This window comes from Mirounga leonina, unplaced genomic scaffold (assembly GCF_011800145.1).
Source record: "Mirounga leonina isolate KUSES-001 unplaced genomic scaffold, KU_Mleo_1.0 Mir_168, whole genome shotgun sequence".
Lineage (NCBI taxonomy): Eukaryota > Metazoa > Chordata > Mammalia > Carnivora > Phocidae > Mirounga > Mirounga leonina.
The window spans coordinates 16,767,870-16,912,048 of record NW_023270426.1 but is presented as its reverse complement, the minus strand read 5'-3'; the positions used below and the strand labels follow the sequence as shown (position 1 = coordinate 16,912,048).

The following is a 144,179-nucleotide window of genomic DNA, read 5'->3' as shown; positions in this document are numbered from 1 at the left end:
TAGGAAAATATGAACTTACAGTGCCTTTTAACCCTTGAGGTAACAGGCCTTCTTGAGAATCTTATGAAAATCAAGGACTTTCTCCCTAAAATGGTGTACACTAAGTTTTGCCTCTAGTTTTGGAGCTTCCCAGACCTGGTGTAGTTCAAGAACACAGATCTGGATTAGGGCTTTCTAAAATAATGACAAAATGCGGAAGAGTGTTTTCATAGATATACACTGGATTTAGAAGCTTACCATGAGAATACAATGTATTCTAGCCTCCATGCCATTAACCCAAATTAATACATCAGACATATTTATGAAAGCTTGATATTTAGAAGCAGCATGGGCAATGAAAAGTCTGGAGCCCAAGCATGATAGTTTCTGATTAACTAAGAAATTATCTTAGTGGATGGTGTGTTTCATAGTCCAAATGGGATCTGCCTTACATTGGTCAGAGGCCAGAGTGCTGCAGACCTTTCAGAAAGTGTTTGCTAGTGAGAGTGTAGCCTGTTCCTCTCACTAGGTTCTGAGGCCTGCTGCTGTCTCAGGAGGCAAGAATAATTAGAGGTACAAGAGATTTGAGGGGTTTTCTTTTAACAGAAACTTCCTTCTTTGATGACATGTAGGGCTGGTGATTTCTCAGCTCTAGAGTTATTCTTTTATTTATTTATTTATTTTTTAAGATGTGAAAGGGCATTTTTTTTTAAAGAAATAAATAAAAATATTTACTCATTTGAGGCACAGAGATACAGAGAGAGAGAGAGAGAGCATGAGCAGGGGGAGAGGCAGGCTCCCCACTGAGCCAGGAGCCCGATGTGGGGCTTGATTCCAGGACCTCAGGATCACGACCTGAGCTGAAGGCAGACGCTTAACCATCTGAGCTACCCAGGCACCCCTAGAGTTACTCTTTTAATGGTGAGTGCTACTTTGAGATTCACCTCACTCTTTCCTGAGTTGAATCTCTTTCATCTCTTCTTATGCCAATAGGCTACTTAATATTTCTTTTTTATAAAGGAGACTTTAGCTATTCTTTTTTTTAAACTCATCTCTTGGCTTCCATGACCCTCTGTCTTCTCTGTTATTTTATCTTTTGGTGTTTTTGTTTTTTTTCCCCTTTCTCTCTGAGTACAACTTCTGGACTCTCCCCTGGTCCTCCTTTCTCACTCCTCAGTTATGGTCAGTTTCTTTGTGGCCATTTTGCTTTCTTTGAAGGCTCATGATTGCAAATACTACCTATGTATTAGTAACTCTTGGATCTTTAATTCTTATTTTTATCATTTTCCAGCTAGCAGCTCCAGCTCTACTTAAATGGCCCTCAGGTTCTTCCATTGTAATATATCCCAAACGAGGCTTATTTTATTTCCCTTAAATGGTTCTTATTTCTGTTTTACCTATCTTTGTGAATGGCAAAAATAACTGTTTTTCCTAGTCACAAATTTTTATGTTGTTCCAGATTCCATCTTCTCTCGCCACTGCTCTTAATAACTATTCATGTGAAATAACTTTCTTTCATTTTTTTAAATGTACCAAGAAATTGATTTGTTTCTATTTTGTTTTTAATATTTATAGTTTAGGAGTTTAGGTATATACTTCCCATTTTACCCATGAGGAAATAGGCTTTCTTTGTAAATTATTAATTATTATCGCTTCTCGGCCTTTTGGCTAAGATCGAGTGTTGTAAATTATTAATTATATAGAGAACATCTATGTACATGCTCCCTCTAAACAATTTAGGCAAAACAGAAACAGAGCAAGATGTTAAAATGCCTTCTTTCTCCATTTTCCTCCTCTATCTCTAGAGCAGTGGTTTTCAACTGGGCATGATTTGCCCCCACCCCGGTACCCCCAGGAATATTTAGCAAGGTTTGAAGATAATTTTGACTGACTGAAGACAAATTGGTTATGACTGAGAGGATACTGCTGGCATCTAGAGGGCAGAGGCTAGGGATACTGCTAAATGTCTACAGTATACAGAACAGCTCCTAAAACTAAATAATTTAAATTTAGTGGTGTTGTGAAATAATTCAATTTCATAATTTAGCAATTGTAATTTTACTTTTTAAGAAGTTTATGTGCATGAGTATCATGTATTCTTTTTTATCTAGTTTATTTTACTCAAGTGTTATGTGGGGGGTTTTTTTGCACTTCAATTTTTAATTTTTAAATGTGCCACTTTTAGCATAATCCATTACAAACTACTTTCTGAACTTAGTGTTATGTTCTTAAGATATACCCATGTTGTTTTTGTGTTTCTGTAGTTCATTCCTGTTAAGTACTTTGTGGTATTCCATTTGGATGACTGTATTATACCTTATTTATCCATTTTCCTATTGATGGATGTATGAGTTTCTTCCACTTTGGGGATATAATGAACTCTGATATGAATATTCTTGTACTTGTTTCCTGTACACACATTTCTGTTCATTTCATACATAAGAATGGAATGTTTGGGTCATTGGAATTTACTAGATTATGGCACTCTCTCAAAACAGTAGTATCCTCTCTCTGACCAACTATGTGTGAGAGTTTCCATTGCACTGTTTCCCTACCAGGTTTTTGTGTTTGTCACACTCTTAAATTTCAGACTTTCTGCTGGTATGTGATTGTTTCTTGTAGTTTTGTTTTGCATTTCTCTGATTATGAATGATATTGAACACAGTTCATATATTTATTGGCCATTTGGATATTCTTTTATGAGTTCTTTTTGAGTCTCTAGCACATTTTCCTGTAGTTTTTCTTAATCATTTGTAGGAATACATATTCTTGATGCAAGCTTTATACTGTTTTATATATTGCAAAGATATGCTCTTGCTTTAATGGCTTGCCTTTTCTCTCTTAGTGATAATTTTTGTTTTGTTTTGAAGAGAAATACCAGACTTTCTTCCTAAGGTCATTTAGCAAAAGAAAATAATGCTATGACAATGCCCTGTTTAAGTTGGCTTAGTTCCTCATTTCCAACATTTACAATCACTTCAATATAATCTAAAAAGAAAAAAAAATTCTATAAATCATAGTCTTTGTAAATTTAATTAAATTTTCTCTCTTTTTTTCACATCTCCAGTTTTGGAAATAGCCACCAGTAAATCATCATCAAATGTCTATACTTGGACATATCACTTAAGTATTTAGAGCATCGGTTTCTCCCAAACAGTAGGGAAATACTTGTTTTATCTACCTGTAGAGTTCACTGAATGCTGTATCAAAACTAGTTGATACTTAGAACGTGATTATTCACTTTGTCAGCTCTTGCTATCCTAGTTACACAATAAGGTACCATTTACTGGGGGGCCTAGGGCAAGTTAATTTAATGACACTCTGCACTAATTTCCATTGCTATAGAAATTGGACAATAGTCAATTCCATAATTTTGTTATTATAACAAATAGCCTGTTGCTTAGATAGAACAATTGAAAGACTTTGTAAACAAAAGGACTAAGCAAATGATTGAGTTTTCCTAATTGGTCAGGTCAAGGGAGAGAGGTATAAGGACTGTAGAGTTCTGGATGAAATTATGGTATCACCTCAGAGAGATGGCCCCTTACTCTCTGGTCACGTGTTATTACTGAAGTATTTTTTTGGGGATGGGGGAGTGAAGAGGGTGTCTGAGCCTGCCCTCGGGTTACTGATAGGGAAATGAGTGGCCTGCCCATTTATTTCAGTGGGCTAAGCATAGTTGTCCTTAAGGGAAGACTTTCCTGATACTTCAGGTAATAGAAGTCCTTCAGCTTTGTTCTTTTTCGAAATTGTTTGGCTGTTCTAGATCCCTTGCATTTCCACCTGAATTTTAGAATCATCTTGTCAATTTTTGCAAAAATGCTGGTTTTTTTTTTTTAGATTTTATTTATTTATTTGAGAGAGAGAGAATGAGAGAGAGCACATGAGAGGAGGGAGGGTCAGAGGGAGAAGCAGGCTCCCCGCCGAGCAGGGAGCCCGATGCGGGACTCGATCCCGGGACTCCAGGATCATGACCTGAGCCGAAGGCAGTCGCTTAACCAACTGAGCCACCCAGGCGCCCCTGGGTGAGATTTTGATAGGGATTGCATTGAATCTCTAAATCAATTTGGGGGCATATTGCCAGCTTAATATTAAGTCCTCTAGCCCACAAATACAAAATGTTTTCCATTTATTAGAGTTTTAAAATTTTTTCTCGGGCGCCTGGGTGGCTCAGTTGGTTAAGCGACTGCCTTCGGCTCAGGTCATGATCCTGGAGTCCCGGGATCGAGTCCCGCATCGGGCTCCCTGCTCGGCAGGGAGTCTGCTTCTCCCTCTGACCCTCCTCCCTCTCATGCTCTCTGTCTCTCATTCTCTCTCTCTCAAATAAATAAATAAAATCTTAAAAAAAAAAAAATTTTTTTTCTCATGTTTGTTTTGTCATTTTCAATGTATAAGTCTTATGCTTTTGTTAAATATGTTTCTGTGTATTGCGTTCTTTTTATTTTATTTTTATTTTTTAAAAATTTATTATGTCAGAGAGAGAGAGAGAGTACAAACGGGGAGCAGCAGGCAGAGGGAGAAGCAGGCTCCCCGCAGAGCAGAGAGCCCGATGCAGGACTCAATCCCAGGACCCTGAGATCACGACCTGAGCCGAAGGCAGCCACTTAACTGACTAAGCCACCCAGGTGTCCCTTGCGTTCGTTTTAAAAAAAACATATTTATTTGTTTTTTAAATTCCGGTGTAATTAATGTACAGTATTATATTCATTTCAGGTGTATAATATAGTGGTTCAGCAATTCTATACAGTATTCTGTGCTCATCACAATAAATGTACTCTTCACCCCCTTCACCTGTTTCACCCATTTCCCCACCCTCTTCCTCTCTAGTAACCACCAGTTTGTTCTCTATAGTTAAGAGTCTGGTTTTTGGTTTGTCTCTTTTTTTCTTTATTTGTTTTGTTTCTGAATTTCACATATAAGTGAGATCATATGATACTTGTTTTTCTCTTATTTCACTTAGCATTATACCTTCTAGATCCATCCATGTTTCTGCAAATATTTTATGCTTTAGTAATATTCTCCCATTGTATATACATATACTTATACATATACACACACACCATATCTTCTTTATCCATTTCTCTGTCAATGGACACTAGGGTTGCCTCCATATTTTGGCTATGGTAAATAATGCTTCAGTAAACATAGGGGTTCATATATCTTTTCAAATTCGTGTCTTTGTATTTTTTGGTTAATACCAAATAGAGTATTTTTTTTAACCTCTAATTTTTTAAGGAACTTCCGTATGAGTTTTTACAGTAGCTGCGCAAGGTTGCATGCCCACCAAGAAGGTTTCTTGTCCTCTTCAATGTCATCAATACTTATTATTTCTTGTGTTTTTGAGGTCAGCCATTCTGACAGGTGGTGGTTTTTATTTGCATTTCTGTGATGATGAGTGATATTGAGCATCTGTTCATGTGTTGTTGGCCACATGTATGTCTTCTTTGGAGAAATATCTGTTCATGTCCCTTGCCCATTTGGGTTTTTTTAAAGATTTTTTAAGATTTTATTTATTTGATAGAGCACAAGCAGGGGGAGCAGGCTCCCCACCAAGCAGGGAGCACCCCCCTTCCAGGCCCCAGTGCGGGGCTCAATCCCAGGACCCTAGGATTAGGACCTGAGCCAAAGGTAGACGCTTAACTGAATGAGCCTCCCAGGCACCCCTGGATTATTTGTTTTTTTTTGTGTTGTGTAAGTTCTTTATATATTTCGGATACTAACAGTTTATTGGATACATCATTTGCAAATATCTTCTCTCATTCATTAGTTTTTTGTTTTTGTTTTTGATTGTTTCCCTCTCTGTGCAGAAGCTTTTTATTTTAATGTAGTCCCAATAGTTTATTTTTGCTTTGTTTCCCTTTCCTCAGGAGACATATACTGAAAAATGTTGCTGTGGCTGATGTCAGAGAAATTACTGCTTGTGTTCTTTTTTAAAAAGATTTTATTTATTTATTTGACAGAGACACAGCGAGAGAGGGAACACAAGCAGAGGGAGTGGGAGAGGGAGAAGCAGGCTCCCCACCGAACAGGGAGCCCGATGCGGGGCTCGATCCCAGGACCCTGGGAACATGACCTGAGCCGAAGGCAGACACCCAATGACTGAGCCACCCAGGTGCCCCTCCTGCTTGTGTTCTCTTCTAGGATTTTTATGGTTTCAGGTCTCACATTTAAGTCTGTATTGTATTCTTTTTGATGCTGTTTTAAGGGGCTTGTTTTCTTAGTCTCATTTTTGTAATTGTTAGTATATATAAATACAATGGATTTTTGTGTATTGATCTCATATTCTGTGACCTTGCTAAACTTTTTGATAAGTTCTAATAGTTTTCTTATGAATTTCTTGGATTTTCTATTTGTAGTCTGCAAATCACAGTTTTATTTTTCCTTTCTAAGTTTTAAAAATAATGTTATTGCCTTGGCTACAATTTCCAGTATAGTGTTGAACAGAAGTGGCAAGAGTAGACATCCTTATATTGTTCCTGATCTTAGCAGGGAAGCATTCTGTCCTTCACCATTAAATATGATGCTAAATTGTGAGATATTCATACATACTGTTGTTGTTTTTTTTAAGATTTTATTTATTTATTTGACAGAGAGAGACACAGAGAGGGAACACAAGCAGGGGAGAGGGAGAAGCAGGCTCCCCACTGAGCAGGGAGCCCAACGTGGGGCCCAATCCCAGGACCCTGGGATCATGACCTGAGCCGAAGGCAGATGCCCAACGACTGAGGCACCCAGGCGCCCCTTCATACATATTGTTAAAGAGAAAATCATAGGCCCACGATAGAGTTATTTAGGTTAAGGACCCATGTCAACAAAACAAGATTTAATATCTAACTTAACTAGTTTCAGGCTTCCAAGAGTGTAATCTTTAATCACTCAACATGGAATATTCTGGGCACTACTAGGACATTTACTATAGACCTCGTTCCATTTCCCTTAGAAGGGCAACTTTGCGTAAACAGTGCATTCCTTTCTCATAAATTCCTTTTTATGTGCCTGATCTTTGCCTTTAGAAACCTTCCTTTTGTTTAACTTGGGTGGAATTCCCCTCTACTTGCTAGGTGGAATGCTTCCTAATTCATGAATCATTTTAAAAAGCCAATTAGATCTTCAAATTTCTTGGTTAAATTTTGTTTTTTAGTAGATTTGGTGACAACATCAGGAACCCAAGTGAACTTCTCATGGCATTTAGGGATAAGGAGAAACACCAGAGTGGCACTCCAAGAACTCTTCTGAGTTCATAGTCTGTCTCACCATTTCCGAGGGCTGTTGGTAAGTCCCTCTCAGTTTCAGCTCTGTTCTTTTTTGCATTTGAGCTACTGATCTAACTGGCTTTCCAGCCCAGGGTAACAAGTCATTCTAGCCCGACAGAGGAGTTGCTCATGGAGCACTAATTCTTAGCCCTTGGTTTAGTCCTCAATTCCACATTGGAGTCCTTTCCCCATTTCCCATTTGCAGTTCTCATTTCCTGGGGTTTGCTGGTTTAGTCCATGTAGGGAATTGCTAGGGGTTCACATGGGGCCTTCTGTTGGCCAGTCCACCGTGATATATTTTGGTTAGTCCTGATGTGCTGAAGTGCACATTTGTTTGTCTTGTTTTGTGTAAATAAAGGCTATTGCTAGCCTGGATCTTGGAGGCCAAAAAGCCCTACGAACTGGTGGGCACAGGTCAAGCATTTAGGAGCTGTTAGAATGCCTGCTTCCTAACTCAAAGACTCCTGTGTTAGGATGAGTTGGTTACAGAACCACTGAGACTGATGGTAAGTCACCTGCCTACCTCAAGAAAACATCTGTGCAATGAGGCACACTGTAAAACTTGCACAAACCCGAACTCAGTACCATATCCCTTTTAGGTATTAGTTCAGCTCCGAGAGACCCAAAGGCTTAGCTAATGGGATCCTTAAATTCAAGTGCACCACTTTCCAGCACACATGCTTATTTTATGTCTAAAAACTATGGTTCCAGGAACTGTGAATGTCTTTGAAAATGGCAACATTTTGCTAAAAACAGCCTAGAATTACAGTGGCCTTTATGGGGAACGTTACAGTTAACACAAGATGGTTCATTTGAGAAGTGCACTTGAAAGTAGGGTTTCCTGAGTTAAATGAAGGGAATGGAATATCTCTTTTAATTGGAATGTAGAAGCTTCCAGAAGGCTTTAAGATTCTAAAATAGCTTCGTGGAGAGATTTATTACAGAAGGCTAATGATTAATGTGACTGCTACAGCTCTTCTCTGTTTTTCTTTACCTGAGTACTCACACTTAGTAATTCTCCCTCTGAACTGACTTTCTACTCTGAGAGACTGTTACACAGTTAAGTTTTAAAATTAAGTTACCTGAAGGTGCATACGAACCCCCTCAGTTATCTTTCACCCCTTGGTCAAATTTCTAAAACTCCAGAGGAAGCACAAACATATTTTTGCAGAATTTAGAGTCTTCACTGGGGCTTATAGGAGTGCTGACTCAATCTTTGATGCTCCATCTTGTTTGTGACCTCTCTTGGGCCTATGGGTTCTGGGCCCCTTGTAAGTTAATATACATACCTTCGAAATGCCCACCAAGGCTGGGATATAGGGAGGCTTATTTTGGCCTCCCATGAATCTGTTAGAGATAACATAGTCTTTCCCCTTCCTAACTAAGAGGTGGTACCACACAATCTAATTCAAGGTTAGCTGTCAACTAGGTGCCTACAAACTCTTTGAGGTGTGTGCAGACCTTTTGATCTCACTAGAGTGTTCCTCTGTGCATCCCCTTTCTCTATAAAATCTGTGGACTAAGGTTAAGACACTGCTGCGAATAACTGCACAAATGGATTGTCATCCACCCAACTCCTCCGTCAATAAGTTACCCTGTCTGAAACTCTGTGTAAACTGTATGGAGTGGCCTGGCTTTGTTTTCCAGTCTCAAAGTGCCTTCTCACCTTGGGGATACCTTATTGTTCCTCCCTCACCTTCTAACAGGGCCTATGACCCTGAGCTGCCAAATCTTTATCAGTTTTTGTGCACATGATGGTCAAACCGGGGGAAGCCCAAAAAAGGATGCAGGAAGCAAATAGCCAAACATGGAGGTTAATATTTGAGATCCTCAACCAGAAAGGGCTTACAAAGTAGCAACTGAACTTTTACAAGCCATTCCCAGAGTTTTCCCTGCGCACACTGATTGGTCCATTATTCAAGAATGCAAACAAAAGAAAGATGAATCTTTGCACACTTTAAGGCCCGTCTGAAAGCACTCTTCCTACAGCATTTTCTTCCACACAGTAAATAAGGCCACCCAACCTTCTCTAGCTGCCTTATTTGTGAATGGATTATCCCTGACATGAGTGGATTAATAAAAAGACAAAATAGGATGGGAGGCCACCAGCCTATCTGAACTCATGACCCTACTGGACACTTTGAAAGGCTTTGGACCGAGATCATGAATTAATGTCCTTACAACTACACCAGCTCCAAGGCCAGAGACCTCAGTTAACACCCAGGCCATCCATGTTTCATGTCCTTGGGAGTCTATCAATAAGCTGGCCCAGGAGCTGTCTCACTTGTAATCAATTAGGGCACTGGCAAAAAAATTGTCTTATAAGATCCTATACAAATTCCTTAATCAAATATCCATATGGTCCCCTCCCAATATTGACAGGGACCCTCTGGTAAACTACTACCAGTAATATCCTTAAACAGCCAAGGAGAAACAAAAATTAAAATTAATGGAAAACCTTGACAAATTCTGGTGGATACCAGAGCTATCTTTCTGCTTTAAACTGCACTTTTCGTACACGACAAATCCCTCAGAATGAAAAAGAAGTTTCCACAGTGGGGGTACTAATAAAGTTCAGAGAGAATTTATATCTCAGCCAGTACAAATGATTCTGGGACCTTTCAATGAAAAACACTTGTTTTTGCTGTATGATACAGCCCTGGTCAATCTATTAGCTAGAGATCTCCTTTCTAAATTCAAAGGGCTAATACAGTTTGCCTCCAATGGAGACCTTACTTTAGAGTTCCCTCAGCAACTTCAATCTGATCTATAATGTTCTTTACATCTGTCCTTGATACCGAAGATGAATTTCAACAGAAATTCCTTAGCTGAGGTGCCTGGAATTCTTTGGGCTACTTTAATTACTGACATTGGGAGAATAAAAAGTACAGAGCATATAAAAATTCAAGTAGATACAACTGAACCTCTTTCTAAATTGCCCCAATATGTGTTAAGAGCCTGAGGCCATACAAGGTATCACACTACTAATACGAGACTGATCATCCAGGGACTGATCATTCCCTGTACTGGGCCCTATAGTGCTCCTTTCTTGCTGCTTCAGAAACATAATGGGAGGGGATAGTAATTTGTCCAGGATTTAAGAGCTATAAACAAGGTCGTTATTCCCTGTTTCCCAGTTGTTCCAAACCTCAACACCCTTTTGTCACAAATTCCACCAGAGTCAAAATGGTTTGCTCTTGTAGACATTTTTCAGCATTGCTGTAGATCCCAATAGTCATCATCTATTTGCTTGTACTTGGAACAGTCAATACTATACTTGGACAGTTATGCCTTGAGGTTTCACAGAGGCCCCTTCTTATTTCTCTCAAGTGCTCCATCAAAATTTAAGTACCCTCCAACTCACTGGGAATTGACCCTTTTTACAATATGTGGATGACTTCTTGCTGTGCTCATTTACCAAAGAGGCATCCATAAAAGATTCCAGTTAGTTGCTATAACAGCTGAAAAAGGACATAAGTTACCTAAAAAAAATTACAGTTTTCTCCGGACACTGTTCATTACCTAGGTCATAATCTAAATGCCGAAGGAATCTAGCTATCTCCAAAAAGAACTAAGCTAAACCAGGAGTTTCCTAGATTCACAACTTTGTGGATTTCTAGGTCTAGCTGGTTATTATAGACCAGGGGTTTCTAATTTTTCTTTATTTGCTTCCCTGCTTTGTGAGCTTACTAAAATTTCAGTCCTGGAAGTCTTTTCCTGTGAAGATAAACATGAATAGACCTTTATAAAACCAAAACAAGCCCTGCAAGAGTCACCTGCCCTAGGACTATCTAACAACTCAAAATCTTTCACCTTATTTATACATGAAAGAGAATCAAGACCTGGGCTCCCACAAAAACATGGTAATAAATATAGGCCTATCGCCTATTGTAGCATAAAACTTGATTTAATTGCTTGGGCCAATCCAAACTACCTCAAGGCAGCTGCAAAATTGGTAGAAGCCTCAGCAGATCTAGCCTTAGGAAATGACATTATTTACAAACTCTACCAGCTGTCCAAAGCCTGTTAACTCTGAGTTAACATTTCTATGTGAGCCCACTAACCTTTTTGTTTTTATGTTCAGTTAGCCAACATATAGTACATCATTAGTTTTTGATGTAGTGTTCAACCATACATTAGTTGTGTATAATACCCAGTGCTCATCACAAAACATGCCCTCCTTAATACCCATCACCCGGTTACCTTTTATGAGATCTTTCTAAATTCATCACCTAATCTACATGTAAAACGTTACAACATTCTCGGTCCTGCTACATTACCACCCCTGCCTGACAAAGGTGAGCCCCATGACTGTCAGGTAATAACACCATTTCTTGACACTGTGTCCTGATTTATAAGACACCCCTTTAATTCTGATCTAATTTTGTGTGTTTGATGGGTCATATCATAAATATGAGAAAGGGAGTTTCAGGCTGCCATGCTGTTACCACCCAAAATGAAGTACTTGAAAAGAGAAATCTCCCACAATCTAAATCATCCCAACAAGCAGAGCTCCATACCCTTACCAAAATTGGCCAGATATCAGAAGGGCAAATTGTTAATATTTATAGTGATAGCCGATGTACCTTCAGGGTTGTCCATGATTTTGGAATGTTATGGAAAGAAAGGGGTTTCCTCACATTCACTGAGACCCTAATAAAAAAATTCAAGTAAAACAGCCTCTTGGTGCTGTTCTTCTTTCTGAAATTATTATCATCAAAATTGAGGCTCATGCTGAAAGGACTGAACCAGAATATCAGGGAAATGTCCTAGGTAAGTTTCATGAAACGGCAGTAGCAACAGAATCTGTAAAGGTTATGGCACATATGTATGAAGTTCATTCTGCTCCTGCAAAGAATGACCTCTTGTTGCCCGACTTTTACCATCCTGATGTTCTTGTGACATGGCCAACAGTCTGTTCCTGAACTGGATTGAAATGGGCTGTAAATTCAGTGAATAGTCAAGGCTATGGGAAATGCAAGATGGCCACTTGGTTCTTCCCAGCTCCCAGGCAAATCCCAATTTTTGATTTTTGCATTTCTTTACCCAACATGGTGCATTTGACATGACTTAAATTATAAACATTGACCTAAGGTGTTATCTCTGGCTCTGCTGACTATTCACAGTACTCTTCTTTCAGAAACATAAACTACCTCCATATGAGATAGTCACCAGTAGACCATTGTATGTTGGCATACAACCTTCTGCTGATCCTCTATTTTCCCCTGTTAATATAACCAGCTACTGTAAATCTTTAATGCCTTATGCTAAATCCTATCATCACCAGGTTAAAGCTTTACCTGACCTCAGTTCAAAAGATCCTGTTGGTCATAGTCTAGAGCCTGATGACTGGGTATTTTTGGAACATCATCAAAGAAAAACAGCCCTCGAGCCCCACTGGAAAGTGATGAGATAACAAAAGGCAAGCTGAGGGCAAAAGGCAAGCTGACACCGTGTACCTGTCCCCCCCCACTCCCAAATTGGGAGTGTGATACATGTAATATTTCTCAGGCACTCACAATTGCCCAGGAACAAAGGAAGGAAAGACCCAATGGTCAGCTGATAAAGATCACAGTCATGAAGGACATGAAACTCCATCAGTTTGTCACTGTCTTAATGATTTATGAGAAAAGCCCAATCTTGAGAATAGTCAGACCTCCAGAAACCTATAGACTCAATTTTCTGGAGTCCTAACGCACCTTCTCCCTCCATAGGATAAAAAACCCTATATAATCAGTCACTCCTCACACTTATAAAGCAGCTCTTTCTGCCACAGGTCCTGTATCTGTGCATTAATAAAAATACCTTTTTTTGCACTGTAAAACATCTCAAGAATTTTTTCGTGACCATTGGGCTCAATGATCCTGACAGTTTGGGACATTCTGCATCTTTCTTCATCTGGACATTGAGTTTCAGTGCACACTTAGTGGTACTTCCTCTTCTCTTCCTTTGCTTTCATTCCGGGGGCTTTTCAAAGAGTATGGTCTTTTTGGAACACTTTTGTGTTGATTGCTCAGGCTGTGCTCCTCCAGCCTATGACTGCTCTTCGGGGAGGAAAAAGCCTGCCTTTCGGCTGGAAGTTACTACCCTGGTTGGAATGGTAATAAGACTCAGAAACTTGATGCCCTGTCTTTGTTTCTGTCCTTACACAAAGTTGTCTTCTTAGGGGAGCACGGAGAAGCCACCTAAATCACTAGGACAGCTGCCAGTCTTAAGACTCCCCTGTGAGGTTTCCTCCTCATTGGTCTAATGTGATCCCTTCCACATTTCTAGTCTAGCCGCTTTTGTCAGTGAGACCTCCACCCAGAACTGGCTGAAACCAGTACCCGATTAAATTAAAATCCATTTGGGGACTGTTTCTTGCGAAGTGGGCTGTAAGGACTACACATGTTGGAATGTCACTTAGATTATGGTGGATTTCTGTTTTTACAGTTTGCTGTCAGTGTCTCCTACTAACTAATTAAATTACAAAATTGGGTAATTTCCCCCTTGTAAAACTTTTCTAGTGTTTTCCACGGATTAAAAACAGTGGGTTCTTGGGGTGCTTGGGTGGCTCAGTCGTTAAGCGTCTGCCTTCGGCTCAGGTCCAGGTCATGATCCCAGGGTCCTGGGATCGAGCCCCTTATTGGGCTCCTTGCTCAGCGGGAAGTCTGCTTCTCCCTCTACCACTCCCCCTGCTTGTGTTCCCTCTCTCCCTGTGTCTCTCTCTGTCAAATAAATAAATAAAATCTTAAAAACAAAAAAAAACAGTGGGTTCTGCACAGCACAGCATTTCAGTGCATTCACTGCATTCATTTGTAGGCTAGGATTGGGTGGGGGGTACCAGCAATCCCTTCTATAGGGCCTTGATGACAAGGAGGGGCGGTGATCATAGCGATTCTTTCCCTCTTTCCTTCTTTCCTCCCTCCCTCCCTTCCTTCTTTAATTTTTAAAGTAGGCCTCACATCTAGTGAGGAGCCCAGCACAGGGCTTGCACTGACAATCCTGAGATCAAGACCTGAGCTGAAATCAAGAGTTGGATGCTTAATTGAGTGAACCAACCCAGGTGCCCAGTCATAGCAATTTCATTTGACAGAAGTCTCCAGTTGCTTTGACACCAGGAACCTCTGACATGTCCTGTATGGGATGCCACCCAGGATTCGGGGGATTTTCTTGGTAATGGACCTTCTCTAGACTTCTTTGGTTCCCAAGGACTCTCCTTTGGGATGTCTTTTAACCCACTGGAAATAATTCAGATTGCAAAATTTAAGAAAGGACTGATCTTTTGTATGTAACACTGCATGGCTTTGATACTCCCTTAGGAGTGAGGCGGAATGGGCCATTAATAGTACACTAAACTTCAATAAGATCTACCAGTTAGATCTCTTCTGCAGGAAATAGCAAATGGATGGAGGTACCCTCTGTCCAGGCCTTCATGGCCCTAAATCAGGACCCCTCTGCAAGAGCCTCTTGCAGAATGTGTTTGGCCACTAACCAGGCTAGAAAACCCTCTCCTGATATATTGGATGATAACTCCCTAAATGGGGCTCCTCTGAATAAACCCAGGTTGCTGGAAGAAACACAGGCCATCCCTGACAAAGGGGACGCTGACTCTCTCTCTCACTGATCTCCTAATAGACCTAGGCTACTCTAGCTGTATGTGGGGGCTTCTCCCTCATTCATTTCCTGGGTTAATGGCTATGATACTTGGAACCAATTGTTTTTGGTAAGCCCACCTTGGGATGGGGACTTTAGGGAATATTTCCAAGCAGCTGCCAAAACTCCTTTTGTTTCAGTGACGTTCCCTGTCTTCTCCAGCCTGATAGGGACTGCCTATTTCCATTTGTTGGTGGAAAGGAAACCAGTCTTTTTGTCTGTCCAAGCTGATGAGCTTTAGGACCGTAGGCCTCTTTCTCCGTCCTCTGGGCTTCTAGCTGCCTCCTGCCTTCCTCTCCCTCCCCTCCTGTTTCTGCACCACCTTGGCTGCTGCCTGCTTAACTGGTTCCTAATCGGTCCTCTGTGCCTCTGCCATCATTGGCTCCTCCTCCTCCCCTTGCCGACAAGGAGCAAAGAGCACTTCTAGGACTTACACCGCCCACCTCAGATTTCCCCACCAGTGCCCCAGGTAAAAATTGACAATGGGGAGCAAATTGATTGACTTTTAAGTGGACCCAGGTGGAACATATTTGTTATTGAAACAAGGTTGTTGGTTTAACTGAGATAGACATATGTTTGGAGTTATCAGCATTAAATATAAAACTTTTATCCAGGTTTGCGGAAAATCAAATAAGCCTATGATCTCGGTTGCAATTTGTCAGCAAAAAGATGACTGAAAATGATAGTTAATTTTGTCTGTCTCAAAGTTTTCATGGGTAATTGTTAAGATAGCTTTCATGGTCTTTGGTAACCTGAAACTTTAAAGTCTTGCTTGGATGATATATAGGATTGAATTCGTTGGATGTATAGGCCTTTTCCAAATAGATGTAAAGCACTGATTTCTGAACGTAGGTTTGTGCTTTTGGCTTCTTATTGCAGAGAAACTAAGGATACTTGGGTCTCTTAGTAAACATGCTTTATGCTTTGTTGAAAAATTGTACTATGGAAAAAACCTGTTTTTAGAAATTATTAAATGTGTTTATAAATTTCAGATCTAGAGGCGCCTGGGTGGCTCAGTTGGTTAAGCGTCTGACTTTGGCCTGGTATCGAGCTCAGCAGGGTATCTGCTTCTCCCTCTGCCTCTCTCCCTGCTCACGCTCTCTCATTTTCTCTCAAATAAATGAAATCTTAAAAAAATAAATTTCAGATCTAAAGAATTCTGATATAACAGTTCACAATTAGTTACTACTCAGTTTTCCCTGGAGACTGAGGTTTCTAAGAATTAAAATTCTGCTAAATGTAATGAAGACTGATGGAAATAAGGGAAGTGACTCTGAATGAAAAAGTAGAAAGTTTATGAAGGGAACTCTTTGGAAAGGAATTTTATATGTGGTCAGGACTAAAGCTGAAGTCAATGTGATGTGCTGTGAAGTGGGGTCCCTGAACCAATGGCCAAGAAAGAATCCTTCAGATGTTTTCCGTACAAAAAGGTGGTTTTATTAAAGCACAGGAAGAGGACCTGGGGACAGAATGAGCTGACCAATTGTGTAGAGCAATTGATACACTTTGGAGTTGGGGGAGGTAAAGACAAGGTAAGTTTCCAAAGTGATTTTTCATATGTTAAAGAAGACTTAGAGGATCCTGGAGGCCTAGCTGTTGTCTAGCTGTGGTTGTTTTTCCCTCTAGCAAGGCATTAACTCTAGGACAGTTGGAAGTTCCTGGAGGAATGTCCAACTCTGTCTGTCTCAAGTATTTGTCATTGGGCTGCAGGTTACAAGGAAATTTAATTTTATCTACATTTCCTTTTGCCTTTGCTCTCCACATTGTATGGATTTTAAAAGAATACTGAAATAAGATTGAAATTCTGCTTTATTCTCTGTTAAAAAGCCAAAATTTTCTTGGATTGTTGGTTTGCACTTGTAAAAATGTAAACAGTTTTTTTCTCTTTTCTTTTCTTTGCCCAGAAAACCAAAGTTTCTATGTTTTGTCTTTATCAAGTCTTTGGTTACTTAAGAAGGTTAAAACTTCTCAATGTTAAAGGTGCTAAGTTTTGCTAACAACCATATAACCCTACATTTTTTTTGGAAATTTTTGCCTTTGGAATCTCTTACTGTCACCTTGGTTAAATAAATATTTTTTAAGTTTTATAATGATCCATAATCCTATTTAGGCATGTATTTTACAGCTTTCTGAGGGCTTTTAACAAACTTCCCCAAGATTTGAATTGTAAATGAAGTCTTTTTGACTAATTAGGCCTAAGTTACTCTGGAAGCACGGTTAAATGTTATGTTTGGGTAAATTCTATAACTATTCTAGAGATTATATGCAATTTCTAAAGTTTTAATATGTTTTGGTGTAAGGTCATCACTTGATATTCTGATTATTGAAGTGTTACGTGTCACAGAAATAACTGAATTTCCTTGTTAACTGCATTAGAGTTTTTTGTCATTTACAAAATGAGTTTCATCTTCAAGGAGATTCATGAAAAGGACTTTTTTTTTTTTAACAAATGCAGGTTTTTGGTATCTTTAAAATCATAAAACTGAAATAGGTAAGAATTTCTAGAACTAAATAGAAGCTGCATTCAAACAAGAATTAGTAACATGGAACTAAATGAGCCAAGAAGATGATTATAGTTTTGTGACTCTTGTTTGAAACATTGCTGGTTCTCTGTTTGCTCTTCCAGATTAAGGAAACTTTCTCTTAAGGTATTTGATACACAAAAGTATGATAAAATAGTACCTTGTGAACAAATTGAAGCATTTGACTTTTCTATGTAAACCCTCTGAAATGCAGGAACTCAGTGAATATTCTTTCTTTAATGGCAATTACAGTTGTTTGTGTAAGTTCAATGAAAATCTGTTCTTGTAACAAGATAACATTAGAAACACTGGTTATTTTACCAAGGCTTTGACTGGAATGTCATATTTGAAACAGACATGCATAGACTCAGGTATTACCATACCATTTTGGGAACTAAGGTTGACTTTATGAAACATGAAAACCAATAAAGCCTTTAGAAATGTTGGCCGGATACTTACTTATAGAGTTCCCAGCAGCCTTATCAGGTGAGTAAAGAATGTCATTTCCTGACAGGTGCAGGAAGCTCAGAATATTTTGGGGACCATGAGAAGAGGAATTCACCCAAATTTACACGTATTGCAGGCACATCTCATTGGAAAGTATTTGGCTTGACTTCTGGCCTATAGAGGCTATTACAAGTTCAATAGAGATTCTTTAGAAAAAGTTCCAGCAAAGCAAATTTTAAAAGATCTATATGATCAATCACTGTTCTTGCTGAGCTTGTGTAAATAATTAGGCCAAGTTTGTTAAAATTGAACTTGTTTTTTGAATAATTTTGTCTTGATTTGGCTATCTCTGGAAATAATAATTTTGGAGAGAAAAATTATGTTTCAATAACACATCTTTGTGGATGTTAAATTCTAGTTCTGATTGCCTTTAAATGTTTGTTGTTTGCCCAAGCTAGACAACTTAAGGTAAACTTCAGATAAATTGCCACAATAGCTCATGTATAGACAATCTTGCTTGTTATTCTGTGGAAATATTAACAGGATCCCATGGGCATAGGATTATTTGAACAAGCTGGAAAGTAGGATGGATTCCCCCCACAATTGTATAACTCAGCTATCACCTTTATCAGTTCTTTGTGGCAGATAAAACTGCTCTTTAAAAGCTGGAACATACCACTTTATGGGGTTAATTATGGACTTGCGGAGATAATGGATGGCCCGACTTTGCTTATGATTGGATTGTATGATACACTTGGGGATGTCCATATTCCCAGACAAGTCTTCTCCCATTTGCCAGTGATTCCTCATAATTAGGATATTGTTAAAGAGGGTTTCTTGATAGTTTTATCCCTTAGCTGTATCTGCCCCAGGAGTCACCTCTAGTGATATAAAATTGCAAATAGAGGCTTTAGCCAAGCATACAGTGGCCACATTAACCAGACCCAACTCATAGGGATCCACAAATTCAGAAGGTAGCCCTCCAAAACTGAATGGGTCTTGATATTCTGACTGCAGCTCAAGGAGGAACCTATGCTTCATTAAAACAGAGTGTTATGTATATACTCCAGATTACCACAAAAATGTGACAGGATTACTGACATGAATACTCAAATTGAGACTCTGCTGAATCCCTCCCTCTCTTTCAATGACTGGTTAATTTCCTGGTTTGGGGAGGACTATGGTCAACTATTAAGGGTCTCTTTGTTGGACTTCTCATTCTTTTTTTTTTTTTTTATCTTTTTAAAGATTTACTTATTTATTTGAGAGAAAGAGAGCATGTGAGCTGGGGGAGGGGCTGAGGGAGAGGAAGAGAGAGAGGGAATCCCCAAGCCGATTCCTCACTGAGTATAGCTCCCCACACGGAGCTTGATCCCAGGACCCTGAGATCAAGACCTGAGCTGAAATCAAGAGCTGGTCACCCAACTGACTGAGCCACCCTGGCGCCCTGGTACTTTTTATTCTTTTTTTTTTTTAAAGATTTTATTTATTTGACAGAGACAGAGTGAGAGAGGGAACACAAGCAGGGGGAGTGGGAGAGGGAGAAGCAGGCTTCCTGCTGAGCAGGGAGCCCGATGTGGGGCTCGATCCCAGGACCCTAGGATCATGACCCAAGCCAAAGGCAGATGCTTAACGACTGAGCCACCCAGGCGCCCCTGGACTTTTCATTCTTATAGCCATTTTAATTCTAATATGTTGCCATTTTCAGTGTTTCTCCACTTGGTGTTGAGACTCCATCACTACAATAACTTTATGTTGACATGTAGCCCTTACTGCCCACAGAGAGACTTCTTTGCTGCCCTGATTGGACTCAACTGACTCTGCCTTTCATAACTCCCCTATACATTCCTCAACTGACCAATGTTGACTCCTAGGTAGGGACATCTCTCTACCCCGGTCAACAGGAAGAAGCTACGGAAGATGAGACCTTCCACTTTCAACAACCTTAAAGATTTAAGGGTCAAAATTGTTTAGGGGGGAAATGATGAGATAACAAAAGCCAAGCTGAAGGCAAAAGGGAAAGTGACACTCTACATGGCCCCTCAATCTTGAGAATAGTCAGACCTCCAGAAACCTATAGACTCAATTTTCTGGAGCCCTAACGCACCTTCTCCCTCCATAGGATAAAAAACCCTATATAATCACTCACTCCTCACACTTATAAGGCAGCTCTTTCTGCCCTTGGGTCTTATACCTGTGCTATAATAAAAATACCTTTTTTTGCAATGTAAAACGTCTCAGTTCTTTCTTGACCATTGGGCTCGACAGTCCCACATGAGAAAGGACCTTATCAAGTGCTCCTGACCACTGACACTGATGCAAAATTAGAGAACACTGAACCTTAGATATACATCTATCAGATGAGGAGGTCTCCACCTCATAGTCTGCTCTGTAGAGATGTTGGAGACCTCCAAATCACATTGACGAAGGAGAGAAGAAGCTGACATCGAGGTAGACTACTGCCCAAGATGCCAGAACAAGACCTCTTACTTTAATTAAACAAAATCTTACCTGGGTGGCTCACTTGGTTAAGTGTCTCGCTTTGGCTCAGGTCATGATCTCAGGGTCCTGGGATCAAGCTCTGTGTCAGGCTCTCTGCTTAGCAGGGAGTGTGCTTCTCCCTCTCCCTCTGTGCATGTGCTCTTTCTCTCTCTCTTGCTCACTCGCTTGCTCTCTCTCAAACAAACAAATAACATCTTTAAAAAAGTATTTTTTTTTTTTTGTTTTCCTTTTGTTTACTCTGGCATTGGCCTGGAAAGAGAACTTTCTCATTTGTATTTCCCAGGTCATTGCTAAGGGGGGTAACCTTTCAGCCTGTTGGATTTATCATCAAAAATTTTGATCTGTCCATGATGCTAGAGACCCCTGGTTCTCCCTGTGACCAATTTCTCTTTTTTCCTAATGTCACCATAAACTATAGTTGAACCCCATTAGAACTCTCTTACCAAGTTCAACTTGCCCCTACTCCCTAAGAGATCTCACTAGCCCCACCTATATTTGCAAGGTATTTAGAATGACTCATTCTTTTAGGCTAGGAGATTTTCTCCCCATATGCACTGAAAAACCTGATCCCTGACTTAAATAGGTAAATGCAGAAATCCTATACCACCCTCATGGGAATTATTTATGCCCCCACAGGGTTTGTTTTTGTCTGTGGGTGGTTATTCTTCTTGGGAAATGAATACCTAGATAGTGGGCATGCAGCTGAGCAATTTCTCTTAGGTTATCTAACTGTGCCCATGGCTTTTCACAAGGGAACTAGGACATCTCATGACCCAACTCCCCTGGATTTACATTGTCAAATTAGATAGGACCTACCAGTATTCTCAGGATTTTGATGGATTCATGTTTCATATTTAGGTCTTTTACCCATTTTTGAGTCTGTTTTGTGTATGGTGTCAGAGAATGGTCTACTTTCATTCTTCTGCATGTGGCTGTCCAATTTTCCCACCACCACTTGTTGAAGAGAATGTCTTTTTTTTCCCCCCATTGGATATTCTTTCCTGCTTTGTTGAAGCTTAGTTGACCATAGAGTTGAGGGTCCATTTCTGGGTTCTCTATTCTGTACCATTGATCCATGTGTCTGTTTTCGTGCCAGTACCATACTGTCTTGATGATGACAGCTTTGTAATAGAGCTTGAAGTCTGGAATTGTGATGCCACCAGTTTTGGTTTTCTTTTTCAACATTCCTTTGGCTATTTGGGGTCTTTTTTGGTTCCATACAAATTTTAGGATTATTTTTTCCAGCTCTGTGAAAAATGTTGATGGCATTTTGATGAGGATTACATTGAATGTGTAGATTGCTGTAGGTAGCATAGACATTTTAACAATATTTGTTCTTCCAATCCATGAGCATGGAATGTTTTTCCATTTCTTTGTGTGTGTACACACGCACACGCACACACACACACAGACACACACAATGCAATATTACTCAGCCATCAAAAAATGAAATCTTGCCATGTGCAATGACATGGATGGAACTAGAGGGTATTATGCTAAGCTAAATAAGTCAATGAGAGAAAGAAAACACCATTTGTTGAAGCGTATTCCACTGTTTGAAGCAGGAAATTTCTGAATTATGTGTTAGATCTGTTTGAGTATTGCCATTCAAAGCCACTGTTTCCTTGTCGATTTTCTGTCTGGATGATCTGTTTATTGATATAAGTGTGGTGTTAAAGTCTCCTACTATTATTGTATTACTATTGATTTTTTCGTATATGTGTGTTAATAGTTGCTTTATATATTAGGGTGTTCCCATGGTGGGTGCATAAATATTCACAATTGTTATATCTTCTTGTTGGATTGTTCCATGATTATGTAGTGTCCTTTTTTGTCTCGTTACAGTCTTTGTTTTAAACTCTGTTTTGTCTGATGTAAGTGTTGTTCCCCCAGGTTTCTTTTCTTTTCTTTTTTCTTCCTTTCCTTTCCTTTCCTTTCCTTTCCTTTCCTTTCCTTTCCTTTCTTTTCCTTTCCTTTCCTTTCCTTTCTTTTCCTTTCCTTCCTTTTCTTTTTCTCTCTCTTTCTTTCTTTCTTTCTTTCTTTCTATCTTATTTATTTGAGAGAGACAGAGATAGCAACAGAGAGCAGGAGCGGGCAGGAGAGGGAGAAGAAGGCTCCCCGCTGAGCAGGGAGCCTGATGTGGGGCTTGATCCTAGGACCCTGGGATCATCACCTGAGCTGAAGACAGACACTTAACCAACCGAGACATCCATGCCGCCTCCCCCCCCCCACCGGTTTCTTTTCTCTTCCATTTGCATGATCAGTGTTTTTCATCCCTTCCCTTTCAATCTGCATGTGTCTTTCTGTGTGAAATTGAGGAAGTCTTTTGTAGGCAGCATCTAGAGGGGTCTTGCATTTTTTTAAAATTTAATTTTATTTATTTGTGAGAGAGAGAAAGATAGAGTACAAGTAGGGGGGAGTGGCAGGCATAGAGAGAAGCAGGCTCCCTGCTGAGCAAGGAGCCCAATGCAGGGCTCAATCCCAGAACCCCTGGACCATGACCAGAGCCAAAGGGAGCCACTTAATGGACTGAGCCACCCAGGCTGGGTCTTGCTTTTTTTTTTTTAGATTTTATTTATTTTTTTTGACAGAGAGATAGAGAGAACAAGTAGACAGAGAGGCAGGCAGAGGGAGAGGGAGAAGCAGGCTCCCTGCCGAGCAGGGAGCCCGATGTGGGGCTCCATCCCAGGACTCTGGGATCATGACCTGAGCTGAAGGCAGCCGCTTAACCAACTGAGCCACCCAGGCGCCCCTGGGTCTTACATTTTTATCTATTCTGTCACCCAGTGTCTTTGAATTGGAACATTTAGTCCATTTACATTTGAAGTAATTATTGATAGGTATGTACTTATTGCCATATTGTTACTTGTTTTATAGTTGTTTTTGTAGTTCTTCTCTGTTCCTTTCTTGTTCTCTTCCTGTGTGGTGTAATGGCTTTCTTTAATGATATGCTTGGATTCCTTTCTCATTATTTTTTGCATATCTATTACAGGCTTTTGATTTGCAGTTACCATTCATTTTATATATAACATCCTTTGCTTATAGCAGTCTATATTAGGATGATGGTTGCTTGAGTTTGAACCCTTTCTAAAAGCACTAATTTTCCACTCCCCTCCCATGTTTTATGTACATGATGTCATACTTTATTTACATCCTTTTATTTTGTGAACCTTTTGATTTATGTAGATGTAATTGATTTTACTGTTTTTGTGCTATAACCTCTGGGCTGGTTTTATAAGTGATTAATCTACTACTTTTGTTATGTTTGTGTGTATCTGAAATTTTTTCTCTTTTCCTAATCTTTTACTCCTCATAATGGCCTTTACTTTCCACTCAAAGAATTCCCTTTAAAGTTTCTTGTAAGCCTGGTTTACTGAATGAATTCCTTCAACTTTTGTTTTCCTGGGAAACTGTTTATCTCTCCTTCTATTCTGAATGATAGCCTCGATGGATAGAGTATTCTTGGCTGCAGGTTTTTTCCTTTCAGCACTTTGAATATATCATGCCACTTTCTTCTGGCCTGCAAAGTTTCTGTTGAAAAATCAGTTGATAGCCTTAGGTGGTTTCCCTTTTTGTGTAATTGTCTTCTTTTCTTGTGCTGCTTTTAAAATTCTCTTTATCACTACTTTTGTTTGTTTTTTGTTGTTGTTTATTTGTTTGTTTTTAGTTTTTTTGTTTGTTTAAGTAATCTCTACACCCAACGTGGGGCTCAGACTCACAACCCTGAGATCAAGAGTCACATGCTTCTCCACCTGAGCCAGCCAGGCGCCCCTACTTTATGTCATTTTAATTACTGTGTGTCTTGTGGTGGACCTTGTTGAGGGCTCTCTGTGCCTCCTATATCTCGATTTCTGTTTCCTTCCCCAGATTTGGCAAGTTGTCAGCTATTTTTTTCTTTAAATAAATTTTTTTTTTGTCTTTTCTCTCTTTCTTTTCCTTTTGGGATCCCTATAATGCTGATGTTATTATATGTCATGATATCTTGAGTTCCCTTAACTTATTTATGTTTTTATTCTTTTTTCTCTTTGCTGTTCAGTTTGGTTGCTTTCCATTACTCTGTCTTCCAGTTCTGATTTGTTCTTGTGCTTCCTCTAGTCTATTACTTATTCCCTTGAATGTATTTTATTTTATTTCTTTAAGATTTTATTTATTTGAGATAAAGAGAGCATAAGCAGGGGGAACGACAGGCAGAGGGAGAGGGAGAAGCAGGCTCCCCAGTGAGCAGGGAGCCTGATGCGGGGCTTGATCCCAGGACTCTAGGATCATGACCTGAGCCGAAGGCAGATGCTTAACCAACTGAGCCACCCAGGTGCCCCACCTCAAGTGTATTTTAAACTTCAGTTATTGAGTTCTCATCTCTGATTGGTTCTTTTTAATTTTGTATCTTTTTGTCAGAAGGGTCACTAAGATCCTCTACTTTTTTCTCAAGTCCAGTAAGTATCTTTATGATCATTACTCTGGATTCTATATCAGCTGTGTCTCCTCATCTTGAAAGTAGTGGCTTTATAAAGAAGAGGTACTGTAGTGCTCTGCTTTGCAATATCCCCTGTTCACCAGACCTGATGCATCATGGGTGTCCCCTATGTGTTTTGCATGTGTCCTACTGTTACGTTTGAGCTGTGTTTGCCTTCAGTCTGTTTGGCTGCAGTTGTCCTCTTAACCTGTTGTGGGCAGGGTTTGGTCTCTGTGTGGTTAAAGGCAATTCTGGGGCCATCTTGGGCTTGTGGTTGCTTTAGAGCAGATGCTTGCCCTTGACCTGTTTTCTAGAGCTGTAGTCACCTGGAATTGCAGGGCAGGCTCCCTACTTTGTCCCCTGGAAGGCTTTTGTTGGTGGGTGGAGCCTGCAGTCAGACAAGATGTCTCCTCCCAGTCTGTCTGTTGGGATTTCAGTGACCCTGAACCAAAGGGCTTTCTTTTTGTGCTGTCTCCTGTGAGATTTTTGTTGGTGGTGGGCTGGCAGTCAGATCAGGTGTGTGCTTCCAGCCCATTGCTGGGGCTGCATTTGAACTGGTATATGTGGTTATCTTCTTCTCTCCCTAGGGGAAGAGTCACTTTAAAGTGTTGCTGGCTACTGCCAAGTCTGCTTACAGAATGAGATGCTTTGTAGGTATTCTTGCTGAGAGGGGTGGGTTGGATGGGGCTAGTCTGCAGGAGAATGTGGGAGGAGGGCACAGGGTGTTAGAAGGTAGGTGGAGAGGGGCGCCTGGGTGGCTCAGTCGTTAAGTGTCTGCCTTCAGCTCGGGTCACGATCCCAGGGTCCTGGGATCGAGCCCCATATTAGGCTCACTGCTCGGCGGGAAGCCTGCTTCTCTCTCTCTCACACCCCCTGCTTGTGTTCCCGCTCTCTCTCTCTCTCTCTCTCAAATAAATAAATAAAATTAAAAAAAAAAAAAGAAGGTAGGTGGAGAGTGTTCACACTGGTTCCCACAGGTGTCTGAGTATCTAGACTGGAGGGTGAGGTTTGGGGAGAGAAATGACGCTCACCAGCTCTTTTGTTCCTGGAGAACCAGTCTCCTAAAGATTGCTGCTCCTCCACCACAGTTCTGAGATTAGTAAGTCAGTCTTCTTCCCATATAACCCAGACACTTTTTTTTTTTTAAAGATTTTATTTATTTATTTTGACAGAGAGAGAGAGACAGCGAGAGAGGGAACACAAGCAGGGGTAGTGGGAGAAGGAGAAGCAGGCTTCCTGCTGAGCAGGGAGCCCGATGTGGGACTCGATCCCAGGACCCTGGGATCATGACCTGAGCCGAAGGCAGACGCTTAACGACTGAGCCACCCAGGTACCCCAACCCAGACACTTTTTAAACTGCTGTCCTTTGCTATATCTCAGTGGGGTGTTTGTTGTGCTGTTTCTTTAAAGGGTGGAGACTGTTTCCTTTTGTCCTCTGACTCTCCCAGAGCTGAGCCTACTGATTTTTAAAACTTCTGGTGTTAAGCCCTCCTGACAGTAAAAGCTCAAGAAGATAAGCCCCTCTGGTTCTCAAAGCCAAGTGTTATGGGGACTTGTCTTCCCTATCTCTAGGTCTCCTATTTCTGGGGTCCCTGATATGGGCTTTGTTCCTTTCCATTCTCCATGGTTGTGCTGTCCCTTGAGTTTGTGGTTGGTCTCATATGATACTTTGGTTCTTGACTGGGACTCCACCCTTCCTACCATTCCCCCCCCCCCCCCCCCCCCCGACGTGGTCTCCTCTTTATGATTGAATGTGGAGAGTCTGTTCTGCCAGTCCTAGGTTTGTTATCTGGGTTAGTTACAGTGATGTGGCTGTTATCTAAGTGTATTCATGGGAGATCAGCTTAAGATCCTCCTACTCCACCATGTTTTCAGGTTTTTCTCAGATTTTTTATACCTTCTTGAGTTTGGCTTGGTAATTGTACCTTCTAGGATTCTAGAGTTTTAGGATTTTCTCATTTATCAAAGTTGTCTGCTCTGTTGGCATGAAGATGTTTATAATATTTCCTTATAATCCCTAACATTCTTGCATGGTCAGTAGTGCTGTTCTTTCTTTTGTTCCTGTATGTTTGTGCATATGTGTCTGTCTTTCTGTCCATCTAATCTATCTTTAACTTTTGGGTTCCTTTATTTTCTGTTTTCTCTTTCATTGCTTTCTGCTCTGCTTATTTCATTTCTTCTGCTTGCTTTGATTAGTTTAATTTGCCCTTTTTCTAGTTTCTTAAGGTGGAAGCTTAGGTTATTGATTTGAGACTTTTCTGATAGAAGCACTTAAAGCTATAAATTTCCTTTCAAGTATTGTTTTAAGCTACATCTTATAAATTTTGACGTATTTTATTTTTGTTTTCAATAAGTTCAAAGTATTTCTAGTTTCCATTGCAAATTCTTCTGTGACCAATGGGTTTTTAGAAGTATGTTTTTCAGTTTCCAAATATTTGAGGATGTCCAGGAGTTTTTGCTATTTTTTTTAGTTATTAATTTAATTTCATGTGATTGGGCCACCTGGGGGTCCTGGGATTGAGCCCCGAGTTGGGCTGCCTGCTCAGTGGGGACTTTGCTTTTCCCCCTTCCTCTGCCCCTCCCCCCCATGCTCACTTTGTCTCTCAAATAAATAAAATCTTTTAAAAAATAATAATTCCGGGTGCCTGGGTGGCTCAGTCAGTTAAGCATCTGCCTTCCACTCAGGTCATGATCCCAGGGTCCTGGGATCAAGCCCTGCATCAGGCTCCCTGCTCCACAGGGAGCCTGCTTCTCCCTCTCCCTCTGCCTCTTTCTCCTTCTTGTGCTCTTGCTCTCTGTCAAATAAATAAAATCTTTAAAAAATACTAATAATTTCATGTGATTGAAATGCATACTTTGTATGATTTAAATGTTTTTTAAATTTTTTGAGACTTATTTTATGATTCAGCTTGTGAACTATCCTGGAGAATGCTTTGTGTGATCTTGAAAGGAATGTGTATTCTAGTGCTGTTTGGTGGAATATTTTATAGATGTCAGGTCAAACTGATTGATATTGTAGAGGAAGCAAAACTTCACTTCTACTCTCTATGGTCTCTGTCTGGGCCTGAGAGTTATATTGATATAAAACAGATTAACAGGAGAAAAACAGAGTTTAACATGTACTTGGGAGCCCCCATGGGGAAATAAGGACCCCAGACGTGGATGGGATCAAGTGCTTTTATACCAGGTTGAACAAAGAGTAGCAGTTGTGGAAAAGTACCCAAATAAGTGGAAGACTAACAGAAGGTGAGAGTTACTTTAACAAGGTCTGTTTGTATAGATTTGTCTAGGCCTCTACTCATTGTCTTTGATGATAAGAATTTTTTTTTCTTCCTGAAATAGGAAGGGCATCTTTCCCATAGGAGTTTTATCTATTGCTTTCAGGAAGAAAAGGAAAGGTCAGAGTGCCTTTCTTGCATCTGCTGTTTTTCAAGTGTCTTTAGCTCACAATAGTTCTTATGCCAAAATGGCATATTTTGGGGGAACATATTCTGCTACTCTTCAGTAACATTGTTCAAATCTTATATTCTTGCTGATTTTCTGCGTAGTGTTAGATCAGTTATTAAGAATGAGATCTTCAGATATCCAGCTGTTGCTGAAGTATCTGTGTCATGACATTGTTGCTTCATGTATTTGGGGCTGTCTTTAAGTTTGTATATTTATAACTATGATATCTTTCTGATATATTGACCCTTTTTATATTATGAAATACTCCTTTTTTTAAGATTTTATTTATTTATTTGAGAGAGAGAGTGAGAGAGAGAGAGAACACAAGTGGGGGCATTGGGAAGAGGGGCAGAGGGAGAGGGAGAAGCAGACTCTCTGCAGGGAGCCTGACATGGGGCTTGATCCCAGGACCCCAAGATCATGAGCTGAAGGCAGATGCTTAACTGACTGAGCCACCCACATGCTCCGAAATATTCCTTTTTGTCTCTAGTGCTACTTCCTGTTTTCAAATCTATCCTGTCAGGTATTAATATAGCCATTCCAGCTCTCTTGTGATTGCTGTTTGAATGGTTTATCTTTTACTTTTCTTATACTTTCAAAATTGTCTTAGATAATTTGAATTTTAAGGGTGTCTTTTGTATGCAGTATGTATTTGGATCTTGTTTTATTTATTCAAACTGAAAAACTCTGCCTTTTGCTAAGAGAAATCAAAGAGGTAGAGTGATGGAGAATCTTGGGGCAGGAGAGTTTCAGATAGGATGTTCAAGGAAGGCCTCTTTGTGACAGTGAAATATAAGCTGAGACCTAAGGACTAAAAGGAATCAGAGTGGGAATAGAGGAAGGGAAATAGCATTGTAGGTAAAGGGAACAAACTGAGCTATAAGAGAGCTTGACATTTTTGAAGAACTAAAAGAGAAGTGTGGTACACAGGGAGAAAGGGGAATGGGGGCAGATGAGGTTAGATTGCTAAAAAAGGACAAGGCCATGTAGAGTCTTGACGACTACAATCAGGAGTTTGTATTTCATTCAAAATGTGCTTTGGGACTTCCAGGGAGGATGGTTGAATGGGAAGATCCTAGGCCCATCTCATCCCACAGATACAACTAGATAATACCCCCATCAGTGTAAATAGCCCAGAAAATGACCCAAACTGGCAAGACAGACTCTCCACAACTAAATGTAGAGAAGAGGCCACATCAAAGAGAATAGAAAGGGTGGAGACGCGGTCCTGAGCCAAACTGATCTGCAGGACTATCCCTAGGGAGAGAGAGAGGGACACTGCAGGTGTGGAGAGGAACAGACCCCCCACCAGGAACCCCAGACATGAGGGACCCTCATGGGGAAGACAAATTCATATACGATTTGGCTTTGAAAACCAAAGGTGCTTAACTTCTGACTTCTTACAATCAGTGGGGATTAACACTTGGAACTTTAAAAATCAGTGGGCTCAGCTCTGGGAGAGCTGGAGGATGAGAGGAAACTGAACCCCTTCCTTAAAAAGCAGCATAACAAACAGCCCTGCTGAAGCAGCAGTTTGAAAATGCCTGGGGTATATGGGAGGGAGATTTGTTTACTAATCTCAGAGCATGTGCTGGAGGGGCAGGGATCTTTAGGAGAATTCTCCAGGAACACAAGAGCTGGTGGGTGCCATTTCCTTCTCCTGCCCCCCAGCCTATATATGGACAGGAACCAGTTTAGCATGAACACTCTCCATCTAGCTTGGTAACAGGTCCCATTCCCATGCTCTTCTGTGGCTGTGCACGCTCACAGGAGTCTGTCCATAGCAGGGCCACATGAGCATGGCAGTATGCAAGCAGGCCCAACAGAAGTCAGTGTCACCCCAAATTGGCTGTTGCCCAAGGGAGAGTGGAAGAAAACCACACACACTAGTTCAACTGCAACCCCAACAGTGGGCTGGGAGCAGACATCTGGTCTGACTGGAGGCCCTACTCATCAATGAAAGCTTCTCAGGGGACAATACAGTGAGAGCACCATGCAGTTTAGTTTTACTGGAGGTCTGACAAATGCCTAGTCTGACCCAACTCAAACCCAAGGTGGCCTTAGACTGGCCCATTAACACAGGGTCCAGACTCTGCCCACAGCAGGCAAAGAGAACCATGGCAGATGACTGGACTGAAGGCAAATATGGCTCAGCCACAACAGTAGGGCTCAGGCAACACACACATAGGAGACACCCCTAAAACACCAGGTTCTGGTGAACAGGGGACATTGCCCTGCAGGACACTACAGGGTTTCTTTTTCATAAGGTCACTACTTTCAAGATCAGGAGTTGCAGCTAACTTTCCTAACACATAGAAACAGACCAAGAGATTTAGACAAAATATGGAGACAGAAGAATATGTCCCAAATGAAAGAACAGGACAAAATCACAGCAAAAGACCTAAATGAAACAGAGATAAGTAATATGCCTGATAGGGTATTTAATATAGTAGTCATAAAGATACTCAGTGGACTTGAGAAGAGTGGAGGACCTCAGTGAGACCCTTAACAAAGGGATAGAAAGCATAAAAAAGAACCATTCAGAGATGAACTCAATAATTAAAATGAAAAATAACACTGGATAGAATAAATAGTAGACTATAGGAAGCAGGAAATGGATCAGCATCCTGGAGAACAGAGTAATGGAAAACAAATCAAGCTGAATAGAGGAGAGAAAAATAGTAATAAAAAAGGAAAATAGTTTAAGCGAATTCAGTGACACTATCAAGCATAAAAACATTAGCATTAAAGGGATCCCAGAAGGAGAAGAGAGAGAAAAGGGGGCAGAAAATTTATTTGGAGAAATAAAAACTGAGAACTTTTTGAGTTTGGGGAAGGAAACAGAAACCCAGATCTAGGAGGCACAGCGAGCCCTTGACAAAATCCTGCTAAGCAAGAAGTAGTATATTTTGAAAATTTTTATTAATTCAAATAAAATCAGACTTAGAGCCTCTTCCCTGCTGTGCTGGTGAGAAATTTACTCTTGGTCATCATGGGGACTCTGTCCTCTGCAAATTTCCTACCACAGTCTATGTGGTAAAGTATAACAAGGACCCCAGAAAATAGAAGGAACACTTCTTATCTTTGACTTCATCGTGATCATTGCTGATAGTATGTGGATGTTTGTTCACGTATACAGTGTTTTGTTAAAAGATCACAATTTTCTGCTTCTTTGCCACATTGGGGTTCAGCAATCTGGAGAGTGGGAATCCTGGTACTCTTTGCTACCGCAGAACCATCAATTCTGAGCTCTAATTCTTTCTTGTTCGTGAGTGTAGTACTCAGTTCTCTTAACCAGACTTTTGTCTTTTTCCTCCCTTTACCAACCTTTTTTTTCCTGTTTTCAGAAGTTACGCTTCTATAAGCTCTGAGCGTGGTCTCACTTAGATTTTTATAGAAGACAAGAAGAGAAGTTATTTCTGAGTATCTTCTGTGAAGAGAAATAAAGCAGCCAAAGGGGATAGAAAATGTTGGAGTCTGGTATTTTATACAGAAACAGGAGGGATGTCCTTTTTTGGTAAGTGACTTTTGAGTAGAGTCCTGAATGCAATAAAGAAAAGCATTTCAAGCAGAAGTAATAATAAATATAAACTACCTAGGGATGGAGAATAGTTGGTGTTTTTGAGGAACAGTAAAGGAAAGGTCACTGTCAACGGAGTGGACAAGCAAGGGTGGGGAGGTTTAGTAGATGAAGTAGCCAGATGCCAGAGCATGAAGGACCTTGCAGTCTGGGGCAAGGACTTCAGGATTTTCCTGTGAATGAGACCATGAAGGATCACTTCTGGTTCATTTGTCCAGAATAGACTACAGACGGGGCAAGGTAGAAGAAAGCACTGCTAAGGCACTATTGCATTCATTCAGGAGAGAGGCTATAGTAGCTTGGATGAGAGTGGTAGTGGTGAAAGTAATAAGAAATTATTGCATTTGGTACACATAGTAGAGACAGGTAAGGGATTGCATGTGTATCATGAAAGGAAAAGAGAAGTCAAAGATGATTCCATGGCTTTTTGGGTGAACAGGTTGAGTGGAGTGCAATGGGGATATTTAAAATACATTCTGATACCAGGTACAAAGTGCTCAGTGCTTAGACTTTAAAGACCTATGTCTTACATCCTGTATTCTCAACTCTGTGTTACCTTGGTGAGGTAATTGTCTTTTTGTAGACTCAATTTCAAAAGTAGTAACCACACAGTAAATGTTAGCTACCCTCCAGAGGATGGGAACAAGGCTAAGTGGGTATAGAAAAGTCTTCTACCATAGGAAGGATGTGTGTCATTGGTGTTTGACATAATTCATCTTAGAGTACTGCTTAGCAGGAGCCTCACTGTGTCACTACCGACTGGTTTTACAAATATAGCACTTTTTGTCATTGCAGCTTTTACCATTGGGGCTGAACCCATAGGGACAGAAATTCCATTGGCTGGTTCTAACACCCTCCTGGCTTTAGCCTTGTTTTGAAATGTTGGTCCAAAGCACCAGAATACTAGATGCGGGAATTATCTGCTTAGGTATGCTAGTTGAGGTAGCTTTGACATAGTAGTTAAGAACGTGAACTTGAAAGCCATATTGTCTGGCTTTGACACTTTACTGGCTGTGTGACCTTGGGCAGGTTACTTAATCTCTCTATGCTCAGTTTCCACATTTATTGAAGAGTGAAATTAAGAGGTCCTACCCTCATGGAACTGTTGCAAGGATTAAATGAGGTTATATAAGCAGAATATGTAGAACACTGGTAACCACCAATAAATGTTAGTTACTATTATACTAAAAGGATAGAGAAGGAGAAACAGACCAAGGGCAGAATCTGGGCAAACATAGCAACATAAGAAAAAAGCAGATGCTTTTTACTTTTTATGTTTTATGTTTCTGAAACAGTAATGGCTGTAGTTATCTTTAATAGAATGATGAGTATGTGCCAGTCACATTACATCTATTATTTAATCTTCATCCTATGCTAAGCACATTGCGGAATAAAAAACAACTTCAAAAGGCAAATCAACTTGCTCAAAGCATCACAGCTAGTAAATGGGAAAGCTATTTTACTCCAGAGTTACAACAATATATACCTATATTATATTTCTTTTTTGAGGCAAGATGTGATAAATATCATATGAATTGTTTGGAAGTAGAGGTGGCCTTAAAGATCATGATAGGTAGATATATCATTTTACTAATGAAGAGATTTGTCCTTCAAAAAGTAAATGTTAGGGGTGGCTGGGTGGCTTAGTCAGTTGGGCATCTGCCTTTGGCTCGGGTCATGATCCAGGGTCCTGGGATTGAGCCTTGTGTCAGGCTCCCTGCTCAGCGGAGAGTCTGCTTCTCCCTCTCCCTCTGCCCCTCCCCCTGTTCATGCTCCTCCCTCCCCTCAAATAAATAAATAAAATCTTAAAAAAAAAAAAACCCCGAAAAACAAAAAGTAAATGTTGTATGTCTCCTGAGTCTGAATATATAGCTTTTTTGTTATGTGCTCACTCATGCATATTCTTGCTTATGCTCCCAGAGGGATCTATAACTTTCCAGGACATGCTCCTCTCTCTTTGACCTCAGGGACCATATTTAAATAGAGACAACTGAGTTGTGAAATCTAAAATTATGCCTCGTCTGTGGTAGCTTATTTTTCTTGTTGAGTTCTGTCGTTTTTGATATCATTTTTGACCAGTTAATTGTTTGTTTGAACTTGGCTTTGTTATAAATTGTGTGCTCAGCTTTGATCACTTCCTTTCTGGACTGAACTGTTTAGTTCCAAAATTCATAGTTTGCTTAACTTGTGATTCTTAGCAGATCATCCTGGTGTTAATATACTTCTTTACTGATGTCTGGTTCCTTTCCAACTCATTGCTCTACTCTACTGCTTGGTTGTCTATGAGCATATAATAAAATAGGTTCCTTAAGCTATTATACTGCAAGTCAATTACTTTGGTTTGTGTTGGGTGTGTTTGCACATGTTCGTGCATTTGTATTAGTCTCCTCATATTAGTCAGTTTTTTCTTTTTTAACTGTAGTGGTCCAGTGAATGTTATTAAATGCCTTGCAGATGCTGACGTCTGGGATCATGAAACTCCACGTCCATGATAGTGATGGCCTGGTTTGGTTTCCTGGGCTGCACATGGGCTGAGATCTTCACATCTGTTGGTATGGCCCAGGGAAGGTAGTATTCTCCACAAATGATTCTTAGTTCCCAGCTCAGGAATTAGCCTGCTTGTTTTCTATCAGGGTGGAAAAATCTCACCAATAAGTTTACTTGCAACTAGAACACAGTGAGAAAGGAGTTTTCAGACATTAATACTTTTCCTTGTAGAGGCCATTAGGGGCCTGAACCTCAACAGACCAAAGGTTTTTTTCTGGGAAACAGGTGTTTGTGGTGTATTTTCTTCTTGTGGGGTGTAGATATTGTCAGGGCCTTTGGGAATGTTCAAACACTTCTTGTGGAACGTCATTGATTGTGGGCAGAGTACATTTTATGGCCTGAAAGTCCTTTCTGCTGTTTTTCTTCATCACCTCAAACTTCAGAGTTTATTCCTCTGTGTTTAAATGGTTTTCTCCCCCATGGTTTCCAAGCTTACAAGACAAGATTACCCATAGGGTAAAAGGATGAAATAAAGGTCCCTCCCTAATGACAGAGATCACTGATTGGCTACAGTTGTTAATATCCCTGTGGAGTTCCTATATCTCTTTTCTTGGAGCTGAAGGATAGAATAATGGAACTATGAGATCTCCTTAACCAGTGAGACCCAGTGATTGAGAAAAAACTGACTCTCTCCTGGCTCAGGGGACCTGCCTCTTTCATTGGCACTTTTGTCCCAGTGAAGTAAGCTGGGAAGTCATCTGTCCAGTTCTGACTGGCCCTTTCTTCTGTCCTCTTGCAGGGCACATGGCTGGCTTAGTTTCTGTGGAAGAACAACTGGTCCAGCCCCTGAAAGAATATATCCTTTTGGATGAAGCCAAACTATCTATAATGATAAGGTAAAGGTAATCTGTTAGTCCTACAGTTTGCCTAGGACTCTGCCCTTCTCTGTTTCTAGACATGAACATGGTCCTCTAGGTTGCTCTAGTAGAAGTAAAGGCAAATCTCTGAAGGGACATACTTTAAATCCAGACCACAGAGGCCCTCCTGAAGATGTTCACAATTCTAAATTACAAAAACAATTCACTGTAACTGTTAGCAGAAACAATAGAAAGCAACATTAATATTAGAGCCCCAAGAACTGTTGACACTTATTTTTATTTTTTATTTTTTTAGAGAGAGAGCACACATGGGGGTGGGTGGTGAGGTAGGGGCAGAGGGGCAGAGGGAGAGGAAGAGAGAGAATCTTAAGCAGGCTCCATGACCAGCACAGAACCCGATGTGGGGCTCAATCTCAGGACCCTGAGATCATGACCTGAGCAGAAATCAAGAGTTACGAGTGCCTGGGTGGCTCAGATGGTTAAGCGTCTGCCTTCGGCTCAGGTCATGATCTCAGGGTTCTGGGATTGAGTCCCACATCGGGCTCCCTGCTCCTTGGGAGCCTGCTTCTCCCTCTGCCTCTCTCTCTCTGTGTCTCTCATGAATAAATAAAAATTAAAAAAAAAAAAATCAAGAGTTGGGACACTTAACTGAATGAGCCACCCAGGTGCCTCAAGAACTGTAGACACTTAAAAGATGAGTATTTATTTATTTATTTTTAAAGATTTTATTTATTTATTTGACAGAGAGAGACACAGCGAGAGACGGAACACAAGCAGGGGGAGTGGGAGAGGGAGAAGTAGGCTCCCTGCTGAGCAGGGAGCTGATGCGGGGCATGATCCCAGGAAGCTGGGATCATGACCTGAGCTGAAGGCAGAGGCTTAACAACTGAGCCACCCAGGTACCCCAAGACGAGTAGTTTTTAAATAATTAAACACATAAAAGAGAAATAGAAGACATAGGAAAACAACACAATTCGATTGTTAAAGCAATAGGGCACCTAGGAGCGCAGTCCACTGAACATCTGAATCTTGGTTTCGGCCTAGGTCATGAGCTCAGGGCTGTGAGATCATCAATCCTTGCATGGGGTTCCTTGCTCAGTGCGGAGTCAGCTTCAGATTCTCTCTCTCTCTGTCCTCTCCCCGCTCCCCCCACCACCGCATGCTCTCTCTCTCAAATAAATATATCTTTAAAAAAAATGGGGCGCTTTGTTGGCTCAGTCGGTTAAACAACCGACTCTTGATTTTGGCTCAGGTCATGACCTCGGGGTCTTGGGATCGAGCCTCTTTCAGTCTCCGCACTCAGCAGGGGGTCTGCTTGAGGATTCTCTCTCTCCGTTTCCGCCCCCCCCCCCCCGTCCCTTCCCTCACTCTGTCTCCCTCTCAAATAAATAAATAAATCCTAAAAAAAAAAAAAAAGCACCACACACGGCCCCACGGCCCCAAATGGGGTCACTTAGGCTGAGTCCCCAAACCAGGGCTTAATACATAATGTCACTGCAGTTTTAACGACCCCCAGAAGCATAGTTTTTTTTTAAGATTTTATTTATTGGGGCACCTGGGTGGCTCAGTTGGTTAAGTGACTGCCTTCGGCTCAGGTCATGATCCCAGGGTCCTGGGATCGAGCCCTGCATCAGGCTCCCTGCTCCACGGGAAGCCTGCTTCTCCCTCTCCCACTCCCCCTGCTTGTGTTCCCTCTCTCGCTGTGTCTCTCTCTGTCAAATAAATAAATAAAATCTTAAAAAAAGGATTTTATTTATTAATAGATTTTATTTATTTACTTTGAGAGAGAGACAGCATGTGCGTGCGCATGAGCAGGGGGAGGGGCAGAGGGAGGAGAGAGAGAATCTCAAGTCGACTTGTCACTAAACTTGGAGTCGGACGAAGGACTCAGTCCCATGACCCTAAAATCATGACCTAAGCTGAAATTAAGAGTCAGTTGCTCAACAACTGAGCCAACCAGGTGCCCGTAAAGATTTTTATTTTTTAAGTAATCTCTATACCCAACATGGGACTTGAACTCATGACCCTGAGATCAAGAATTGCATGCTCAGTGTGCCTGGGTGGCTCAGTCAATTAATCATCTGCTTTCGGCTCAGGTCATGATCCCAGAGTCCTGGGATCCAGCCCTGTGTCAGGCTCCCTGCTCAATGGGGAGTCTGCTTCTCCCTCTCACTCTGCCCCTCCCCTCTGCTTGTGCGTGCATGCATGCTCTCTCTCTTTCTCAAATAAATAAATAAATCTTAAAAAAAGAAAAAAAGAATTGCATGCTCTACCGAGCCAGCCAGTCACCCCCAGAAACATAGTCTTAATGTAACCAGTCAGTCTGGAATTTTTGTTCATCACCAAAGACCATACCAGTATAGCAGATTAGTATCAGATAAAATGATATTTAAGGCAAATAATGATTTTAGGAATACTAAACTTGTTTAGGTATTGTAATGTAGCATAGAAATACTAAAACATATATTTCTAAAATTACTGGCAAGAAATGATAAAGCCATAATTATTGTGGGATATTTTAATATACATACACAGCCCTTGATAGATCAGGCAAATCAAAACACGTTAAAGTTATATATGATTTGAGCAGCACAATGCATAATGAACACCTACAGAATCCTGTATGTTCATTTCCAGTGCATATAACATTAAAAAAAAATTCTCCACACACTAGGCCTTAAGACAAACCAGCTTTAAGAGTAGGTTATCAAGCAGACCATGTTCTCTGATGACCATTCTATGAACTTGGAAAATAAAAAAAGTAAGTTTGTGTTTAAAAAATTTGAAATATTCGGGGTGCCTGGGTGGCTCAGTCATTAAGCATCTGCCTTCGGCTCAGGTCATGATCCCAGGGTCCTGGGATCGAGCCCCACATTGGGCTCCCTGCTCTGCGGGAAGCCTGCTTCTCCCTCTCCCACTCCCTCTGCTTGTGTTCCCTCTCTCGCTGTGTCTCTCTCTGTCAAATAAATAAATAAAATCTTAAAAAAAAATTGAAATATTCATATAATTAGCTAATGAGTCAGTAATGATACCATCATAGAAATTAGAAAATATTTAGAGTGAAATGAATATAATAAAAATACTATATATCAAACGTTGAGATGCATCTAGATTGTTTTAGAATGACATTTACATCCTTAAATTCCTAAATTACAAAGGAAGAAAACTAGAATGAACTAAGTTTTGTTAAGTAGAGGAAAATTTGCATTGTATTTTAAGGTTCAAATGCTGTAATCACTTTATTTTTTAACTATAAAGTTGGTTTTACAAGGATTAATGTCCTCTTTATGTTTTGAATTTTATTTATTTTTTTAAAGATTTTATTTATTTATTTGACATAGAGACACAGCGAGAGAGGGAACACAAGCAGGGGGAGTGGAAGAGGGAGAAGCAGGCTTCCCGCTGAGCAGGGAGACCAATGCGGGGCTCGATCCCAGGACCCCGGGATCATGACCTGAGCCGAAGGCAGACGCTTAACCGACTGTGCCACTCAGGCGTCCCTTTATGTTTTAAATTTTTTTAAAAATATTTATTTATTTATTTTAGAAAAAGAGAGAGCGCCAGCAGGAAGAGGGGCAGAGGGAGAGGAAGAGGGAGAGAGGAAATTCTCAAGCAGACTTCCGGCTGAGCTTGGAGCCTCATGTGGTACTCAGATCTCACAACCCTGAGATCATGACCTGAGCCGAAATCAAGAGTCAGGTGCTTAACTGACTGAGCCACCCAGGAGCCCCTATGGTTTGAATGTTTAAAATGATTTTTATTTTTATTATCAGAAAGAAAATCAATCTCTTATGACAAACGCAGTTTACATCTTTAATGAGCATACACCTTTTCTATACAATTATTTTTTTAAATCTTCCTTTGCGGGGCGCCTGGGTGGCTCAGTTGTTAAGTGTCTGCCTTTGGCTCAGGTCATGATCCCAGGGTCCTGGGATCGAGCCCCGCATTGGGCTCCCTGCTCTGTGGGAAGCCTGCTTCTCCCTCTCCCACTCCCCCTGCTTGTGTTCCCTCTCTCGCTGTGTCTCTCTCTGTCAAATAAATAAATAAAATCTTTAATGACAACAAAAAAAACTTCCTTTGCTATAGCAAACACGTATAGACTCAAAGTTATAAATTAAATATATTTTGGAATTATAACAAGCATTTCATCATGACTTAGAACCTTGATTACATATAATGACAAGATAAAGAATAAAGATAAGGGGACCTGGGTGGCTCAGTCAATTAAGCGTCCAACTCTTGATTTCAGTTCAGGTCATGATCTCATGGTCGTGAGATCAAACCCCACATGGGGCTCTGTGCTGGGCAGGGAGTCTGCTTAAGATTCTCTCTCTCCCTGGGGCCCCTGGGTGGCTCAGTCGTTAAGTGTCTGCCTTCGGCTCAGGTCATGATCCCAGAGTCCTGGGATCAAGCCCCACATCAGGCTCCCCGCTCGGCGGGAGGCCTGCTTCTCCCTCTCCCACTCCCCCTGCTGTGTTCCCTCTCTCACTTTGTCTCTCTCTGTCAAATAAATAAATAAAATCTTTAAAAAAAAAAAAAAGATTCTCTCTCTCCCTCTCCCTATGCTCCTGCCCCATCCCTGCTCACACTTTGTCTCTCTCTCTCTCTAAAAAAAAAAAAAATAAGGATAGATATAAATTAAACTTTGTAAGAATAGATAATAAAGATTTGGAGACCTTTTCCTTATTGATCTAATTAACTGTAATCACAATATGATTTGTCTTTTCAAAATATCTGTAAGAGTCTTCTTTGCTTTCAGAGTTCTTTCATGCTGTTAACTGAGGCTTGCCAACAACCCCTGAGTTCATTTATATTTTTGTAGACACATTGAGTTAGCAATTGTGGGACTTACAGTCTTCTATTTCTACAGTGTCTAAATCAAAAGAGTTAGAAAAATAACAACAGAGAAAACCCTCAAGAAAGTAGAAGAAAGGAAACAATTAAGATAAAGCAGAAATTAATGAAGTGCGGCGGGGGAGGGGGGTGGTTACAATTTAGAGAATCCTCAAAACCAGAAGCTAGTAATGTTTGTAACATTAACAAAATAACTAATCATCTGGCTGAGTTGGTCAAGAAAAAAGAAGAAATACAAATAAGCATTATTAAAAGGAAAAATTGAGACGTAACTGTACATATAATGAATTTAAAAATGAACATCCTAATTCAAAAATGGTCAAAGGACTTGAATAGACATTTAGGCAAAGAAGATATGCAAATGGCCAACAAACTTATGAAAATATGCCCAGTATGCCCTAATCATTACAGAAATGCAAATTGAAACCATAGTGAGATACTACCTCACATGCATTAGGATGGCTGCTATTAAAAAACAAACAAAAACAAAAAACTATAAAACAATCAGAAAATAACAAACATTTGCAAGGATGTGAGGAAATTGGAACCTGTGTGCTCTGTTGGTAGGAATGTAAAATGGTGTAGCGCCCATGGAAAACAGTATGGCAGTTCCTCAGAAAATTAAAAATAGAATTCCTATGTGATCTAACAATTCCAAAGAACTATAGGCAGAGTCTTACAGACTTATTTGTATACCCACGTTCCCTAGCAGTATTATTCCACAGTAGTCAGAAAGTGGAAAGAATCCAAGTGTCCATTGGCAGATGAGTGGATAAAACACAATATGGTATTCACTACAGTGGTATGTTTTTTAGCCTTAAAGAGGAAGGAAATTATATGTGGTACATGCTATGATGTGGATGAACCTTGAGGACATTATGCTAAGTAAAATAACCCAGTCATAAAAAGATTTATGTTGCATGATTCCACTTACATGAGGTATATAGAATAGTCAGATTCATAAATACAGAAAGTTGAATGGTATTTTCCAGGGGCCAGCAGGAGAGAGGGAAATGGGGAATTGTTGTTCAATGGATAATAGAGTTTCATTTTTAAAATAAGATGTAAAAAATGTGCAAAGATTGTTTGCACATCAGTGTGAACAGAGGTAACTCTACTGATCTGTACACTTAAAAATGGTTAAAATGGTAAGCTTTATATGTATTTTATCATAACTAAAATTTTTTTATTAATAACGGATTTTATGCTAATTATATGCTATAATTACATCTAGCATATAATTATATGCTGATAATTTTGAGAAGTTAAATGAAATAAAATAGCTTAGAAAAATATAAATTACCAAATCTGAAAACATGAATAAACGTATAATTATTAAAGATGTAATTCAAAAATTTAGTTCTGCCTAAAAATGATAGTAATTACTGTTACTTTGGTTCCTACGATCTGCCCTGATTGGCTTCAGCCCTTCTCATCTTTTCCAGTGAGAGTGTGAGGGAAGAGTTGCTAGGGCAGGTTGGAGGCTATGGCCCTTCTTTATGTGGCCCCTAGCCACTTGGAGCTTTAAATCCTGCTGCTCCCCTACACACACCCTCTACTTTAGCCAGTCTAATCTCATCAGTCTTTCCCCAGTAGTTTCTGTTTTGAAATTGTCTTTGTATAGCTTCTGCCTAGAAACCTTTGTTTGCACTTGTATTTCCAGTTGTGGTCTATTTTTAGAGTCTGTGTAAAATCTAGGCTGCTCAAAGGCTTGATAAGACTTAGAAAGCTGTCTCACTTGCCTAGCCCTAGCCCTTGATTGTTCATGCTCAAAAAATGTGAACTTGACATTTCACATGCTTACTTCGCTGTTGCTCATTTTGCCCAGTCCTGTTTTGGACTTTCCCTATTGTTAACTGTTCCATATATTCTCCCTGGTGTGATGGGTAGTACCTGGACAGTTAGGGCATGAATCCAGGGTTTTTGAGGTTGGGGGGAAGGGGACAGTTACTTTACTAAGAGTGCTCACCTCTTCAGCTGGCTGCATAGGACTCCAGGGCAGGCTCTGTGTCTCCTCGCTGCTTCTCTAGGGTCTGATCACAACTCAATTCACAGCACTCTCCCTGGTCAGCTGCCTGACCTGTTAAGACTCCTGGATAGTTTCCTCAAAGTCCTTGAGAAATTTATTGTTTCTCAAATAAGTTTGATTGAGAAGTAATTTTGGAACAATGACAATGGTTTCATCACTGCCTGCCCCATTTATTCATGTTCTTAACATTCAGCAAATATTTAGGAATTACTTTTCATGTGTTAGACACTGGTTTTTGGAGCTAGGCTAGAGCAGTAAAAAACAACCAGTAAACAGATAAACAGATGTAAAAACCATGCATTCACCTTGCAAACAAAATTAAGGCTATATAGAAATATTTTTAAAGTAGCTAGAGATACTTTTGGTAAAGGTAATAACTTTTTTTTTTTTTTAAGATTTTATTTATTTGAGAGAGAGAGCAAGCATGCGGGGTGGGAGGGGTAGAGGGAGAGGGAGAAGCAGATTCCCCCCTGAGCAGGGAGCCCAACACGGGTCTTGACCCCAGAACCTCGAGATCATGACTTGAGCCGAAGGCAGACACTTATCTGACTGAGCTGCCCAGATGCCCCAGAAGGTAATAACTTAAACAGGAAAATGTAATGTCACATGTGAAAAATCCCAAGTTCAGGCAGTTTTAGGGCTGGTTGATCGAGAGGCTCAACAATATTATGAACTCAGGTTGTTTTTATCTTCTTTCTGCTGCTGTTAACATATCTGCTTCTCCTCAGATTAACTCTCTTCAACCAAAATGTCTTTAATAGTTTTAGGTGTCCTGTTTAGACATAGCACAATATATAGCCAAAGAGCCATCTCTTACTTTTATTGGTGACATTGAAAAAATCTTTACTGATATCTCCCAGTAAGCTTATGTCTAGCCTAAATTGCATTACATGACCATTCTGAAGCAAGTCACTGGCAAGGGAGGGCAGAACCACCTTGATTAGCTTAGAGCCTTAGAGTATTCAGTACATGGACAGTGAATGGCTCTAGCTCTCCTTGAAGCAAATTGCTGTGTTTCCATGTTTTCACAGGAAGCTGGAAGGGGATTACCAGCATGAGAGCAGGGTTGGCAGCAACATGACAGATGTAGGAATAAAGACAGTAAAAAGCATTCATAATCTACCCAGTGGAGATAATCATGATGTCTGTGTACAGACTTTTTTTTTTTTTGCATACACTGACCCAAAATATATATGTATTTCTTTTAACCAAATTTAGTTAAATTAAGTTTTAACCAAAATTGGGTCGTAATAATGCCTTGGTAGCTAATGCTATTCTGTTAGTGAATACAGATTTCTTTATCATTTTAATGGGTGCTATTTTTTTATTATGTAGCTGTGTCATAATTTAATAAATTTCCTTTCCTTGAACATTTTAAATACATGGAAAATGCTTTAGTGAACAATTTGTTAAAACATCTTTGCATGCTTTCTGATTTTTTTTCTGGGGGCTAAGTCATAGGAATAAAATTGCCAAATTCTAGACTAGCAGGGTTCCTTCAGAAAGATTATATCTAGCTGACTGGGTGTGGATGTACTTATCTTCTTTCCCAACTTACTCAACTAGATCTTGCTGACGTGTTTGCTGATCTGTGAGGCAATTATAGCTTAGTGATTAAAAGCATTGGTTTTGGGGTTACACCTACCTGAGCTTATACCCTAACTCTATTATTTACCAATTGCATGACTTCGGGAAGTCATGTAACTTAACTTCTCTGAGCTGGTTTTATCTGTATAATTGGAGGTGGGGGAGGTGTTCATATTTGATAAGTATTGATAGTTGGGAAGATTAATGGTCATAATTTTTTTTTTAAAGATTTTATTTATTTATTTGAGACAGAGAGAATGAGAGAGAGAGAGCACATGAGAGGGGCGAGGGTCAGAGGCAGAAGCAGGCTCCCTGCCGAGGAGGGAGCCCGATGTGGGACTCGATCCAGGGACTCCAGGATCATGACCTGAGCCGAAGGCAGTCGCTTAACCAACTGAGCCACCCAGGCGCCCGGTCATAATGTTTTTAATTCCTTATTCTAGGCCCTGGTACATAATAAAGTCACAATATTTGAGATGTGCTTTTAAAATTTATTATAAAATCTCTTAATTTTGAATTAATTATTATTATTTTCTCATTTTTTTTCCCTCAACAAATCCCATAGCTGGGCTGAGAAAAGAGATGCACTGAACCTTGTAATACCTAAAGACAAGGAAGACTTGGGAAAGTTAGTGGATGTATACAAGGTGCTGAAGCATCTAAATCAAGATGGGTCATTAGCAGAGAGCTTTGTCTTCCAGGACCCATCCATTGGTGAGCTGAGCTGTGTGTGTCTGCGTGTGTGCACATCTGTGCATGTGCACACTTGGGTGTACACATGTGTACATGAGCTTTCCCTTATATTTCTGAACCTCTTTCTGAGCTTGTGAGGGTATTTAAGAATGTATTCCTTGAAACCTTATTAGATCTCACAAATAAAACCATCAAAACCTGGAGAATTTTTTAGAGACTGATATTTGATGTATTTTAATTTCTTTAATGTTCCTTGGTCTCTTTAAGCTTCCTATTTTTTCTTGTACCAGCTTTTGTCATTTTGTATTTTCTAGTTTTTGAAATTTATTAGCCTGTACCTATTCCTATATTTATTTCTTTGTGATATTAAATATTGTTAGTATTATTGATTATTTTAATTCTTTTTAAAAAATGTTATTGATTGATTTTGAGAGAGAGAGTGCACGCATGAGTGAGGGGAGGGGCAGAGGCAGAGGGAGAGAGAATCTCAAGCAGACACCACACTGAGCCACCTGCCCTTTGTAGGAGCCCTATGTAGGACTCGATCTCACAACTATGAGATCATGACCTGAGCCAAAATCAAGAGTCAGACACTTAACTGACAGAGCCACATAGGCGCCCCTGATTATTTTCATTCTTAATTCACTGCTGATTTATATATTTTTTTCTTGGCTATCTTGACTATTTAAAAAAACATTCTTAAAGAATCAGCTCTTGGTTTTAGTTTTTTCTGTTCTTTATTTTATTGTGGTAAAATATACATAACATAATATTTATCGTTTTAACCATTTGTGAATGTATAATGCAGAGGCATTAAATACACTCACAAGATAGTGGTGTTTCCATTACCACTCTCTATTCCAAAACTTTTTAAAAAATCATCTTCAGCATAAACTATATAACAATTAAACAGGGGCAGGTGGCTCAGTCGGTTAAGCATCTGCCTTCGGCTCAGGTCATGATCCCAGGGTCCTAGGATTGAGCCCTGCATGGGGCTCCTTGCTCAGCGGGGAGTCTGCTTCTCCCTTTCCCTCTGTGCTCTCTCTCTCTCAAGTAAACAAAATCTTTTAAAAAGATGGTAAGGATGGTAAATTTTATGTTATATGTATTTTACTACAACTAAAAATTTAAAAAAATATATATGTAACTGGCCTAAGGATACACACATAAACCAATGGAATAGTACAGAAAGCCCAGAAATAAAACTTTGCATATATGGTCAATTGATTTTCAACAAGAAAGCTATGATTGTTCAATGAAGAAAGGATAAACTTAAGATTGAATGCTGTTGGGCGCCTGCTGGCTCAGTCAGTGGAGTGTGCGACTCTTGATCTTTTCTAAGTCAAGGGTCCAGTTTCATTCTTTTGCATGGGGTATCCAGTTTTCCCTGCGGCATACATTTTTTAAAAAATTTATTTTAAAGAAATCTCTACACCCAATATGGGACTCAAACTCACAATCCTGAGATCAAAAGTCACACACTCCACTGTCTGAGCCAGCAGGCGCTCCAACAGCATTCATTCTTAAGATTATCCTAATATATATCCTAATATATTCTATATTAATATAGGATTAATATAGGATTAATAAAATGGCATCCCTATGGCCATTTGTATATCTTCTTTGGACAAATGTCTGTTCAAGTCCTTTGCCCGTCTTTTATTATGTTGTTTGCTTTGTTGTTGTTGAGTTTCAGGAATTCTTATATTGCTCTTCTACTTTAGGTCTCTATGAATTTGACTACTCTAGGTAACATATATGTGGAAATTGCAGTATTAGCTTTTTTGTGAGTGACTTATTTCAATTAGCAGTTGTCCTCAAGGTTCATCTGTGTTGTAACATGTTCAGAATTTACTTCCTTTTAAGGCTGAGTAATATTCCACTGGATATGTATACCACATTGTTTTTATCCACTCATCTGTCAATGGACATTTGGATTGCTTCCACATTTTGTCGGTTATGAATAATGCTATTATGAATATGAGTGTACAATAAGTCTTTGAGACTCTGCCTCCAGTTCTTCTGGGTATATATACCCAGAATTGGATTTGCTGGATCATTTAGTAATTCCCTTTTTAATTTTTGAGAACTGCTATTCTCTTTTTCATGTTTTACATTCCCTCCAACATGCATAACAGTTTCAGTTTTACCAAATCCTTTTTATTTTTTTTTAAAGGTTTATTGATTTATTTGAGAGAGAGAAAGAGAGTGTGCGCTCATGTGTGAGTGGGGTGTTGGGGGCGGGAGTTGGGGAGGGGCAAAGGGAGAGGGAGAGAATCTCAAGCCCACTCCCTGCTGAGCTTGCGGAGCTGACATGGTACTTGATCTCATGATCCTGAGGTCATGACCTGAGCTGAAATCAAGAGTCCCATGCTCAACTGACTAAGCACCCCAACACTAGTTATTTTTTGTTTTTGTCTTTGATAACAGCCATCCTAGTAGATATGAGGTAGTATCTCCTTGTGGTTTTGAATTGCATTTCCCTAATGAGTAGTGTTGTTCGGCACCTTTTCATGTGCTTATTGGCTATTTGTCTGTCTTCTTTGGGGAAATGTCTTTTCAAGTGCTTTGCCCATTTTTTGATCAGTTTTTTGTTAATGTTGGTCAGTTATATTGTTTTAATTACGGTAGTAGCTTTGTAGTATGTTTTCAAGGCAGTAAGTGTAAATACTCCAACTCTATTCTTCTTTTCAAGATTGTTTCGGCTACTCATGATCCCTTGCAATTTTAGAGGAATCTGAGGTTCAGCTTTTCCGTTTCTGGAAAAAAGATTTTAGGAATTTTGGTAGATTGTATTGAATCTTTAGATTATTTTGGGTAGTATTGACATATGAACAAGAAGTCTTCCTATCCATCAACATGGGATGTCTTTCCATTTATTTAGGTCCCTTTTATATTTCTTTACACAGTGCTTTATAGTTTTTAGTGTACAAGTCTTTCACCTCCTTGGTTAGATTTATTCTTAAGTTTTTAATTCTTTTAGATGCTATCATAAAGGAATTGCTTTCTTTTTTTTTTCAGGATTACAAATGAGGCAATTTATTAACCCAGCATTTGTTCTAATGCTTCTTATTGGCAGCTGCCATCTGTCGGGTGATTCTGTCCAGATCTCTCTGTCCCTGAGGTGTCAGTTTGCGGTCCCCATCTTGGTCCTTTTCCACCATTTTCAGCCCCTCTAGGGCATGGAGGACCTTGCGGGCCACGCTCTTGGAGTCTACTGAAGTGGCTGGGCATGACTGCGTTTCTCTGACGTCCTGGGTAGATCTTGGTCAAGGAGCAGACCCCAGTGCCACCCCGGAGGTACAAATGCCATGCTGTGGACAGTTTGGGTGTAGACCAGTTCTCATCATAGGGAGCAAGCTCTTTATGCTTGGCCAGAGCTCTGACTAACTCCTGCTGGTTCATGTCTTTGGCAGGAACCCCAGGCATCGTGCGGCCTCCACCAGCCAGGGGAAAGGGGGGTGGAATTGCATTCTTAATATACTTTTCAGATTGTTCCTTGGTGGTATTTGGAAACGCAATAGCTTTTTATGTGTTTATCTTGTACCCAACAACTTTGCTGCTAGTTTATTAGCATGACTAGTTTTCTTGCAGATTTTTTTAGGATCTGTATAGGATCATGTCATCTGTGAGTAGAGATTGTTTTACTTCTTCCTTTCCAATTTAGATGCATTTTACTTCTTTTAGTTGTCTAATGGCTGTGGCTAGAACTTCCAGTACAGTGTTGAATAGTAGTGGTGAAAGTGGGTGTACTTCTCTTGTTTTGGATCTTAAGGGAAAAGCTTTCAGTCTTTCACCAATAAATATGATGTTAGCTTTGGGTTTTCCCCAAATACCCTTTATGGTGTTAAGGAATTTTCCCTGTATTCTTAGTTTTATGAGAGGGTTTTTTTTTTTTAATAATAAAAGGGTGCTGGATTATGTTTAATGATTTTTCTGCATCATTTGAAATGATCATGTGTTTCTTCCCCTTTGTTGTATTAATGTGATATATTGTAATGATCAGCTTTCTTGTGGTAAGCCACCATTGCATTTATGGAATAAATAACACTTTAATGTGAATAATCTTTTTAACATGCTGTTGGATTTGATTTGCCAATATTTTGTTGAAGATTTTGTATCTGTATTCATAAGAGATATTGGTCTTTAATTTTCTTCTTGGAGGGTCTTTATCTAGCTTTGGTATTAGGGTAAAGCTTGCTTCATAGAATGAGTTATAAGTGTTCCCTTCTCTTCAATTTTTTGGAAGAGTTTAAGGGGGATTGGTATTCATTCTTCCTTAAATATTTGGTGAGATTCACCAGTGAAGCTTTTTGGTCTAGGACTTTACTTCATTGAGAGGTTTTTGATTACTCCTTCAATCTTTGTACTTGTTATGAATGTTGAAATTTTCTATTTCTTCTTGCATCAGTTTAGGTAACTTGTGTGTTCCAAGGAATTTGTCCCTTTCTTATAAGTTATCTAACTTTTGGTATACAATTGTTCATAGAATTCCCTTATGCTCCTTTTTATCTCTGAAGGTTGGTACTAATGTTCCCACATTCTTTTCTGATTTTGGTTATTTGCAACTTGTGTCTTAGTGTCTTATTTTCTTTGTCAGCCTAGCTGCAGATTTGTCAGTTTTTGTTAATCTTTTCAAGGAATCAGCTTTTGGTTTTATTGATTTTCTGTACTGTTTTTCTGTTCTCTTTTTTGCTTATTTCTAGTCTAACCTTTATTTCCTTCCTTCTGCTACTGCTGTCATTTGGCTTAGTTTGTTCTTCTTTTTCTAGTTCCTTAAGTTGTAAATAAGGATGTCTATTTGAGATCTTTCTTTTCTCATGTAAGCATTTATAGCTGCAAATTTCCCACTTGCCGCTGCTTTTGTTGCATCTTATAAGTTTTGTTATATTGTGTTTTCATTTTCATTCATCTCTATTTTCTATTTTCCTGTCTAATTTCTTCTTTCACCAATTGGTTGTTTAAAGAGTGTGTCGTTAATTTCTCCATATTTGTGAATTGTCCAGTTTGCCTTCTACTGATTTCTAACTTTATCCTTTTCTAGTCACAGCAGGTATTTTGTTATGATAACTGTCTTATAAAATCTGTTGTAGCTTATTTTGTGCCCTGACATATGATCTGTCCTGGAGAATGTCTCATGTAAACTTGAGAAGAATGTCCACTTGAGAAGAGTATTCTGCTATTGTTGGAAGGATTGTTCTATACATATCTCTTAGCTCTAGTTGGCTAATTTTGTTACTCAAGTTCTCTATTTCCTTATTCATCTTTTTTGGTTAATTTATCCATTATTGAAAATGGGATATTGGAGTCTCCAGCTATTTTTGTAGAACTGTCTATTTTTCCCTTCTGTTTTGTCAGTTGTTGCCTCATATATTTTGAGGATCTGTTATTAGGTGTGTAAATGTTTATAATGTTTTAGCTTCTTGATGTATTAAACCTTTAATAGATATATAATGTCCTTAGTCTGTTCTAACTTTTATAGATTTATGGATTTTTTCTCTTTGCTCAGATCTGCTTTTAAACCCCTCTAGTATATTTTTTAAAATTTCGGTTATTGTACTTTTCAACTCCATAATTTCTTTTGAGCTAATTTTTGTAACATTTTGCCATTTATTGCCATTCTCATTTTGTTCATACATCATTTCCTGTCTTTGTTCATGTCTTCATTTGGCCCTTTGAAAACATCTTAAAGAGAATTTTGAGTCTTTTTCTTGTGGTCTGGGTTTCCTTGGATACATCTGGGTTTCCTTGGATGCAGTATGTGTTGATTTTGTTCTCTTGAATGGGCCATACTTTCATATTTCTTTGTATGCTTTTGTTTTCTTAGTTGAAAACAATATATTAATTTTATAATGTGGTAATTCTGGAAACAAGATTCTCTCTCTTCCCCAGGGTTCGAATATTTTGTTGTTGTTATTATAGGGTGTCTCTGTGCTCAGGAGCAGCCTGAGATGAAAGTAGGGTTTTCTTATAGTCTTTTCTGAGTCTATGTCTTTCCCTGGGCATGCACATTGACTTTGTAAATTCCATCAAATATGCAGTTGTTTTTGAATGTCCATAAAAATAGATGTGCTTCTTTAAATCTCCTGGGCATTGCTTTAGCTTGCAAGGATTGGAACAATGCTAGCCAGCCTCTGTACCTCCACGATATGAATCAGGAATCTTCATTCAGAACTGAGAGTCTTGACATTTGGAGGATAAGGTTTTTATTACCCACTCTGGCTTCAGCCATGCCAGAAATGTGGGTTGCCTTAGGGATGGGTGCTGCAACTCTACTGAGGTCTGTAATCAAATGATATTAATTACAATTCACCAGCCAGGCTTTCCCCTGGAAGTTGCGAACTTTCAATAGTCACTTCAGACAACTTTTGGCAGTGCAGTTATTGTCTAGGAAGATAGATTCCTGGCTTTTCCTACTTCAGTATCTTCCCTTTTACTCCAGGCTGTGTTTTTTATTCATTTTTTCCCCCTCTCTCTTCCTTATACTAGGTAATTTGACCTGCCTTCAAGTTCATTGATTCTTTTTTTATGCCACTTCAAATCTGCTGGTGAGCCCTTCTAGTGAATTTTATATTCCAATTCTTGTATTTTTCAGTTCCAGAGTTTCTATTTGGTTCTTTTTTATACTTTCGCTCTCTTTGATATTCTCTCTTTGGTGAGGTATTATTCTTGTTTTTTTTTCTTTAACATTTTAGATATGGTTGCCTTTAATTCTTTGAAAATACTTATTATAATAGCTGGTTTAAAGTGTTATTAACTAGGTCCAGTGTGTAGGCTTCCAGACTGCTTTTCTTCTGTGTAGGAGCCATACTTTCCTGTTTCTTCGCATTTTTTGTATTTTTAGAGTGTGAAAATTGCACATTTTAAATAATATAATATGAGAACTCTGGAAATCACATTCCCCTTCATCCCACTCCCAGGGTTTGTTGTTGTTTGTACTGTTTGTTTAGTGACTTTCACACTGTAAATCTTTAATGTATGTATTCTTTTTCTTATGTGACCACTTGATGGTCTCTGCTTGGCTAGCTTGATGGTCAGCTAATTATTGGACTGAGACTTCTGAAAATATCTGGAACCAAATGTCTCTCAGCCTTTGCTGCAGGACCCTGTGTGGGTGTCAGAGCACACCTTCATTATTCTGGCAGGCAGTCTACAATTCTGCCTTAAATTTCACATCTTGCCTGTGCAGAGTCAAGGACAGTGGGACTTGAGAGATTAGGGCCTTCTTAGGTCTTTCTTGGTAATGTACACAGCACTGTACATGTGTATGGCATTCTAAAGTCCTAGTCTGTGTTTGAGTACTTCAAAGCTCCCTGTGAACATCTTGCATTCCCCAGTTTTTACTTCGTGCTAAGGGTTCTGATGAAAAAAGTGGACAACATGCTGGAACAGATGGATAATGTAAGGAGAAAGTTGGAAACTTGAAGAAAGTTTCAAACGGAAATGGAAGAAATAAAAATACTGTAACAGAAATGAAGATAGCTTCGAAGGGCTCATTAGTATACTGGGAAGGGCTGAGGAAGGAAGCAGTGAGCTTCAAAGTTGTGTTAACAGAAACTTCCCAAACTGAAGAGAAAATTAATGTAAAAAAAGAACAGAATATCCAAGAATCGTGGGGAAATTACAAAAGCTATAACGTATGCATAATGAGAATAGCAGAAAGAGAAAAAAGAGAAATATGAGTAGAAGAAATATTTGAGATAATAATGGCTTAGAATTTTCCAAAATTAATGTCAGATATCAAACCATAGATCCAACAAGCTCAGAGAACACCAAGCAAAAAAAAAAAAACAAAAAAAACCCAAAATTCTACACTTAGGAATATCACATTGAAACTGCACAAAATAAAAGACAAAGAAAAAGTCTTGAAGGACGCCATAGGGAAAAAAACCACCTTACCTATAGGAGAATAAGGATAAAAATTACATCAGATTTCTGTTCAGAATTATGTAAGCAAGAAGAGAGTGAAATATTTAAGGTGTTGAAAGAAAAAAAACTACCAACCTAGAATTCTGTATCCAGTGAAATTATCCTTCAAAAGTAAGGCAAAGTAAAGACTTTTCTCAGACAAAAATTGATGGAATTGTTACTGGCAGAACTACCTTGCAAGAATGTTATAAGAAGTTCTTTACAGAGAAGGAAAATGATACAGGTCAGAAATTTGGATCTGTGTAAAGAAAAGGAAGAGTCTTTGAGAAATTAATGAAGGCAAAATAATTTTTTTTCCAAAATAATTTCTTTTACTTGTCTTACTTACACCTGGTCTAACAGATAACAGTTTGTTCAAAATAATAGTAGCAGCAATATGTATTATGTGATTATAGTTTATGCATAAGTGAAATGAATGACAGCAATGTCATAAGGGATGAGAAGGAGAAATTGGGAATACTCTGTTATGAGGTACACATACTAGCCATGAAGCTGTAGAGTGTTTCTTACAGGTGGACTTGGATTACTGGCAAACTCTCAGGCAACCACTGAAAGTTTTTAAAAAGATATATAAGTGATATGCTAATAGGAGATAAAAAATGGAATCATATAAAATGCTCAATTAATTCCAGAGAAGGCAGAAAAAGTTTGGAAGACAAAGAAACAAAGAACAAGGGCATTGAATAGAATAACAAATATAGTATGTATTAATCCAATATATTAAAAACACTTTAAATGTGAATAATCAAAATTCACCAATTAAAAGATAGTTACTATCAAGGTGGATTTAAAAATACAAACAAACAAACAAGACCCAACCACATGTTGTTTGTGAGAAACCTGTTGTAAATACAAAGACACATATAGATTAAAAGTAATATGTCAGAGAAGGACATACGAAACTAACACTAATCAAAAGGAAGCTGAAGCAGGCACTGGCTGGCTCAGTTGGAAAAGCATGTGACTCTTGATCTCAGGGTCATGAGTTCAAGCCTCACATTGGGTACAGAGATTACTTAAATAAAAACCTCAAAAAATAAAAAAAAAGCTGAAGTAGTTCTATTAATTTCAGACAAAGCAGATTTCAGAGCAAAGAAAAATTATCAGTGATAAAGAAGGGCATTATGTATATTAAAGCAAATTGAATTAGCAATTAATAACCTTCAAAACAGAAAGCACCAGGCCCAGATGGGTTTACTGTGAATTCTACCAAACTTTTGAAAAAGAAATACCAATTCTCTACAATATCTTCCAGAAGATAGAGACAGAGGAAGCATTTCCTAACTTATTTTATGAGGACAGCATTACTATAATACCAAAACCAGAAAAAGGCATTATAAGAAAGGAGAACTACAAACATATTTCTCATGAACATAGATGCAAAAATGTTTAGCAAATAAATTTTAGCAAATTGAATTCAGCAAGGTAAAAAAATAATTATACACCATGACCAAGTGGGATTTATTCCAGGAAATGTAAGACTGGTTCAACACTCAAAAATCAGCTCAAGGTACTCCATTACATCAACAGGTTAAGGAAGAAAAACGATACCATTTAACAGATGCAGAAAAAACATTTGACGAAATTCAGCACTCATTCATGATTTAAAAAAAAAAGAAAACAAACAAAACTCCTAAAACTAGGAATAGAGAGAAACTTCCTCAACTGGACCAAGAACATCTGGGAAAAACCTACAGGTAGCATCAAACTGGTGAGTTACTAGATGCTTTCCCCCAGTATTGGTGGTATTGGTGAAAGACAAATATTCAGTGCAATAAAATAGAGAGCCCAGAATTGGCCCACATAAAACTGATCTTTAACAAAGGAGCAAAGGCAATTCAATTGAGAAAGAATAGTTTTCAACAAATGGTGCTGGAACAACTGGATATCTACATGCAAAAAAAAAAAAAGTTGGGATGTCTCTCTTCTGTTATCTAAGAGTTGTTGTTTTTTTTGCATTTTTAAAAATTTTATTATGTTATGTTAATCACCATACATTACATCATTAGTTTTTGATGTAGTGTTCCATGATTCATTGTTTGTGTATAACACCCAGTGCTTCATTCAATACGTGCCTTCTTTAATACCCATCACCAGACTAACTCATCCCCTCACCCCCCTGCCCTCTAGAACCCTCAGTTTGTTTCTGAGTCCATAGTCACTCATGGTTCGTCTCCCCCTCCAATTTCCCCCCCTTCATTTTTATAGGATTGAATTATTTCTACTTATATATTTGATATATTTTCATGTATGTCAAAGTTTTAAATTACAAATTCAATTTTGTCAATAAATATTGGTCTTAGGATTTTCTTTATTTTACTCGGTTTTTGTCATTTGTGTTCTTCAGGTGATTTGTGCATTTTATATAAATTGTCCTATTTATTGATATAAAGTTGTTTATAATCTCATTGTTTTTTTAATGTTATGTGGGAATCTATAGTGATACTTACATTCCTGATATTGGCAATTTTTTTCTTCCAGTATTTTTTATCAGCTTAGCTAGAAGTTTATTAATTGTATTGATTCTTTTTGAAGAACCATCTTTTGGTTTCATTGACTTCTTTGGTATTTGTCAGTTTTCTGCTCTCACCTTATTTATTCCCTTCTACTTATTCTGGGTTCAGTATTTTCTTTTGTTTCTAGCTTCCTAGAGGGGAAGATTGCATCACTGATTTTTGACATTTCTTACTTTCTAATATAAGCATCAAAAACCATAAAATTCTCTCTGAGCATTGCTTTAGCTGCATCCCACAAATTTGCATAGGTTGTATATCCATATAACTCAAAAGTATTTTATAATATCTCTCGTGATTTCTTCTTTGACTCTAAGTTAATTTAGAAATGTTACATTTTCTAAATTTGGGCTCTTTTTTTTTTTTTTTTTTTTTTTAAAGAGAGAGAACATGCACCAGAAGGGCGGGGAGGGGCAGAGGGAAAGAGAGAGAATCTTATGCAGTTTCCATGGCTGAGCCCCATATGGGGCTCAATCCTGCAGGGCTCAATTCCACCGCCCTGAGATCATGACCTGAGCCAAAATCAAGAGTTGTACGCTTAACTGACTGAGCCACCTAGGCATCCTGAGGTTATTTTTAGATATCTTTTTTTTTTTTAAATATTTTATTTATTTGACAGAGAGAGAGATAGCGAGAGCAGGAACACAAGCAGGGGAAGTGGGAGAGGGAGAAGCAGACTTCCCGCCGAGCAGGGAGCCCGATGTGGGACTCGATCCCAGGACTCCAGGATCATGACCTGAGCCGAAGGCAGACGCTTAACGACTGAGCCACCCAGGCGCCTGTATTTTTAGATATCTTTATATTATCACTTTTTAATTTAACTCCATTGTAGTCAAAGAGCATTCTCTATATGATTTCAATGTACTGATATTTATTGAGACTTGTTTTATGTCCAAGTATATGGTTTTAATTAATGTTTCATTTGCACTTGAAAATAATTCTAATTTTGTTCTTCTTAGGTGGAGTATTTTATGTTAGAAGGTTAAACTTTTTGATAGTGTTGCTCAATTTTTCTATATTCATACTGATTTACTGTCTTTTTGTTGTATCAGTTACTAAGAGAACATTTTGAAATATGCAACTATAATTGTGGATTCTATATTTCCCTTTTTAGTTCTGTTGGTTTGTTCCTCAGTTGTTGTTTTTCCTGAAGCTATGTTATTTAGCACATGAACATTTAGGATTGTTAAAACTCCTTGATTAATTTCTCCCTTTTTATTTATGAAATATCCTTCTTTATCCATGGCAATATTACTTTATTTTAACTCTATACTTTGTTTGATGTCAATATAGTCAGTGATTAGTTTTTGCATGGCATATCTTTTTTCATCCTACTTTTAACCTATCTGTGCCATTACGTTTAATGCTTTTCTTATGGACAGATGGGCAGAAAAGAGTTAACATGGCAGGTCTGAGACCACTCTTCTTAGGAAGGTCTGCTTGTAAAGTTGACCTTTGAGTGGAACCTCCTACCACTCTGTGATAGTTGTGACTCACTGTGCCTAAACTGCAAACAATGGATTATACTGAATGCCTGCCATCCTCTCAGAGTCTCTTATGGTATGGGTTAGGCAGAGCTGGTAAGCAACCAATATATAGTGAAAACCTTTGGCACTGGTCTCTAATGAACTTCCTTGGTAGACAATATTTCATATGATTTGTAGCAATTGTGAAGAATTAAATGCTTCTTGTGTGACTCCACACCTCTTGGAAGTTTGCACCTGATTTCCTCCAGACTTTTTTCCATGCTCCTTTTTTCTTTGCTGATTCTGTTTTGTATTCTTTTACTGTAACAAATGATATTTATGAGTACACCTGTACAGCAAGACATGTAAATCTTCCTAGTGAATCATTGAACTTGTACCTGTAGGTGGTCTTGATATCCCTAATACAACAGTAGTGAGATGGGTTCTGCTCTTTTATCCAGTTTTATTATCTCTGCCTTTTAATTGGGGTTAGACCATTTACATTAAGTATCTAAATATTTTGGTTTAAATCTACCATCTTACTATTCCTTTTTCTTATTATCTTCTTTTTTCCCTTTCTCCTTTTTTTCTATCTCATTTTGAATTAACAGAGTATTTTTATTAATTTATTTTATCCCCACTGTTGGTTTATTAGCTCTGATTTTTTGTCTTATTTTTGTAATGGTTGCTTTGAGGTTTACAGCATGCATCTTTATCTTATCAGTTGGCCTTTACATAATATTATACCTCTTTACATAAATATGAAAGCCTTCTATAACACTATGCCTCCATTTTTTCATTCTTTTCCTTTTTGCTGTTACAGTAAAACATTTTTCTTGGGCATACATTATGGACCACACAGTATCTTGCTATTATTTTTGCTTTAAATAGTCATTTTTAAAAGAAATTAAATAATGAAAAATCTTTCTTATATTTAATCACATAATTACCATTTATAGCACTCTATTTTTTTGTGTATATACAAGTTTCCATTTGGTATGATTTTCTTTCTGCCTAAAGAACTTTACTTTTCTTGTAGTGGAGGTCTGGTGATGAGCACTTTTAACTTCTCTTTGTCTTAAAGATCTTCATTTCACCTTTATTTTTCAAAGATCTTTTGTATAAAATTCAAGGTGGGCCTTTTTTCTCTCAACAATTTAAAGGTGTTCTTTCTTTCTTTTTTTTTTTTTTTTAAGGTTTATTTATTTGTTTGAGAGAGAGAGCCCATGCAAGGGGAGGGGCAGAGGGAGAGGGAGAAGCAGACTTCCTGCTGAGCAAGAAGCCTCATGTGGGGCTCAATCCCAGGACCCTGAGATCATGACCTGAGCCAAAAGGAAGAGTTGGACGCTTTAGCAACCCAGCCACCCAGGTGCGCCTAAAGGTGTTATTTCCATTTCTTTTGACTGCATACTTTCATGGTCCCAGTGAGCTATCTGTTGTCATTTTTGACTTTGCTCCTCTGAATATAATAATTTCATCTTCAGCTCTGTTTTTGTAAAAGTAATTTGGTTATGATGTGCCTTAGTGTGGTTTTCTTTGTGTTTATTATATGTGGATTCTTTGATCCTCTTGAATTTGTATAGTTTTTATCTTTTTGAAAAATTTCAAAAATCACTTCTACACTTTTTCACTTCTCTCATTCCCTCTCTTCTGTTTCTGGGAATTTAACTGCATATGTATTAGACTGCTTTATATTCTCCCACAGGTCACCAAGGCTTTGTTCCTTTATTTTTGGTGTTTTTTTAAAAATAACCTCTCTTTTAAAATTTGGAATGTTTCTTTTTTTTTTTTTTTTAAGATTTTTATTTATTTATTGAGAGAGAGAGAGAATGATAGAGAGCATGAGAGGGAGGAGGGTCAGAGGGAGAAGCAGACTCCCTGCTGAGCAGGGAGCCCGATGCTGGACTCCACCTGGGACTCCAGAGTCATGACCTGAGCCGAAGGCAGTCGCTTAACCAACTGAGCCACCCAAGTGCCTCTAAAATTTGGAATGTTTCTGTTGCTGTTTTCATTCACTGATGTTTTCCCCTGCAGTGTCTGACATGTTACTAATCTCACCTAGTGGTAATTTTATGCAGATACTGCATTTTTGATCTCTAGAAGTTCCACTTAGTTCTTTTTTAAATAATATCTATTTCTCTCCTAATTGTGTTCAAGTTTTTCTTTATATCCTTGTACTTTTTAATTGTATTTATAATAGCTTTCTTAAAGTCTTTGTTCATCATCTGTCATTATCAGGTCTGTTTCTTTGGATTGATTTTTTTTCTCCTGATTATGGTCTGTGTTTTCCTGATTTCGTCCCATGTCTGATGATTTTTTATTGGATGCCAGAATTGTGAATTTTACATTGGATTTTGTGGTATTGTTTTAAAGAGTGTTTTATTTTATTCTACCAAGTATTTAAATTATAGGTCAGTTTATCCCTTTAAAGTTTGCTGTTAACTTTTGTTATAGGGGATCTAGAATATGTATTTTATTGATTTTTTAACCCTTCTTGCATGGTCTGTTTTTGGTGGCATCTTTACTGAGTGTCCATATATTGAGCACATTTTCTCCATTTGATGGGGGGATGATCAAGTGATTTCCTGCATTGTGTAATGCTGAGAATTATTTAACTAAAAGTTTCTTGATAATTATTCTTTGCTTCCACAGTATTTCTTTTTAGAGCAATACAGTATAATACAACTTTCTGTGATGTTGGCTATATTCTATATTTGTTAGTTAACTTAGTAGTCATTAGCCATCTCTGGCTATTGAGCATTTGAAATGTCAGTACTATGACAAAGAGACTAAGTTTTAAATTTAATTTAATTTTAATATATTTACATTTTAATTGTCACATGTGGTCAATAGTTAATGAACTAGACAGCATAGTTTGAGAGAGTCATTGCTGCAGCTTCGCCATTCCCTCTATTTCCAGATGATTTTAGCTTTGTGAAAAGTAGATTGCATTGAGATCAGATAGTATGCTCTAGTCTCTTCTTTACTTGATTTATTTCCTTTTAATTTCATGTGATTTATTTATTTATTTTTATTAACATATATTATTTGTTTCAGGAGTACAGGTCTGTGATTCATCAGTCTTACACAATTCACAGTGCTCACCATAGCACATACCCTCCCCAATGTCCATCACCCAGCCACCCCATCCCTCCCACCCCTCTCCACTCCAGCAGCCCTCAGTTTGTTTCCTGAGATTAAGAGTCTCTTATGGTTTGTCTCCCTCTCTGGTTTCATCCTGTTTCATTTTTCCCTTCCTTCCCCTATGATCCTCTGTCTTGTTTCACAAATTCCTCCTATCAGTGAGATCCTGTGACACTTGTCTTTCTCTGATTGACTTATTTCACATAACATAATACCCTCTAGTTCCATCCACGTCATTGCAATTGGCAAGATTTCATTTTTTTGATGGCTGCATAATATTCCATTATATATATACCACATCTTCTTTATCCATTCATCTGTTGATGGACATCTAGGCTCTTTCCATAGTTGCTGCTATAAACACTGGGGGCCAGTGCCCCTTTGGATCACTACATTTGTATCTTTGGGGTAAATACCCAGTAGTGCAATTGCTGGGTCGTGCGATAGCTCTATTTTTAACTTTTTGAGGAACCTCTATACTATTTTCCAGAGTGGCTGCACCAGCTTGCATTCCCACCAACAGTGTAGGAGGCTTCCCCTTTCTCCGCATCCTCGCCAACATCTGTTGTTTCCTGACTGTTAATTTTAGTCATTCTGAATGGTGTGAGGTGGTATCTCATTGAGATTTTGATTTGTATTTCCCTGATGCCGAGCTATGTTGAGGACTTTTTCATGTGTCTGTTGGACATTTGGGGTTGTCTTCTTTTCTGTTCATGTTTTCTCTCTATTTCTTGATTGGATTATTTGTTCTTTGGATGTTGAGTTTGATAAGTTCCTTATAGATTTTGGATACTAGCCCTTTAACTGATACGTCATTTGCAAATAATCTTCTCCCCTTCTGTCAGTTGTCTTTTGGTTTTGTTGACTGTTTCCTTTGCTGTGCAAAAGCTTTCTATCTCAATGAAGCCCCAATAGTTCATTTTTGCCCTTGCTTCCCTTGCCTTTGGCAATGGGTCTAGGAAGAAGTTGCTGTGGCTGAGGTTGAAGAGGTTGCTGCCTGTGTTCTCCTCAAGGATTTTGATGGATTCCTGTCTCACATTGAGGTCTTTCATCCATTTTGAGCCTATTTTTGTGTGTGGTGTAAGGAAATGGTCCAGTTTGATTCTTCTGCATGTGGCTGTCCAATTTCCCAACACCATTTGTTGAAGAGACTTTTTTCTTTTTCTTTTTTTTTGAGAGACTGTCTTTTTTCCATTGGACATTCTTTTCTGCTTTGTCGAAGATTAGTTGACCATAGAGTTGAGGGTCCATTTCTGGGCTCTCTGTTCTGTTCCATTGATCTATATGTCTGTTTTTGTGCCAGTACCATACTGTCTTGATGATGACAGCTTTGTAATAGAGCTTAAAGTCTGGAATTGTGATGCCACCAGCTTTGCTTTTCTTTTTCAACATTCCTTTGGCTATTCGGGGTCTTTTCTGGTTCCATACAGGTTTTAGGATTATTTGTTCCATTTCTCTGAAATAAGTTGATGGTATTATGATAGGGATTGCATTAAATGTGTAGGTTGCTCTAGGTAGCATAGACATTTTCACAATATTTGTTCTTCCAGTCCATGAGCATGGAATGTTTTTCCATTTCTTTGTGTCCTCCTCAATTTCTTTCATGAGTATTCTATAGTTTCCTGAGTATAGATTCTTTGCCTCTTTGTTTAGATTTATTCCCAGGTAGCTTGTGGTTTTGCGTGCAGTTGTAAATGTGATCAACTCCTTAATTTCTCTTTCTTCTGTCTTGTTGCTGGTGTGTAGAAATGCAACTGATTTCTGTGCATTGATTTTATATCCTGCCACTTTGCTGAATTCCTGTATGAGTTCTAGCAGTTTTGCGGTGGAGTCTTTTGGGTTTTCCACATAAAGTATCATATCATCTGTAAAGAGTGAGAGTTTGACCTCTTCTTTGCTGATTCGGATGCCTTTTGTTTGTTTTTGTTGTCTGATTGCTGAGGCTAGGACTTCTAATACTGTGTTGGACAGCAGTGGTGATAGTGGACATCCCTGCTGTGTTCCTGACCTTAGGGGAAAAGCACTCAGTTTTTCCCCATTGAGAATGATATTCTCTGTGGGTTTTTCATAGATGGCTTTTATGGTACTGAGGTATGTACTCTCTATCCCTACACTCTGAAGAGTTTTAATGCTGTACTTTGTCAAATGCTTTCTCTGCATCTCTTGGGAGGATCATGTGGTTCTTGTTCTTTCTTTTATTAATGTATTGTATCACATTGATTGATTTGCGGATGTTGAACCAACCTTGCAGCCCAGGAATAAATCGCACTTGGTCGTGGTGAATAATCCTCTTAATGTACTGTTGGATCCTATTGGCTAGTATTTTGGTGAGAATTTTGCATCCATGTTCATCAGGAATATTGGTCTATAGTTCTCCTTTTTGATGGGGTCTTTGGCTTTGGGATCGAGGTAATGCTGGCCTCATAAGCAGTTTTCCTTCCATTTCTATTTTTTTTCCATTTCTATTTTTTGAAACAGCTTCAGAAGAATAGGTATTAATTCTTCTTTAAATGTTTGGTAGAATTCCCCTGGGAAACCCTGGGCTGTTGTTAGTTGGGAGATTTTTGATGACTGCTTCAATTTCCTTAGTGGTTATGTGTCTGTTCAGGTTTTCTATTTCTTCCTGGTTCAGTTTTGGTAATTTATATGCCCCTAGGAGTGCATCCATTTCTTCCAGATTATCTAATTTGCTGGCATACAGTTGCTCATAATATGTTCTGATAATTGTTTGTATTGCTTTGGTGTTGGTTATGATCTCTCCTCTTTCATTGATGATTTTATTTATTTGGGTCCTTTCTCTTTTCTTTTTGATAAGTCTGGCCAGGGGTTTATCAATCTTATTAATTCTTTCAAAGAACCAGCTCCTAGTTTCATTGATCTGTTCTACTGTTCTTTTGGTTTCTATTTCATTGATTTCTGTTCTGATCTTCATTATTTCTCTTCTCCTGCTGGGTTTAGGTTTCATTTGTGATTCTTTCTCCAGGTCCTTTAGGTGTAGGGTTAGGTTGTGTATTTGAGACCTTTCTTGTTTCTTGAGAAAGGCTTGTATTGCTATATACTTTCCTCTTAGGACTGCCTTTGCTTCATCCCAAAGTTTTTGAACAGTTGTGTTTTCATTTTCATTTGTTTCCATGAATTTTTTAAATTCTTCTTTAATTTCCTAGTTGACCCATTCATTTTTTAGTAGGATGCTTTTTAGCCTCCATGTATTTGAGTTCTTTCCGACTTTCCTCTTGCGATTGAGTTCTAGTTTCAAAGCACTGTGGTCTGAAAATATGCAGGGAATGATCCCAATCTTTTGGTACCCATTGAGATCTGATTTGTGACCCAGGATGTGATCTATTCTGGAGAATGTTCCATGTGCACTAGAGAAGAATGTGTATTCTGTTGCTTTGGGATGGAATGTTCTGAATATATCTGTGAAGTCCGTCTGGTCCAGTGTGTCATTTAAAGCCTTTATTTCCTTGTTGATTTTCTGCTTAGATGATCTGTCCATTTGAGTGAGGGGGGTGTTAAGGTCCCCTACTATTATTGTATTGTTGTCGATGTGTTTCTTTGATTTTGTTATTAACTGGCTTATATAACTGGCTGCTCCCATGTTAGAGGCATAGATATTTAAAATTGTTAGATCTTCTTGTTGGATAGACCCTTTAAGTATGATGTAGTGTCCTTCCTTGTTTCTCATAGTCTTTGATTTAAAATCTAATTTGTCTGATATAAGGATTGCACCCCAGCTTTCTTTTGATGTCCATTAACATGGTAAATGGTTTTCCACCCCCTCATTTTAAATCTGGAAGTGTCTTTGGGTCTAAGATCAGTCTCTTGCAGACAGCATATTGATGGGTCTTGTTTCTTTTTATCCAATCTGATACCCTGTGTCTTTTGATTGGGGACATTTAGCCATTTACATTCAGGGTAACTATTGAAAGATATGAATTTAGTGCCATTGTATTGCCTGTAAGTTGACTGTTACTGTATATTGTTTCTGTTCCTTTCTGGTCTATGTTACTTTTAGGCTCTTTCTTTGCTTAGTGGACCCCTTTCAATATTTCTTGTAGGACTGGTTTGGTGTTTGCAAATTCTTTAATTTTTTTTGTCGTGGAAGATTTTTCTCTCTCCTTCTCATTTCAGTGACAGCCTAGATGGATATAGTATTCTTGGCTGCATATTTTTCTCATTTAGTGCTCTGAATATATCATGTCAGTCCTTTCTGGCCTGCCAGGTCTCTGTGGATAGGTCTGCTGCCACTCCAATGTTTGTACCATTCTAGGTTACAGACTTCTTGTCCCGAGCTGCTTTCAAGATTTTCTCTTTGTCTCTGAGACTTGTGAGTTTTACTATTAGATGTTGGGGTATTGACCTATTTTTATTGATTTTGAGGGGGCTTCTCTGTGCCTCCTGGATTTTGATGCCTGTTTCCTTCCCCAAATTAGGGAAGTTCCCTGCTATAATTTTTTCCAACATACCTTCTGCCCCTCTCTCTCTTTCTTCTTCTTCTGGGATCCCAATTATTCTAATGTTGTTTCACTTTATGGTATCACTTATCTCTCAAAATCTCCCCTTGTGATCCAGTAGTTGTTTATCTCTCTTTTTCTCAGTTTCTTTATTCTCCATCATTTGGTCTTCTATATCACTAATTCTCTCTTCTGCCTCATTTATCTTAGCAGTTAGAGCCTCCATTTTTGATTGTGCCTCATTAATAGCCTTTTTGATTTCGACTTGGTTAGATTTTAGTACTTTTATTTCTCCAGAAAGGGATTTTCTAGTATCTTCTATGCTTTTTTCAAGCCCAGCTAGTATCTTTATAATCGTCATTCTAAACTCTAGTTCTGACATCTTACTAATGTCTGTGTTGATTAGGTCCCTGGCAGTCAGTACTGCCTCTTGTTTTTTTTTTGAGGTGAGTTTTTCCGTCTTGTCATTTTGTCCAGAGGAGAATAGATGAATGAGAGAACAAAATGCTAAAAAAAATGCTAAAAGGGTAACAACGACCCCAGAAAAATTTATACTAAACAAACCAGAAGAGACCCGAAACTGGGGGGAAAAGAAAGGGGAAAAAAAAATATGATCACGCTGGTGAATATAACAGAGCCACACACTAGATTTTGGGTGTATTTTGGTCTGTTAGAAGAAATTGCCTCCCAAAATTTTAAAGAAAGAAAAACTTATATATATACACAAAAATTAGGGTAAATACAATGAAGGGATGGAATATGACTATAAAGATAAAAATTTAAAAAGATTTTAAAAAAGGAATTGGTAAGAAGTTGGTTGAAAAAAGAAAAAAAAAATGTGATCAGGCAGGAGACTAGGACAATGTCATAAACTAGATTTAGGGTATATTTTGGTCTGTTAGAAGAAACTGTATCCCAGAATTTTAAAGAAAAAGAAACATATATTCACAAAAAATAAGGTTAAATACAATGAAAAGATAGAATATGAATGTAAAAATGAAAAATTAAAAACAATTTTAAAAAAGGAATTGAGAAGATGTTGGTTGAAAAAGGAAAGAAGAAAATTTCAACTAAAAAAATAGGAAAAGGAAAAAGAAAATTTTAAAAATTAACTTTGAAACACTAAAGCATCATGGGAAAAAAGCCATGAATTCTATGTGCTGTATTCCCCTGGCACTGGAGTTTTGCCATTCTCATTGATCAGTAAATTTGGTCTTGGCTGGATGGTCTTGCTGATCTTCTGGGGAAGGGGCCTGTTGCCGTGGTTCTCAGACATCTTTGCCAGAGGTGTAATTGCCCCACCCTTGCCCCAGGGGTCAGGCTAAGTAATCTGCTCGGGTTTGCTCTTGGTAACTTTTGTTCCCTGCAAGCTTTCCTTACAACTTTGGAGGACGCGAGTGAAAATGGTGGCCTCCCAATCTCTGCCCTGGAGGAGCCGAGAACTCAGGGCCCCATTCCTCAGTGAGCCCCAGAGAAAAGTAGTCAATCACTACTGTCTCCCTGGTCTCTGGCCATACTCCGTGCTCACCCGGCCTGTGACCAAGCATTTCTATCTCTGGCACATGACCCTTTTTGGAGTCTCCAAATGCAGCAGGTCCCTGCAGTGCACTCCTGCGCTGTTCCTTCCGGGGGAGGAAGGGCAGTCTCCCCAGATCTGCCACTTGTTGGGTCCCTGCTCAAAGAGCAGTGGCCCGACTGTGCCGCGGATCACGGTTCATGGCAACCCCGAGCTGAGAGCCCATTCCTCAGCTCTGTCTATGCAGCTGGCTTCCCCGCTCTGATACCTGGGAGCTCTGCCGCACTCAGGCACTCCCGGTCTTCCTGTGACCCTGAGGATCCTGAGACTACACTGTCCTAGCGAGGGTTCCACTCCCCGCTTAGCCACTGGAGCGACATCCCTCAGCGGAGCAGACTTCTAAAAGTTTCGATTTTGTGCTCCGCTGCTCTATCACTTGCTAATAGCTGGCTGACGGAGGCTCCCTACCCCCCCCAGTCTGTTTTCCCGAATATCGCCTCGGATTCACTTCTCTACACGTCCTACCTTCCAGAAAGTGGTCCGCTTTTCTGTTCAGAGTTGCTGCTATTCTTTTCTTTTATTTCCTGTTGAGTTTGTAGATGTTCCAAATGGTTTGATAACTATCTAGCTGAATTCCTGCGACCATATGAAATTTAGGTCTTCTACTCCTCCGCCATCTTGCTCCTTCCCCTCATGTGATTTTTTTTTCTCTTTCTTTTGCTTTTTGCCTCTCTGGTATGTGAAAGAGTTTACTGCCAGGCACCCGTCACGACATAAGTGTCCCGTCTCTGCTCCCCTGCCCCCATGATGATTGATGATGAGATTAGGGCTGCTAAGGCCCTCCTGCTTCTTCAGTGCACATTTAAAATGGATCTCAAGGCTCTTTCTAAGGGGGCCCTGCCAGGTAAGCAATATCCATGGGTTCCCTTTGTGAACAGTTGCTTCATAATTGCTGTTTTTGCCTTCAGAATTTAGTATTTTATCCTGTAGGACTTAAGGAATACAAAGAAAGAAGCTGCTTTTAGAATATTAGTCTTGTGGCTCTGTCATGACTCTGAGCCTTTCATGGGGATCTGGGAAATGAAAAGCAAGCAGGCTTCATGTTCTAGGAAACTGAGATCTGATTTTAGGAAATATAAGAAAAATTGAACTGTTAGGCCTGAATGGCTCTGGTACTTTCAGTACCTTGCTTCATCAAACTTAGCCTTTATTGGTGTCTTATTTTTGTATTGTTTTGGATCAGAACTTGCCAGTGTCTTCTGATTCATACTTATTCTCTTCATCTGACCCATGCTGGCAGGCTGGGACCACAGACCCAGAGGGGATCCAGCCTAGAGGGCCAGGACCCGCCTAGAGGGTCCCTGGTTGCACACAGGATAGAAATCAAACACGAACCAGCAAGAGGTGAAAGCAGAGTTTATTGAAGGTATAGAGAGAGTGCAGATACAGACAGAGTGTCTGGGAGACTCAGAAAGGAAAAAAGAGAGCCTCATCCTTGTTTGGGGTCTGGGCATTTTTATTGAGGGTTGTGGTATTGTGTACATGTCCTCTAAGGCAACCGGGAACCAGTAAAAACAAAGACAAGGACCCAGGTATTATCCTGATGTGGGAAAAAGGCAAAAGAAAAATTCAGTTTCCTTACTACTTACAGCCAATTGACAAATCCTTGAAATAAGCAGAGTGACATTCCTCTAGGATCTCAGCTGCCTTGATGTTAATACTTTGCTAAAAGTAAAAGGCAGTCTTAGCTTAACATTATCCCAACCCCCATGATCCTGTAAGTCTTTTTTAACATATAAAAATTTCTTTGGAGGGACGCCTGGGTGGCTCAGTTGGTTAGGCGACTGCCTTCGGCTCAGGTCATGATCCTGGAGTCCCGGGATCGAGTCCCGCATCGGGCTCTCTGCTCAGCAGGAAGTCTGCTTCTCCCTCTGACCCTCCCCCCTGTCATGCTCTCTCTATCTCATTCTCTCTCTCAAATAAATAAACAAAATCTTTAAAAAAAAAATTCTTTGGAAACTTCCTATATTTCTACCTGCCCCCTGCCCCGCCTGCCCCACCCCCCACCCCAAGATATATGTTGGCATTCATTCCCCAAGCATATGACCCACCAATATACATCTGAAGGGTCTCATGACTAAGGTTTTATTAGACAGTAATAAATGACCTTTTCCTAACAATAGTTAGCCCCCTCTAGGTCCTGGAAACCTTGCTTGCAGAATTCCTTAGAGACTTACGCTATCCCTAACCCCCTCCCAACCTGAAAGTATATAATGGGCCACTCCTCATGACCCCTGTGCAGGTCTTTCTCCCACAGGTCCTGTCCCTGTGCTTTAATAAAACTACCTTTTTGCACTGAAGATGCCTCAAGAACTCTTTCTTGGCTGTTGGCTGCAAAACCCAACCTTTTCCTATGCCACCTTTTCCTACATCAGTCCCTTGGGGCCAGGTGGGAGGGTCTTGATGTTGAGGTGTCTAGTTGAAGTAGTCTAGAATGCACATATGATGGCTTTGTTCAGTCATTTTCACCTGGTCCTTCCTTAGATGTTATTTATTCTAAAGAAATGATTATGAGGTGCCTGGGTGGCTCAGTCAGTTAAGCATCTGCCTTTGGCTCAGGTTATGATCCAGGGTCCTGGGATCAAGCCCCATGTCAGGCTACCTGCTCAGCGGGGAGTCTGCTTCTCCCTCTCCTTCTGCCTACCACTCTACCTACTTGTGTTCTCTCTCTGTCTCTCTGTCAAATAAATAAATCAAATCTTAAAAAAAAAAAAAAGGAAATGATTAACTCCTAGTCCTTTACAAGGAGGACACCGCCCTACCCTTTTAAACAAATAAAATTCCCCCTAATACACTGGTCTGTGGGAGCTCATTTCAGTGTCTTATGTGGGACTAAATCCCTTACCTTAACCAAACATAATTCTACTTTTTTTTAAGATTTGATTTATTTATTTGAGAGAAAGAGAGCACAGAGGGAGAGAGAGGGACAAGCAGACTCCCCCCTGAGCAGGGACCCCGAAGCAGGGCTCTATCCCAGGACCCTGAGATGATGACCTGAGCCCAAGACAGACACTTAACTGACTGAGCCACCCAGGTGCCCCTGCCAACCAGACATAATTCTAAAGATGATTTGATCATTTTCTGAAGCATGTACTTAGCGATAAACTTTGAAAGGAAACAGGTGAAAAGACTGGGTATATTCAGGGAGTGGGAATGGAATGGGAATGAATGATCTCTTTATTGACCCCTTTATGTTCTTTTCCTGGAGTATCATTGTTCTAATTATTTCTAGGGACCAAGTATCGTTCAACCCTGAGTGTTGGTGAGTGTTTCAGACTGGGCCAGACTGGTCACAGCATCAGCGACTTCCACCACTGAATGCTTTGGATGCAAAGGCGCTGAAGCAACTGAATGCAGGGATGTATGGCACTATCTCTAAGGTCCAGGTCCTAGGTGATCTCGTAATGTTAGCTTCCAGCTTGGGGACCTGCACAGGACTGTGGACTTCACCCATCAACTGCTTTCTCTTGGTAGGATTCTTGGGAGCTAGAGAGAGCAAGTAATTTGTTCTGTGTTGACCTGCCCCTTCACCCCACTTACCAACTAACCCCTCTCCTGGTGGAATATTCCACAGAGTTTTTATGACTGACTCAGTTGTCAGGGCATGCTGGATGGACTATATATGGTAAAAAATAAACTCTCAAATCTTCAAAACTCAAAAGGATAAAAATATAATTTTCATTCATAGAAAGTCCTATGTAGGTTGACTCTCCTCTAAATGTTGACTCAAGAATTTTGATTTCTTTCACTGCAGGATGACTGCTGTTTTGGAGTCCTTTCATCCTGGCCTCGTGGGGGATTTCATGATACATGTTAGAGTCCAAGCCTGTAAGTGGCATTTATCATTTCTGTCCACAGTCTCTTGACCAGAACTCTCAGGCCCCAATCTAATTTCAAGGGAGGTTGGGAAATGTAGAGTTTCTCTGTTTCCAGGAATGTGAAATAGGATTGGTAAACAACTAGTTAGTCTTTGACACAGTATTGGAAATTCACTTAAAGAGCTATGTGTACAATAAAAACTTCTAAGTATGTGTTTTGGTGTGGTCATAATCAGTTAATGCATTGTCTTCATGGAGACATAGTTGCTGTAGGACCCCGTTGTTTTTTTGAGGCCCTAACCAAACTTAGGTTTAATGATTACATAATCATTTTCTGATGCATATGTTTAGCAATAAAATATGAAAGGAAACAGGTGAAGAAAGTGGCTGCTTTTTGGAGCCTGAAATGGAGAGGGAGAGGGAAGACAGGTGATTCCTATTTTTCTGAATAAACTTTCAAGAACTATTTGTGTTTAAAATATAGGCATGTATAAATTTGATAGAGGTAAATTATAGGAGTGACAAGAAAAAATTCCACTGGGACATAAGTTGTCTTCCAGTAACAGGGCTCACAACTGAGGCATCGTCTCTTCTGATAAATTTGGTCTGACATCTCCTCTTCTCGACAAATGTGTCTTCCATTTGTTCCATAGTAGCCTGTGATTCCCTCTGCTATAGAAGTTTACTCTGTTTTAATTGTTCATTTACATCTATATTGACTTTATTGTTTTCCCCCAGTAAGCAAAGACTGATTTTTACCAATATTGCATTTTCAAGCTCTAGTGTAGTGCTAAACACTTAGTTTGGTGTGTATTGAATGAATGTGATTTATAATAAGGAATATATATTTGGTCTTATTCTAGTTTCTGGCACTGAGTTTCTAAAACCCTTGGAATTTTCTAAGTGCTGAGAGTTACAAAGGTGTCTTTGTTACGTTAAAGAGGTGACTTAATGGAAAGCTTCCTGGGAATCTAAGTGAAGACTGGTTGCTGGGGGAACCAGCCCTGTGATTTGAGGGTTAGAAGTGACCAGTGATTTAATCACGTGTGCCTATATAATGAAGCCACCATAAAACCTGAAAAAGGTGTTCAGAAAGCTTCAGGTTGGTGAGCATGTGGAGGTGCTGCATGAATGGTACGCTCAGAGACCATGGAAGCTCTGCGCCCTTTTCCATATAGTTTGCCTTATGCATCCCTTTCATCTGCCTGTTCCTAAATTGTGTACTTTTATAATAAACTAGTAATCTAGCAGAGAAACTGTTTCTCTAAGCTCTGTGAGCCACTTTAGCAAATTAATGGAATCCAAGTAGGAGGTTGTTGGAACCTCTGGTTTATGGGATCTCTAGCTGGTAGGTCAGAAGCACTGATTAGTGCCTCTGAAGTGGAGGTGTGGTGGGGAGGGATGTAGTCTTGCAGGACTCGGTCCTTAACCTGTGGAATCTCATACTATCTCTAGGTGGACAGTGTCAGAATTAAGTTAAAGTGTAGAACCCTCAGCTGGTGTCAGAAAATTGCTTGGTGGTATTGGAAAACCTTCAAATTGTAATCATTGTCAGAATTGTAATGAATAATTGAAACTGTTGATTAAAACAATTGATTATATTTGTTCTCTGTGGCCCTGAGGGTCAGCCTTAGAACACATGAATAGAATAGTCAGACAGATACACTTGGGTTCTCTTTGATGAGAAATTTAACATAATTGCCAAAAAGTGGAAGGAGCTCCTTGACAGGTGGTGCGTTTCCTTTCTTTTCAGGAAGACGTTCTGGCATAAAAACAATGAGCAAATGGGGATAGTACAGAGACACCTTGTTATTAAATTCAGTAAACCTGTTGAGATCTATTACATGCTATATGCTGTGTACTAGGTAAAAAAAAAAAAAAGTGAAATACGTATGGCCTGTTCCCAGAATACTTTATGGTCTAATTGGGGATGGCAATGGTAGATGAGACACGTAAATAGATTAATTGAATGGATTCTGGAAAGTGACATGATAGAGGTTCAGAGTACTGTAAGAACTTAGCGAAAGTATTCTAAATGATGAATTCATAATCACTCTAAATGACAAAAGAGCCACTTCTAATTTGTCTGTGATGTTTTCTTTTGAAAAGGGAAATTTACCCCATGATGAATACCTGTTGTTGTTGCTGTTGTTTACAGAGGGAGAGAGAGCGGAGGGGAGAGGGAGAGAGAGAGAGAGAGAGAGAATCCTAGGCAGGCTCTATGCCCAACACAGAGCCTGATGTGGGGCTCGATCTCACAACCCTGAGATCATGACCTCAGCCAAAATCAAGAATTGGATGCTTAACCAGCAAAGCCACCCAAGCACTCCAGAAGTCAGTGGTTTTTAAAGACAAAAGGGAATGCTTGAATATGTTATTTACAAAGAATTTGATTGGTGTTGATGGCAGAAAACTAATCTTGACTGGATATAATTGGTTGCTAAGGCTGTCACTAATCAGAGTCTCCTACTATAGCAAGTTGCAGGTGTTTGGGCTAAGTCCCTGGAGTATTTGCAGTTTGGCCCAGTTCAAAAGTTCATGGTTCTTACAGTGAGAACATGCATAAGTCTCATCTCCTTAATGGTTTCACAGCTCCATTTTTAAAAACCCTGGACATAAATGACGCCATTGCATTTTACCTTTCTGCCTTTTGCTCAAGATCTTTCTCTGAAAACATCACTGATCAACCAATAATTATTTAGTCCTGTGTCACTGGGATGGACCTGTCCCTGGAAGTCGTGTCTCACATTGGGGGGAATTTTTAATTTTAATGAGTGTTTCAAGGGGTCACTGTTGTTAGGGTCAGGCCCCGGTGAGAAACAAGGAGGCAGGAAATGATTCTTAGGTAATGTCCTCATCAGGGGCCTTATTAAGCCACCTGGAGGTTCAGGTGAATCAGTCTGTGGAGTGACCATAATCAGATGCCTATAGAGGTTTTGGATGGAACTTTCTTAGCAAGGTGATAAGCATAAAAGAGCAATTAGCAATAATAATAGTCTAAAAACCTTGCGGACAATAAGCATTAATATATGAAATTGTTAAGAATGTTTGATTGCTGGGCACCTGGGTGGCTCAGTTGGTTGGGCGACTGCCTTCGGCTCAGGTCGTGATCCTGGAGTCCTGGGATCGAGTCCCGCATCGGGCTCCCTGCTCAGCGGGGAGTCTGCTTCTCCCTCTGACCCTCCCCCCTCTCGTGCTTTCTCTCTCTCATTCTCTCTCTCAAATAAATAAATAAATCTTTAAAAAAAAAAGAATGTTTGATTGCTAAATATATAAGGGCTCAGTAAATTTATCAGTTTTATAGAGCAGATCTAAGGAATAAAACTCTGTCAATTGTTTGCAAGTCAGCAAGGCCAGTACAAAATCATATTTTAACAAGATCAAGTCCAAAGTACAAAAATGGAGTCATCATTGGCAACTCTTTTCATATTTTTCTCCCTTTGCTCACAGTTCTCTACAGAAGACACCCATGGAGTAACATTAGTTTTTCAAGGCAAGAGTGGTTTCATCACCTGCTCTGGTTCCATCTAGTCCCTTGGTGGGGTATCCTATAAAAACCAACAACAAATTTCTCCAATTCTTCTGGTCCATAAAATCCATCCTGATGAAAAGCATCTAACATGGTCATCAGTGCAAACATAAGCTGTACACTTGGACAAGTTATACCAGAGGTTACTGTTTTTAGTAGGCACTTGATTAAGATTAATAGTAGTATTGTTTGTGCTATCATTCTTAACTATGATCCTATTCCTGATGGTAACCAACTAAAGAGATTGAAATAATGTCCTAGTCTTGGCATGTGTCCTTCCTCAGCTAAGTTGTCATTATGCTTTATAGTTTTTAGTTCTTGTGTTATTTTGCCAGATTGATTAACATCAAAACAACATTCTTCTAATAGGGCACTAGTGCCTCTTTGTAGGGCCATTAAGATATCAAGTGCCCGTCTGTTTTGTAGGACAACTTCTGCCAGGCCATCAGTTAGCATATGTTGGTATTCAGATGCTTGAAGAGGAGCGTTAAAGGGGGTGGCCACAATCACTGTGGATAGGGTTGCATATTGCTTTTTCCTGGTCTATTATTCCCATCCAAGGAAATAAGCCTTGGGTAAAGGAAAGACCAAGGCCCTTTCTGTCTGCCTTTGGGTTACTGGTTGGCATCCATCAGAATTTATAACCTTCCCAGCTTCACCAAGGTCTTTTGAACTGATATGAAGGGGATCTCCAGGGGTGCCTGGGTGGCTCAGTCGTTAAGCATCTCAGGTCATGATTCCGGGGTCCTGAGATCAAGCCCCACATTGGGCTCCCTGCTCGGCGGGAAGCCTTCTGCTCCCTCTCCCCCTCCCCCTACTTGTGTTCCCTTTCTCGCTGTGTCTCTCTCTGTCAAATAAATAAATAAAATCTTTAAAAAAAATTAAAAAAAAAAGGGATCTCAGATTTGGTACATGAGCAGTGTACCAAAAGAAGAACTTTTCCAATGGTGGTGTCTGGGGCAAGACCCACAAACACCCTTTCCATTTAATAGGAGGAATGGAGTAAATATTGGTGCCACACACAGAAATATCCAGAACCTTCTAGGGACAAGAGATAAGTGGGTCTCTGCCCAGACTCTCTTGTCATTTTCAGAGGAAGAAATCTCATGATCAAAAATGTACTTTTCACAGAGTACATATAATCTGATTTACTGGAATTATGCAAGTGATTATGAGAGTGTCTTGTATTTTTCTATACTTTAAGTAGTAAATGAGTTTGATTATTAGGAATCAAACACAGGCTAAGCTATGGCATGTTTCTAGGAAAAGGTTAGATGGAATTAAGTTTCCACTATTCTCCAGATTATTTTTCATCAGTTTCCCATATTGCTCTTTTAGGGGGAAGCACACCTGCTTCACACTACCCAGTTCCAATACAGATTTCATTTTCCCATCGTAAGCACACATTATGAAAAATCACACTGTAGTCATGTAAACTCCAATGTAGAATGAATTCATGACTATCTGAATCTTACAAAAGTGTGTGGTTACAGACATCTAATGGAAGATAACCTGATGTTCTACCAATACCATTTATATTTTCAAAACATAAGGAAGATTATTAGTCAATGTCCAGATGTGAGTGAGAGAGGAACCTGGTAGAAGGCAGTTATATCTAGGGTATGTTTTCCAGATAGAAGTTGGTGAGTATTTTCAAATACACCAAAAAAGAATCCTACATTTTTCCAGTTAAGTTTTTCTTTTCCTCAGGAATAGAGGTGAAGCTATTAATTCAGGCACCTCATGAGTGTGATTTGCTCTGGCACAAATCCAACAGTCAGTTAGGTTTTCAGAATCAAAGTTTTTTCAGGGTAAGGACAAAAGGTTCTGATAAGGCTTGACCATCAGCAGTGAGGGTCACAAGAAAAAATAAAATGTTAACCTAGAGGCTAAAATTATTCCTAATAACAGAGACCATTGTAGGACAAACTTAGAGAAAAACAGATATATTGGCTAGCATATGAGTTCCATGCAGGATAGAGTAATTAACTGAGAGATTTAATCCATAGGGCACATAACCAATATGAAAGCAGTCAGTTCTCCCAGTAATATAGGGTTTTACCATTACTTAAGGGGTCCTACTATGTGTAATATAGACAAAAAGTATTAAGATACTTATTAGGACAGATAACAGCCCAAATACTTGAGTCCAGCATTTCTTCATGACTGATTTTTCAAAGAATATGAGGGGTGCTCTCTAATTTAAAATCCCAACCATAAACCTATTGAAAGAATTCTTCATTTCATGCAGAGTGGTCCACAAGAAGGAGAAGGATATATGTTACAAATGGTGTCATAGTGCTTTATAGAAAGGTAGCTAAAGGAACTTCCCCAATAGATGATTCTAAAAAAGGGTTATAAAAAAAATAAGTTATTGGTTAAAAAAAAAAAAAAAAGACCAGGGTGACTGGGTGGCTTAGTCGGTTAAGTATCTGCCTCCAGCTCGGGTCATAATCTCAGGGTCCTGGGATGGTGCCCTGCATTGGGCTCCCTGTTCAGTGGGGACTCTGCTTTTCCCTCTTTCGCTGCCCCTCCTCCCTCCTCACGCTTGTGCGTGCGTGCACACACACACTCTCTCTCCTAAATAAATAATAAATAAAGTCTTTTTCCTAAGGTTTTATTTATTTATTTGACAGAGACACAGTGAGGGAACACAAGCAGGGGGAGTGGGAGAGGGAGAAGCAGGCTTACCGCGGAGCTGGGAGCCCGATGCGGGGCTTGATCCCAGGACCCCGGGATCATGACCTGAGCCGAAGGCAGATGCTTAAGGACTGAGCCACCCGGGTGCCCTGAGATTTTTTTTTTTTTTTAAAGATTTTATTTATTTATTTGACAGAGAGAGAGAAAGAGCGAGAGCAGGAACACAAGCAGGGGGAGTGGGAGAGGGAGAAGCAGGCTTCCCGCCAAGCAGGGAGCCCAATGCGGGGCTCGATCCCAGGACCCCAAGGTCATGACCTGAGCCGAAGGCAGACGCTTGACAGACTGAGTCACCCAGGCGCCCCAGTAAATAAAATCTTTAAAAAAAAGAAAGGACAAGAAGATACATAGGCCTGGTCCAGTGTTTTGGGAAAACCGTCTACCCAGATGCGTGTGCTTCAACTCTGGGTCTGTTTGAGTGTTAGGTGTGCAGTTGGTTTTAACGTCTGGAGCTTAGGTTGGAGGTCTGGAGCTTTCTTTAAATGAGACACATGAATCCAAGAATCAAGACCTTTGAGTTCAACTGTGCAAGGGTTGGTTAAGAGTGCCTGATAGGGGCGCCTGGGTGGCTCAGATGGTTGAGCGACTGCCTTCGGCTCAGGTCATGATCCTGGAGTCCCGGGATCGAGTCCCGCATTGGGCTCCCTGCTCGGCAGGGAGTCTGCTTCTCCCTTTCCCTCTGCTCCTCCCCCTGCTTGTGCTCTCTCAAAATAAATTTAAAGATAAAAAAAAATAAAAAAATAAAAGAGTAATTACTTTGAAATCACTCTGCCATAAGGTATGCTTAAAAAAACACTTCTCTTGGGCGCCTGGGTGGCTCAGTTGGTTAAGCGACTGCCTTTAGCTCAGGTCATGATCCCAGGGTTCTGGGATCGAGTCCCACATGGGGCTCCCTGCTCCTTGGGAGCCTGCTTCTCCCTCTGCTTCTCTCTCTCTCTCTGTCTCTCATGAATAAATAAATAAAATCTTTAAAAAAAAAAAAGAGTGCCTGATAGGGTCTCTCTTTTCGGGATTGTAGGGTATCTTTGAAGAGATGTCTTTTCTGGTAGACAGAATCAACAGGTTGTAGATCATGGCAGAGGAGGTCTTCGTCTCTGGGAGTGTGCTATGTAAAGATTTTTCTACTAAGCGTGCATTTTTCTTTAAGGCCTTTAATTGTTGTTGTTGTTTTTTTTTTTTTTTTTGCAGTATTCAAGCATTTCTCCTTTCACCAGTATGGGCTCACAGGGCCCAGAGTCTAGCCTTGTAAGTCTTCCAGTTACGATTTCAAAGGGAGATAGTTAATGTTTTCCAAAGGTTTGGGCCTTAGGTTTAATAACAGAAGTGGCAGAGTCTTAGGCCAGGGTAAATTAAAAGTTTCTGTCATTTTGGCTAACTGTGTTTTAATTAGGCCATTGGTTCTTTGTATCAACCCTGATGATTGGGATGGCAGGTGCAATGAAAATGCTGTAGCATAGGCCAGATTTTACAAACTGCCTTGATTATTTGTCCTGTGAAATGAATTCCTCTATCACTGCGTAATTCAGATGGAATTCCCCAGTTAGGTATGATTTTCTCTAATACTACCTTGGCTACTACTAATGCAGTGGCTCTGCGACAAAGAAAGTCTTCCACCCAATGGGAGTATACACATACCATTACCATACATACATATTTGTATCCTCGTGAGGGGAGTAGCTGGTTGAAATCCCACTGCTAAATTTCACAGGCCCTGAGAACAATGGGAATGCCCTATGGATGAATAGGCTTTTCAGGGTTATGCTTGGGACAAGTTAAACAGGAGTGGTAAGTTTCTCTGCAGTTATGTGAGATGGGTTCCAAAAAAATTGTTTTTCCCAGTCTACCATTTTATCTGTGTTCCAGTGGGTCATTTCATGGATAATTTTAAAAATCATTTTCGGTGGGTGATCAAGGAGGACTGGCTGCCCATTTGGGCCATACCAAGTTGAATGTTGGGATAAAATTTACAATTTGATTCTGAGCCCTTCTTTATTTCTTTAGTAGTAGCATTCTGTTGACTATCCTTCATTATTTGTTTTGGGTCATTAGAGGACTAAAAGGAGTTAAGGCTGACAGTAATTTTAATGTGGAATGATTTTGTAAAGCTGAAGTTTTTTGTTTTGTTTTCGTAGCAGCATCTGCCATATGATTGCCCTTATTTTCCTCTATTGGCTGCAGAATGACCAGGGATTTTCATTATAGCTAGATGTTTGGGTACCTGAATTGAATCGAGTAATTTTAGGACTTGAGAACAACTTTTAATTTGTTGCTCAATAGAAGGTAGAAATCCTCTCTGCTTTAGGGCACGTGGGTGGCTCAGTTGGTTAAGCACTGGTTTATTTCTTAATTTCGGCTCAGGTCATGATCTGATGGTCGTGAGATTGAGCCCCATTTGGGGCTCCCTGCTCAGCAGGGAGTCTGCTTGAGATTTTCTCTTTCTCCCTCTCCCTCTGCCCGCCCTCAAATAAATAAATAAAATCTTACAAAAAAAGAAAGAAAGAAAGGAAGAAAGAAAGAAAAAAAGAAATTCTGTCTGTTTTCAGAGTACTATGGAATTGTATGTAATCCTGAAAGCATATTTGCTCAGTATACATGTTGGCTACTTTATCTTTTGCTAAGAGGCAGGCCCATGTTAAAGCAAAAAGTTCATCCTGTTGGGCCAAGGAATTCTACAATATGGGGTTTGCTTCAAAAAGTTCAGTAATTGAAAGTTATAGTATCCCCCGCCTGGTATTTCTCCAGTCCATCTTTCAAGTAGGAACCATCACTGAGCCAAAATTACTCAGCATTGTCAGTAGGAGTTTCTTAAAGATCCAGTCTAGGAGTTAGTAACTGGTCAGTCACTGTAATACAGTCATGAAGAGTCTTGTCAGAAGGGAGAGGAAGAAAGTAGCAAGTTCAAGGAGTGGCACCTGGCAGTGGTGACATTTGGAGGTGAAAGTGGAAGGATTTCATAAGAAGTAAATCTGCCTAGCAGACAGGTGTTGGGTCTGGGGAGAGTTGAGGAGAGCTTCTACAGAATAAGGGACATAAATAGTCAAAGGGCAGCCCGTGACCAATTCTTCCACGCTTTCCAGCAGGCTAGCAGAGGCTGCTAAGGCACTGCTACAGGGTGGCGGTCCTTTGGCTAGAAGGTCTAACTGCTGGCTGTAATATCCTGAGGGCCTCCGTTGGCCTCCATGCCTTTGAGTTAAAACACCTGAGGCATTGCCTTTGTGTTCATAAATGAAAAGTAAAAAGGATAACTCACAATTTGGATGTTTCAGTGTCAGAGGGTCAAGTAAGCTATGCTTTATTTCTTCAAATGCCTTCTGGCTTAGCTAAATTCATGGAAGTAGCTCAGACTGTTTAGCTTTAAGCAAGATATATAAGGGTTGAGCAATAGCAGAAAAATTAGGGATCCAATTCTGGCAGTAATCCAGCTAGTCCCTGGAATCTGTGTAACTGTGATTCATTTGCTACAGTAGGAGATTTTGCTTAGTTATAGCCTTTGCAACCAGTTCTATTCATTCAAGATTAGTTTTCTGCCACCAATACCAATCAATATTTTTGTAAATAAGGATACAAGCATTCTTTTTTTGTCTTTAAAAATGTTTGACTTACTCCTCTTGAGGGAGCACTATTTGGGTTATGGCCCAAATCTGTGTTCCCCAGATTGCAATTCTGAGACCCCAAATAAAATGCTTGTTTTTATTTTAGCTCTGCCTCTTTTTTTTTGGTTGACATTTCTGGTGTCAGAAGAAATGGGATCCAAAGTGACACAGTGCAGTGTGTTCAGGCTAAGTCCTTGGGATTTTTCCAGTTTAGCCCAATTCAGAAGTTCATGGTTCCTCTAATGAGGATGAGCATAAGGCCCATCTCCTTAATGGCCTCTCGGCTCCATTTTAAACCTCCTGGACATAATATGACCGCATTTCACACCTTTCACAGGATCCCCTCCTTTCCTTCAGACTGAATATCTGTTAGCATACCTCAAACCTGAGTGATTCTGCCTCTGTTTTCATGTTAAGTCCATCCAGTACAGTTTTAAATTAAGATGTTCTATTTTTCAGTTCTAAAATTTTCAGTAGATTCTTTATTATTGTTGCTGTCATCTAGTTCTTCTCTGAGATTTCTCAATAATTGTTTTATTTTTCTTTACATTGTTGAACACAGTTATAATAACTCCTTTAAAATCCTTGTCTGCTAATTCCAACATGTGTTTTATCTTTCAGTCAGTTTCTTTTATGTCTTATCTCTTGAGAATAGGTCACATGTTCCTCGTTCTTCATATGTCATACAATTTTTTATTATGATATCCTGGCTTCTGTAATACAATGATGTTGGGCCTCTACATTCTTTTACATTCTTTTGAAGAATATTGTTGTTGTTGTTTTATTGAGATATAACCAGCATATAACATTTTTATTAGTTTTAGGCGTACAGCATAATGATTTGACTTATGTATATATTGCTAAGTGATTACTCCAGTACATTTAGTTAATATCTATCATCACATATAGTTACAAATTTTTTTCCTTGTGGTGAGAACTTTTAAGATTTACTCTCTGAACAACTTTCAAATGTACAGTAGTGTATTGTTAACTATAGTCACTGTGCGGTACATTGCATCTCCAGGGCTTACTTATCTTATAACTGGAAATTTCTACCTTTTGACTACCTTCACCCATGTCACCACCCTCCACTCCCCACCTCTGGCAACCACCAGTCTGTTCTCTGTATCTGTGAGTTCATTTTTTGTTTGTTTGTTTGTTTTTAAAGATTTTAAGTTATCTCTACACCCAAAATGGGGCTCAAACCCAGAACCCCAAGATCAAGAGTTCCTCGGTTCACTGACTGAGCTAGCCAGTTGCCCCTGTTTAGATTCACATGTAAGTGAGATCATCCCATATTTGTCTTTCTCTGTCTGACTCGTCACTTAACATAATGCCTTCAAGTTTCATCCCTGTTGTTGCAAATGGCGAGAATTCCTTCATTTTTAATGGCTGAATAATATTGCCATCTGTGTGTGTCATATTTTCATTATTCATTCATCTATTAGTGTACATTTAGATTGCTTCCATGTCTTCACTACTGTAAATAATGCTGCAGTGAACATGGGAGTGCAGATATATTTTCAAAAGAGTGATTTCATTTTCATTGGATAAGTACACAGAAGTAGAATTGCTAGATAGTATGGTTGTTTTATTTTTAACTTTTTGAGGAACCTCCACACTGCTTTCTGTAGTGGCTGCACCAATTTATATTTCCACCAGTAGTGCACAAAGGTTTCCTTTTCTCCACATCCTCGCCAATACATGTTATTTGTATTTTAGGTAATAGCTATTCTGGTGTGAGGTGATATCTCACTGTGGTTTTGATTCACATTTCTTTGATGATTCATGATAGAGTACTTTTTCATGTATCTGTTGCCCATTTGCCTATCTTCTTTGGGAAAACATTTCTTCAGATCCTGTGCTCATTTTTTATTGGATCGTTCTTTTTTTCTATTGAGTTGTATGAATCCTTTATATAATTTGGATATTAATCCCTTATCACATCCATGATTTCAAATTTTTTCCCCCATTCTGTAGGTTGCCTTTTCATTTTGTTGATAGTTTTTTGTCTGTATAGAAGCTTTTTAGTTTGATGTTGTCCTGTTTTCTAATTTTTAATGTTGTTGCTTTTGGTGTCAAATCCAAAAAATCATTGCCAAGGCTAATGTCAAGGAGATTGTCCCCAATTTTTTTTTCTTTTAGGCTTTTGATGGATTCAGGTCTTATATTCAAGTCTCATCGATTTTGAGTTGATTTTTGTGTATGGCATAAGATAGTGGTCTGGTTTCATTCCTTTGCATGTGGCTGTCCAGTTTTCCCAATGCAATTTATTGAAGAAACTGTTCTTTCCCCATTGTATATTCTTGGCTCCTTTTTCATAAATTAATTGACCATATATACATAGGTTTATTTCTGGGCTCTCTATTCTGTTGCATCTCTATTGATGGTTGTGTCTGTTCTAATACCAATAGCATACTCTTTTGATGGCTATAGCTTTGTAATATGGTTTAAAATCAGGAAGTCTGATGCTTTCAGTTTTGTTCTTCTTTGATTGCTTTGCCTAATCAGGGTCTCCTGTGGGTCCATGAAAATTTTAGGATTGTTTGTTTTAGTTCTGTGAAAAATGCCATTAGAATTTTCTTAGGGATTTCAATGAATCTGTAGATTGCTTTGGGTAGTATGAACATTTTAACAGTATTAATTCTTCCATTCTGTGAGCTTGTAATATCTTTTCATTTATTTGTGTCTTCTTCAGTTTCTTTCATGATGTCTTACGTTTTTTAGCATATGGATCTTTCACATTCTTGATTGTTTATTCCAAGGTATTGTATTCTTTTTGATGCACTTGTAAATGGGATTGTTTATCTGATTTTTCTTTCTGATAGTTCATTATTAGTGTATAGAAACACAACTGGTTTTGTATATTGATTTTGTACCCTACAAGTTTACTGTATTTGTCTGTTAGTTCACAGTTTTTTGATGGAGTCTTTAAGACTAGTCTTTAAGATCTATATAAGATGTCATCTGCAAATACATATTTCTTCCTTTCCAGTTTGGATGTCTTTTATTTCTTTTTTTTGCCTAACTGCTCTGGCTAGGACTTCCAGTTCTATGTTGAATAAAAGTGGCAAGAGTAAGCATCCTTGTCTTGTTCCTGATAATAGAAGAAAAATCCTCCAGTTTTTCACCACTGAATATGATGTTAGCTATGGGCTTCTCATATATGGCCTTTATTATGTTGAGGTATGTTCCCTTTATATCTACTTTGTTGAAAGTTTTCTTTTTTTAATCATGAATGGATGTTGTCATATGATTTTTCTGCATCTCTTAAGATGATAATATGATTTTTCCCCTTCATTTTGTTAATGTGGTATATCACATTGATTTATGTGAATGCTGAACCATCCTTGCATCTCAGGGATAAATCCTACTTGATCATGGTGTATCATCCTTTTGATGTATTGTTAAATTTGGTTTGCTAATACAGTAGTCTCTCCTTATCTGTTGTTTCATTTTCTGTGGTTTCATTTATCTATGGTCAGCTGTGGTTTGAAGGCAGATGAAACTTCTGACATGTAGTCAGAAGATCAATAGTACCTTTTTGCTACATCCTAATGACTCTGTCATTCACCTCATTTCATCTCATCATGTAGGCATTTTATCATCTCACATCATCACAAGAAAGGCCAGTACAGTATAATAACATTTTTTGAGAGAGACCACATTCATATAACTTTTATTATAGTATATTGTTATAATTATCGTATTTTATTATATATTGTTGTTAATCTCTTACTGTGACTAATTTATAAATTAAACTTTATCATGGGTATATATGTATAGTAAAAAAACATAGTATATATAGGGTTTGGTACTGTGTGTGGTTTCAGGTATCCCCTGGGGTCTTGAAACATATGCCCTGTGGATAAAAGGGGCTACTATAGTTTGCTGAGGATTATTGCATTTACGTTCATCAGGGTTATTGGCCTGTATTATTTTTTCTTGTAGTGTCCTTGTATGGTTTTGTTATCAATGTAATGCTGGGCTGATAAAATGAGTTTGGAACTGTTCCTTCCTCTTACACTTTTTGGAAGAGTTCGAGAAGGGCTGGTATTAATTCTTCTTTAAATGTTTGGTTGAACAATAGCCAAACTATGAAAAGAGCCTGCATGTCCATTGACAGATGAATGGATAAAGAAGATGTGGTATATATATACAATGGAATACTACTCAGCCATCAAAAAAATGAAATCTTGCCATTTACAATGATGTGGATGGAACCAGAGGGTATTATGCTAAGCGAAATAAGTCAATCAGAGAAAGACAATTATCATATGATCTCACTGATACGTGGAATTTAAGAAACAGAACAGGATCATAGGGGAAGTGAGGAAAAAATAAAACAAGACAAAGCCTGAGAGGGAGACAAACCATAAGAGACTCTTAATCATAGGAAACAAACTGAGGGTTGCTGGGGGGAGGGGAGTGGAGGATGGGGTAACTGGGTGATGGACATCAAGGAGGGCATGTGATATAATGAGCACTGGGTATTCTATAAGACAGATGAATCACTGACCTCTACCTCTGAAACCAATAATATATTATATGTTAATTAATTGAATTAAAATAAAAAAACCAAATTTTGATCAACCATGCTAGAGGAAAAACTGAATTATCTTTCTAGTTTCTCTATGGAAAATAATATTATAATATTATAATAATATATGATATAATAATAATATAATATAATATAATACAATAATATAATATAATTATAATATTATAATAATATAATATACAATATAATAATATAATAATATATAATATAATATAATATTATAATATAATAAACTAATTATAATATTATAATATATAATATTATATTATAATATAATATAATAAAATAATATTATAATATTGCCATATGAAGAGGCAATCAAAGAATATGCAGCCAAAATACTATGGAGGAGTATCAGGAAGTCAATAAAAATATTATTAGATTATTTTATTATGTTATTTGTATTTTCTAATATTTGCAGAATATATTCACTTTTCCATTTTTAAATTTGTTATGTAACTTCTCTTTACATCCTAAATAAATATTCAGGTTTATAACTAACTAACTAAATAAATAAATAAATGTTTGGGTGACTTCACTAGCGAAGCCATCTGATCCTGAACTTTTGTTTGTTGGAAAGTTTTTTTTATTATTGATTCAATCTCCACACTAGTAATTGATCAGTTCAGATTTTCTGTTTCTTTATAATTTAGTCTTGGTAGGTTTTGTTTCTAGGAACTTCTCCATTTCTTCTAGTTTGTCCTATTTGTCCTGTTGGGTATATAATTGTTCAGAGTAGTCTCTTGTATCATTTGTATTTCTGTGATATCAGCTGTAATGTTTTCTCTTTCATTTCTGACTTTGAGTCCTTTCTTTTTTCTTCTTGGTGAGTCTAACTAAAGGTTTGTCTATTTTGTTTATCTTATCAAAAAACCAGATCTTAGTTTCTTTGATCTTTTCTATTGTTCTTTTAGTCTCAATTTATTTACCCTCTGATATTTGTTATTTCCTTCCTTCTGCTAATTTTGGGCTTCATTTGTTCTTCCTTTTAGGTCCCTGAGATGTAAAGTGGGAGTTTGTTTGAATTCTTTTTTGTTTCTTTAAAAAAAAAAAATTATTTGTTAGAGAGAGAGAATGCATGAGTACAGGCACACAGAGGGAGATAGAGAGCGCTCTCTGTCTGTAATAAATAAATAAAATATTTAATTAAAGTTTATTCCAGAGAGAGAGTGTGTGCATGAACATGAGTGCGGGGAGGGGCAGAGGGAGAGGGAGAAGCACACTCCCTGCAGATTAGGGAGCCCAATGGGGAGCTCAATCCCAGTACCCTGAGATCATGACCTGAGCCAAACACAGTCACTTAACCAACTGAGCCACCCAGGCACCCCTAAATAAATAAATCTTTTTTTTAAAAAAAGTTGAGGTGAGTCTGTTGTAGGCAGCATATTGCTGGGTATTATTTTATCCATTTGTTTACTGTATGTGTTTTGATTGGTGAATTTAGTCCATTTACATTTAAAGTAATTATTGATAGGTATGGACTTACTGCCATTTTGTTAATTTTTTTCTAGCTGTTTTTTAATTCCTTCATTCTTTTCTTGCTCTCTCTCTCTCTCTTTTTTTTTTTTTTTGGTGATTTGATGATTTTCTTTATTCTTTTCCTTTTTTTTTTTTTTAAGATTTATTTGTTTTTGAGAGAGAGAGAGAAAGACTGAGTGAGCACAAGCAGGGGAGGGACAAAGGAAGAGGGAGAAAAAGACTCCCCACTGAGCAGGGAGCCCAGTGGGGGGCTCAATCCAGGACCCTGGGATCATGACCTGAGCTGAAGGCAGGTGCTTAACCAACTGAGCCACTCAGGAGCCCCTATTCTTTTCTTTTTACCTTTTGTATATCTACTATACCTTTGTGCTTTGTGGTTATCATGAGGTGTACATAAAATATATTTATAAATACAGTCTATTTTAAGTTGAAAACAACTGAAGTTTGAATTCATTTTAAAGTTCTACATATTTACGGGATGCCTGGGTGGTTCAGTCGGGTAAGAGTCTGCCTTCGGCTCAGGTCATGATCCCAGGGTCCTGGGATCAAGTCCTGCATCAGGCTCCTTGCTCGGCAGGGACCCTGCTTCTCCCTCTGCTGCTCCTCCTGCTTGTGCTGTCTCTCGCTATGTTAAATAAATAAATAAATAATCTTTAAAAAAATAAAGTTCTACATATTTACTCCCCAGCCATGTTTTGTTTTTGATGTCGCAGTTTACATCTTTTTATCTTGTGTATCCATTAACAAATTATTGTAACTCTAGTTATTTTATTAATTTTATCTTTTAACCTTTATACTAGATTTATAAATGGTTAATCCACCATTGTTACAACATTAGATATTTGATTTAACTGTTTATTTATCTTTACCAGTGAGACTTACACTTTCATATGTTTTCTTATTACCAAGTAGTGCCCTTTTATTTCAGCTTAAAAAATTCTCTGTAACATTTCATATAAGGCCAACTTAATGGTGATGAACTCCTTTAGTTTTTGCATGTGTGGATAACTATCTCTTTTATACTTTTGAAGTACAGCATTGCTGGGTAGTGTATTCTTAGTTGGCAGTTTTCCTGTCAATGCTTTGAATATATTTTGCTACTCCTATCTGTCCTGCAAAGTTTCTGCTGAAAGATACGCTTATTGTCTTATGGTGGCTTGCTTGTTCATAGTTAGTTGTTTGCTCTTGGTGCTTTCAAGATACTTTGTTTTTAACTTTTTGCCACTTAATTATAATGTATCTAGATGTGGGTCTCTTCAGGTTCATCTTATTTGGAACTTTTTGGGCTTCCTGGACCTGAATATCTGTTTTCTTCCCCCAGGTTAGGGAAATTTTCAGCCATTATTTCTTCAAATAAGTGTTCTGTCCCTTCCTTATAATGTGAACATTGGTCCACTTGATATTGTCCCATAAGTCCCTTAAGCTGTCTTCATTCTCTTTCATTTTTTTCTTCTCTTCTCTTTTCTTTTTTTTCTTTTTCCTGATTGGATGAATTCCACTGCTCTGTCTTTGGGTTTGCTGATCCTTTCTTCTGCTTCATATAGGCTGCTTTGAACCCGTATTGAATTTTTCAGTTCACTTATTGTGTTCTTCAGCTCTATTACTTCTGTTTGGTTCTTTCTTATATTTTCTTTGTTGAAATTCTCACTTTGTTCATGCATTATTCTCCTGATCTCAGTGACTATCTCTATGACCATTATTATTAACTCTTTATCGGATAAACCATTTCTCTCCATTATCTTAAGGCCTTTTTCTGAAGTTTTATCTTATTCTTTCATTTGGAACATATTCCTTTGTTTCTTCATTTTCTGTGTCTCTCTGTGTTGGTTTCTGTGCCTTAGATAAATAGCACTCTCTTCTAGTCTTGAGGGAATGTTCTTGTTTGTGAGATGAACCTTATCATTAAACCTTGTCCTAGCTTCTGTTTGTCTCTCAAATCTTTGTGATTGTCCAAGCAGCCTTATTTGTTTTTATTGGTTGTCCATTAGTTGAAGGTATGTCATGACCTGTTAGTGTCCCGAAGGGGAGGATGTCAGTCAGCACCTACATGCAGGCTGATTATAAGGTAAATCTTCAGGCAGAAGCTTTTAAGGTATATAAATATACTTTTTTCAAGTGAAGACTGGGAGATGGCCATTTCTCTTTTCCTTCTGCACTGAGCCACTGGGTGATAGCCAGTTAAGAACTCTGTTTGCTGCCATCCTGTTGAATCCATGAATATAAGCCCCACTGGCCACCAGAGCCATGTGTTCAAGGGGCATTCCCTGGGCTGCTGCCACAAAACCCATGGCACCAGAGGTGTGCACAGGCTCTTTCTAAGAAATATTAGCATCCTAGAGTGCGGCAGAGGGAGAGCATAAGGATAGTGCTGGCTGACCTCCCTGGTCTCTGGAAAATATTGCAGTTGGCCTCTTGATGTGTGTTAAGTTAGAAGCCTGTCCTTCAGGCCACGGTTATTAAGAAAAGTCATCAGGGCTATTGGCACCAAAAGACTGGTTTTAGTCCACTGCCTCTGCCAGGCCCTCACACTGGTTTAGTCTGCTGCCTCTGCTGGGTCTTGGGAGGTTAGCCACAGTGAGTCTGTGCAAGCCCTTTAAGAACCATATCTTAATTCACTGTATCCTTGTGGAGCTTTTGGATGCAAGCCCCATTGGCTTTCACAGCTAGATGTTTTAGAGGCCTGTCTCTTCTGTTATAGAAGTTGGGGTGCTAGATGTGGAGTTCAAACTCATTGCTCTTTAGGGAGAAGCTGGAAGTTCCCTCCCGCTTATGGGCCACCATGCCAGAGTTGGGTTTTATGGTGAGATTTTTTCTCAGCTTCTTTTACCCTTTTTGATGTTGTTTTTTTTTTTTTTTTCCTCATTTTCTCTATGGGTAGTAGTCGCTCAATTTCTTTCAGAGGGTGTTTCACATGTAGCCGTAGATTCATTGTATCCTTGGGAGAAGGTGAGTTTGGGAGCCTTCTACATCACCATTTTGAAACAGGCTGTTGTTTCTAATAACAGAGAGTTAACTAGGTTCAATACAAACTTTGTTTTTTTTTGTGCAGTTCAGTTCTCTTATTCTTGTCTGGGCTGCTTGCAGTGTAACCTACATTGTTACTGCTTTGCATTGTTTAGAGGTCTGCAAGAGATTTAGGCAGAGCTGATACATAGAATTTCAGTCTTTCTCTTTATCATCTTATTGGGATTTGCTTTTCACTTTTTAGCATCTGTGATTGCCCCAAACTCTGTAACGTCATTCTTCAGGTTAGAAAAACCTTGGATTTTCTATCAGAATTTTTATCAGTCTTGAGCTGCATCAAATGTGGTCATCCTGAGGCTAATAGCCATTAAAAAAACAGAAAACCAATGTACCGTTCCCTTATTTCAAGGATTGACTTCCATCCATAATCTCCATGCTTACTTTGCAATACCTTCCAGTAATTATTTTTTGTATTTTGTCCAGTGTTTATAGTTGTTATCTAGGGGTATGGTCTGTCTGATAGGAGCATACTCAACTATATTTAAAAATCTTATATTTATTTTTTTTTGAGAAAGAGAGAGATTGAGCAGTGGGAGAGGGGCAGTGGGAGAGGGAGAGAAAATCTTAAGCAGGCTCCATGCCTAGCATGGAGCCCAACGCAGGGCTTGATCTTACATTCCTGAGATTGTGACCTGAGACAAAATCAAGAGTCAGACATTTATCTGACTCAGCCACCCAGGCACTCCTAAAAATCTTTTATTCTTAATAAAAATAATTTATATTTATCCATATTAATAAATATCTTAATAGTTATCTGTATTAATAACTATTAGTTATTAACAGTTACTAATTAATAGTAACTAATAGTAGTCCATATTAATAATTAATCATAATTGATATATTTATTATCAGTATTGACATATAATTTTAGGTTAGTAAACTGTATTACTTTATATTTGCCTGTTTTACTAAGAAATACCTTGGAACTGGCCATTTTAGGTCAGTTCCATTCTTTTTCTTTTTTTTAAATTTAATTAAATTAATTAATTAATTTATTTTTTTAAAGATTTTATTTATTTATTTGACAGAGAGAGAGCGAGAGCAGGAACACAAGCAGGGGGAGTGGGAGAGGGAGAAGCAGGCTTCCTGCTGAGCAGGGAGCCCGATGAGGGGCTCGATCCCAGGACCCTGGGATCATGACCTGAGCCGAAGGCAGCTGCTTAACGACTGAGCCACCCAGGTGCCCCTCTTTTTCTTTTTTTAAGGACTCCAGTAATACCCATATTGCTCTTCTTTGTCAGCCTTTTATATTTGCAACTATCTAGGATACTGTTTACCTTTATCTTCATTTTTGCTTTATTTTCTTTACTTTTCTCATTCTGTCTTCTGTGCCTCTTAGTATACTTTTGGCCATATCTCTATCTTTCTTGGGGACCTTATAATTTAGTATTCGTATCTGAGATAATTTCATTTTTTAAAGTTTTCCTGAATATGATTAGTTTCTATGTTGCATTTTCTTTTGTTGTCTGTATCCATTGTAAGTTTTTGAATTTCTGATTTGTTATGTTCTTTCATGTCTATAGTTGCTTATGTAATTATATTTACTTTATGTGACAGTATTTTGTTATAATTTTCCTGTTCCTTGGCTGGGGATAGATTTGTTTCATTGTGTTTTCAACTCCTGTAAAGTTTTGATTTTCATTTTATTTCATTTTATTTATTTTTTTTTACTTATAGTAACTTGTATCATTGATTAGATCTCCTGAGGTGTTTTCTCAGTATTTCCATACTCAAGGAAGGGCCTTTTCCCTCTGGAAGCAACACTCCAGATGAAATTTTATGGTTTTCCTTTTCATAATTAATGATGTTTCACAACCATTAAGAGCACACTGTGCTTTTCACCCTCTGTGGAGCCTCAGACAGATTCTTTGCTTAGATGTCTCTGGAATGCTCTGCTGACATCTGGTGTTTATTTACCTACTTAAAGAAAATTGAAATGTGTAGTTTCTCTGTTTTCTAGTTACACTGTAGGCATGGATAATGGGTGAATGTTAATAATAGTTGAAAAGAATTGCTTGTATTTAAATACGTGAATCCATTTTTCATGTAAATATTCTATATTACTACTCACTTTGCCCTTACTATATCATCCCATAAGAGTAGGGTCTTCTTTGAAAATAGTGAAAAGATAGAAGAAGCAAAGTTGTGAGACAAAAATATATATAAATTACACTGTCCTACTTTACAAATACTTTTATTCACAACATCCTCACGAAGGCCAGAATACCTCATTTTCAAATGTCATACTTGGTATTTATCACAAATATGTTTTAGATACAGGAAGTGCTACGATGAGTTACTAGGTGCCTTGGTTAACCTAGAGGAAACTTCTCTGAAATAGTATTTAACATTGTTTCCTTTTTTTTTTTTTTTTTTTGATGCTCTGGAATTTTTACACCTGGGAGGAATATATCACAGTAAAATTACAGGTGTATTTCTTTTGAATAGTAGGGGGAAGGACTATTTGAAAAGAAAAATTGAACAAAGCTATGAAAGAATATGGATAGAAGTTGAAGAATTGGAAGTCAATTTCTGTGTATTTCTTGCTAAAATTGTGCACATCATAGGGGGTACTGGTATGCTAGTTTGAATACTAGCCTGTATTCATCCTCAGGTTCTATTTGCTAGATGAAATGATCCAGAGTCTTTAATATTACTTCAGCTTCTGTCCACTCATCTAAAGTCAGGGTCGGGAAAAGGTAATCTTGGGATGGGATGGTTTGGCATGTCTTCCAGCCACGTTGTTCATATATGTGAGATTTCTTTGACCTGGATGTTCACTTGTTGTCTCCCCACTTGTTTATTTTTTGTCTCTCACACTGTCCTTAGTTGTGTGTAACTGTGTGTGCCTAGGTGTGATTGTGTATGTGTGTGTATGTGTGTGATTTCTGTTTGTTTATAGGCCTCAGGACTGATTTTTCCTAACCTGAATACAGCCTTTTTGTTATAGTTTGACCAGTCTGGAGTTAAAGTTTGAGAGGTGTTATTAAACCACCAAAAAAGGCACAGGACTAAAATTTTGAAGCCTTGAGTTGGAGTCCTGGCTCTGCCACTTACTGACTTTATAAATTTGGGCAATTTACTTCCTCAATATCATCTCAGTATTGTCTTTCCCAAATGAGAGGGTTGGAAGAATTAGTTGGGAGGACTCTGTAAATGCTGACATTGTGAGATTCTGAAGATTCTCCCATGGCATTTCTGAGCCAGAAATGACAGTTGTAACATAGGCAGGAGGAATGATCTCTGAACCCCTCGTCCCTCCCCTCATTTTCTACCCTATCTGCTGCTTCTGACTCACATTGGTCCCCTTTTCTCTCTTCTTCATGCCCTTCTCTTATGTCTGATTTTCCCTATTCAGTGTATTTCTGACCGAAGAGGAAGACCCTGTGATTAGCCAAGTAAATCAAAGGATTCAGCTCATCATGGGGCTGTCAGATGAAACAGTAAAATTTCTCCAGGTGTGAGTTATCTGAGTCAGCCTGGGTAGGTAATCTCTGTCCTGTCTCCTGTTACTGCCACTTCCCACCTTGCATTTGAGCTATGGTTACCTCTACTCTGAAGCTCCCCGTTCTCCATTTTGGGGACACTGACCTTGAAATGCCCTGAGCCCCACTTCTGTGTCCCTCTCTACAGAAACCTATCCAGTCTGATCGTTGGTTGCCTCATCCTTCTTTCTCTGGATCCACAAATTGTTGAGGGTTTAAGAGCATGAGCTCAGGAACCAGAAAGTCTGGGTGTGAATCAAAGCTTTGCTTTGTGACCTTGGATAAGTTCCATACCCTTTCTGACCTTTAATTTCCTCATCTAGATGCAGGTCTTAGATAGACTGCTTATTGTGTCTTCACTTAGGAGCAGGCCTGGGGATGCAGAGTTCCTGGGATGACTTGAAGGTTGCCCACCTAGCTAACCCTATCTGTTGTTTTTTTACTGCCATGTTGCTGATTACAGTATTGGAGGCTTCTTTGAACCTCATTTGGATTATTTCTTGGTAAGGGCAAAATGTTATTCCTTTGAGTTGTGTTTCTATTGGCAGGAGAAGGTCAGAGCTCACATGAGAGGTTTGTCTTCTAGTTCAGGGGGCCTCTGAATTATCAAAGATAAATCTTTGGGGACTATTATAAAATCACACCCAGAAAAGGAAAAAGCCTTTATCCCCTTCTCCTAATGTGGTGCTGTCTCCTCCAGGCACACCTGGAATTGAGATGAATTCTTGGGATGGAAAGTGATAGAGACAGAACCACACAAAGTCCTTTGCTCCCACCTGTAGCCCCTCTTGTGCTAGGTTCCTCTGCCTCTCTGCAGTCAGACTCACTCCTCTGTGACAGGGGGAGCACTTGAGTCTATTAACTCTGAGCTCCAGTACTTTAGCCCAGCACAATTCCCTGGTGTGGCTGAGCCAAACAGAAAGAGAAGACAGACATTTTGTCCTTTGGGAAAGACAAGCTGAATTAGCAAACTAAACAACAAGTGTTCATTAGCACCTTTCATGTGCTGATTACTCTCCTGGAAACTAGGGCTAGGAAAGCAAAGGAGACAATACCAGTTCCCATAGACAGACCATAGTTTTTTGGGGGGAGACACACATATGAATGGCTACTTTCTAAATAATTGAATAAGTGCTATAAAGGAAGTTTGTGTGCAGGGGTCCTGGGACCCAGTGAGCAGGCACACAGCCTGAGCATTCAGAGAAGACTTCCTGAAGAGTTAGGTCTAAGCTAAGATTGTTCCTTTAAATCTGACCCTTCATAAGAAGATGTCCCTGGGATCAAAGCCCTCTCAGTACTGCTATAATATAGTCTGAGGGCACCTGTCTCTGTGGTCAGGATGGACCCACCGGTTACGGGAATCTGGGGAACTGCGTTCTTGGTGCTGCAGGGACAGCTTTCACAGAGGTAACCACATAGACTTTGAGAGCAAAAGCCAGCCTTGTCCTGTGGATAAGCCCCCTTTGTGATTCTACTCTGAACTTTTCCTGACTTAACCAGGCCTCGGATGCAATGTTTTCTAAGAGTGGCATGTATTCCTTTTTAGCCATCTTTTCTGATCTGCTTTCTTTGTTGAATTTTCTATCTCCATCCTTGACAAAGACCTGAATTGGTGGTTTGTCCTGTGAATGCAAAACTTAGTTCCTGTGTCTGCCTTCCTGCCTTGGTTCTGCTCTCAATTGCCTGTCTGCTCATGTCCATCCTAAAGGGGTGGGGTGACCTATATTTGACTGTGATGGGTTTCTTTTTCTCATACCACATTATTTGGGAAATTATAATGGATGGGAAAGCAACTGTTTTTTGTGCTTCTTCACTAGTTAAGTCTAAGACCTGCATAGTCACTGTCACTTAAATTTCACAGGGATTTGACAGCGAGCCTTTGGAGCCTGACGAGACAGGGAATCGTGTGGCCACATTCATGACTTATGTAAGTATGGTCAGTACTGGATTGCCCTGTAGGCACACCAAGCCTAGGCTAGAAGGGTCCCCACTGAATCCAAGTATTGAGGGTTTGGATCCACGAGTTTATATTTTTAGAAACATGCCAGAAGATACTAATGATCAACCTGGTATAGGAGCTGCTATCACTTAGTGATTAGAAGTAGAGGGAGAAAGAGGGAAAGGGAGGAGTCACAGAATCACATGGAGGACTTTTGATATTACACAGTACCTCTTTATTCTATTGCTCCTTAGGTTATCAGTCTCTCCATTAAAGAGTAAGACCTAGAACCATTTGTTTTGCCAGTGAGGTGTGATTTCCTCTTCTGGACTAAGACTAATTTTTTAATTCTTAAAATAATAATTTGATTTTTTAAAAGATTTTATTTATTAGCACAAGTGGTGGGAGAAGCAGCGGGGGGAAAGGGAAAGAATCTCGAGCAGACCCGGCATACTGAGCAAGAGCCCAATGTGGGGCTCGATCCCACGACCCTGAGACCATGACCTGAGTCGAAACCAAGAGTCGAAGGCACCTAGGTGGCTCAGTTGGTTAAGCGACTGCCTTCGGCTCAGGTCATGATCCTCGAGTCCTAGGATTGAGTCCCACATCGGGGTCCCTGCTCAGCAGGTAGTCTGCTTCTCCCTCTGACCCTCTTTCCTCTCATGCTCTCTATCTCTCATTCTCTCTCTCTCTCAAATAAATAAATAAAATCTTAAAAAAAAAAAAGAAACCAAGAGTCGAACAGTTAACTGACTGAGCCACACAGGCACCCCAATAATTATTTGATTTTTGAGCTAATTTTTAAAATAAGCAATGAGGGAAAAAAACCTCAAGATTCCTAGATACTTACACCAGGCATTTTCCTACTGTCTTTCTTTCTCTAGCCAAAATTATATCAGATAATACTCAGATACCTATTTTTGCACTGCTTTTAAGATTTCAAAATCCCAAAGAGAATTTTGCTCATAAGTGGTGATTGCTTCAAAGAGGAAAGATTTCTGACTCATTCTTACATATTCCTTTTGAAAAGAAATGACTGGCAATATCAAAATTCTTTCATACTTCTTTACCCAATTTGAGGTTGGTACAATATGAAGATCCACTCTCTTCTTTTAAAAATAGCATCATTGATGGGCAAAAAACAAAAACAAAAATAAAACAAAACCAAACAAAATTGATTTGGACAAGGAACTTTATTCTTTTTTTTAAGCATTTAAAAAAAATACAATGGCATTTCTTAATCAGTGTGAGACCTCAGCTGATTTGGATAAGGACTTTTCTTTCAGGAATTTTTTGAGCATGACCATTTGTTCTGTTTATTGCAGTATGTGATAACAATTTAGAAAACGGACATGGGTGGTCTATTTTAGTACAATGAGCAATAGTCACATGTGTGAATTTCCTCTTGTCTCCAGGATAAAGTAGAAAAAAAATCATTAATTATAAAATGAGTGTAGGGAATTTTATGCCTCTTTAAGTGTTCTGCTTCCAGGACACTTTTGTACTAGTTTCTTGGAGGTGTAGATCTACAGTTTTTCATCAGATTTTGGAAGTTTTTGGCTATTACTTCTTCATGTATTCCTTAAAAAAAAAAAAATTTTATTTGAGAGAGAGAGTGTGTGTGTGTGTGTGTGTGAGAGAGAGAGAGAGAGATCACGAGCCGGGGGGAGGGGTAGAGGGAGAAGCAGACTGTCCGTTGAGTAAGGAGCTTGATATGGGGCTTGATCCCAGGACTCTGGGTTCATGACCTGAGCTGAAGGCAGACGCTTGACCAACTGAGCCACTCAGGCGCCCCTTCTTCACATATTCCTTATGTCCCTTTCTCTTTCTTCTTTCCTTCTAAGACTTTGGAGGGTTTCCCACAGGTCTCAGAGGCTCTCTTAATTTTAATTCGTTCTTTTCTTTCTGTTCCTAAGACTGGATAATTTCAAGTGATATTTCTTCATGTTTGCTGATCCTTTCTTCTGTCAGCTTATATTGCTATTGAGACCCTCTAATTAATTTTTAAAATTGCACTCCTTGAACTTAACTCCAAGATTTCAAGATTGGTCCTTTTTTATAATTTTGGACTCCAAGATTGGTCCTTTTTTATAATTTTTGTCTTTTTTTCGATATTCTCTATTTGATGACATATCATTATCATATTTTCTTTTAGTTCTTCAGACACGGTTCCCTTTTGTTCTTTGAGCACGTTTAAAGTAGCTGTTTTAAAGTCTTTTCCTAGTCCTCAGAGACAGTTTCTGTGGATTGCTTTTTTCCTGTGTATGGGCCATCTTCATGTTTCATTGCATAGCTAGTAATTTTTTTGAAAACTGGGCATTTTAAGGAATATAATGTGGCTTCTATGCAAACCAGACTCTCCCCAACCCCCAGGTTTGTTTTAGGTTTTCTTGTTCAATGACTTTTATGAATAAATCTGTAAAGTCTGTATTCTTTGTTCCCTCTGGAGGCTCATTTCCTACTTTTTGTGAAAATTGTGGTAAGATAACATTGTACAACATAAAATTTACCATCTTAACCATTTTAAATTGTACTGTTCAGTACTATTAAATATATTCACATTGTTGTGCAATTGTTTTCCTGTTTTTTGCAGTTTCTGGTGGCTTCTTGAATGCCTTAGCTCCTGGCATCCTTCTCTGTCTTCAGAGTCACCAGTATAATATCTTAAAATCTTCTTTTGACTCTGCCTGCCTGCCTCCCTCTCCCACATTTTAAGAATCACTGTGATAACATTAGACCTACTTGGATAATCCAGGATAATTTTATCTTAAAGTCATCTTATTAACAACATTAATTCCACCTGCAACTTTAAGTCCCATTTGCTGAGTCCTATGACATAGTCACAGATACCAGGGAGTAGGAAATGGACATCTGTGGTGAGGACATTAATTTGTCTACCACACCCCTGTATCTCCCAGTCACCCAGAATATTGCACCAGCCAATGCATTCCTTTCCACGGGTATCCCATCCCAATTTACCATTATAAAAGTTTGGACAAATGCCACTACATCATATCAGGGAATATCAGTATTCCATCTATCACCATTGAAGGGGTCTTCATTGTGAGCAATCAAGAAGATGATCCAGTGCCAAAACCCCATTTTAGAATCTGTGTCTAAGGACTCCTTGGTCCCAACTGATTTTAGGTCAGTTTGCCTAGATATAGACTCCAAACTGGAGATTTGCATTCAGGAGTAACACCTTTAAGGCACTGAGAGAAATAGAGTTGGACAGTCCAATAAGGTGAACCATGAGGCAGTTGGAACACAGACCTCAGTCAGTCCTCTCAGGAGCTCTTGAACTCAGAAGGCCCCTTACAGTTGCCTTAAATGTAGCAAGGTACCTAGGCCAAATACTGAATGCAGGCCCTCCCCAGGGATGTTGGATAACTGTAGGTGAGGCATTTCTCTTCACATAAGGGCAATGTCTGGAAAGGGACATATTAGCAACTGATAATCCCAGCAGCTTCAAAAATGAGTATTTTATCCAGAAAGAAGCATCTGGATAGCTCATCACTCTGTCTACACAGGCTTCATTGTGTGCTCTCTGGGCTGATTGGCTGAAAGGAGGCAGTGAAAGGGAGAAGCTCTAGATTGCAAGGGGCAGAAGAACATGAGTTAATATATGTCCAAAATATTCTTTCTTTTCAAGTAGTACTGGCAAGGCAGTGTTGGATTAGCTTCTCCTGGGGCACTTATAGACATAGTGTGACCAGGTGATTCTCCGGGTGCTGTTTCTTGCTGCCAAGCCTCAGGGAATGGTAAAGTGGGCCAAGTAGTGCCTATAGAACCTTTCTTATGGATCCCAAGGAAGAGGCAGTTGGAAGAAAGCTAAGAGACCTATCTTTGAGGCCTGCAGAAATGAGTTGTAGAGCAGAGGTACCAGCACAAGAAAGGGAAAGCAGCAGTCTTTACCAGCTAGGGGCCCGATAATACTACAACCCACAGATATTATGTGAATTCTGAGAATGCTAGGTTCATGGGAACTGAATGAGGGTCAGTCCAGATAATGTTCCTTTAAAGGAATGTATTAGCTGGCTGAGAAGTGTAGAATGAGTGCTGGCTTAAATATTCTCCAGTGGGACTCTGCCACTGACCCCTTTAGAGGTCAGACTCTAGTAGAAATCACTGGCCTCACTGTCTTCCTCTGGCAGTCTCCAGACCCCTTCCATGTATCTGGTCGCAGTGGCCAGTCCTTTCAGACAGAGTGTGTCAGGGCAGAAGCAAAGTTGAGAACCATACTGTATGCCTGAGAGCTCCAACTATGAGGCAGGAAGTTATGTGCCTGTTTTATTTGTCATTGTGTGCCAGGGTTGGGAACTGTTTTACCACATAGTAGGTGTTCATGAGTCCTTGTGGAGCAAAAGATGAGCACCTCTGCCAGGTTGAGAGCTTCCAGAGGTAGGGGAGTTAGGGCTGGGCAGAAGGACCTACGGGGAAAGTATTAACAGAAACCAACCTGTTGTTCTAGGAAGTAATTCTCCCTTCTTGGAAGAGAAGGACCTCAGAGTCACTGGCCAGAAATCCCTTGCCCAACTTGATCGTTATTGAGGCCTGGCCATTTCTGGTAAGGGAGAAAAATAGCATGGTGCACACCACGTCCCCGAATCAGGTGGCATGGACAGTCTGAGGGTCTCACAACCACTGTGCTTTGTGTTCCCAGAGGAGCGATGTTGAAGCTGGTGGTGCCTCTGTCTTCCCACACCTAGGGTCTATCATTGCGCCCAAGAAGGTAAGTTCTATTCTTTGTAGGTCACTGGTTGCTTCAGGGCTCAGGCCTTGTCCATTTCCCTGCCCCATTCCTTGCCTTATTTGACTATGACTGTGATGGCCTGAGGAACTAATGGCCTAGACTCTGATCTTGTGGTCTTTACTTTGGGAGAAGGAACAGGAGTTCTTCAAGGACAAGTCAGTTTCCAGATATTCATCATAATAATGAGGGGTAGATGCTGCTTGGGCAGTATTCCTGGACTTCCAGAGCTCTGTCCTCTTGTACACAAGGAAGTGAGTGTTTTCTTTCAGGATAGCGTTTCAGGAGCACTCCATGGTTAGGTCCCAGAGACCATGTGGAGCTGGGGTGTGGGTATATATGTAGGTAAAGACTTTCCCTGAATAAAAACAAATCCCATGCTCATCACTTATGGCATCTCCTTTGGATTTCAGAAATTGCGTCTTCCAAGGACCCTCTCTGATTTGTTCCCTCAAAACCAGCTCTAGGATGTGTTCTGATAGGCCATTTGTTTCTGTGGACAGCTATGTTCTGGTATAACCTTCTGCAGAGTGGGAAAGGTGACCACCTAGTGAGACAGACTGCCTGCCCTGTGCTGGGACCTGTAGGTGGGGTGACTGGTCTAAGATGTGAGGTTAGCCATGGTGGTCTCTGATTGGGCTTGGGTGGTTGGTCTTAGATTCTGAAGTGGAAGTAAACTGCTTCCAAGTTCTTATAACGCCAAAACAGTTTATTTGTGTAGAATTTTCTACAATAACTCTTTTAAGATTTTATTTTTTTTAAGTAATGTCTACACCCAACATGGGGTTGGAACTTACAACCCCAAGATGAAAGGTCGTGTGCTCCACTACTAAGCCAGCCAGGTACCACATACACTAATCGTTTTAGAAACCTCTTTCATCCATCAGCTCTGTACCCAGCTCTGTCTTGGTTTGAGAGTACCAAGACAACTGATTGAGTACCCCTTGAGTACTCTGAGGATACTATGGGAGCCTGGTGGAGACTTTTGAATATGATTGGCAAAGGGTGAGGGAGCAGCGGGGGTGAGCTGGAATCAGAGAGGGGACAGAGAGACCTAGGCAAGTTCAGCCTCCATGGAACAAAGCACAAGCCAAAACTGGCATCATAGGTGTGGGACCAATTGCCTTTGTCACTGGATAGGGGAAGACCTATGGCAGAGGGGCCAGAGGTAAGGCTCAAGGCTGGGACCAAACTGCAGAGGCTGAAGCTGGAGCTTTGTTCTGGAAGCAGCTGTGGAGAGCCATGGAGAGGCTTGAACCAGGATGTGACAGGAAGTGATTACAAAGAGATGAGTTTATACCCTCCTAGAGAGTTTTAGGGATACTAATAATAGATTTGCAGAAAATTAAGCAAATGAAAAAGAAAATGAGGCAATTGCTGCCTTCAGGGGAAAAAGTTGTACAAGAAATGTCAGTATACTATATTAGGTGGCTCAGGTGTGAGCAACATTTATGTGACATAATAATATAAGCACTGAATATTAATTTAATTAAAACTCATCATTTAACTATTGGAGGATGAGAAGGGGTAATTGTATTTTAGGAGTGGTGTAAAAAATTCCAAATCTCCATCTTCCATGGTAGACCATCAGTATATAAGATCTAATATTAAAAGTCAAGAAATAGCGTTATTAGGGGCACCTGGGTGGATCAGTCGGCTAAGCATCTGCCTCAGCTCAAGTCATGATCTCAGGGTCCTGGGATCCAGCCCCGCATCGGGCTCCCTGCTCAGCAGGAAGTCTGCTTCTTCCTCTCCCTTTGCTGCTCCCCCTACTTGTGCTCTCTCTCTCCCTCTCTTGCTCTGTCAAATAAATAAATAAAATCTTTAAAAAGAAATAAATAAAAGAAATAGCATTATTAGTATTGTGTTTAGAAAAATGAGGATGGGGCGCCTGGGTGGCAGAGTCAGTTGAGTGTCCAACTCTTGGTTTCAGTTCAGGTCGTGATCTTAAGGTTGTGGGATTGAGCCCCTTGTTGGGCTCTGTGCTTAGTGTGGAGTTTGTTTGAGATTGTCTCTCTCCCTCTGCCCCTCCTGTTCATGGTCTCTCTCTCTCTTTCTCTAAAATTAATAAATTAATCTTTTTTAAAAAAGGTAAAATAAGGGTAAGTATCAGAAGAAACAAGTAAAAAAGTTGAATATGCTCTTTAAGTGGGGAAGGGGGGTGGAAAGGGAAGTTAGGAGAAGGTAGGAGATTGCCTTGTAGAACTATTTTATTTTTTCAACTAACTACATCTACTACTTTAAAAACCTAAATGTTAATTTATAGTCTTAAAGTACTATGACTTCATTAGTGGAGTAAAATCCATTTATTATTCATAGTGGAAGAGTCTGCGTTAAGGAACGAACTCGTGGCTCGCGTGGATTGGAGGCCCAGCTTTAGGTGACAGACAGTGCTGGCCAGCTCGGCGCCTCTGCTGCCCACAGCACACACACCGGGTCGGCTGGCCCACAGGTCTTGAGGTTGACGTCGAGGCCCTCCACAGTCCTGACAGGACAGTCTTCCTCATCCTTAGCTTCTGTATCTCAGTTCTTTCCCAGCAATACAAGCTGCTTGGGGTCCTTGATACACACCAGGGTGGTTCATGCCTTGATGTCTTTCTCATCCTGTTCCCACTTCCTGGACCCCCTTGATAAAGGAATCATCTGGTATATCCATCTTCTCCCCTGGATAACTCCTGTGCAGCGCCATGTCCCAGCCCTGGGGTCTTCTTTTCTTCTCTTACCTCACGAGATGCCCCGGACTCTGCTCCCATGGCAACCTCTACACACCTGTCTTGTGTCACTGGCAGAATTATATATAATTATGTTTTTATTTGTCTTCCTCACTGGCTCATAAGCAACTTGGGACGTGAGACAGTGTCTTACTCAAGTCTGATTCCAGGACCCAGCACAGAACCTGGGTTGAAGGAGGAATCAGTCTTGGCTACTGAAGGACAAGACTGTAATACACTTTCTCCCTGTTCACAGTTTCCAGTAGGTGGTTCCATGAGCGAGAACAAGAGTTCTTGAGGCCATGTGGATCGACAGTAGTTGACTGACATCCTTTTTTGTCCTTTCTCTGTCTTGGCTCTAACCCACATCTTTGAGTCTAGTGTGACAGATACCTTTCTGTGTTCTAGCCCCATCAGGTGAGAATTTGGAAAAGTGAATGTCTGGAGCAGAGGGAAGACAGCCTAGGGCAGGTCCCAGGTGAGCTGAGTCCATATTGATCTGGCATCTCTCTGGTTAGCCTGTGCGATCTGCATCCAGAGGACAGGGTCAGGGCACCTGTAGAGTCAAGCTTTCTAGTACCTCGTAGTGTCTTTGTGATGTATTTTAGTGAATCCGACTTCTGCTACCTTGTACACATTTATTTATTTGGCATTTCCAGTGGTTGCAGCTTTAACCAAAAAATAAAATGTCTGTGCATGAAGAGCCTTATTTTAGGTGTGATTCTAAGAGTGGAGAAATTTTACCAGATTTAACATTTCTTAATTCGTTGTGGAGGCCATCTGAGTTTGAGTAGTAAATGCCTTAGTGGTTAAGAGCTCTGGCCTTAGGTTCTTGACCTGGGTCCAGTATGCTCTGTGTTTTCCAAGTTTGAGTGTCCCTGCTGCACAGTGGAACAGAGAGATTCCTCCTTGCCTCACAGAGGGTTATGAGAACTGTAATGCTTACAGTGCTGCTTATTTTTAAATTGCAGAATGTATACACAGGGGTATACATAAATCATACAAGCATAAAGAATAATAAGGTGAGCACCCATGTAACCACCACCACATTAAGAAAGAAGACAGTAAAGTCAGTACCTTAAAAGCCCTTTATGAGAGACTTCTGCGTCTGGAAAGGTGAACAGAAGTAGTTTTGCCTATTCCTCTCAGTAAGTACAGCTGAAAACCCTGGACACGATATTGAAAACAAACATAAGAAGGGGCACCTGGGTGGCTTAGTCGGTTAAGCATCTGCCTTCAGCTTAGGTCATGATCCCCAAGTCCCTCATCGGGCTCCCTGCTTAGTGGGGAGTCTACTTCTCCTTCTCCCTGTGCCTGCCTCTCTGCCTACTTGTACTCTCTCTCTCTCTAATAAATAAATAAAATCTTTAAGAAAAAGAAAAAGAAAACAAACACTAGAATACTCTGAAGGGTAGGGAGAAGAAGGCAGACCAGCTAGGAACCTTGGGACAGGGAATGATACAGCAGTGAGCTCCCTTGGTTTTCTTTTTGCCTCATACCTCTCATACTTGGTGCTGGAGAAGCCAGCAACCTGGGAAGGCCAACAGATACAAACAAACAAAAAGCCCAGAGAGAAGCCTGCTTCCTGTAGCCAGAGGACTGGAAAAGATGCAGACAGAAAACTTCGGTAGTAACCCCCAAACTAATCAATACATTGGCCTCTAGCTTTCGGTTGCCAGGCTTTAGCTGCACCTTGCAAGTTTTAATGTATTGCATTGTTACTGTTACTCAGTCTAAGATATTTTTTATTTTCAATGTGTTTTGTTCTTTGACCTATAGATTATTTAGAAGCATATTTCTTAATTACCAAATTTGTGGGATTTTTAATCTTTGTTATTAATTTCTAATTTAATTATATTTTGACCAGAAAATACAGTCTGTCTGTTTTCAGTCCTCTAAAATTTCTTAAGGTTTGCTTAATGATCCAGCAGTGGTTAAGTTTTGAAAATATTCATAGTGAACTTAGAAATAATGTATATTGTGTAGCTTTGGGTGTAATGTTCCACATATATCAATTGGGTTATGTTTGTAAATCATGTTCAGATATTCTGTATCATTACTGATTTTTTTATCTGCTTTCTTAGTAAGTTACTGAGAGAGGTTAAGCTCTCCCAGTATGATTGCAGATTTCTCTAGTTATATTTCTGTTAATTTTTGCTTTGTATATATTTGAGGTTATGGTGTTAGGTGCATACAAATTCAGAATTGTTAAATCTTCCACATGAATTTAACTTTATCATTATGATGCATTTATCATTTTTATCTTTAGTAGTAATTTTTGTATTAGAGTTCACCTTGTTTGATACCTGCATGGTCTCATCAGATTTCTTGGGTTCGTATTTTGCAGGTAGCTCATTTTACATTCTTTCACTTTAAACTTTTTGTCTTTCCTCTGTGTCTCTTATTAACAGTATATAGTTGGATATTTTAATGCAGTCTTACATTGTTTTGCATTTAGTCCACTTTCAATTAATTTAATTTTTCATATATTTGGTTTTTAATCTACTATTTTCCTAAGTGCTTTCATTTCTTTCTACCTGTTCATGTATGTGTGTCTCTATTTTTTTATCTTTACCTTCTTTTAACTTTCCATTTTATTATTTTTATCTTTTTAAGGATTTTATTTATTTGTCAGAGAGAGAGAGAGAGCACAAGCAGGGGGAGCGGCAGGCAGAGGGAGAAGCAGGCCGAGCAAGGAACCTGATGTGGGACTCCATCCCAGGACGCTGGGATCATGACCTGAGCCTAAGGCAGACGCTTAACCGACTGAGCCACCCAGGCCTCCCTCCATTTTATTTTATTATTCCATTTTCTCATCCTACTATCTTGGAAGTTATAAACTCTTAACTGGTCTGTAAGTGGTTACCTTAGAAAGTATGACATGCATTTTTTGATTTACCATCTCCTAATATTACTCGGTACTTTTACTTCTTAGATTATACAAGGCCCATCGAATGTTTTCAGTTTCTATATTTCTCTCTCAATCTATATGCCATTGTTACCTTATTTTTTTAGCTTTTATTTTTAGGTAATTTTAGGTTTACAGAAGAGTTACAAAAATGATGCAGAGCATTTGTATGCATTGTATAGCTTCCTCTTATGTTAACATCTGACATAACTGTTAGATGATTATTAAAGCAAAGACATTGCCCTGGGTACAATACTATTGACCAAAGTGATGAATTTATTCAGATGTTTTTCACTACTATCCTTTTTCTATTCCAGAATCCAGTCTGGTGTACCACATTTAATTTATTTGTTTTGTTCCTTTAGCCTCTTTTAGTCGGTGATAGCTCCTCAGTCATTCCTTGTCTTTCAGAAGTGACCTTAACAATTTTGAATAATCCTGGTTATTTTGTAAAGTGTCCTTCATTTTGCATTTTGCATCTGTCTGCGGCTTTCTCATGATGAGACTGGGCTTATGCCTTATTGGGAAGGGTGTCCCAGAGGTGTTGTCCCTCTTCTTTGTGTTCCCTGTCTGGGAGTATGTGGTGTCAGTATGGATGACTGGGGATGTTAACCTTGATCGCTTGCTTAAGATGGTGTCTGTTAGGATTCTCCACTGCAAAGGTACTATTTTTTTTCTTGGAATTACTAAATATTTAGAGGGAGATACCTTGAGACTTTGCATATATCCTATTCTTGTTTAAACTTTTCATCTGCTAATTTATGCATTCATTGGTGGTTCTTCACTATGAGAGTCGTTACTGTAGTGTTCTAATGATGATTTTCTATTTCCCTCATTTCTTCTACATTTGTTCATTGGAATTCTTCTATTGGGATCTTTTGTCTCTTTTTCCTCATTTCCTTGCTTATTCAATCATTTCTGTATATCACTATGAAGTCATAGTTACTTATTTTATTCTCTGTGCTCTACTCCAATATTTCTGTTGCATATTTTGTTGCCCAAGTTCTTCCAGCTTTGTCCCTTTTGAGCTTTTCCAGGTGGCCTCTTGTGCTCTTTCAATATGCCTCCATTTTTTTTTAAGCACTTTGTTACTTTCTATCACCAAAAGACCTTCCAGGCTCATTTTATATTTCCCCTGCCTCAGCTCTGGAATCAGAGTTCTCTTATGAGCCATGATCCTTTTAATTGGAAAATTGTATTTAAAACAAAGATATGGGAACTAAATGTGCTCATTACTGCTGAGTTGTCCTCACTTCTAGGGCTTTACATAGCTACTGCTAGAAAATAAATGTAGGTAGACTAACTCATGTAAACACACACATCTATATTCATTTGCATATTAAAAAACATAAATGCATATTGGTAACTCCAACTCTGTTCCAAACAACAGAGTTCATACTAGCTCTCCCCTTTGCTTTATCCCACCTTCTTTCTCCAACAGTAAAAATCCTGACTTACTACCCACAGTCTGTTGGTTTGTGCAACTCTGGTATACAAATAAAGTCGTTTCAGAGTTGCTAACCCAAAGCCCTTTGAGAAACAAAGTTTACCAACCATATTCCAGTACAGTGCTTGTATACATTTCTGTTTATCTTCAACATTACAGTATCCAGTCAAAACACTGTTTTCTAGACTTAGGTCTGCTCCTTTGTTCTCCATGTCTTTCAGTACAGTTATATCATTCATGTGTAATACAGTTAATAAGGTAGCCATAATCATAAGTTTCACTAAGTTAGATTAATTTGTTATAGTCTGAAGTTCACCTTTCTTTCCATATCCTGGTGGTTGTTTTTAAATTTTCATACAGTAAAACTTACTCTTTGTAATGTGTAGTTCTGTGGTAGTTGATCAATGCATGGGGTCATGTATCCAGCATCGTAGTTCCATAGAAGAGTTCCCTCACCCCCAACAATTCCCTGATCATTCCCCTTTAGAGCTGGTCTTTCTTCCCAGCCTCAACCCTTGTTGGCAACCACTGGTCTGTTTCCATCCATGTAGCTTTGCCTTTTCCAGAGGTTTATATAAATGCAGTTATACAGAATGTCCTTTATTGAGCCTGGCTTCTTTTGCTTGGCATAATGCATTGAATATTCATCTATGCTGTATCAGAAGTTTGTTCCTTTTGATTAATGCATAGTATTCCATTGTTTGGAAGTGCCTCCATTTGTATATTGATTCACTAGTTGGGTTGTTTCCAGTTTTTAGTGTTTATGAATAAAGCCATTATAAATATTTGCATGCTAGTTTTTGTGTAAACATACATTTTCATCTCTTAGGTAAATAACAATAAGCAGGATTACTGGGTTGTATTATAAGTGTTGTATATTTATTTTTTTAAAAATGCCCATACTATTTCCCACAATGATTTTGCAGTCTCACAAGCAACATAAGAGAATTCTAGTCATTTCACATCCTTGCCAGTGCTTGGTATTGTCATTTTACTTTTTATTTCAGTCATTATAGCTGTGAAGTGGTATCTCATCATCTCCATTTCCTTAATGACTAATGGTAGTTAGTATTTTTTCAGGTGCTTATTTGCCTTCTGTTTGTGTTTTCTTTGGTGAAATATCTATTCAACTCTTCTGGCTTTTTTAAACATTGTTTATTTTCTTACTGAGTTTTTAGATTTCTTTATGTATGCTGGATACAAGTTTTTTTTTATCATAAATATTTTACAAGTAACTTCTCCCAGTATTTACTTTGTTTAATTTACTATTTTTGTGGATCATGATTTTTGTGTTACATCTTTGCCTAATCAAGAAATCTTTGACTAATGAAAGGTCACAAAGATTTTCTCCTATATTTCCTTCCCCAAATTTTATACTTTTAGATTTTATGTTTATGTCTGTGATCCATTTTGAGCCAGTTTTGTGTGTCGTGTGAGATAAGGATTGAGGTTTGTTTGTTTGTTTGTTTGTTTATGGATGACCAGTTGTTCCAGCACTATTTGGTTGTGTGGTTTTTATTTATTTTTTTCAGGACTCATATTTGTCAGAGAGAGCGAGCGCACGCGTGCGCACAGGCAGGCGGAGTGGCAGGCAGAGGCAGAAGCAGGTTCCCCATTGAGCAAGGAGCCCTGGACTTGATCCCAGGACTGTGGGATCATGACATGAGCCGAAGGCAGACGCTTAATTCACTGAGCCACCCAGGCGTCTGATTCTAGCACTATTTGTTGAGCACAGTTTTCTTTCTCTATTAAATGCCTTCGAAACATTGTTGAAATACCCTGACCATAGATATATAGATCTATTTCTGGTCTCTATTCCTTTCCATTAATCTATGTGGTTATACTTTCACTAATACCACAATATCATAACTACTGTAGCTTTATAGTAAGTCTTTGGAGTCCTCTAATGCAAGGACTCCAACCTTGTTCTGTTTTGTCAAAATTACTACAGCTAGTTTTTTTTAGTCTTCCATGTAAAGTTTACAAACAGCTTATTGATTTCTACAAATAAAAATCATGAGATTTTTTTTTGTTGTAAAATATACATGACAATCTTTACCATTTTATTTTTATTTTTTTATTTGTTAAAGATTTTATTTATTTGACAGAGAGAGACACAGCGAGAGAGGGAACACAAGCAGTGGGAGTGGGAGAGGGAGAAGCAGGCCTCCCGCTGAGCAGAGAGCCCGATGCGGGGCTCTATCCCAGGACCTGGAATCATGACCTGAGCCGAAGGCAGCCGCCCAATGACTGAGCCACCCCGGCACCCCTAATCTTTACCATTTTAAAAGTGCACAATTGATTGCGCAACCACCACCATTATCCACTTCTAGAACATTTTCATCAACCCGAAAGGACACCCTGTACTCATTAAACAGTCACTCCTCCTTTCCCCTTTCTCCAGCTCCTGGCAACCACTAATCTGCCTTCTGTCTCTAGGGGATTTGCCTATTCTGGAAAATTCATATAAATGGAATCATATGAGTAGCCTTTTGTGTCTGCCTTCTTTCACTTAGAAGAATGTTTTCAAAATTATCCATGTTGCGGGATGTATCACTACTTCCTTTCTTTTTATGGCTAAATAATAATTCATTGTATAATATAATGGGTTGAATAGTGCCCCCCAAAATTTATGACATCTTAACCCCCAGAACCTGTGAGTGTGACATTTTTTGGAAAAAGGGTTATCACAGATAAATTAAACTAAGGGTCTCAAGATGAGAACATCCTAGATTATCTGTTGGGTGCTAAATCCAATGACAGGTGTCCTTAATAAGAGACCAAAGAGGAGAAGACAGAAGGAGAAGGCCATGTGAAGACAGAGTCAGAGATGGGAGCACTGTCGCCAAGGTAGTCAAGGAATGCCTGGAGCCAGTAGAAGCTGGAAGAGGCGAAGGATTCTCCCCTGGTGACTTCGGAGGGAGTGTAGCTTGCTAAGGCCTTAAATTTAGACTTCTGCCTCCTGTATTGTGAGAGAATAAATTTCTCTTGTTTACACTACCTAGTTTGTGGTAATTGGTATGGTAGCCCTAGGAAACAAACACATATGTATATGTCACCTTTTATTTTTCTAATCATGAGTTGACGGATATCTGGATTGTTCATATTTTTTGGTTATTATAAATAGTGCTGTTACAAACATTCATGTACAAGTTTTTGTTTAAACACCTATTTTCAGGGGTGCCTGGGTGGCTGAGCCGGTTAAGTATCTGCCTTCTGCTCACGTCATGATCCCAGGGTCCTGGGATCAAGCCCCGAATCGGGCTCCCTGCTTAGCGGGGAGTCTGCTTCTCCCTTTCTCTCTCTCAAATAAATAAATAAAAATAAAATCTAAAACAACAACAACAACAAAACCCACCTGTTTTCAGTTCTTTGATTATATACCAAGGAGTAGAATTACCAAGTCATGTAATAATTCTGTTTGACTTATTGAGGAACACCAAAGTATTTTTCACAGTTGCTGCCCATTTTACTTCTAATTTCTCCACATTCTCACCAACATTTGTTATTTTCCTCTTTCAACAAAATTACAGCCTTCCTAGTGGCTGTGAAGTTATATATCATTGTGGCTCTGATCTGTGTTTCAGTAATGAATAATGATGTTGAGCATCTTGTCATGTGTTTATTGGCTGTTGGTATATCTTCTTTAGAGAATTGTGTGTTCAGGTCCTTTGCCTAATTTTAAATTGTGTTGTCTTTTGTTATTTTGGGTATTTGTTTTTTGTTATCATTGACTTGTAAGAGTTACTTATATATTCTGGGTATTAGACCCAGTATTTTCTTTGCTTTCTCCCATTTGGTGTTGTCTTTTTCTTTCTTGATGGCATCCTTTGAAGCACAAATGTTTTTAAATTTTAAAGAAATACAGTTTATCTGCTGTTTTCTTTAGTTGTGCATTAGGTATCATATTTCAGAAGCCATTGCTAAATCCAAAGTCATGAAGACTTACCTCAGTGTTTCCTTCTAAGAGTTTTATGGTTTTAGCTCTTATATTTAGGTCTTTGATACATCTTGAGTTAATTTTGTAATGTAAGGGGTCATCTTTATTTGTTTGCATGTGGATATCTAGTCATCTCAGCACCATTTATTGAAGAGATTATCCTTTCTGTATTGAGTGGTCTTGACACTCCTGTAAAAAAATCAACTGACCATAGATGTATAGATTCATTTTTGGGCTCTCAGTTCTATTTTGCTGATATATATATCTGTCCTTATGCCAGTACTACACTACTTAATAACTGTAGCTTTATAGTAAGTTTTAAAATTGATAAATGTGAGTCCTCCAATTCTTTGAATATTGTTTTGGCTATTTGTGTTTCCTTGCAATACCATTCAAATTTTACGATTAGCTGTTCCATTGATAACAAAACAAGCCATTAGGATTTTGATAGGGATTGCACTCAATCTGTTGCTATCTTTGGGAAGTATTGCTATCTTAACAATATTGTCTTATAGTCCATGAACATGAGATATCTTTCACCTTATTTAAGTCTTTAATTTCTTTTTTTTAAAGTTTATTATTTTTAGTAAACTCTACACCCATCGTGGGGCCCAAACTCATGACCCCAAGATCGAGAGTCACATGCTCTTCTGATTGAGCCAGCCAGGTGCCCAAGTCTTTAATTTCTTTGAGCAATGTTTTATAGTTTTTAGTGCATAAGTCTTGCACCTCATTGGCTAAATTTATTTCTCAGTATTTTATTCTCTTGATGCTACTTTAAATGAAATTGTTTTTTAATTTCCTTCTCAGATTTTCATTGCTAGTGTATAGAAATACAACTAATTGTGTGTGCTTGGATTTGGAATTATATTGAATCTATAAATTAATTGAGAGAGAATTCACATCTTAACAATATTGAGCCTTAAAATCCATGAGCACTGTCTCCATTATTAGGTCTTCTTTGATTGATATTAATCAGATTTTTGTTGTTGTTGTTGTAGTTTTTAGCATACAGAACCTTCACATATTTTGTTACATTTATGCCTAAGTACTTCTGTTTTTGTGTTGTTAAAAGTGGTACTTTTTTAATTTAAATTTTACTTGTTCATTGGTACTACATAGAAATACAATTGATTTTTTTTTTTTTTGACTTTTTGTCCTGTGACCTAGCTTAACTATTAGTTCATCCTGGTAGCTTTGTTATAAATTCTTCAGAATTTTACATGTAGACTAGGACATCTGCAAATAGAGACAATTTTATTTATTTTTTGTTTCCAATCTATAGGTCTTTTATTTAATATTCTTACCCTACTGCACAAGCTTGGACCTACAGTATGATGATGAATAGAAATGGTGAGGGGAAATCTCTTTGTCTCATTTTCAGTCTTAAGGAAAAACATTCAGTTTTTCACCATTAAGTATGATATAAGCTAAAGGTTTTATGCAGATCACTTTTGTCAGATTATGAATATTCCTTTCTCTTCCTAGTTTGCTATATTTATCGTGAATGGAAGTTGAATTTTGTCAAATGCTGTTTATTTATTTATTTTTTTAAAGATTTTATTTATTTATTTGAGAGAGAGAAAATGAGAGAGAGAGAGAGCACATGAGAGGGGGGAGGGTCAAAGGGAGAAGCAGACTCCCTGCCGAGCAGGGAGCCCGATGCGCAGGACTCGATCCAGGGACTCCAGGATCATGACCTGAGCCGAAGGAAGTCGCTTAACCAACTAAGCCACCCAGGTGCCCAAATACTATTTTTTTAAATACTGATGTAATCAATCATATGGGATTTTTCTTTGGTCTGTTGATGTTATGAATTACATTAATTAAGTTTTAAATATTGAACTCACCTTTCATTCCTGGGATAAACCCCACTTAGTCATGATGTTATCCATTTGATATATTGATGGATTTGATTTGCTAATATTTTGTTATAGATTTTTTAAATTTTTTTATTGTTATGTTAATCACCATACATTACATCATTAGTTTTTGATGTAGTGTTCCATGATTCATTGTTTGTGCATAACACCCAGTGCTCCATGCAGAACATGCCCTCTTTAATACCCATCACCAGGCTAACCCATCCTCCCACCCCCCTCCCCTCTAGAACCCTCAGTTTGTTTTTCGGAGTCCATCGTCTCTCATGGTTCGTCTCCCCCTCCGATTTCCCCGCCTTCATTCTTCCCCTCCTGCTGTCTTCTTCTTTTTTTTTTTTTCTTAACATATATTGCATTATTTGTTTCAGAGGTACAGATCTGTGATTCAACAGTCTTGCACAATTCACAGCACTCACCATAGCACATACCCTCCCCAGTGTCTGTCACCCAGCCACCCCATCCCTCCCACCCCACCCCCCACTCCAGCAACCCTCAGTTTGTTTCCTGAGATTAAGAATTCCTCAAATCACTGGGGTCATATGATACATGTCTTTCTCTGATTGACTTATTTCGCTCAGCATAACACCCTCCAGTTCCATCATGTCATTGCAAATGGCAAAATCTCATTCCTTTTGATGGCGGCATAATATTCCATTGTATATATACCACATCTTCTTTATCCATTCATCTGTCAATGGACATCTTGGCTCTTTCCACAGTTTGGCTATTGTGGACATTGCTGCTATAAACATCAGGGTGCACGTACCCCTTTGGATCCCTACATTTGTATCTTTGGGGTAAATACCCAGTAGTGCAATTGCTGGATCGTATGGTAGCTCTATTTTCAACTTTTTGAGGAACCTCCATACTGTTTTCCAGAGTGGTTGCACCAGCTTGCATTCCCACCAACAGTGTAGGAGGGTTCCCCTTTCTCCGCATCCCCACCAACATCTGTCGTTTCCTGACTTGTTAATTTTAGCCATTCTGACTGGTGTGAGGTGGTATCTCATTGAGGTTTTGATTTGGATTTCCCTGATGCCAAGCGATGTTGAGCACTTTTTCATATGTCTGTTGGCCATTTGGATGTCTTCTTTGGAAAAATGTCTGTTCATGTCTTCTGCCCATTTCTTTTTTTTTTTTAAGATTTATTTATTTATTTATTTATTTATTTATTTATTTATTTATTTGACAGAGAGAGAAACACAGTGAGAGAGGGAACACAAGCAGGGGGAGTGTGAGAGGGAGAAGCAGGCTTCCTGCAGAGCAGGCAGCCTGATGCAGGGCTTGATCCCAGGACCCTGGGATCATGACCTGAGCCAAAGGCAGACGCTTAATGACTGAGCCATCCAGGCGCCCCTCTTCTGCCCATTTCTTGATTGGATTATTTGTTCTTTGGGTGTTGAGTTTGATAAGTTCTTTATAGCTTTTGGATACTAGCCCTTTATCTGATATGTCATTTGCAAATATCTTCTCCCATTCTGTCGGTTGTCTTTTGGTTTTGTTGATTGTTTCCTTTGCTGTCCAAAAGATTTTTATCTTGATGAAGTCCCAAAAGTTCATTTTTGCCCTGGCTTCCCTTGCCTTTGGCGATGTTTCTAGGAAGAAGTTGCTGCGGCTGAGGTCAAAGAGGTTGCTGCCTGTGTTCTCCTTTAGGATTTTGATTGTTATAGATTTTTGTATCCATGTTCATGGAGAATGTTGGTCTATAGTTTTTTTCCATGTAAGTTTTTTAATTGTTTGTGTTATTAGGGTAATGCTGACTTCATAAAATTTGTTAGAAATGTTTCTTTCTCTTCCATTTTGCAGAAGAGTTTGTTTAGAATTGCTAGTATTTCTTCCTTAAATGTTTGGTAGACTCCACAATGAACCCATTTGTGCCCGGTTTTCTTTGTTGGAATACACTTTGATTAGTGTAGGATTATTCTGGTTAATTATTTCTTCTTCTCTCCCCTCACCTCTTTGGAAACCTAAGTTCATCGGATGTAAATAAGACATTGCTGTATTTAGGGATGTTCTGTGTTTCTTCTTAGAAGTTTTCATCAGTTGCTTCAACAAGCTTTTTAAGTAGTGAAAAGTTTCTGAGGCTGAGACCTTTGGTCAAAGAGAAATTAAGGTAGCAGGGCCCTCACCCACTGGTTCTGTGACTTTGGTGACTGAGAAGAACAAAACTCCTCTGACTGTCATCTCTTATCCGATACTTAGCAGTGTCGGGGGTTAAACCATCCTTGCCTTCAAGTTTCTTCTCTCTGGTATTAGCAGGCCCAACTCAGTCTTCCATGATTTTAAACAGCATTGATACCACCTATATAAAACCATCTATGACATGCTTTTTGAGAAACCATGACAGGGGAAAATATTTGGGTATAGGCTGAAACACACTGTTCCCACTAAGTTAAGGACCGTTTTCATCCTAAAGCAGGTCTTAATTGCTTTTAAATAAAATTTTAAGTGATGCTGTATTATATAATAAAAATGTTTAAAATCCTGTAATTTAGAACAATGAAAAATGTCTTTTTGAGATTTAACTTATTTTTTACATTATCATAGGAAAAAAGATGATGTGCTGTTTACAGATTTAGTCCTTTGGCCAGGCCATTATTAAGGGAAGAGTTATTTAATATAATGCTCTCTTAGTCCCTATTTTTTAAGTTGTGCCTAGTGTGCAGGCCTCTTTCAAGAAAAGAGTGGTTTATTTTGTTTTGAATAGTCTTTTTTTTTTTTTTTAAGATTTTATTTATTTGACAGAGAGAGAATGAGAAAGCACAAGCAGGGTGAGTAGAAGAGGGAGAGGGAGAAACAGGCTCCCCACTGAGCAGGGAGCCAGATATGGGGCTTGATCCCAGGACCCCAGGATCATGATCTGAGCTGAAGGCAGGCACTTACCCGACTGAGCCACCCAGGCACCCCATTTTGAATGGTCTTCTATTTAGTTCTTCTTGAATGAGCTTTTGGTGGTTGGTGTCTTCCAAGGAATTTTTCCATTTCCTCCAAGTTGAATTTATTAATGCCACAGTGGTCTGAAATGATAAGCCTTCTTTCATCCTTGATACAGGTAGCTTATGTCTTTCTTAAAAATAATATTCTGACTAGAAATTTGTGTTTTATTGATCTTTTCCATGAATTAACTTTTGGTTTCATGGATTTTTCTCTATTGTTTCTCTGTTTCCAGGTGTTTCTAGGTTTCTCTGGTTAGGATACTGACTGTAAGTGTTTCTTCTATTCTAATATAAGCATTTAATGATATACATTTCCATGTAAGCCCTGTTTTGGCTGTATCATGCACAAATTTTAATAAAACTTTTTATATTGGGATAATTTTAGATTTATAAAATAGTTGCAAAGATAGGACAGAGAGTTCACATATATATTTCACCCAGTTTTCCCTAATACTAACAACCTTACATACCATATTTTTCAAAACTAAGAAATTAATAGTGATACATTGCTATTACCATAAGATTAAGACTTTATTCAGATTTCACCAGCTTTTCTACTAATGTCTTTTTCTGTTTGAAGACCCAATCTAGGACACCAGAGTACATTTAGTCATCACGTCTCATTCATTTCTTTCTTTCTTGTTTTCTATGCTATTAATAATTTTAAAGAGTACTAGTCAGATATTTTATAGAAGGGCCTTTAACTTAGGTTAAAACTTATGTTTTCTTATGATTAGAATGAAGGTATGGGTTTTGGAGAAGAATGTGCCCTTCTTGCATCATTTTAGTTGCACATGATATCAGCGTGACTTATTACTGGTGATGGAAACTTTGATCACTTGGTCAAAGTCATCACATACATTTGATGTATCTTTTCATTTAAATACAATTCAAAATATTTTCTGATTTCCTTTATGACTTCCACTGTGACTCATGAGTTATTTAGAACCATGTTGCTTAATTGCCAAATGTTTGGGGATTTTCCAGATAATCTTTCTGTTTTTCCTTCTAATTTTATTCTGTTGTCAGAGAATATACTTTGCATGATTTTGGTTTTAAATTTGTTGAGGATTGTTTTATGGCAAAGAATAGGGCATACCTGGTAAATGTTTCATGTGCACTTGAAAAAAATGTGTATTTTGTTGTTGGGTTGAGCAGACTGTAAATGTGAAGGTGGTTGGTAGTGTTAAAGTTTTCTGTATCCTTACTTATTTTCTGTTTGTTCTATCTCTTACTGAAGAGGGTTGAAATCTAACTATAATTGTGGATCTGTGAATTCTACTCAGTTCTGTTAGTTTTTGCTTCATGTGTTTTGAAACTCTTTGTTTGGTGTGTACACAATTAGGATTGTTATGTCCTCTTGGTTAATTTACCCCTTTTTTATCATGTCTTTCTTATACCTGGTAATATTTCTTGTTCTGAAGGCTATCTTATTAATAGATATTAATATTATTAATGCCACAGTGATATTAATATGGCCACTCTAGCTTTCTTTTGCTTTGTGTTTTAATTGTATATAATTTTCCATCATTTTACTTTTAAATTAATAGACTTAATTTTTAGAGAAGTTTTAGGTTTAAAGAAAAACTGAGTAGACAGTATAGAGTTTTGGGGCACCTGGCTGCTTCATTTGGAAGAACATGCAACTCTTGATCTCAGGGTTGTGAGTTCGAGCTTCTTATGGAGTATAGAGATACTTAAATAAATAAAACTTAAAAAAAAAAGTACAGAGTTTTCCCATTTTCCTTTTTTCCTACCCCTATACAGTCTCTACTATTATTAACATCTTGCATTAATGTGATATATTTATTATAGTTCATGAGCAAGTATTGATTATATTATTATTAACTAATATCCATAGTTTACAATAGAGTTTGCTCTTTGTCTTACACAGTTCTTTGGATTTTGACAAATATATAATGACATGTATCCACCTACACTATATCATGCTGAATAGTTTCACAGCCCTAAAAATGCCTTGTACCTTACCTATCCATTCATTCGTCCTCTCTCCTTGCACTCCTGGCCACCATTGATCTTTATACTATCTCCATAGTTTTGCCTTTTCCAGAATGTCGTGTAGTTGGAGTCATACAGTATGTAGCCTTTTCAGATTGGCCTCTTTCCTATAGCAACATACATTTAAGATTTTCCGTGTCTTTTCATGGCTTGATAGATTATTTATTTTGATGAATAATATTATATAGAAGTACATTGGTTGTTTATACATTCACCTACTGCAGGACATCTTAGGTGTTTCTAGGTTTTGGCAATTATGAGTAAAACTGCTATAAACATCTGTGTGCAGGTTTTTGTGTGGACATAAGTTTTCAGCTCATTTGAGTAAATGCCAAGGAACACAATTCTGGATCATATGGTATAACTATGTAAGAAACTTTGTGAGGACTGCCAAACTATATTCCAGAGTGACTGCCCCTTTTCACTCCCACCAGCAATGAATGTGAATTCCTTTTCTCCATATTCTCACTGTGCATTTGGTGTTGTTGGTGTTTTGGTTTCTCAGCATTCTAATAGGTGTGTAGTGGTATCTCGTTGTTTTAATTTGCAATTCCTTAATGGCATGTGATGTTGAGCATCTTTTGATATACTTAGTTCTATCTTATTTGATGAAGTATCCAGATACCTTGCCCATTTTTTCATTGGCTTGTTTTCTTATTTTTAGTTGTAAGAGTTCTTTGTACATTTTGGATAACAGTCTTTTATCAAATATGTATTTTGCAAACGTTTTTTTCCCAGTTTGGGGCTTGTCTTTAATTCTTTTGACATCATCTTACTTTTAACCTATCTTTACATTTAATGTGGGTTTCTTGTATATAGCATATAATTGTCTTTTTCACCCAATTTTTAATCTCTGCCATTTATTTTGTGTGTTTAGACCATTTATATTTAATATGATTATGATATAATTGGATTAACAGCTATCATTTTTCTAGTTGATTCCCATTTGTTCCATCTGTTCTTTGTTCCCTGTTTTCTCTTTTTCTGCCTGCTTTTTGATTGTTTTTTATAATTCCATTTTATCTCCATTGTTGGCATTATTTGTACCTCTTTCAAACAAATTTTAGTGGTTGTCCTAGAGTTTATAATATAGTCTTTTATTAATCACAGTCATCTTTGCATTAATATTATACTATTTCATGTATAGATTAACAACTTTGTGGGATGTCAGGTTGGCTCAGTCGGTTAAGCATCTGCCTTTGGCTCAGGCATGATCCCAGGGTCCTGAGATTGAGCCCCGCAACAGGCTTCCTGCTCAGTGGGGAGCCTGCTTCTACCTCTCCCTCTGCCGCTTCCCCTGCTTGTGCTCTCTCTCTCTCTCTCTCTGTGTGTGTGTCCAATAAATAAATAAAATCTTAAAAAAAAGAACCTTGTAATAATACCCCCAATTTCTGCCTCCTAATTTTGTGCTATAGTTGTCATGAATTTTCTTTATCAAATGCTATAATTCCATAATACTTTGCTACTATTTTTGCTTTAGACAGTCAATTATCTTTTAGGTGATAAAAAATGTGAAAAATATATTTTATGTTTGTCTTCATTTATCCTTTCCTAGACACCTTTCTTTCTTTGTGTAGACCCACATTTCTGTTGGGCAGATCTGTGGGTAGTGAATGATCAACTTTTATTTATCCGAAAAGATATTTCACACTTCTGGTTTCTAGTCCATCATGTAAGGAGCTTAGAAGTTGGTATTCCATCCTAGCAACAAGTAAAAAAGCTGAACAAACTGAAAAATCAACAACTCTTTTAGATCCATCTGAGAAGTGAGGTCACAGGACAAACCTCTGTCCCATAAATATATGCAGATAGAATCACAACTTATTGGAGCAGAAACCAAACTCCATTGGAATGAGTACTGGCATAGAAGAGCCCTAAACTGTGATTAACAAACTGCTGGAGGTTCAGTGTGGACAAACTTAAGAAATCAAAACTCCAGGGGGATCCTAGTTATTAGAAGGCTCTCATGCTTTTTTGAGTTTTACCCCAGAAAATCTACCAGGTTCTCACAGTGAAAATCATAGAAAAAGCTTCTCAACAGGGATAGAGAAAAGAAACCATTTTGCATTATGCCAGTGCATTCTGTTCTTAACAAGGCCTGCCTCCAGGAGAAATTATTTTATTAGAACATAATCTGCTAGGGTTTTATCAGAGCCTAATCATCCTGAGGGAGGGAAATTACCCAATTCTAGTTCACTCTTGCCTTCCATGTGGTAAAGGGAAATACCAACTCCAGTCCCCTTTAGCCATCCTCTCCCCACTAAAGGGGTTGGGGGGAAACTTGAGAAATAGAAGTTGACAGTCCATAGGCACAGGCTTATCAAAAGACTGAGACCTAATCATGGGACTGTGAAACACTTCTTCTCTCTCCACACCTTACCACTACTTACTAAGGCCTACTCACCACAGTTTGTTTTACTGAGTGCATCATGTCTTCCTTTCAACAAGAGATTATAAACCATACTAAAAGGAAAAAAAACCAAAAAACCTCACAGTTTGAAGAGACAGAGCAAGCATCAGAACTAGACTAGATATGGCAGGGATGCTGGTGTTATCAGACCATAAATTTAAAACAATGATTAATATACTAAAGACTCTAAATTCTTCTTTTTCTTCAACTCTGTTTCCTTCTTCTGGGACCCTAATTACACATATGGTATACCATTTAATATTGTCTCACAGCTCCTGGATACTCTGCTCTGGGTTTTGTTTTTTTGTTTGAGGGATTTTTTGTGCATTTTTTTCTTTTTGTGTTTCAGTTTGCATAATTTGTGTTGCCCTATCTTCAAGTTCCCTAATTATTTCCTTGGCTGTATTGAGTCTGCATTGAGCCTTTCAAAGTCATTCTTTAGCTCTCTTACTACATTTCTTTTATTTCTAGAATTTCCATTTAATTCTTTTTTATAATTTCCATATTTCTGCTGAAATTCCCCATCTGTTCATACCTGTCGTTCATTTTTTTTCACTCAGACCTTTAACTTACTTATCACAGATATATTAAATTCCCTGTCAGATCATTCTAGTATCTCAGTTTTCCCTGATTGTGTTTCAGATAATTGCTTTGTCGCTTAACAGCACTTTATTTTCTTGTTTTTTAAATCTGTCTTGTAGGTTTTTTTTGTTGTTGTTGTTTGTTTTTTTGTTTTTATTCATTTGAGGAAGAGAGAGAGCATGGGCAAAGGGGAGGGTCAAAGGGAGAAACTGACTCCTGCTGAGTGGGGAGCCCGATGTGGGGCTGATCCCAGGATGCCAGGATCATGATCCGAGCTGAAGGCAGACACCCAACTGACTGAGCCACCCAGGTGCCCCTGTCTTGTATTTTTACTGCATACTTACCTCATGTGTATGCAATAATCATGCGTATGTAAAATCATGATGTAAATATGGTATTTTTCTGGAAGTGTGCACAGTTCTTCTCCTAAACTATTAATATGGGGCATTGAATGAGTTTAGTTTGTGAACCTGGGTTTGAGATCTTTTTTGTTCTTATGTTTGCTTTTAGTGTAATGGACCAAGACCCACCAAAGATACAAGGAAGAGTTTGACTGTCATGAGATGCAGGTCAGGATCACTGAGAAAGCCAGAGGGCCAGTCTTTCTTATGAGCATCCAGTGGAGGTCTGTGGAGAAGAGCATGTGAGAGGTGTGAATTTCCCTTGAGTCTGTGACTCCCTAGAATCCCATATTGTCACATCACCCATGCTTTGCCTTTAGTAGTTTGTTCAAAAATTATATGAGAATATTTCTTACCTGCTTCTATGATGTCCAGTGTTTCTTCCTTCTGTGCTCTGCTTCCTTTTGTACTTTGCTCATTCCATCTCTCATTGGTGGCACCTGTCTTTCCCTAGACTTAAGGCTTTTTGATTGTCCTATGATCTCAAATCTCTAATGGGTTCAGGAAAAGTTATAGTTTGTAGTTCATCCAGCTATTGTTGTTGTTGTCATTGTTGTTAGGATATGAGCAATACTATTCCCAGATTTCTACATCCTGGAATTTTCTTCATGTTTTAAGGACTTTTTTTTCTTCATCCATCCATGCTACATTTAACATGTAGCATGATAGTTGATATTTCCCTTTTATTTGCAGTTTTTATTTCCTTTTTGGCTTACATTTACTTAGATAGTGACTTTTTAAAAAAATTTCAAGGTGGTTGAGATTTTTATTTAATCTTTTGATCTTTATTTCTATTGTTTTAATATTGTAGTTGAAGAATATGGGCAATTAAATTTTCACTTTGAGAAATACGGTAAAGTTGTTCGTATGACTTTTTGATCAGAATGTATATTCAATATTTATGAGATATAGTGTTTAATATCTCTATTAAGCCAAGTTTATTAATTATTAATAATAGGTTCTCTGTATTCTTAGTTGTCTACTTAATGTGTTAAAGATTAAAATAAGTATTTTAAAGCTAACCATTATAATGGTTTTACGATTTTTTTCTTGAATTACTTTTCTTTCTTCCTGGTTGTTTTACTTATTTTGTAAGCTGTTATTCATTCCAGAAATGTTTATAAATGTCTTTATTTTGGAATATCATAACAAAATAATCCTTTGATTTTATTTAGTCTTTTTTTCCTATTACTCCTTCTGATTTTTTTCTTGCTTCATGTATCTTTGCCCATCTATTTATTTTTAATCCATCTGCTATGTCCATATCCACTGCAGAAACTCAAGTCCAACTTTACTATCATCCTTTTCCTAGACTAATGAAATAGGATCCTAATTGGTCTCCTTGTTTCTGCTTTTACCTTACTAAATCCATTCACCACTCTGCAGCCAAAGTGATCCTTTTCCAGCAGAAAACTCTCCCATGGCTTCTCTCATATTTATACTTCTTACCATGCCTTATATTACACAATCTACCCCCAGCCTACCTCTCCAAACTCCCCTCATACCACTCTCCGCTTTGCTCATTGTGCTGTCGTTATACTGGCCTTATTTCTTACCCTTAACCATGCGGTGCTTTTACAAACCTTGGGGCTTTTGCACTGGGCATTCTACCCAGAAGACTTCTTGCAACTAATGCCTTCTTTTCATTTACGATTAAGTGTGTTTGTCAGATAATTTTTTTCTGACCACCCAATCTAAAGTAGCCATTCTGTCACTCTGTCACTCTCTTCTGTTGTTTTACTTTTTCTTTAAGGCATTTACTAACAACTGAATTAGTCTTGATTAATTATTTGTGCCCTCAGTGAGAGCGGGTGCCTTGTATGAGTTGTTGGCGCCTGTATCCCTGGCGTCTGTGACCCTACACGTGTCAGCGCAGTTCTCTTCAGCTGTTGCTTTGATCGTTAAGTCTTCGTCTAATCCATTTTCTCCTTCTAAAACTTCTTTTGTATTTACTTTTCCTGGTCTGGAGTTTCCTTGTGGATCTTTTTATTTTCTTCTTTTTCTGTTTTTCAAAACTTCAGTATCTTAGAATTTCTTTCAAGTTTGTCACTAATTCACTGGTTCTGTGTTCTGTAGTATGTAATGTTCTGTTCACTACTTCCACTGGGATTTAGTGTGTGTAGTTCTGCAATCACATTTTTTTCTCTCCACACATTGTTGGTTTTTTTTTTTTCTCCTGATTATATTGTTCCTCTTGACTAAGTGTCCTTTGAGATTACGTTGGAAAAATTATTCCTCAGGTTGGAGCACTTTTTTGAACTGCTAAATTTGTTTGCCTCACATTTTAATTTATTTGTTTGCTTATCATTACAGAGAGAGGCCTGAGTTTGCTTAGTACTAGAAGCTGAAGTGGATTTGACCATAGATTGTATCTAAGCTCCGTGAATGCTTTCAGGTTTCTGAGATATTCAAGAGCAGTATGGGGAGTGAGGTTGTGATAAAGGGAAGAGTCAGGTCCGATACAGGGAATAGTCACTTTCATCAAAGGAAAACTCTTCCAGGCTTGGAGAGTCAGTGGAGTTAGGGACTCTTCCAGCTATGTCTGAAGATGGGGTAACTGTACTAATAAACTAGAGCCACCTGTTCATTATCTATATCAACTCTGGCTGGAACATGTAGCATGGTTTCTGGCACAGAATTAGTCCTCAGAATATGTTTGTTGAAGTGAACCAAAGCATACTGAATGACTGCTGAATTCCTCACTCTGTGCTGGGTGCTGTGGAAAAGAGACAGATGAAAAAGTCACATTTCATTCCTGCAGTGGGCTCCAGCTAGTAAGGATTTTAGCCATTTGAAGAGTTAATAAAGGAAGACGTTTCTCAAGAAATCTAGATGTGTTAAAGGAAGGGAGAACTCCCTCTGAATTGGTTAGTTGGGGAATTCTTCCAGAAGGGGACAATATTAACTGGGTCTTAAAGAAGTGGTTGGAAAAAGGAGGGATGTGGTTAGGGTGGACTAGGTGGTGGGAGTAGCTGATATAAAGATGATGTAGAGGCCCAAATCAGCATATGTATGTGGGAGAAGTTAAAGGTTCAGTTTCTCTGGGAGGAACAAGGCATGCGGGGTATAGAGTAGGTAGGCCCTAGCCCAGTGAGCTTGGGCCTTGATTGCTAAGTGTAGGATTTTGGCTTCTACCTTGTGGCTTCAGGAAGGTACTGGAGGCCTTTGAGCCAGGAAGAAATGGTTAGAACTGTCAGGAAGCTCCTTCAGTCTGTTTCCATTGGTGAGAGATTGATAGGATATAAGATACCTCTTTTTGTGCTTTTCTTTCTTCTCACCTGTCTCTTCTCTATTTCTTCTCTTGCCCCAACCATGATCAGTTTTCTGAGATAGTCCCTGGAGTGGCTTCTGATGACTACCATCCCCAAAGCAGGAACAAGGTCACAGTACACATTTTACCTCCTACTAGCTACTGCAATTTGGGCACTGGGATATAGCAGAGGCTTTAGAATTTTCCAAAGGGGAGTTTTGCATCCTGAACTCTGACCTAGGGGCGTAAAGGATAGATGTCATGTTCTTATTAGATAGCTTATGAGAACTGGCCTTCAGAACAGAAATAGCACATGGTAGGAAGATTATATTGTCATTCCATGCCTTGGGGATGGATAGAGAGAAGCGGTATCAGACTCACTGACTGTCTGAGCTCCTAATATTTTTTGCCTTAGATAAAGCACCACCTTGCCAGAAGGGCCCAAGAGATCTTCATATAGCTGAAAGGTTAGAAAGTTGAGGCCTCCCTCAACCCATCACTCTGCCTCTTGAGTCACTGCCTATGGAAGATAGGGAAGTCCAGCCCCCACCACTGTCCAACCTTCTGCTTCCTTTGGCCAGTCGCCAAAGTGGGGCATCTCACTAACGGAAATGGAGACAAAGGTATCACCCATATATCGTCAGAATTACACTCTTCTTCCATTCTGAATTTACTATACTTATTCCGCATCAGTCCATTTCACTAATATACCCCCTTTCCTCACATATATGAGGTTTTTGTGTGTGCAGCAGATGCTTGAGAAGATTTGAGGTGCCAGAGGTGTTTTATGCTGCCTTGGTGCTTGCTCTTGGCCTCATCTGTCGTGCGTTTCTCAAGTATTTAGTACTGTTTTCTGTTATCAACCTCCATTATGCATATTCTCCTACCCTTTGGCAAACTGCCCCAAACAAATGGGATAAACTTAACTATATATGGCTATTTAATTAAATATGACTAATTAATTAAAATTAAATAAAATGAAAAGTCCTCAGTTGCCTTAACCATATTTCAAGTGCTCAATAACTACATGTGACTAATGGCTCCTATTTTGGACAATGTAGGTATATCACACTCTCATCATCACACACTGTTCCATTGGAACTGCTCGTCGAGAATAATACTGCAAATTCCAGCAGGACTGTCCACATGGATGTAGGTTCTCCAAAGCTAGTTCAAGTTCTTCACTGCCACTGTGTGAAAGTAGATACACCTCTTCATTATTCCAGTTGTCCATCTGGTAGCTATTATTAGACACACACATACACACACACACAGAGTCACCCATTATAATATTCTTACAGACTGGATATTATAAACCCACAAGGAAGAAGAGAAACATTTTTGAAATTGCTCGATAATTACCCACAATAAAATTAATACCTCATGCTATTATACAAAGAAGTACTCCCCCTTTCAAATTATGCCCTTTGAGCCTTTCAGAAATAGGGAAATAAACCCATTTCTGAACCACTCTCCTTCAATGGCACGCCATTCAGCTCTAAAAGGATGCAACAGAAGCTTTTCTTATCTATTCATTTAGAACTTGATGAAGTGTTCATCTTCTCCCCCATCTGAGCTGAGGCTCTGGACGCAGAGGCAGCAAGCCTTAGTGTTGGGATGACCTTACATGCTGTAGGCTTTGTCATTTCACACCTTAACCTCAAAGGAAGTCCTTGTTCTTGGGATGGAGTGCTTTAGTTCCCACAACTCTTTTCTGAAGTCATTGTAGAGTGGGTGGAGGGACGTAAGGGCAATGCTTCGGTCTGAACTTTTTGGGTAACCTTAGGAGTGGATCTATTAAAACCAGAGGGTTTTTTCCTTTACCACACCACCCCCAGGATTCCATTTCCTGCAGATGTGTTATCAGCACCTCTAGCCATCTTGACCCAAGCCTTTGGATCATGCCTTGGGACGGCTCTGCCCTCTGCCTTGAGCTCCGTTTGTACCTCCGTTTGTACCTCTCCGTTTGTGGAAACAATGACTTTCTTTGTCCTGTCTTGGTGGGCAGCCTCTTTCCTCTCTTACTTGGTTAACTGAAGTGGGAATTACAATTACTGCCCTTGTGGGTAAAAGACGTTTTTTCCTCCATGTTGGTAAAAGGTAGGTAATGGCTTCATCTGCCACTCTTACCCATGGATATTAAAAGAACCTTTGCTCCTGATGCAGACTCCTGCCTCTGCTCCTGGCCCTTTCCAGCTTCGATTCTGTTTTGATATCTACTCACCTCTTTTTCTGACCCTGATGCTATCCTGGACCATTCTTCTATCCCTCACTCTTCCAGCCCTTCTTCCAGCCACTGCGCTGGACTCAAAGTGAGCTGACAGGGGCAGTCTCTCAAAGTCTAGGCAAAGTGCCTCAGAGGTAGGAGTACTACTGAGAGGCAGAGTGAAGACATGGGGAGAGGGACACAGACTCTGAAGCTGGTACCTTCCATGGCCTTCCCTCCTTCCTGTCTCTGAACTTCTTTGAACAGAGGAGCCCTTATCATCTGACCCCCTGGCTATCCAGTACTTTGGGCCTGCCCCCTGTACCCTACTGTGCAGAGGAAGAGAGCTGGCCCATACCTCCATGTTCAGGAGTCAGGGAGATTCATAAGCATGACAGTTGAGGCCTAGGCAGAGACATCTAGGATCAAGTCACCCTTGGTCCACAGGACCCCCAGCAGAGGGAGCAGGCTCCAAACTTTCACGTGTCCTTGGCCAACTCCTAATCATTTTATAAAAAACCACTTTGTTTTTAATTAATCAAATTTTGCATGAATACACTATCTTCTTGTAACATGTTCTCTTCCTCTAAAAAAAGGAAAGTTATTTAGCCTTATGATTCTATAATCATAAAGCTAAATAAACTGTTTCGCCTGATCCCATTCCCTGTCTCAGTAACTACAGTTTCCAGCAAGGTATATATCCTCCCAGTTTTTTTCTATACATTTCCTTACTGATCCTATATATCTATAGATAAAAGGATTGTTCTGTGGTTTTCCCTCCCTCCCTCCCTTCCTTTCTTTCTTTCTCATAAATGATGTACTATACCTGTCACCCTACAATTGTTAGTCAGTGACATCTCTTAGAGATCTCTCCATGTTGATTCAAAGAGATCATGTGCATTTTGGAATTGCTGCACAATGTTCTCTAGCATGAACACACCTCAGTTTATTCATTCATCTCTGCTTGATGGACATTTTACGTGTCTCCCAGATTTCACCTCAACAAATAGGCTGCAATGAGTATTCTTGTGTATGCTTCAATAAGCACATAAGCAAGCATCTTTCTTGCTTAGATACACCATAAGAAACCACAGACTCATAGGGTATGTATATTTATATTTAGTAGAGTCTGTCAACTTGATCTCTAGAGAACAGTTGTACCCACTAACAGCCACTAACATTACATATCCACTAACAGCCTGTTGAAATCATTGTCTTGATGTTATCAAATGTTGCATGCAGAATTTCTGACTTTTGCATTTCTCAACTTCCTTAGAGATGCTAAACATCTTTTTATTTATTTATTGGGCATTTCTGTTTATTCTTAATGTCAATTATGTGTTCATATCCTTTTTCTGTTAAATAGTTAAGATATTATTTGTTAACTTTTTGATACTCTTTATATACTCTGAATATTAATTCTTTGTCTCTTAGAAGTGTTACAAATGTTTTTTTCCCTAGTGTCTCACTTATTGTTTATTTTATTCTATCTTTTAATTATATTAAAGTATTTCATTTTGTTGGAGTAAAATGATCAATCTGTAAAATGACCTTTTTTGTGTGTCTTAATTAAAAAGACTTCTTCTCCCTCCAAGGTCATAAACACATTATCCATATTTTTCTACTGTTTATTCCTTATATTTAGGGCTTTAATACATCTGAATTTATTTTTGTGAATGGTATGAAGTAGGTCCTAGCTTTATTTTTTCCTCTGAAGTGATAACTGTGTGGAAGCTTTGTTGATTGTCTCCCCAGTATTAATTCTTCCCTCCTCCCTTGCTAACAGTATTCTGAATTTCCTAGTTGGGTGGTATGTATGGAATTGCTCTTACCCTCACCTCTTAAAATGGGTGCTACTTGGCTTAAGCCAATCAATGCATCCCATCCTGGCTACAGGGCATGAATGATTCAAATGGGTAAATGACCCTTTGGGGGCCAGTGATACATGAAATAATGTTTGCTATGAGTTTCTGAGAAAAAGACTTTCTTTGTACTCTTGGCTCAGTTGCCTCTGACAATCCTCTTACTTCCACATAGGAAGCTAGTCTTAGGATGAACCAGTGCAGTGGAAGGCAAGGAAGAGAGAGCAGAAGAAATCAGGTTCTTGCTGATATCATGGATTTACTGGATCTTTCCTGTTCTGAAATCTAGTCTGCCTCTGGACATTTCTTGTACATGAACCAAGGCATTTTATTTATTGTTTAAGCCAGTTCAAGTTGAGTTTTCTTTTACTTAAAACTATTACTTAAAATCTTTTACTTAAGTGACGCCTGGGTGGCTCAGTCAGTTAAGCGTCTGCCTTCAACTCAGGTCATGATCCTGGGATCCTGGGATCGAGTCCCGCGACGGGCTCCTTCCTCAGGGGGGAGCCTGTTTCTCCCTCTTGTGCTCTCTCTCACTCTGTCTTGCTATCTCTCTCTCTCAAATAAATAAAATCTTTAACAAATTTTTAAATTAAATTAAAAAAAATTTTTACTTAAAATTGGTTAGTATTCCTAACCAATTTAATAACATTTGTCTGAATACTGTTCATTGAAAGATTCATCTGTTTCACACCGCTATGAAATACCACTTGTGGTAGACTCAGGCCTGCTGACTGAAAGACCCAGAGTAAACATGAACAGAAAACTTCGAGTCTCTGCAGCTAGGTAAGGATAGATTGCCCAAATATTGGCAACAAGAATTTTCAAGGCCTAGAATAAACATATTAGGCCTATATGATGTGGCTTACTAAAGAGCGGAGTTATTGCTTTATTTGTTAGGTGGGATTGTAAAAGGCACTGAATACTCTTCTGGGCTCTCCTCACCTGACGGACATCTAATTTCTGTGCAGGCTGCCAAGACCATTGAACTTGGCGGATGCCTTTGTGAGAAAGTAAGAAAGGCAATGGGGAGCCACCCCCCTCCCCCATGCATCATTATCTTCTGAGTATCCTTTGTACTCCTAATTATTAACTACTTCAAGAGTAAACCAAAACAAAAGCAACCTTGAAGAGAGTCCAGGTCAGCATTATTACCTATCCCTGAATCTCGACTTTATCTTTCTCCATAAATCCCATGAATATGTGGGTATGTTTCTGGACAGAATACGGGTACATATTTATTTATGTTCCCGTACCACCCTGTTTTAATTCCTCTTGTTTTATTAACATATTTGATATTATAGAGGACAAATCCTCCACCATCGTCCTTCAAAATGATCTTAAATATTCTTCCATCTGATTTTTAGAATCAATCTGTCAGGATCCATGAGACATTCTGTAGGAATTTTGATTTTGATAGAATTGGGATAGAATTTATAATTAGAGGAAAATTGACTTTGTAGTATTTGGGCAAGCTGCTTTTTGTTGTTGATCTTATATCTGGCCATACCATTCAACTCTTGGGTTTTCTGTGTAGAGTCTCACATCATAAAGAGGTAATAGAAGACAGTGATTAAGAGCACAGAGACTCAAGTCAGACTGCCTGGGCTTAAATCTGCCTCTGCCATTTACTAGCTAAGTACCTCAACATCACTATTATTTAGTTTCCTCATCTGTAAAAATGGGTTTGATACTAATATCTTCCTCATAAAATGGTTGTTAGGATTAAATGAGTTAAGATACACAAAGCATTTAATATGAAGCAAGCAGTAATAACCATCATCCTCATTTATTTAAAAATAACAAGTTTTTTTTTTTAAATACTCGTATCTGTATTTCTTATTTTAATGCACTGGATAGGACTTAAGTACAATATTAAAGAGTAGCATGGATAATGGGTATTGTTGTCTTATTACTGCCTTTAATGGGATTTCTCCTAATGTTTTTCTATTAAAGCCCTGGGTGTTATACACGACTGTTGAGTCACTGAACACTACATCAAAAACTAATGATGTACTATACGGTGGCTAACTGAACATAATAAAAAAAAGGGGGGGGCGGTAATTGTATTTGCTATAGATTTCTAGTATAATCCTTGATCTTATGGATGCTTCCTGGTAGTGCTAGTATAAAGTGTTGGCTGAAGCAATGAGTAAGGCACTGGGCTAACCTTGCTCACAGCCCATGAGGCATAAAGTAGCCAGGGCCCACCAGAGAAGTCGAGACAGGGCTGCAGGTGATCCAAGTGGGCCCATTACCCACCTTCTTCTCTTGGTGAGTCTCAGGCTTGAAAGGGGCCTCTTGGAGGTGTACTTGGGATGAACATGTGATAGTCTCTGTGCCGCAAAGAAGAGGCTCCGGCCTGTGTGTATAAGTGTGTATGCAGGGATATATATGTGTGTGTGCTTAAGTGAGCATGTGTGCTCACTCTGGTCCAGGTCCCTGCAGCAGCAGGTTTATGGGGCCCTGTTTAGCTTCTTTTCTGTAGCAGGGGGAGAGGGGCTCCTGACTGCTGTGTGTTTTGGGATCGTCATATTTTTCTGTAGCAACACCCCTATGTCATTTGCCTCCACCCCCTAGAGGCTGGCAGGGTGATGACTGAAGCATCAGATCTGTGGTTTCCATAACAGGAAGTGATTTAGATGCTGAAAGCTAATTTTAGAGAGTTGATATGGGGTTTTCAAAGAATGTTTCAGGGGAGGTTTCATGCTCCAGGTTCAGCCCCCTGCTTCTCTCATCTACAAGGGACTGACAGTATCCTACTGCTATCATTGTCACTGTCTAGCTGGGTGAGCTCATGTCCAGCTGGGTAGGTCCCTCGGGTAGAAAATCAGGGCTGGTTTTCCCTGGATTCCAGGCTGCCTGAGTCATTGTTTCTGGTCTCAAGCTCCAGGCAGTTTCTTGTGATTCAGCACAGGCTGGCTCTAGGCCAGGCTGACCCAGGGCCTGTTATCCCTGGCTGGGATGGCCTGCAGGCTCCACGGGTCCTGTCAGGACAGGGCCATCCACTCCCACCCAGGCTGAGGCCTGGGTCAGAGATGACTTGAGGCTTCTGGCCCAAGAGAAGTGTCATCTTGGAGAGCAGGCACTTAAATGGGGAGTCCTCTCTGGGCCATCCACTTCCTGAGCCTCTTTACAAGGGACCAGGTATGGCCAAACTAGCGATTACATCATTGCTTCAGCCCTGGAGGTTAGTGTTCCTTCTGGTAGCAGCCGACACATACACACACACATACACACGTGCACACACACACACAGAGGAATTAGCACAGAACTTTCAGAGAGTCCTGTCCTCCTAGAGCTGAAACCCCACTGGTGGGCCCCCTCAGAGCTAAATGGTTTCTGTCTGTCAAGACCTAAACACAGAAAATGGAAGATGGGCGGTCTCTGCTCGCCTCCACAAAGGTCTGCAAAGCCCATTCTCATCTGCTGTCCCTTCCTCTAGGACTTCCACAGCAATCTCTGCAGCAGAGAATGCCACCCCATTCTCAGAGAAGAAATCAGGTCTTGCTCTGCTAAGGGCGACGGCCCAGGGTTATGCGGTATAGTGGCAGTCAGAGCCAGGCTAGGTGCTAGCCCGTGCAGCATATTGCCAGTGGGGGGCCCAACGTTCAGGGAAAGAGCTCTACGTGTCTGATCCTGGTGGCGGCCAGCCACGAGCCCCTGTCACAAGCCTGGGGGTCTCTCAAAAGCTGGGGAAAATATAATTGAAGTCTCTGCCGGGGTTTAATCTACCCCTTGTCCTGCTATGGGGTGAGGTGTAGCCTGAGAGCTGAGGCTAGGCCTTTAGGTCTTAGTTGGTATATAAGAGGAGACGCTACTGCCCAAGAGAGGCTATAGACACACGTTTCCAGAACCAAACAGGCAGCCTTTTCTTTGGCCTCCATAGCCTATCAGTCCCCTGAAGAGGACCAAGTAGGGCAGGACAGGTGACCAGCACTAAGGCTGGGCTCAGATCCAGAGAGGAGGAGAGCATTCTCACAAAATCGCCAGGGATTGCAGACTAATAACATAGACTCAGATGGTGTGAGGTAAGCCTTGCTTGAGAGTTCCACTGAAAGTATCTTTGACCTATTTTCAAGGCCTGTGGTGGCAGGAGGAATTTTTGGCCACATCATAAAGAGTTTTGTGGGCATCTCTGATAGACCCCGCTCAGGAAGTTGTAATTTTCCACTATTAGGTTGTTAGTCACCAAAGCGATCCCTGCCCCCAGCTCCTGGCTCCTGCACTGCAGCAGGCTGACAAAGGTGGGCCGTCCGGTGGAGAAGCTCTGCCTCTGTAGGTGAGGCCCTGAGCATTGAAGCGGGGTCCTCTCTGCGTCTGACTTCTTTGTGGAGCCTCACAGCCCCATTCCAAGATTTACATAACCATCTTGAGTGTTTTGTCTTCACCTGGAGATTTAGTTTGGACAAGAAATTCCTTAACATACCAATGAAGGGGTATGGGTAAAGAGTAGCTCCCAGAAAATCCACTCAAGGGAAGACCCCTGTACTCTGTGTTATCAGTAACTATGAGGGCCCAGTCTTTCTGGGGCATTTTCATTTTAAGAAAAGAGAAAGTCTAAAGCTGAAGCAATCTATTAATAGAGGTGTTTCATAAAGCACTTTAAGGAAATCATGCAGGGCTCAGAGCTCCTTGCCCGTTAGAAAGATGGGGTTGTGTGGTGTTCACACCTGGATCCCCAGGCTTCACTCAGGGAGGCAGAATTAGATGCAACCCACCCTTCTGTGGGGATTTTGCCTAGTTAGCCCCTTCTCCCAAACTCTTGGGTTGTCTCATCTTAGCTCCTGGGCTCACCTTGGTGCGTCTGAGGAGCATTCCTGCTCCTGGAATCGGTGGAGCACTGCCAGGCTGAGGGCTCAGGAGAGCTGCTCCCATGAGCCCTGCTCCCAGAGCCACGAGGACAGTGATACATCTCATTTGCCAGCTGGTGGCATTTTCCTAAATGGAAAGGGCAAGAGTGGAGTCCTCTGTGGCCTTTAAGGGAACCTTCTTCCCTGAGCCTGCAGCTGTCTCTGGCTTGGCCTCTGTGATCATCTCTCAGTCAAGGCATGTATGTGGTAGATAAGAACACAGGGAAGCAGGGGTTTCTGCATTGGTAGCAGGCAGAATGGGGTGGGAATGGGGAAACTAGGCTTTTCCTGTTCTTATTTCTATCAGAAACAGTCTTAATGTGGCCACAGTCGTTTGTTTGTTTTCTTGCTCGTTTGTTTGTTTGAAAGTAACCCTTCTTTTGCTGGAGGAGTCAGGGATTGACCCAATGTTCCAGATGTTTGGGAGCCTCCAAGCGTCCTTTTCAGGCCTGTGACGTGACACCTCTCACCCCCACCAGCACCACCATAGCCAGACCCTTGATGCTGATGTGGGTCAGAGGAGGGAGCTGAGAAATAAAATTCATTTCCAAGCTCTGGACTGTCTTCTCAGGGTAGGGAATTTACCAAGAGGATAGCTTGCTTCCCGTGGGGGAGTAGCAGATGAAGCAGCCCCGCATCCAGGGCAGGCTGAGAGCGAGGCCTGTGGCTCACATACACTACTACAGTCAAGAAATTGAGAGAACACCTGGGTAGGAGTGAGGTGACCACTCTGCCCTCAGAAGAACAGGAGTCTGAGTTCACAGGAAAGTGACTAAATAACTCAGGTGGGCAAACCCCAGACATTAGTGTAATCTGCTTTCACAGACATCCTTTTCATAGTGTTTCTCACATGTCCCCACCTTAATCAACAGTGCTGACCACAGTGAATGCCTTTCAGGGTGACTCAGTGCCACTTCTTAGGCTGGCCACTGTGCCTTGAATATAGGCAAGGATGCAGGTGCAGCTGGAGGTGGGACCAGCCCTGAATGGGCAACAACCCCTAAACAGTCCCTAGGTTGTCATTAGGCAAAAGTCTCACAAGTCAGTTTGCTTCTAGGCAAAAGATAATAGTGGCTTGAACCACTGTGGGTGGTGGAGATGGTGAGAAATGTTGGATTCTGGATATATTTTGAAAGGGAGAGCAATCAGGATTTGCTGATGGAGTAGATGAGGAATATGAGAGAGAGTGCAGAGTCAGTGATGATTCCAAGGGGTTTGCTCTGGGGAGCTGGGAAAAAGGGCCTGATGTGACCCGAGTTAAAGAAAGCCACGAATGGGGGCGCCTGGGTGGCTCAGTCAATTAAGCCTCTGCCTTCGGCTCAGGTCATGATCCCGGGGTCCTGGGATTGAGTCCTGCTGAGCAGGGAGCCTGCTTCTCTCTCTCCTCCCTGCTTGTGCTCTCTCACTATTCCTGTCACTCTCTCTCTCTCAAATAAATAAAATTAAAAAAAAAAAAAAAAGGCCACGGATGGGGTGTGTCTGAAGGGGAAGATTGGGGGTTCACTTTTGAATGGTTGAAATGGATGATAATATCCACTTCCTGGGCTGTAGTGAGGATTAAATAAGATAATATATGAAAGCACTTAGCACTAGCACATAGCCAGCTTTCAGTAAATGTCACTTTCTCTTTTCCACTCTCAGGCAGGTGGCTGAAGCCTGAGCAACTGGGGGTCCTCCCAGCCAATTTGACTAATTGTCTTTCTGTAGAAATAATGAGCCAATCAGATGCCAAGTCATTCTCCTCTCAGGTGGTTTTCTCACCCTTCAGAAAACTTTCACTGTTGCTAACAGGGTCTTTCACTTTGTCAAAGTTTTCTCAGCAATGCTGACACACCGATGTGTTGATGAGTTTCTGCCTCAGTGGCACTGTGGGGCCCAGGCAGCCCCTCTGGGGGACTCCCCCTCTCCATGTCAGTCAGTCTGCAGAGGCAATACCTTCTTCTAACAGTGGATAGAGATTAAGGGAAGGAGTTTCTCTGGAAGCTACACTTTTTATTTTCCAAAGACGTTTGACATAATATTAGATCACAACTTTCTCTTAGCTCTTTGAATCAAAATAAACTATTGACTCCGAATAAAATTGCTAGCACGTGGCCCATTACAATTGCCGAATGAACAAAACAGAAAAGGTGACAACATGTAAGAAATTGTTCACGAAGTGTGTATGTGTGTACTTGATTCTGTGGATGGAGGGAGAGAGGTGCCCCAAGCATGCTAACCAGAGTGCCGTCTCTGGACAGGGGGTGTGTTTTTACTTGTTTAGATTTTTAACAGTAAACTTAAATCATTCTTAGGACATCAGAGTAATTTCTAGAAAGTGTCTGAAACGTTCAACTAAGGTTTGTGCGGCGTAGCCGTGTGATCTTTCTCAGGAGGTGTTTCTGGTGGTTACGTAGCTTCAGCTGAGGGGTAGACTGAGCCTGCTAGAACCACAGTGGGACAGGCCATGCAGGGGCAGCTGAGATGGCAAAGGCTTAGGAAAATGGATGACCTTCCTCAGAAGTGCCCACGCTTTCCTCGCTGAGGTTGGTCACTGCCGAGACCAGAGCCATGCTTCAGGCAGAAATGTGTAAACTTCTCCGGGATTTTATTATGCATCTGTGTACTAGTTTATGGTGTGAGGGCTCCACATAAACGGGGGTCACTCTGACAGCTCAAGGATAACAAATCTATGTCCGGTTCTTCTTGAGGGCTGCTTGTAGGACTGGCATATATGAGAACAATGATCTCATTCTTACTCTGTTTAAATTCTGGAGATTGATTCGTGAGTACCTGCCAGTGTAGGCATGAGCAAGTGAGTCCCAAATACATGTGCTTCACTGGCCTGTACAATAGTTCAAGAGCCAAGCTAAGTTTCCACATGGTGTCTCAAAAAAGCTATCAAATTGTGCAGAAGCAGAGCATTTGAGTACCTGCCCTAGTATTGTTCTAATCTAACATTTTTCTGGGCCCATTCTTAGAGTCTTGAACAGCCAATTCTTGAAAAATGATACAATTCTTATACTCTCTGACCCTTGGGGTCCTACGGCATTGTGCCTAGCCGGCTGAGGGAATATCACTGAGTGGGGCACAGACATCCCCCTTTCTTCCTCAAGCCACTGAGGGGTGCTGATGGGAGTGGCTTCAGTTTGTCCCCAATACTGAATGTCCCCCTAGGGCTTCTGCCTCATTCCTGACATTGCTATTTTTGCTGCAACTGTCCTTGCCTCTGTTTCTTTTTTTTAAAATTTTTTAATTATTATGTTAATCACCATATATTATATCATTAGTTTTTGATGCAGTGTTCCATGATTCATTGTTTGCATATAACACCCAGTGCTCCATGCAGAACGTGCCCTCTTTAATACCCATCACCAGGCTAACCCATCCTCCCACCCCCTCCCCTCTAGAACCCTCAGTTTGTTTTTCAGAGTCCATCGTCTCTCATGGTTCGTCTTCCCCTCTGATTTCCCCCCCTTCATTCTTCCCCTCCTGCTGTCTTCTTCTTCTTCTTTTTTTTTTTTTTCTTAACATATATTGCACTTTTGTTTCAGAGGTACAGATCTGTGATTCAACAGTCTTGCACAATTCACAGCACTCACCATAGCACATACCCTCCCCAGTGTCTATCATCCAACCACCCTATCCCTCCCACCCCACCCCCCACTCCAGCAACCCTCAGTTTGTTTCCTGCGATTAAGAATTCCTCATATCAGTGAGGTCATATGATACATGTCTTTCTCTGATTGACTTATTTCGCTCAGCATAACACCCTCCAGTTCCATCCACGTCGTTGTAAATGCTTGCCTCTGTTTCTAACCCCTTCATCTTGACATCCCAGCCCTCCTGCTTTGGTATCTTTGGGGATTGGATGCTGGTGGAGGGGCACACTCTCCTTGATGGTGAGCAATGGTATGAGCATGGGGTGAGCAGTGCTGCTGACCACTGGCTTTTCCGCTCCTGACAGCTATCCTCTCCCAGCCTATGTTGCTAACCTCTGTCTCACATTCATCTCTGATCTCCTGTGGCCAGAAGCCCAGAACTGTTCCAGACAGGGAGGATATCCCCTTGCGTGACTGATTGCCAACATGCTCCAGCTTCATTGGGTCTCTCTGTGTCATCCTGGATCATGGCCGGGTGAAGGTGCTTAGCGGCATCTACCCATCAAAGTTCCAGCCGTTCAAGGTACTGGAACTTGAAGCAGAAGGGTACTTGCTGTATCTCAAGTCCAGTTCCTCATATGACCAGGATCAGTGTGTCCTGAGAGTGAGCACACACCCTGGTAGGATCAGGTCCCAGGGCTCCCTCACCATGTGTCCCCACTTCCTTCTGGATACTTCTGGCTCTGTCCAAAGCCATTTGGCAGCAGCCTCCAAAAGCCCCAGCTAGCTCAGGAGCAGAGGGGGGAAGATTCAAGGAAATTCTGGAAAATTCTTTTGTTCCCTGCTTGACTACCTATGACCCCCACTAGAATGTAAGTACCAAGATGGTGGAGAATCTGTCTTGTTTCTCACTTTGCCTAGGTCCCCAGACAGTCCCTGATATACAGTAATTAGGACCTCAGTAAAGTATTTATTTCTGGAATGAATCAATCCAACCATCCACCTATACCTGCTTCAGAAGAGCTCACATTCTAGTCACTGGGCTGTTTCACAGTCCAGAGTAACCTAGGTGCTGAGTTGGGAGGAGTGCGCCTCCCCTTCACAGGTGACCAAGACACAAGCCTGCTGTGACCCCAGGAGGAGAAGAAAATTCCTCTTAGCAGGGTGCTAGCCAGCCAGTTGGCCACACGTCTCTTTAAAAGCAACAGGAAGCCAGGCTCTGAGATAAGCGTGACTGCCAGTGTGATAAAGGTGGGGAGAGGGCCAGAAGGTAGAGAGGTGGGGCTGCTCCGTGGGGATGTCCAGGCCTCTGTGGCTGGCCAAATACTGCCACATGCTTCCTGTGGGGAGCAAGGAGAGGAGATTCCCTCCAGAGGCCCTGGATCTGGGGCTGCCCCAGCTCCCTCACCCTTGACCTCGCTAAGGTGGCTGAAATACAGGGCTGCTCTCCCTCACTTCTGCCGTTCTTGGGCATATAGGGGCCCACGCCAGGGAAGATGTTGGACCCATATGCTCTCTGCCCTGGCTCCCTGTGCTCCTCTGTGTTTTATCCTCTCTGTTGGTAAAATGGCTCTACCACACTGGTGGTGGCGAAGAGCCTGGGATGCCAAGGAGGAGGGTCTCAGTGGGAAGTACAGGCTGGAGCCTCAAGGAGGATGGAGGTTCTAGAAGGTGCTTCTGTCCCATGGAACCTACAGGGAAACCCCCAGATGTGAGGTATGAGAGGCAGCCTGGGGAAGGGCCTGGATGGGCCGGGTGAAGCTCAAGATGAGGGTCCTGAGGCAGGCATGGAACAGACCCTTAGAGGCCCCCAGGTCTAGCTGGCATGATGGTGCTACATAACAAAGACCTGGCATCCCTCCCAGTATCTTATCCTCATTGGTTCATGCTGAGCAGCAGGGAGGGTAATGTAAGAGCACCTGACAAGAAGTCTCAGAGACTGGGGTTCAAGTCTCTGGCCCTGTGACTCTGGACAAGTTATTTCTCTGCTCAGAGCTTCAGTTACGCCATCCATAGAAGAAGGGTCATGGTCTCACATGATTGTGGTGAGCATTAAAGAAATGATGTAAGTCATTCCAGTGACACTATGGGCTTTAGCTCCCCAATCCTGCCAGGCCATCTTCTGGGGTGGGGATGGTAGGGGAACTGTGGACTGAACTAAGGAAGCCAGAAAACCACTGTCCTGACTCAGTGATTTGCTCCACCCTGGCCTCTGGCCCAGATTCTAGAGGCCTTAGTCAAGGGGTAGGTGTCAGAGCTGGGGGTTTCCCTGTAGGTTCCATGGGACAGAAGCATTATAGCTCTCTGGAAAGCCCTCAAAACAGTTGGATGTAGCCCTGCTTGAGAAGAGCTCAGAACAGATGGGTGGACCAGTTGGACCTGCCCCCTGGGGAAACCCAGGCATGAGCTGGCATCTGGACCTTAATACAGTTCTTGTCCATCCTCTAATAAGGCTCTGGAGAAAGCTTAAAGAGCAGCGGGGGTGGTCCCTAGGCCAAGGGCAGCTCTCACCTGAATCCTGCTTGGCATCCAACCTGTCCAGAAGTCTTCTAGTGCCTGAACTCTCCAGGCCTCTTCCACTCACATCATCTCCTATTCCCCATCATCCCTTCACTCCACCTGTCCTAAAGGCCCTGCCAAGAGATGCCACTTCACCCTACACTGACCTGCTCTCTTCAGGATTAGGGCTATTTTCTGACCTGTTGGTCTTCCCTGCCTCCATGATGCCACCACTCCTGGCTCCCTCCCTCCTCTGGGACCAATCCTCACTGACTTCTTTTGCAGTTCCCTCCTCCTCTGCCCACCTCCTAGGTTTGCAGGTACCTTGGGACTTGGTTCTTTCTCTTCCTGGCTATACTAGATATCTCAAACTTGCGGTCTAAGAGCCAAATCAGGGCCTACATCCTCTAACCAGGGTCCCTGCCTTTTCTTAACATGCTACCCCAGAGATAGCACCTCAGAATCATGGTATTCCCCAGACATGCTCTGTATGCCCTTCTTTGGGGAGAAATTCCACCATTATGGAGCTACCCTGTGCAATCAAAAGAAACAATCGAGAATGATGATCCTGTCAAAAATCCCTTACAAAGTTTCCAGATCTGAACCAGTCTTAAGACTTAGAACTCATTGATTGAAGAAACCAGATTCCCAGAAGGAAGGATCCCACAACACTACAGCAAGTGTGCATAGTAATGTTCTCCAGCCCTTTCCCAAAGGGACCTGTGGTCATTTATTCAAGTAAGTATAGATACTGTGTAACTGTAGATACCTAAAGGTTTCAAGGACAATTGAACACAGGATTTGAGTTGAAATTGTTATCTGGAGATCTGAAGGAACATAAAGACCTTCTTGTTAGAGTTAGGAGCATATGTAGTTCAGATAATAAATAGATTTTTGCCTGAATCCTGCTCGTAGTGGGCCTTCTAGATCCACACACCCATCCAGTAATATAATCAGATGGACACACTTGAGGATTAGCACAGTCCCCTACATTGGGTCCTTGGCCTATGTGGTAAGAGCTGTCATAGAGAAGAAAGCCAAGTGGAAGCCTCCAAAACTTCTCATTCCAGCCAAAATAGTATATCAAAAATAATGTAACATTCCAGAGGTGATGGCAGAAATTAGTGCCACCATTGAAGACCTACAGGGAATCCATCAAATCTTCAATTAAGCCACCAGTAAAACCCAGATGGCTCCTAGAAGATGGCAGTGGGCTACTACCAGTTCAACAAGTGGAAGCCACAGTTATAGCCACTATGCCTACCAGATGTGGTATATTTACTACAGCAGATTAACATGGCCTTGGGCATTGAGTGAGTGGCCACTGATCTGATGACTTCATTCTTTTCCATCTCTTTCAAACAGTTTGCATTCACTTGGAGAAAAACACAGTATAAATTTCCAGGGATAGGTTATTTCTTCTTCCTTCTGTTGTAATATAGTCCCAAGAGATCCGGACCATTTGGACATCCCATAGACCATCACACCGGTCTACTGTATATCAGTGATGTTATGCCAATCAGACAAGGTGATCAAGAAGTGACTGACACTTTGGTGGCCATGACAACACACATACACACCAGAAGATAAGCCCTATGAAGTTTCAGAGCCGGCCATATCAGCAAAGTTTTTAGAGATCCAGTGGTCTACAGCATGTCAGGAAATTTCCTCCAACATATAAGACAAATTACTACATCTTGTACTTTTCACTGTGAAGAAAGAAGCATGTTTGGTAGGCCTCTTGAGGTTATGGATGCAACCTATTGCACACTTGGGAATACTATTCTGACCCATATCCCTAACAGTAACACAAAAGCTTGCCATCTTTGAGTGGGCTCCCAGGCAGGAGAGGGCTCTGCGGCAGCTTCAGGCTATCGTACAAGTAGCCCTGCCATTTGCGCTATATTAAGTGATCAGAACCTGTAGTTTTTACAGGTATCAGTAGTGGGGAAAAGATGTTTTTTCCCTGGGATTCTAGAGCAAGGCCATAGCATCTACATGGGGGGATTATACACCTTTTGAAAAGTAGCTCCTGTTATACTACTGAATCCTAGTGGAGCTGGAATGATCATGCAGCTAGAGCTACTTGTGATGAGTTGGTTTCTGCCAGGCTTACTAAACCATAAGGTCAGGTGGGCCTAGCAATAACCCATCATAGAACAGAAGTCATACATCTGGAATCAAGTATGAGCAGGATCGGAGGGCACAAGTAAGCTCTACAAACAGGTAATCCAGAACCCCATGTCATCCACTTCTGTGGCACAAGAGCCTCTCCCCCAGCTCACACCTACCACTACATGAGTGATCCCCTAGGACCAGCTGATGGAGGAAGTAAAATCCCAAATTTAGTTCATAAACAGGTCAGATCAGTATGTGGATCAAGCCAGAAATGGTTAATGACTATGCTGTTAGCCCCACTCGAGGGTGACCTTGAAAGGCAATAATGAGGAAAAATCCAGTGGGCTAGAGCTTCAGATGGTACATCTGGCCATTGACTTTGTGTAGAGAGGTAGTCTGAAATTAAAATATGTATTTACTCATGGGCAGTGGCAAATGGCTTGGCTGGTTGGTCAGGGACCTGGAAGGAGAAAGACCAGAAAACCTGAGACAGGGAAGTTGAGGGTAAAGGAATGTGATGGACAAATGTTTGTGGTACGAAGTATGAAGAGTTTCATATTGCATGGTAATGGTCCCCAGAAATCATACCACAGTGGAGGAGGTACAATGATCAGTATATAGAGGCGCCTGGGTGGTGTAGTCGGTTAAGCCTCTGACTCTTAGTTTTGGCTCAGGTCATGATCTCAGGCTAGATAGCCCCACATAGGGCTCCGTGCTCAGCACCGGATCTGCTTGAGTGTCTCTCTCCCTCTGCCCCTCCTGCCCCGGATTGTATGCACATGCTCTCTCTCTCTCACAAATAAATACATCTTTAAAAAAATAATCAGGTAGATATATTGACTCTTCCAGTTGATACTATCCAGCTTCTGTTATTCTACCCCATTGCGGGTTCATGAATAGAATAGCCCCGAGGGCAGGGATGGAGGCTCTGCGTAAACCCAGTACCCATGATCTCTCACTTACCATAGTTGATCTAGTTACTGCCATTGTCATATGTCTATCCTACCAGCAACAGACACCAGCCCTGAGCTCCAGATAGAATATTGTGCCTCTTTTGGGGGATTTCCTTTGCTGAAAAAAATTGCCATGCCTAAAATCATGCCTCTGTCCAGAGACAGCCTGCATCCAATTACTGATGAACATGATGGATTAAAGGCTTGACTTCCTCCTACCCCCAACTTACGAAAACTTTAAGAACCACCCTAGCTCTGGGATTCTCCTTTGGGTTAGCTGAAACTTTTGTTGTGACTGCACTGAGTCCAACTTCTCCCGCTGCTCAGTCCTGCTTCCTTTCTCTTCCACAAGCAACCCTGCATGCTAATCTCTGTCTCAGAGTCTGTCCCAGGGATCCAGCCTGAGGCAGGCAGCCTGGTCATGGTTTCAGCAAAAAGATCCCTTCAAGGTAGAAATGTCTCACCCCTTCCCAGGGGTTTCTTGGACTCTGTAGAGCTGAATATGTCCAAGTCAGCCTCAGTCTCCCTACCTATGAAAAAGGCTAATCACCTCATCCTCATCTGGCTTGCAGTCTCTCCCCTTGGCTTGGACCTCTTAGGATATCAGGTCTCTGGACCCTGGAGGTCATAGGAGTGAAGAGAAAAGCTGGCAAATTAGAGCTAAGCATTTCCTGATAATAGTGGGACTGTGTCCTCTACTTGACACTCTCCACTGTGCCCACAGAGTCTGGGCTCATAGTAGTCCCTAAGACCTTTTCCAGGACAAGCAGGTCCACCATGCTGTGAGGAGGTGGCCCCAGGAGGAATATAGGGGAGGATTCCCTTGCTCCCCAGTGCTTGGAAAGGGAGGTGGGGACAAGAGAATGGATTGATTCTTGAGTCTAGCTCCGGGGACAGTGAGGGCAGGACCACAGCCTGCTCCCTTCCTGGGGACCATGGGGGAGAGGGGGGTTGGTAAAAGTCCCTCAGAGCCTTTGGTCACAGTGACAAGAGGAAGCTCCAAGAGCTTCTAGGGCCAAGCTCAGGACAGAACTACCACTACTGCAGCAGCCAGGGACTGGCTGGGACTGTCACCGCCAGGGACTCTAAGCCTGTCAATCTGTCACTGTCACCATCCCCAGTTGGTCTCTCCATCTTTCCCTTCCATGCTCTGGCTGAATCTGCCAGTGCCAGGGACTCTGTCAGTATCTGTCCATCTGATATTTTCAGGAGCTCTGAGCTATGTCTTTCTCCTTGTCTATCACTGTCATGGACCTGCTCTGTCTGTGTCTGTGACTCCTGGACCTTCGGATTGGCTGACTCTAAGGAAAGAAGCTCCAGGGCGCCTGGGTGGCTCAGTCGGTTAAGCGTCTCCCTTTGGCTCAGGTCATGATCTCAGGGTCCTGGGATGGAGCCCCATGTCAGGCTCCCTGCTCAGCAGGGAGTCTGCTTGTCCCTCTGCCCCTCCTCCTGCCCTTTCGTAAATAAATAAAATCTTAAAAAGGAAAGATGCTCCTTCTTACCATGGGGGCTCACAGTAACGAGGGGACCCAGACCCAGAGCTGTACCTGGTGTTTTGTTTAGTCATGGAGCCCAAGTCTTGTGTCTCTGTCCCTGAGCTTCATAGGCACTGGAGCCTTTAGTGTGACTACGGCCTGAGATTCTTGCAGCTTTCACTGATTTCTACCTGAGTTCCACACTAGATGGTCTGCATTTCCAAGGGTCAAACTGGTGAGAGATGGGGTGTTAGGGTCCATCTGAGCCACAGCCCTTCTGTGAATCTGGGAGGGGCCAACAGCAGCTGCCCCAGGGAGATCCCAATGGGATGAGGGGCCTGAGAGCCATGGGGGTCAGCTTCCTGGGGTGCGGGAGGAGAGGGGAGACTCTGAGTTCCCATGTAGGTTCTGGCTAGAAGCTGTGGCTCCAGCAGCAGTTGCTGATTCCCTGGCTTCCCCTCCCAGAGCATGAAGTGACCCCACCCTCCTCCAGCTCTGCTGGCAGAAGAAGCCTGGGCAGGAGCATGGGCTTCTACCAGGAGAGCTTGGGGCTGCCCTGGGCTCTGGGCAGGAGGAAGTGTGACACATTGACCGAGAGCTGGGCTTCCTTCCCTTTTCCTGTTTCCTTTGAGAGACTACCCAAGTCCATTAAGTGGGAAAGGGAGCAGGCATTGTGTTGTATTGGGTTCCCGGCTCCCCTGGCCCCTGGGTGGCCCAAGGTCATCCTCTTGGCTCACTTCTTAGATGCTGTTGTTGACAAGGATAATGCTAACAACATCCCTCACTGTAAGGGCCTTTACCTTATGGCCTTGTGCTGCTCCTTGTCCCACAGAGCATTTTCTAAACTTTGGGAAGTTCATACTGCCATTTCATGTTGATTTCCATAAAACCTTTGTGCATTTCTTTTAATCATAGGTGAGAAAAGATGCATTTTCATCAGACCCTGGAATATGGCCACTGCTGGCACCCACGCAGTGAGGGGTTCTCCTCAGACCCGGGGGATAGAGCAGCAGTTCAGAGCAGAGACCCCTGAGGGGCAGATGGTAGTGCATCCTAAGGCCCAGGAGGTGAGCAGGCAAGCCTCCAGAGTAAGTGTCGAGGAGGAGTATGCCCCAGTAGAGGACATGTCCATTCCTGTCGGACACTGGTCTTGGCTCCTGTGGGGACGGATGTCAGGCACATGGCAGGATGCATTCCGGGCACAGGGACCAGGGGCTGGTAGGGGAGCTGTGGCTGGTTTGTGTTCCTGGGGCCTCAGGCTGCTATGAGGGAGACAGTGTTGTGAGCAGTGAGGCTGGGGGGTGGGGGGTGGTCTCAGAGTGGCAGGGCAGGGTCTTAGACCAGATCATAGGGCTTGAAGTTCACAGTGAGCCAACAGGCAGCCCCTGTGAGACACAGCCAGACTAATTCCCTAAAATGCAGGTATCTCAAGGGTTGGGTTTCCTGCAGAGCCTGGCAGAGTTCCTGATCTTTCATAGGCACTCAGTAATGCTTGTTGAATGGATTCATGAGTGTATAAATCCATCCGACTGCCATGGGGAGAGAAGCAGGAGAGGTCTATCTAGAGACGAATGTCTGTGAACCGTCTGAGCTAGTAGTCTGTGGAAGAGGTGGGCTAGGCTGGGGCAGGGCTCGGGGATAGAAAAGTGGGCAGACTTGGAAGGGACCAGGAAAGTGAGAACATGAGGACATGGTGGGGGATTAACGAGGGGAGGGAGACCTTGAGAGGAGCCCAAAACACTCCCCTGCGCTGAGCTCCTCAGCCTGTCTCTCCCCTAGGGTGGTAGCACATCATAGTCTCCTCGGGACTCCCCAGAGACTCTGGTGCAAGAGACTTATGGACAA

General features: G+C 40.0%; 1 protein-coding gene and 1 pseudogene across 2 annotated transcripts; one reads left to right on the top strand and one right to left on the bottom strand.

Annotated features, from left to right (window-relative positions):
- The first annotated feature begins 33,757 nt into the window (after window positions 1–33,757).
- LOC118016613 (prolyl 4-hydroxylase subunit alpha-2-like) lies at window positions 33,758–91,514 on the top strand. 2 transcript variants are annotated; one of them, XM_035014076.1, is made up of 4 exons: window positions 33,758–34,370; window positions 35,105–35,201; window positions 44,219–44,367; window positions 91,488–91,514. In XM_035014076.1, exons 1-4 carry the CDS (start codon window positions 34,307–34,309, stop codon window positions 91,496–91,498), a joined length of 321 nt encoding a protein of 106 aa, XP_034869967.1. In that variant the 5' UTR covers window positions 33,758–34,306; the 3' UTR covers window positions 91,499–91,514. The 2 variants fall into 2 exon arrangements, with proteins under 2 accessions (XP_034869967.1, XP_034869966.1); XM_035014075.1 differs by lacking the exon at window positions 91,488–91,514 and having other exon boundaries at window positions 44,219–44,518.
- On the bottom strand, window positions 47,386–47,883 carry LOC118016614 (annotated as a pseudogene).
- Window positions 91,515–144,179: the final 52,665 nt, after the last annotated feature.

Coding starts and splice junctions, on each gene's coding strand:
- LOC118016613 (XM_035014075.1), top strand. CDS start 34,307: ATGATAGTGATGGCCTGGTTTGGTTTCCTGGGCTGCACATGGGCTGAG. Junction 34,371..35,104: donor TGAGATCTTCACATCTGTTG/GTATGGCCCAGG, acceptor GTCCTCTTGCAG/GGCACATGGCTGGCTTAGTT. Junction 35,202..44,218: donor AAACTATCTATAATGATAAG/GTAAAGGTAATC, acceptor CAAATCCCATAG/CTGGGCTGAGAAAAGAGATG.